Raw genomic sequence first — 125555 nt, 5'->3', positions numbered from 1 at the left:
AGAGAGATACATCTGTGGAATGAGTCACTGGGTATCCACACTACAGGCTCGCACAGAGGTGTTATACTTCAGCGCTCTGCAGCACTCTGAAAAGAGTTCTGTCGTCCCCAAATGGAGTGTATACCAGGGAGGAGCTGAGCAGATGGCTGGAGGTGGGGACTGAAGAGCTTCACAGACCCCCTTGCACCGGCTCTTCGTGATCATGTGTGGAGTGTATGCCCAGAGCACCCAACACATCCGTGCCCAGTGGTAAGCACAGAACCAATCCAGAAGCCGGAGGTAGGGACATGGGGGCTACCTCCCATCTTTCTTTCTTTGAACGCTTTGTCCTTTTTTGGCATAGGGCGCCCATTTTCCCATCTGGAGGAAAGCAACTATAACCAAAAAAGAAGCCAAGAGGCTCCTATAGACTTTCTCAGCTGCAAGTTCAAGATTAGTTCTGCTTTCTCCAAGGACTAAGGAAAAGCAATGCCTTTTGTGCCATCCCACCTCTCTCTGCAGAGACTCCTCACTTGACCCAGCTTCCTCTGGCCCAGCCCATGGTGTCTTGGAAGTAGAGATGAGGGCCGAGTCAGTGCCTTCCTGTACCAGAAAGCTATTCAGGGCTTTCTGCTCAGCCCAATTCAGGTAAGCAGGGTTTGGAAGAGCCATGTACCTTTCTGGTTCCCCTGGTACTCTTTGGGCATTAACTCTCTAATTAAACACAAGAGCTCTGCTTTTAAGCTATGTCTGTGACACTTTAGAAACTACCAGGTTTTGTTTTGAACTTTCATTATAAAGAAGAAAGTCTTGGTCCTTGGAGTGGTACCTGATACCTACAGTTTTTTCAAGACCTATCCACCACCCCTCTGCCTCCATGCAGGTTAATTCACCAAATTTAATTAAATGGATGTTGGCCCTACACACTATATTCAAAGCAATGTGCTGAGTCAGTAAACTAAAAATAGACTTAAAGGACTGAACTGAGCCGGGCGGTGGTGACACCCACCTTTAATCCCAGCACTCAGAGGCAGAGGCAGGGGGATCTCTGTGAGTTTGAAACTATCTTGGTCTACAAAGCTAGCTCCAGGACAGCCAAGGCTAAACAAAGAAACCCTGTCTCAAAAAAAAAAAAAAAAAAAAGATTCAATTGTTTCCCTGCTTACAGCAGACTGTGAGTCAGAGAAATTCTGACACTACCGCACTGATGAACCTTAAAGACACTACCCTAAGCAAAAGAATGAGTGTGCGTGAGTGTGGCATGCACTTTATGACTCCTCTTATGTGAGATACGTAAAACAGCCAGATTCAGAGACGGACAAGAGAACGGTGGTTGCCAAGGGCTGGGGAGGAGACAGGGAGTTACTTAACCGGTGTAGTTTCAGTTTTTGTTTTGTTTTTGGTACTTCAAAACTGGCTTTATATACTCATTAGAGTGTCACAGGAAGGCTCTGGGGTGAAAGCTTGTTACATTTGTGAAGCTGTGGTGCCCTGAGAGACAAAAATGTGGACCCAGGTGACGAGGCCTCCGAGTGCCCTACCCTACCACAGAACCAGGAGGTAGAGTAGAGGCCCTCTCTGGAGGGTGCCAGGGCTATGTAGGAGCCGGTCCTCTCTTGGAGGTAGCCTGTCCCGGAGGGAACTGAGGAGGAGCAGCTCACCCTGTAGCAGAGGCAGGCAGTGGCTTCCTTAGCTGGTAGCTGGGCCAACCTGGGGCCAGGCTCCTCCTTGACGCCCTCTAGGAATTGGGGTGTGTTGCAGACCAGCTGGGCAGAATAACACCCTCGATGAGGACTGGCAGGGTGCTCCCGTCATTGTGGGCCCCGTCCGTTGCCGGCAGGTCACTGCACGCAGCCAGCACGGTGCAGGTCAGGGCTCCACTGGTGACGGAGTTCCAGGGGTCTTGCTTGCCTTGCAGCCACACCAGGCTGCAGTCACTGATGGAAAACAGGGTCCATGACACTGGGAAGCTACCACCAATCTGGGGTGCGCCAGTCCTCACAGCACTGATACCACGACTGAACCAGTGTCAAATTCCAACAGAGGCATTGTGAAAGGCCTCGAGAGACCTGAAGACTCGATTGCAATGACACCCATAATGAAGGGTCCACCACAGTCACCACAGCTCACCATGGACAAGGCTCACAGTTACTCCTCCACGGCGCCAGTGTGGCCCGGCTTCAGAGATGGGTGATGGTTATACACAACAATGTGAATAAGCACACTTAACACCACTCAGCCATCCACTTAATCATTACAGTGTTGTGATGGGCTGGATTGTATTACCTCCAAGTTCGTCTGGATCTCAGCACTGAGGGTCCGTGAAGAGGTGAGGTCATTAGATGGGTCCTGATCCCAAAGGACAGGCTTCAGAAGAAGAAATTTGGTCACAGATAGGTCCAGGGAAGATGTGAAGACACAGGGGAAAGATGGCCGTTTAAAAGCTAGTCTCAGACTTCCAAGATCTAAAATTGCAAAAAATCGGTTTCCCGCCGGGCGGTGGTGGCGCACGCCTTTAATCCCAGCACTCGGGAGGCAGAGCCAGGTGGATCTCTGTGAGTTCGAGGCCAGCCTGGGCTACCAAGTGAGTCCCAGGAAAGGCGCAAAGCTACACAGAGAAACCCTGTCTCGAAAAACAAAGAAAAAAAAAAAAATCGGTTTCCCTTGGGAGCCACCCAGACAGTGGTACTTTGTACTATTACAGCCCTAAGAAAGCAACATTACGGTAGAATATTTCTGTTTGTGCTTTTCCAGTTAAGAAGAAGTAGAAAAATCATAGACCCAGAATATTCAGGTGTGAAACAACCACCTGCATCCCTGGAAGGAGAAGGCTCCTCCACAGCCATAACAAGCCAGCTGTGAGAAAGGAAGCCGGCAGGGTGGGAAGAGAACAGGAGGGTGGCCCGGAGACTTAGAAGGGCGTCTTCCACAGAGACAGGTCAAGAGGAGAGGTGGGGGTGGGGAACGCAAGGACGAGCAAGTAGAGGACAGAGCTTGGCACGGACACACCGTGGCGTGGCTGCAGCTTGTAACCGAAAGGTGTGCAGGCAGCCAAGGGGTAGGTAAGCTCAGACTCAAAGGTCGGAACAAAGTCATTCCAAATTCTTCCCCATTATGCAGGAGAAACTATTTTCAAGTTTCCATTTCCTCTCATCTTTCTTTTTTATGCCTCTCCCTACTTCACCCCTCACCTTATATAATTGCCCCCTTTATACCTCTGAAACCAGGAATTTGGGGGAACAGGAATATCAAGTTCTTGAGATTCATGGGAATGGCCCCAGAAAAGCTGCTGTGGGAAGCTTTCATTCCCGTGTCCAGTGTGAAGAACCTCACCCTCTTCTGTATTCAGCAGCCTGGAGCTGACCTGCATTCACCAGAGAGCAGCTCAAGACTGGGGTGCTTGTGGTTCCCCTAAGCCTCTGAGCAGCTGCAAGGCAGTGGCTCGTCCCGTTCTCCTCCCTGAAAACATAATATGCAGCTCGACTGCAGCTCAGTGGTATCCACACAGGTGACAGAAAGGGCCAGTGGCACGGTGACCTGGCTCCTGGACAAGGGTGTCTCCCTACAGCTGCTGGAAGAAATCAGTGATCACAGTGTGAGAGACAGAAGGCTTTGAATGGAGAATCCAGTTGCAGAACTGTGGGCTGACGGGCCTGGAGAAACGGTTCAGTAGTTAAGAGCACAGGCTACTCTTCCAGAGGGCTTGGGTTTGACTCCCAGTGCCCACATCAGCAGATCACAACTGTCAGTAAATTTAGCTCCAGGAAAGCTGACGTTTCTGGCCTCCACAGACACCAGTACTCATGTTCACAGACCCACATGCAGAATATACATGGTGATAGTTTGAATGTAACTGGCCCCCATCATCTCATAGGGAGTGGCACTCTTAGGAGATGTGGCTTCGTTGGAGTGGGTGTGGCTTTGTTGGAGGACATGTGTCACTGTGGAGGAGGGCTTTGAGGTTTCCTATGCTCAGGATACCACCCAGTGTCTCTGTTGACTTTCTGTTGCCTGCAAGATGTAGTACTCTCAGCTCTAGTACCACATCTGTCCACCATGATGATAATGGACTGAACCTCTGAACTATAAGAGAGCCCCTCAATTAAATGTTTTTCTTATAAAAGTTGCTGTTGTCATGGTGTCTCTTCACAGCAATAAAAACTCTAACTAAGGCATATAGGTACATATAATAAAAATAATAAAGACAAATCTTTAAGAAAAAGTTTTAAGTTGTGAGCTGATAAACAGAGAATATGTGTTCACAGTTTCAATTACTTCATTCTGGAGCCAAGTTTTTATTTTCAGATTTATTTATGTGTATGGATGTTTGCCTGCATATATGTATGTACACCACGTGTGCCTATGGAGGTCAGAAGAGGCCACTGGATCTCCTAGAATTGGAGTTACAGATGGTTGTAAGCCACCACATGAGTACTGGGAGTTGAACCAGGTCCTCTGAAAGAGCAACATGTGCTCTAACCACTGAACCATTTCTCCAGCCCTAGCGCCAAGTTTCTTCAATAAGCATAATTCAAATCTAGGTAATACTGGAAATCCGAGACCTTCCCCTTGCCTCTTCCCTAACTCAGATTACACAAAGGCACTTTCAAAGATGCCAGGGTCCAAACACCCTGGGACACATATAATAACTGCATGATTTTTGCAACAGGCTTGTGGTGGGAGAGCAGGACAGTCGAAGGCCCTGAAGTGGAGAGACACATGCAGATGACAGGACTTGTGACTCCCTGAAGGCCACAGCCATGCTGTGATAGACCCAGGCCCAGAAACAGTCCCCTAGCCTCGTGTTTTTCTCTGTTCTGCTCTGAGAGCAGCAGCCTCCATTTATGGTCATCTGTTCTATGCCTACCATTGTCTGTCTATGAGTCTCTTCAATCCTCCACTTCTCTTCAAGGAAACCAGGATTTGGCCGACAAAGCCTAGAATTTGAACTCAGAGAATTCTAGAAGGCCACCTCCACTACAGCTGTGCTCTATTTACCTTTGCCTCTTCCGATTCAAGTCTCATTTTTTAATTGAGTACCTGGTACACACAAGTGCTACACACAGCTAAGCAACATGCTAGCCCAAACTGGTTCACAGGGCAGGGCAGGACAAGGCCAGGCAGCACTGGGCAGGTCTTGCTTCTCTCAACCCCAGGCCCATGGTGAGGGGTATTAATACATTAGGACAGCTAACAGATCAACACGAGTGGGCAGCTTACAACACAAGACACTTCTTTACCCACAGCTCTGCAGCCAGAAGTCTAAAGCCAAGGAGTTAGCAGACTCCAGGGGAGAACTCCTTCCTCTACTATGGACCCCTCTGCAGGCTCTACAGGACACCTCCTTGCCCCTCCAGCCTCTAGCCCATCTCAGGATTTTTGTTTGATTGTTTTTTCGAGACAGTTTCTCTGTGTAGCTTTGGAGTCTGTCCTGGATCTCACTCTGTAGCCCAGGCTGGCCTCGAACTTAGAGATCTGATTGCCTCTGCCTCCTGAGTGCTGAGATTAAAGATGTGCGCCACCACTGCCCGGCTCTCAGTATTTCTTACTTGAGGCAGTCTAACTTTCATATCTACCTGTTCACAAATGGCCTCCCACACCTCACTTTTAAAAGGATACCTGTGGGCATGGTATGGTGGTGAATGCTTTTAATCCCGGCACTCAGGAGGCAGAGGCAGGTGGATCACTGGGAATTCTAGCTCAGCCAGGGCTGCTTAGTGAGTTCTGTCCCCCAAAACCACAAATAATAAAAAAGCGTTCCTGTGCCTGGGGGGAGGGGGTGCAGGCAGCTGAGTTAGTAGCGCTTGCCTCTCATGCACAAAGCCCTGGGTTCAATCTCCAGCACAACATGAAACCAGGCATGCTGTAATCATGGGCAGGAAGGTCAGAAATTGAAGGCCATCCTCAGCTGCGTAGCAAATTTGAGAACAGCCTGGGCTACATGTGAGCCCCATGAGCTTGTACAGCAAGCTGAGGAACTAAGGTTTCAGGCCAAACTTGGGGGAGAGAGGGTAGAGAAGGGAGAGAATGAATTGTCATTAGCGCCTTGGGTTTATCATATGCCCAAACATCTTTTCCAAATAAGATCATACAAACAGGTACCAAGAGTTAGGAGATGGGCATATCTTTTGTGAGCAATACTAGCCAACTTACTTCAAGGAAGAGGCTGACTTAAGCCCACAGGGTCACTCTGTCCCTCAGGCCAGACCTTGGTGGGGCAGGCAGAGAGAAAGCAGCTCCCATCCCCTGGGGCCAAGGCTGAGAAACAGGGCCAGCATGCTGGCTCTGGGAGCAACCAGTATGCAAGAAATGGTTTGTGAGGGTCAGAGAGGCTGGAGACAGAGAGCTCAAGGGGAGGCGCAGGGCAGGGTTGCTAAGACAGGGCTCAAGCCGCATTCCTGAGCAACTTAGTTATCCCCAGCGGGCGGGCAGGAGGGCGGGGACTGCACTAATGGCCTCGGCTGCCGCCAGGCCACAGTGCCCTCCTGGGGCTAACCTCATTTGACTTCTCAACCCAGAGCCAGGCTTCCGCACAATTCCTTATCAGCTGAGGCTAGGGGACCCAGTGGTCACAGTCAGGGCCAGGGGCTAGGCATGAATGCCTGGTGACTGAAGTTGGGACGAAGACGGGAGATGTCAAAGATGCCAGGCCACATGCGATCTGGGGCTCTATTCGCATTCAACAAACGTACTATTGTTTCCAACAAGTAGAAAAGGGACATGGGCAGACAATGGGAAACTGCCTCAAAGGCCTGCAAGTTAAATAGTGCCGTGACTTTGGGTTAGAGAGGTATTCTCTGTGGACTCTGGAGGAGGCAGCTAACGCACTGCTCTTGACCTCAGACTCAGTTCCTCAGCTGGCTGTGCAATCTTGGTCGAGTAACTTAACCTCCCTTAGCCTTAATTCCCTTCTCCGTAAACTGAGATCGACAGCAGAACCTGCATCAGGCTATTGTGGGGATTCAATCAACTCAACCAAAGAGATGAATGCAGTACCTGGTGTGTGGCAAACACCTGACTACGGCCTGCCTATTGGGAGCCCAGCACACTGGAGGTAAACCCTGCAGGATGGTGTGATGGCTAGTTTCATAGTCTGCTAGGTCAGGCTGCATCCTGGTTGTTTAGTCTAACACCAGTCTAGAAGCCTCTACCGGAGTTTTGGTTTTGTTTTAGTTTGTGGGGAGGGGGGAGTTTTTGTTGTTGTTTTTAGATGTGATTAACATTTAAATTTTGAATAAAGTAGGTCATTTTCCATAATGTAGGTGGGCCTCATCCGATCAGTTGAAAGTCTCTAGAGAAAAGACTGGGTCCCTGAGAAAGAAGATATTCTACCTCCAGACTGTATCAGTATCAACTGTCCTTTGAGCTCCAACCCCCACAATCATGAGAGGCAATTCCTTAAATGAACTGATATTTGATGATAGATAAATAGATGATAAAAGACATGATAACAGATAGTAGGTTTCTAGATACTGGTTGGTAGAAGATGGATGATAGATATAGATAGATAGATACATACATACATACAAAACATACATATATACATACATATAATATATTGATAGATAGATAGATAGATAGATAGATAGATAGATAGATAGATAGATAGATAGATAGATAGATAGATAGACAGATTTGTGTGGATGGGTAGGCACAGACCTATCTGTCTGTATATCTACTTACTCTACTAGTTCTGTTTCTCTGAATAACTCTTATACCACAAGATTGGTGGCCAGGAGCCACAAGGACAAACATCCCAGGCAAGAATGTAGGCTGTGCTGTGGGGGATGAGCAGGCTAGGAAAGCCACAGCACAGGGCACAAGAGGAAACATCTGGAAATGCCACAGGAAAGGCAGGTTGAGAGGAGGCTTAGAGGTCAAACGGAAACCTTTGGAAGATTGATGACGGAGCATAAGTGCCCGGAGAGTCCTTGACAAAGTAAGACTCACCAGGTTCTATCTACTTCCAAAATAGAACCGGGACAGCTGGAGTGTGCTTAAGATGGAGAAGAAACCTACCTCCCGCCCAGAACAAGGGATGTCACTCAGAAATACAGGAGCCAGCCTCATCCCTGCCTGCCGGCCGGCACCTGGTCCAAAGTCACGGGGCAGATACACCTGAGAGGCTGGGGAAGGCCTGCAGGAGGAGCCAGGGCTGCTGAGGTTCTCCTCTGGAATCTGGGTGCGGCCCCCGACAGCAGGGATCTGGAATGTGCTATGCTGCAAAGTGAATTCCTGGTGCATTTCTGAGACTCAGGTAATTCTCGAGGTAAGTTGTCATGGTAGGCAGCAGCCAGTGGCAGGTTCTGCAAGGTGGGCAGTGGGGGGTGACTTTGTCCGGAGCCCAGCTCTCAGCCTGGTGCCAAGCGGATGTTACTCCCATAGAAACTCCAAGAGCAGGCTTGGTTAGAAAGCCTGGCTCACATGGGCAACTGAACAGACACCACTGCCTGGCTCCATGAGGAAATGGCCACAGCCTCTCTGGTGACGAGGTAGAGTTAGTTCTAGGGACTTCTTTCTTATGCTTTTTGAATAGATGGTCTCAAACTTGTAATCCTCTGGCTCCAGCCTCCTGCATTCGGGGATTATAGGGACACACCACCAGTTCCAGCCTCCTGCATTCAGGGATTACAGGGACACACCACCAGTTCCAGCCTCCTGCATCTGGGGATTATAGGGACACACCACCAGTTCCAGCCTCCTGCATCCGGGGATTATAGGGACACACCACCAGTTCCAGCCTCCTGCATGTGGGGATTATAGGGACACACCACCAGTTCCAGCCTCCTGCATTCGGGGATTATAGGGACACACCATCAGGCCTGGCTTTACGCCTGCCCTTCCTATCAGGTCCTATCTCTGCATCATTTTTCTTCTATTATTTAAGCACCCAGATAGGCCAAGGACAGAAGGCAGCAGCCTAGATGCTTTAGAATGTCACGGCCAGTGTTCTGTTTCTAGCAGCATGGAGGCCTGATGATGCTGAGAACTCAAAATCCCTAAAAAGAAAAACCAATTACTCTGGTAAGATACACACAACATAAAATTTACCATCTTAGCAATCATTAAGTGTACAGTTCTGTGGCACCGAATAGAGTCACATTGTTGCACAACTACCACTACCTACCATGTATCTACAAGCCTCTGCCTCTCTCAAACACAGGTTCTCCCCCATGAAACCTGAACGGCCTTGAGTCCCTGGTAACTAACGTCTGCTCTGTTTTCTCTCTTAAAATATATATGTGTGTGTGTGTGTGTGTGTGTGTGTGTGTGTGTATAATTTTAATTATGTGTGTGTTTGTGTGTCTGTAAGGCATGTGCATGGGAGTGCAGTGCCTATGGAGGCCAAATGGTTTGAATTCCCTGGAGCTGGACTACAGGTTTACAACCACCTGACATGGGTGCTGGGAACTGAACTTGGCTCCTCTGCAGGAGTAGTTCCTGCTCTTAATGCCGAGCCATCTCTCCAGCCCCTTTCTAACTCGTGTGTGTGTGTTCACATGTGTGTGTGTGTGTGTGTGTGTGTGTGTGTTCACATGAGTGTGCATGCATGCGAAAGTCTAAAGTTGATGTACAGTGTCTTCCTCAATTACTCTCCACTTTGCTTATTGAGGCGGGGTCTCTCACAGATCTTGACTTGGCAGAGTTTAGATAACATAACTAGGAGCATCTCCTGCCTCTGCCTCCTGAGTTCTGGATCACAGAGGACCACCAAACCACCTGGCTTTTGCAAGGATTCTGGGGATCTCAACTCCGGTCAATCTCTCAGAGAGGACACTTTATCCTTTGAGCCACCTCCCCAGCCTGGTCTGTGTTCTCTTTATACATAAATTTGGCCATTCTAGAAAACTCATACAAGTAAATAACACAATAATGGTTTACATCTGGATTAGTCCACTCAGCATAATGTCTCCAGTATATCTGTCTTGTTGCATGTTTTTTGTTTTGGTTGGTTTTGATGTAGTCTTGACAGGAGCTCCTCATTGTTACCCAAGCTAGTCTCCAATTCCTGAATGCAAGTGACCCTCCCACCTCAGTACTGAGAAGAGAGCAGAAGTGCATTCCATTTGAAGGCTAAGTTATGTCCAAGTGTGTACACCTTCACTGGCAAACATTTGGAGTGTCCCCACTTTTGCATATTGTAAACACACTACTGTGAACATGCATGTACAAATACTGCTTTTTCTCACAGCTCCTGTCAGCGATTTCCCCTGTAAATTATTCATCTTTTTCTAAGTGAGAGAGGCTTTGACAAAAGGTTTCCATAGTCTCTCGTGATACTCACAATCTCTCCTTTCATCTCTGAGGCACTACGCAACGTCCACCTTCATCTGATTGTGGCCCTCTTGACTCCTAACCATCGGGATTACCCCTTGGAACCCCTGCTCTGGTTCTCTGCATAGGTTCCCAGCACACCATAGATAAAACAAAACCACTTGGGGTCATACGTGCCCATGTCTTGCCACTGTCAGCACCAAGAACACATCGGAAATCTTTGATACCAGCTGGAGAAGACCCAGGTTCACTTGCCTTGGACTGAACTCACCTCTGACCACTTATGAGCCCCTCCTTCTGACCCTAGTCTCGGGGACCCACTGGTCTTACTGACTCTTCTTATGCAAGGCCTCTGTGCTCAGATTCTCGTACACTGAGGCAGGGCTGTTCAGAACAAGCTCCTCCTTCCCCTTCTTAAACAGTCACAATGTTTGTTAACGTTTTCTCTTCCTTTTTATAAGCCATCTTCTGTGGGGGTATCTTTGTGGATTTCTGTGGGCCTCTTTAGCACTTTGTTTCTTCCTTTTCTCATGTGGTCTTCATTTACCATGGTCTCCTATTCCTTGTTCTCCCTCTCTGTTCTTGATCCAGCTGGGATCTCCCGCTCCCACAGGCTCTCTTTCCCTTGTCCCTCGCCCTTCATTACTCCCACTCATGTCAGGTTGTTCATGTAGATCTCAGCCATTTCTCCATCATTGGGTGATCCTCGTGTCTTTCTTTGAGTCCTGTTTTCCAGGTAGCCTCACTGGTGATGTGAGTAGCAGTCCAGTTATCCTTGTTCTACATCTAGTATCCTCCTATGAGTGAGTACATACCATATTTGTCTTTCTGAGTCTGGGTTACCTCACTCAGGATGATTTTTTTCTAGATCCATCCATTTGTCTGCAAACCTCATGATGTCATTGTTTTTCTCTGCTGAGTAGTATTCCATTGTGTATAAGACTGCTGGCAATGGTCAAGAGACAGCCGGGACTGACCTACTCTGGTGATGGGATGGCCAAACACCCTAATAATTGTGCCAGAAACCCCATCCAAGGACTGAGGAATCTGGATGCAGACATCCACTGCTAGGCCCCGGGTGGAGCGCTGGGAGTCTAATTAGCAAGAAAGAGGAGGGTTTATATGAGCGAGAATTGTTGAAACCAAGGTTGGATAAAGCACAGGGACAAATAGCCAAACGAATGGAAACACATGAACTATGAACCAAAGGCTGAGGGGCCCCCAACTGGATCAGGCCCTCTGAATAGGTGAGACAGTTGATTGGCTTGATCTGTTTGGGAGGCATCTAGGCAGTGGTACCAGGTCCTGGGCTCATTGCATGAGTTAGCTGTTTGAAACCTGGGACTTATGCAGGGACGCTTGGCTCAATCTGGGAGGAGGGAACTGGACCCGCCTGGACTGAGTCTATCAGGTTGATCCCAGTCCTCAGGGGAGGCTTTGCTCTGGAGGAGGTGAGAATGGGCAGTGGGCTGGGGGGAAGGGGAGGGGGGGCAGGAAGGGGGAGAACAAGGGAATCTGTGGCTGTTATGTAGAACTGAATAGTATTGTAAAATAAATAAATAAATAAATAAATAAACTAAAAAAAAAAAAAAGCTATCTTCTCAGGTTTACTGACTAGCTGATTCTTTCAAATAATTGGCCATATTAGTCAGAGCAGGGTTAGAGGAATGCTCTAAGAAACATCGACTCAACAAGGCACATGCTTTTCTTCCCTGTCCTGTAGCCTTAGTTCAGAGTCGGGAGCCACGGGGTCTGGGAGCCAAGTTCCTCGGGTCTTGTTGCATTTTCTTTGCCCAGGAAGGAAAAGTTAAGGTCTGAAGTCCAAAGTTCAGCTTTCATCAGAGATAACTGCAGACTCCAGCCGGAGTTCCAGGTGCGGACAGGCAGGGAGGGCGGAGGAAAAGTCTGAGAACCACACACTCACCTGTGCCCCTGAGCCAGGTCCAAGGCAGTCAAGGAAGCGCAGGTCCGTGTTTTTCTTTCCCTAATGCTGAAGCTGCTCTGTTTCCACTCCCCTCTGCTACAGACCAGACAGTGCTTGAAGCAGTTGTCTTTTTGTTTTGTTTTTTCAAGGAAAAACTATGTTATGTAGCTTTGGCTGCCCTAGAACTCATTATGTAGACCAAGCTGGCCCGGAACTCTAATATCTGCTTGCCTCTGCCTCCCAAGTGCTGGCATTAAATGCAGGTGTGTGTCACCATGCCCAGCTAGGCAGTTATTTTATATATAAAACACATACACACACATACACACACACATAATATGTAATATATATAAAAGCAAGCACTCTGCCACAGAGCTACAACCCTAAGGGCATTTTAAGAAAACGTGTGGGATGTTCTGTGTGGGGTAGTTTGGTTTTCGGTTTTTGATACACGGTCTCACTCTAACTCCCAGATTGGCCTCGAACTCATAGCCATCTTCTGCTTCAGCTTTGCCAGTGCTGGAGTTACAAGTGCGAGCCACCATGCCTGGCTTTAAAGTTGTAATGAGAAAGTGTTTCTATTAGCATACATTAGTCACACAAATGGCTTCTGCTGTGACATTTTCACATGCACACACACACACATACACAGGCACATATGCATACACACACACACACACACACACACATACACACGCGCACACACAAGCACACGCACATGCACACACACACACACATACACATACACATACACGCGCGCGCGCGCACGCACGCACACACACACACACACACACATGCACGCACACATGCACGCACACGATCACTACTCTCTCTTGTCTCCTCCCTCTCCCTCGAATTCCCCTCATCTTCCCAGTGGTTCCCTTCTACTTTCATGGCTTTTTTTTTTGAGGAACCATTTTACAGTTCTCTTTTTCAGGCCTTCATTCCTACGTGTGGACTCCAGTTTCTCTGGAGTCATCTCCCTCTATCTGAAGAACACTCCTGGTGCCGCCTTATAGCATGGCCTGCAGGGAACAAGCTCTCTCGGCTTTTGAAAGGTGGTTTTTTTTTTCTTGGAAGGATTTTGCCACTTGATACAGGATTCAAGACTGATAGTTTGGGTTTTTGTCTTTACAGACATTGTTCAGTGGTTCCTGACTTGTTTCTAAGTAGACGTGAAGTCATGGATGATCTGTGTTCCTCTTTTCTGCCAAGAATCTTTTACCCCTCTGAAACGTTTAAAGCTTTTTTCTTTGCCACCTGCTTTCAGCAGTTTGGTTCTGTATTTCTCTCCCATCTGCAGGGCCGTCGTGTAACTTGGCTCGACACTCAGCAGTTAGTTCTCATCCACGTTGCCTGCTGGCTTTTGTACGTGGGAACTGGGTCATAGGTAACCAGATTACAGAGCTTGTTTGGAGAATCCTCACTCTCATTACGTTTGCTGGACAAACATGCATGCAAATGGTATGGAACATTCCTTCTTAATGTACACGTCTGGAGTCCCACGTCCTTCATGGCAAATTTTCAGATTTCTCTGAGGGTCGTGCTTCTTGAAGCCACCTCGTGGATGGACATGACTGGTGATGTTGCATTCTTGATCACCACCTTGGGGACGGCAGAAGAGCCCTTCTTTTTCCGGCCACTCCTCTTTGCCGGAGCCGTTCTGCAGGGCCCAGCTTGGACAGGCGTGGCATGCTCTTCCCACTTCCTCCTGTTTGTTTCGGGCTCTTTGAGAGTCTTGGATCTGCAAGTTTAGCGCTCTCACCAAATTTGGAAACATTTGGTAGTTTTGGGATCTTCAACAGCCTCGCCTTCCACTTCAGGCGTTTTTCTATTGCAGTCCTTTTGGTTTTTTGAGACAGGTTCTGAATATGTAGCTCAAGCAGGTCTCAAACCCGCCATCCTCCTGCCTCGGCTTCCTGAGTGCTGGAATTGCAGGTGTGCAATGGCACACCTGGCCTCCGTTCTCAGACTCTGATCTGGTTACACATGTGTTCTGCTATGTCCCTGGAGTCAGAGAGGATATGGCTTTCTTGTCTCTACTATGAAGCTATCCGTTACAGTTTTCCCGTGTGCTGATGGGGACTATAGAGTAGATCAGCTATGAACCCTAGCTGGTGAATCATTTTGCTTATTGAATTTTGTGGCTCTAGAAGGCATTCGCTTTTTCACATCTGGTTACTTATGTTTTTGTATGTGAGTGCACAGGCACTCTGGTGTCATGATGCATGTGTGGAGATCGGAGACAACTTGCAGGAGTCGGTCCTCCCCCTCTGCTGGGTGGGTTCCGGGGTCTAATTCAGGTGGTTGAGTTTGGTGGCAGCACTTTCATCTGCTCCAGTTTCCTTTCTTGTTGCTGTGTTGGGACTAGATCTCACTTATGGTGTAGTCCTGGCTGGCCGGGACGCTCTGTGTAGACCAAGCGGATCTCTTCCTTACAATGACCCCTGTCTCTTTTCCTGAGGCTGGAATTATAGGTGTGCACCACCACACCTGGCTTGGTTGTTTTTTAAATATCCTCTACTTTTCTCCTCAAGTGTGAGTGATTTCTTTTACATCTTTGAACACCTCCACCCGGTGTGTTCAAGTCCTTGTCCTCAGTGACGCTGCCTCTGTCATCTGAGTCTGTGTCCATGGTTTTGCTTCTGATTATGGACTACATCTTACTGCTTGTTTTGTTGACCAAAACATCTTATTACAAAGTCTACTTGGTCGAATGTCAGACTTCATGTTAATTTTGAAGAGCATTAGATTGGTTTGTCAGGAGGCAGGTTATGTGCAGATAGAGTTGACTCTTTTGAAGTACGTTCTTAAGGTCTTTAGTAGACTTTACTCTAGAGACAGCCTGGCTGCTAGGACTGACCTTTTGAAGTTTCTCCTGGATGCTCTGTGTGTTCAAAGGGGATTTTCTACTCCAGTTGGGCAAAGTCAAACGTTTCCCAACCCTCTGCAAGCTCCAGGAATAGGATTCCTGGTTCATCGTTCTCCAGTTGCTCCTTGACCAGTCCCACGGACCTTCGTTCTGTGTCTCAGAGGCGTAGGCTGCAGCCATCTCCCATGTCCATCTCAGCACACCAGCCTCCTCTCTAAGACTGCTCTGCCTGTTTGGGCCTCTCTGTGGCCTGCCTGTGTTCCCGGAGCTCTGTGAGACTGCTCTGCTCAACTTATAATCCCTCTCAGGCCCACCTGGGATGTGACAGAAATACACGGCTGTTATCATATCAGAGAGTTTACTAATGTGGAGCTGGGAGTGAGCTGGCTGTACACATGTTCAGTCCACAGCACCTGAGGGTGGGAGAACAATCAGCTAGTATAATTAACTGTAGTACCACACTTGATCTCAGTGCACAGGTGCAGACATTTTCTACAAATTGACAACCATTGTTAATAATTTCAAGTAAGGAAGAATGTGGATTTCCTTAATCTGTTTTTAAGTACTTAGGAAGAGGGCAGGTGTGATGACGCAGTCACTAAGCGCACTGGCTGCTCTTCCAGGGACCTGAGTTTGGTTCCCAGGGCCCCTGTCACAACCACTTGTAATTCCCAGTCCAGGAGATCCAACACCCTCAGGCCACAAATGTGTCCAGAAATAGTGTTTAGAGTACTGAGCAATCCTAGCACAATGGCAAACGTGAAACGAGGCAACCTCTTCAAGGTCAGGAGCAGACACGAATGACAGCGGGCCCTGCTTCTGTTCGGCATTATTTGAAGTGTTCAAGTCACTGCACTATATGGTAATAAACCCAAAAGCAGGAGATGCAAAAGGCGGGACGAAAGTGTCAGTTATTTATCTGCATATCCACAGGAAGCACTTAGTGTGGGACTCCTCATTTTGTTTGTTTGGTTGGTTGATTTTTGAGTCAGGGTTTCTCTGTGTAGCCTTCACTGTCCTGGAACTTACTCTGTAGACCAGGCTGGCCTTGAACTCACGGAGATCCACCTGCCCCTGACTCCCAAGTACAGGGACTAAAGGCGTGCACCATCATGACGCACTGAGACTCTTCATTTTTTTAAATTTGTTGTATGTGCACATGTGCACGCCATGGCACACGTGAGGAGGTCAGAGGACAACTTGCAAGAGTCAGTTCTCTTCCTCCCTGTGGGGTCCAGGGATCGGATTCTTGTCTCCAGACTGGGAGGTGAGCGTCGGTACCTGCTGCGTTATCCCACTGTCTCGAGGCTCTTTAGCCAAGGTAAAAGCGCTTTCTACACAAGCCTGACAACCTGGAGCTCCAGCCCCAGGACCAGCTCCACAAAGTTGCCCTTTGACCTCCGCCTACACACTGCCCCCACCCCAGCTGTGCGTATGCACACATTTACAATAATAACTTTGTTTTAAGTAGACTAGTAGTTGGGTGGTGGTGTTACACACCTTTAATCCCAGCACTTGGGAGGCAGAGGCAGGTGGATCTCTGTGAGTTCAAGGCTAGCCTGGTCTGCAAAGGCGAGTTCCAGGATAGCCAAAGTAAAACAGTGTGACCCTGTCTCTAAAAAAAACCAGGTAGACTAGTGATGTCCAGTGCCAGGGGTTGGAATAGAGAGTTTGTGCTAAAAAGTCTTCTTTGAAGTAATGAAAATGTTCTAGAATCAGATCATATACAACTTTGTGAATGTACTAAAAATGTTCAACAGGCCTGGTAATACATGCCTATAATCCCAGCTCTTAATAACGTGAAGGCAAGAGGGTCAGGAATTTCAGACCCAAAGTGAGTTTAAGGCTAGCTGGGACTTCCTGGGATCCTGCTTTAACAAACTAAATAAATTATGATGATAAACAATAAAGACAAACACCATTGAATTGTGCACTTTAAAGTGGTACATTTTGAACTGGGATGTAAAGCTCCTGACATGTAGAAGGGCCCTGGGTTCCATCCCAACACCACAGAAGAAAAAGAAACCAGACTGACACACTAATCAGAACCCTTTCCAGACTTCCATATGAGTCCAATAAATTGACCTCCTCCCCTGAAGACACATCTGTGGAAATTTCCACTAGCAAAATCCTGGAAATGTTCCTCACACTGCCTCTGGCCACGAGCCAGATGTCTTCCTTCAGTGGTTATGCCAACATGGCTCATAGAGCAACAGTAACAGAAAAGCCGTCGCTGCATCATCTCTCGTGATAGCCAAGGGAAGAAAAGAGATCCTCTCGCTTCGTTCCCGTACTCTCTTCAGTTCAGTAGCTGGGATGTCCAGGGTCACAAAGTCACATCCCTGTGAATAAATACTGTAGCCTGTTGCTATACTTACAGTTAAAGGACATGCTAAATATACTCTAGATGTTAACAGAAGATACAACTTTTTTATCCCAAAAAAGTATAAAAATAGGTAGATCTGACATGCTCTGCATGGCTCTTGGCATACAGTAAGTGCTCAGTACGTGTTAACTGTTGCACTGGCTGAATTCAAAGGCACTCCATTACTTCCTGAGACAACTTCTTGGTTTTCCTAAGTCTCTGTTGCTTTATGTCATGCCCTCCAGTGCCCCACAGAGTTGTCAGGAGCCATGAAATCTGACAAACTGACTCAGGCTGAGGCACAGAAGGCTAATGAGTCTGGTGTGGGGCCACCTCCCTTTTCCAATGGTGTTTAGCAAATCGTTCTCGAGCTCTATTACATATAAGCTACCAGTACTTATGCCCCTGTAGGCATAAGAATACACCGTCTTCTGCTGGTAAAAATGACCCTATTGCCTCCCCAGCTGGATGGAGGAGGACCTGCCCGCACTCAAGCAATGCTGTCTCCTCAGGAGCATGGCAAAGAGGGCCAGCCAGAGGACTGGACTTCTGACTGGGACTCAGACACAGGGACCAGTGAAAGACCAGGTCTTATGCTTCAACAGCCCAAATACCCACCCTCACTGTCATTCCTAGACCCCATCCAGATCCTCCTCTCTGGGCCCACACTGCCAGCAACATTCTAACAGAGAGGCCAGGACGGGAAGACCTAGGGTACCAGACACACCTGGGATGTCCTCATCACTTCCCAGAGCCAAAACACCCTTGTGGGAAAAAAAAAAAAAAAAAAAAAAGGAAAGAAAAGAAAGTTAGCAGTGTGAAGAAGCATTGAGAAACACACACACACACACACACACACACGCACGCACGCACGCACGCACACACACACCATCACACACACACACATCACACCAAACCGGCACACCACTGCATCTCCGCATTCAGCTGAAGGGGATGCTAAAGGAGATGGATGAGCCACAGAGAAGGTCTGCAAGGTTGTCTGTAAACCTGCTCCTCCAAAGCCAGAGCCCAAGCCTAAAACGGCCCCTGCAAAGAAGGGAGAGAAGGTCCCAAGGGAAGAAGGGGAAGGCCGGTGCTGGTAAGGATGCGAATAATCCTGCAGAAAATGGAGACGCCAAAACAGACCAGGCACAGAAAGCTGACGGTGCTGGAGATGCCAACTGAAGTGTGTGCATCTTTGATAACCGTGTACTTCTGGTGAGTGCACAGTTTGATATGCTATTTTTATCAAGTTTTATAAAAATGCAGAATTTTGTTTTAATTTTTTAACAGCTATGCTGTTAGCACACAGAACACTCCCTTGTTGGGGGAGGGGTGAAGGAATGCGTGTCACTAACACAATGGCTCCCAAGCTGGATTGAGGACAGAGAACACCTTTCCCTGATAATTTTCAAAGACTCCCCTTGGCTCCCAGGAGAGACATCCTGGTATTGACATATGTGGCCACCATGACACAAAATGCCTTGTGGTGTGGGAAAACTCTAAGTGCAATTTTATATCCTCCTCCCCTGTATCTTCAACATAGACTTAACTCCCAGAGACCTGTTGGAACCTGACCCCCAAAATGGTTTTGCCAGTCTACTGGGCAATCTGGACTTCTCAGTGATGACATTGAGCGTTCTCAAAAGAGGCAGTGGTTCCTTTTAAAAAGATGTGGATCTTCAGTTTGATAATTCACTCTAAGCTCTTTTCCCTGTCCAAGGCATTGAATGAAAACTTTGTCGGGATTTACAGTGGCTTTCTGATTTTGGCAGTCTATTCAAGAAGGGAACTTGGAAATTCTTGTATACCATTAATGATTGTCTGCCTATGTCCTGCCTGAAATAGCATGATTGTTTATGGACAGTATTTTTAATGAAGCTGGATACAGTTTGGCTTGGAGAAAAAAAGAAAAGAAAAACAGAGAAGTAAATCTATAAATAATCAAGGCTTGGGCTGGCAAAATTGTTGAGTGGGTAAAGGTGCTTGCTACCAAGCCTGATGGCCTGAGTTCAATCCCTGGGACCCACACGGTGGAAGGGAAAGAATCGACTCCCCCATGTGTTTCTGGTGTGTACACACAAAAGAAACAAATAAATGTAAGTTTAAATAGTGAAAACCAGTCACTAACGCTCGTTCCCAAGCCCTTGGAATTCTCCTGCTCTGACCTCTTGGTGTGTGTGGAAACCAGACACAGGTGTGGGCCATGTTGCTCTACCCCTGCTGCTAAGAGATATGGGGACAGCTACATCTCAGCCAAACACTAGGCAAAAAGAAAACAAAATCTGGCTTAATCCCGCAATCCTGAGAAAGTGTGTTGTATTATCTCTATCTTACTGATAAGAAAACTGAGCTCCACCATAGCCAAGGTCACTAGCTGTTCAGAGATTTAGCTAAAGCTGGATCTGAAAGACACTGAGGTCATCCTGATGCTCTCCTCAGGACACACAACCCACCTTGAGCTGTACCAAGTATCCTTCCATGGCTCAGATGGGCCATACTTCAAAAGGGGTAGCCCCATTTTCTTTGCACAGTGTCCACGCCTTCTTCTTTAGAGACCCTTCTGGTACAATAGGTCCCAGCTAAATACAGCCTCATTCTTTTTATTTTATTTTATTTTATTTATTTTATTTTACAATACCATTCAGTTCTACATATCAGCCACGGGTTCCCCTATTCTTCCCCCTCCCACCCCCTCCTCTCCCCTTATCCCCAGCCCATCCCCCATTCTCACCTCCTCCAGGGCAAAGCCTTCCCCAAGGACTGCGATCAACCTGATAGACTCAGTCCAGGCAGGTCCAGTCTCCTCCTCCCAGACTGAGCCAAGTGTCCCTGCATAAGCTCCAGGTTTCAAACAGCCAACTCATGCAATGAGCACAGGACTTGGTCCCACTGCCTAGTTGCCTCCCAAAGTGATCAAGCCAATCAACTGTCTCACCTATTCAGAGGGCCTGATCCAGCTGGGGGCCCCTCAGCCTTTGGTTCATAGTTCATGTGTTTCCATTCATTTGTACAGCCTCATTCTTTCTCCCAGACGACACTGGCCCCAATGTCAGCTTCCTTCTCTCTTCCACAAAGTACAAGCTGCGGTCACCAGGTAAGGGTTCAGGGTCAGGTCACTGTTCTTACCATCAGAGCCTAGACCTGGGAGCAGGTGTGTGACGCCTTCTCTGTCCCCAAGCTTAACTCAGAAGTCTGATGGAGTCAGCAGCCAAGAATGTGGCTGAATAAATGAATAAGCCCATAAATATCTTCATATCTCACACATGTTAGTTCACACTATTAATTTTCAGAAATATAGTCTCATAATTTAAAAAATTTAGAGCACTCATTGATTACATAGACACTTAACTTTTTACTGTAACGACATGCATATCATAACATTTTCTGTTTTAAATGTGTAATTCATAAAATTTGATAACATTAAGTATATTTGCACTGTCATACAATGACCAGCACCACCCATCTCCATCCCTTTTCCATTCCCGCATGGTAAAACTGTCCCCACTGACACCAACTCCCTCCCCCCCTGCCTAGCCCTTCCTCCTCTCTGTGAGTCTGACTGCTCTAAGCGCTTCATCTGAGCAGAATCATGTCACACTTCCTTCTGCATCTGGTTGATTTCACACAGCATATGTTCTGGAAAGCCAACACTGTTGGAGTCGCATCGTGTCAAAAGTCACATCTCTCTTTAAAGACATTCGCTGAGGGGCTCAAGAGATGACTCCGTGGGCAAAGTGCGTGCTATGTGAGTTTGACAACCTGAGTTCATCCCCGGCATCTACATGAAAAGCCAGACATGGAGGCCCATGCCTGGAATTCTAGCACTAGGGAGACAGAGACAGGGGATCTATGGAGCTCCCTGGACGGCCAGTCTAGTCAGTCAGTGAACTCCAGGTTCACTGAGAAACCGTGCCTCATGAAACAAGGTGGAGAACAATTGAGGAAATACCTGACATTGACCTCTGGCCTCCATTCACATGAGCACTTGTGAACACAGGCATACACTACACATACACGAGTGTGTGTGTCTGTGTGTTTTGTATATATACATATATACACCACACACATATATACCATAAACACACACATACACACCACATATATAAACAATACACATATACCACACATATACACCATATACATACACATATAAGTATATACACCATAGTCAGAAGTTTCTCTGGTCCTGCCTGGCCCTGCAGTTGGGAAAAATCTCTCCCATTCATGTCCTACAGCCGCTTGGTCCCAAGTAAACACACAGGGGCTTATATTGTTTACAAACCGTATGGCCTACAGGTCAGGCTTCTTGTTAGCTAGCTCTTATAACTTAACTCAACTCATTTCTATTAATCTATGTGTTGCCACGTGGCTGTGGCATTATCGGTCTGCTGGCATCTTCTTGCTCCTTGGGTAGAGGGCTGGCGTCTCCTCTCACCCTCCTTTCTTCTCCCATCTCTTCAGTTTGAATGTCCCACCTAACCTTATTCTGCCTCACCATTGGCCAAACAGCTTTATTTATCAACCAATCAGAGCAACACATATTCACAGCGTACAGAAAGATATCCCACAGCAATACACCATATATATGTATATATATACACATATTACAAGTATATACACCATATACACACATACCACAACACACAAACATATACAAATACACCACATATATACATACACTGTACACATAAAATAAATAAATAAAATGTAATAAAAAATAGAAATAAAGTATCAATGAACCCATGCTGCAGGCAGGGTCTTGTACCACTGATTCCATGGATGAAAAGGTAAATGACAATCTAAGATCTAAGTGTCAGCCATCTCATTTCCTTCCCAAAGGAAATGGAGGAGAGGCAGTCACTGTGCCGGCCTTCTGGTCCTGGTCTCCACCCTTGGGAGGGGTTTTCTGCAGACTATAGACCACTGTAGATCTGTTCTCCAGGTGCACCTGATGGTTCTAGAGGACAATTACAAAGTGGCAAAGACTAATGGGAGGAACTGCAAACACATCAAGGCAATGAGCAAACAAGGGACAGATGGAGTGTGTCATCCCTCCTCGGGCCAGAACGGGTCCACGTACTGGGTCTCTGGACTCTTGGCAGTTCTAAAAGGAAGCAAGACTGCACCACATAGAGTCGGCCCTTCCACACCCATCACTACCTGCTAGGTACTCTCACACCAGAGAGACCTTGGGAAGAATGAAAATCAGAATTTCGGGGGGGGGATAAGAAACAGAGCAGGAAGGCAGCATTCACTGACCTCCCCCAGGAAGCCAGTGCTACACCATTTGCCTCTAACTCCGGTATCTCACCCAACAATCTCAAGGATCGAGCACAAGAGACATCATGGCCTCTTATTTGTAGTAAAGAAACTGAGGCTCAGGTGAGTTAACCAGCTACCCAGGGCCATACTGCTAATTCATGTTGGAACTGGCAAACAAATTCAGGCTCAACAACCTCAAGGCTCTTTTCTTTCCCCATGATGCCTCACATCCCATGGTGGGAGTGACTCCCCCGCATCCTAGCCCCCTGCATTGCCTAGACCCCAGACGTGTCTTAGAGAGGTGCACCACAGAGGGCCTGGTGAACAGCACAAGGAAAACACTCTGCCCTCTACCTACAAAAACTGTGGAGAAGGCCCTCGGAAAGCAAGTCCTCTCCGAGACCTTAAGTGCAGAAGGAACAAATGCCTGTGGCATTGACAGCTTGAACATGGGCAGAGCTTTGGATTGAACTGAAGAATGCTCAGGCAGTTTTGCTAATTAATGATAGCTGAGTCATAGGAAAGAAGAAAAGTTGGCTCCGAGCTGATGCTGAGAGAAGGGTGCCTCCTTGGAGTGCCTGAGTAGGCGGCCTGCAGCCTCCACTCTCTCCTCCAGCCCGGATGCCACCCCTCCTGGTACTTTCTCAGAGATAGAGCTGTACAGAAGCAGGGCCTAGCTCATCTGGTTCAGGTGAGCTCAGTTTAGTCAAATGATCGGTGCGGATGGGATGGGGTAGAGTAGACAATGGCTGATCCTTTAAGACAGCTCCAGTTCAGTTTGGGGGCGACAGCCCTTGGGCGTTGGCCAGGAAAAGCTCTCTGCATCAATGATCTTGATATTTCACTTCCGCAAATATCTTCCTTTGGAGTTCTCTCCTCTTGGTAGGGGATGCAGAATCAGCTGGACTGTGGTAAAGTGTCAGAGCAGAGTCAAATGGACCTTGAACTTCTTGTTAATGTGCCCAGTAAAAGAACTTCTAAAGGCCTTTACTGGTACACTCCATAGGTACAGAGTGATCAGACAGGCAGGGAGGCCTGTCCCAGGTTGTACAGCTACTGAAAACCTTCTTATACTGAGCTGATTTTTTTCCCTGTAGCTCCGTCCTGTTCCCCATGGGTCACTGGAACAAATGTGCTCCGGTTGGGGGCAGTCTCGAAAGTCCACCACCAGCTTCTCTCCTGAGAATCCCAGTTCTCTCCGTTGTTCTTGGGGACCCTCCTGGCAGCCTCTCCAACAGGCTCAGTCCAAAGGCTCTAGAACACCTCTGCCTATTGTCACAAATGATAAGCAGAAGAAGCAGAACCCTGGTTATTTGTTTATACTGACAGAACCCACTAACCTATGAAAAACAAAAGACTCTGAACTGGAGGCACAAGAGACCCCAGGGGAAGCAGCAGACACATTAACTCTGCACTTCCAAAATCGAGAAGCATTCCCTCAAACGTGTTCATGCGCAGGAGTGGCCAGTGCTGCTAGGCCCCTTGTGGAACTAAGGAACAGAGGGTTCTAAGCTGCAGGACCAGCCCTCATAGGAGCCTTGAAGAAGTCTGAAGACCATGAAGCATTCAGGGCCCACACTCCAGTGCTCTGCCATCAAAGTCCCCTGGCTCCTCTCTCATGGCTCTGCCTCTTCTCATCCACCTCTTTGCTTCTCTCCCCTGACAAGCCTGTGGTTGATTCACTACATTTTCCAGTCTGCAACCCCAGGGCAGCAGAGCCAGGCCTCACAGAGGCCATTTAGATGCTGCTGTTCTGGCAACAAGCCAAAGAGGCTCGCTGGCCAGATGCTGGAGACATCAGAGTTTACCTGGGAAGCTCCTCCAGCCTGTGACATGAAGGACACCCAGGCCCCCGAAAGGTGCACTGAGAAGGTGCTCATTTCAGTGGATAGAGAGAGTGAGAGAACCCGGACATCTCGGCCGTCATGTTCTCACACAGCATCAGCTTGACTCTGATATTGAGATGGAGAAAGGGATCGTTCACAGCACCCAACAGACCCCAATCCCAAACATCACCTCACTGCCTGTTAATCTGCAGCTTCCCTCACCCTTCTGGTAATTCTAATCTCTTCTAATAGAATTAAAATGCTACTTCAGGAATAAATTTAGTAAAAGATGTATGTTGCAATCTTCTGTGTGAAGACTACAAAGCACTGTTGAGAGAAATACAGACGAGCTAAATACACGCTCGTGGGCTGGGAAACTCAGTATTAGTAGGATGTCAATCCTCTGAAATTCATCTGCAGGCTCAGCATAATCCCAATTGAAATTCCAGCAGCTGTTTTGTTTGGGAATTGGTAAGTCAATTAAGTGGGATTTTAAAAAGAGATGCAGAATAGCCAAAATGTTGCTAATAAAGAACAAAATTAGAGCAATTACACTAGATGATTCTAAAACTTACTATAAACAGCAGTTTCTAAGATGGTGGGTATTGCATTAGGATACACAAATGAGATCAATGTAGACTTGCATATACAGTGACAGTTTGGTTTTTCTGCAAAGGCAATAAAAAACAAAAGTCTTTTCAACAAATTGTCCACCTCTAAGAGGAAAAAATGAACTTCAACTCCTTATATCATGGCACTAAGTTCAGCTGAAATAGAGGCCTGGAGGGATGGCTCAGCATTTCAGAGCACTTGGGGCTCTTCCAGAGGACCCAGGTTCAGGTCTCAGCACCCCTGGAAGCTCATAATTCCTGTAACTCCAGGGGAGCCAAGACCCTCTTCTAGCCTCTGTGGGTGCATGCACAAATGTGGCATACATTCATACAGACACATGTATGCACATAAGTAAATATAAAATAAAAAGTTTTTAATTGCCAGGCAGTGGTGGTGCATGCCTTTAATCCCAGCACTTGGGAGGCAGAAGCAGGCAGATGTCTGTGAGTTCGAGGTCAGCCTGGTCTACAGAGTGAGTTCCAGGACAGGCACCAAAACTACACAGAGAAACCCTGTCTCAAAAAACAAAAAAACAAACAAAAAATTAATAAATCCTTTTTTTAAAAAAAAAGTTTTTAATTAACAGGGCATTTGAGATGACTTAGCAGTTAAGGGGACTGTCTGTTCTCCCAGAGAACCTGGGTTCAGTTTCTAGAACCCACATGGCAGCTCACAAACATCTGGAACTCCTGGTCCAGGGGATTCAGCACCCTTTTCTAACCTCCCCGGGCACCAGGCTTGCAGAAGTTACTCCTCCACACATGCAAGGAAAACATTCATACTCATTAAACAAATCTAAAGACAAAACTCTAAGTTGAAGAAATTCTAGACCTAAAGGAAAAGCCAAATTCATATCACATCTAAGACAAAAGCATATAGCAATATCTTCATGGACTTTATGGGCAAACACAAAAAACATTAGACATGAAAAATACTGCCGTTGCCAGGCGTGGTGGCTCACACCTTTAATCTCTGCACTTGGGAGGCAGAGTAAGAAGGTCTGTGAGTTCGAGGCCAGCCTGTTCTACATAGCAAGTTCCAGGACAGCCAGGGCTGCATAATGAGACCTTATCTAAAATAATGTAATAATAATTTTTTAAATTTTTATTTTATTTCATGTGCACTGGTGTTTTGCCTGCATGTATTTCTGTGTGAGGGTATCAGATTCCCTATTACTGTAGTTGCAGACAGTTGTGAGCTGTCATGTGGGTGCTGGGAACTGAACCTGGGTCCTCTGGAAGAGCAGCCAGTGCTTTTAACCACTGAGCCATCTCTCCTGCCCTATAATAATAAAATTTTAAAAATAACCATAATGCTTAGTTTTTTTCTGGCTGATGTGTTTAAAAAATAAAAAACTCAACAGGCAGTGGTGCACACCTTAAATCCCAGCACTTGGGAGGCAGAGGTGGGCAGACCTCTGTGAGTTCAAAGCCACCCTGGTCTACAGAGTTCCAGGACAGCCAGGGTTACACAGAGAAACCCTGTCTCAAAAAACCAAAGATAGATAGATAGATAGATAGATAGATAGATAGATAGATAGATAGATAGACAGATAGATAGATGAACATAAAGAACTCACTAGGCAGGGACAGTGAGATGTTTCAAAGAGTAAAAACACTTGATGACCTGAATTCAGTCCCTGGAACCCACATGGCAGAGAGGAACTGACCTGAACATGCATGTTATGGCATATACATATAATGTAACAAGACACATACATAAAAAATAATAAGTAAATGTTTAAAAAAATAAAGATATATTAAATTTAAAATTCTGACAGAAGCAACTTAAAGGAGAAAGGCTTATAGTTCAAGGTATAGCCCACCATGACAGGAAGTCATGGCACCAGGTATTTGCAGTAACTAATCACATTGTACCCACAGTCAGGAAGCTGAGAACAGTGAGCACACAACATTACTTATTTCTCTTTCTCCATTTATGTAGTTCAGGGTCCCAGCCAGGGGATGGTGCTGCCCACAGTGGACAGGTCTTCCACCTTACTTAGCACAATCAAGATAACCTCCACAGGCATGCACAGAGGCCCATCTCCCATATGATTAACATTAACCATCCCAGACAGTAAAGAGGAATTTATCAAAAATTTAAATTTCAGCAGAGTGTGGCACCCGTAATCCTGGCACTAGGAAAGATGAGACAGGAGGATTGCATCAGTTTGAGAGCAGCCTGGGCTTCACGGTGAGCTTCTGAGCAGCAAGACTACACAGCAAGACTTCACCTCCAAAAAACTCACAAATAAAGCTGACCTGGAGATCAGAGTACGGAGCTAGCCACTAGAGGCCAGGCAGTGGTGGCACATATCTTTAATCCCAGCACTTGGAATCTCATGCCTTTAATCACAGCACTTGGGAGGAGGAAACAGGAAGTGATATGTCTGGGCAGGGAGAGGAAGTGATAAGGCAGGGTGGAGACAGGAGCTCAGCCCTTTCAGTCTGAGGATTCCTAGAGGTAAGAAGTCTTTCTAGTGGCTGGCTGCTCAGCTTCTCTGATTTTTCAGCTTTCACCCTGATATCTGACTCCAGGTTTTTATTATTAAGACCAATTAGAATTCATGTTACATCTGGCGTCCAACTTTTGAGGCCCAAATAAAAAAAGAAGAAGAAGAAGCCGCTTGCCTGTGGCTTTGCAGCCACCGGCATGTGCCAGGCTGCATGCAGCCTGGTCTACAGAGCGAGCTCCAGGATAGGTTCCAATGCTACACAGAGAAACCCTGTCTCAATAAAACAGAAAAAAAGAAAAAATGGAAACACTATTACAATGGAGGGAGTTAGGTCTCTGTATGATAATACGCTGGATGGTTTGGAAATGGAGCAATAAAATGAGAGGATAATTAATTTAGATGGGATTTACTTAGTGTCAATTATAAATACTGTCTGTCTAATCATTTTTGTTTTATCATTTAAAAAGTTGGTTAATATAAGTGCCAAGATAAAAGTTTTAGAAAAACTTATTAAAACAGATCATAGAGATATTCAGACCCAGACAGAGGAATTTAAAGTAGAACCAATCTCAGCAATGCATTATAAGGTTACAAAGGAACAGCCTAAGGGGTTCAAACAGCCAACCTTCATTTATCCAGTAACCTTACAGGAACTGCCAAGTGATAGACAGTTAGCTGTGTTAGAGCTGAATGGACTCCTGTGTGTAGAGTTTTCCTGCCTGGCCCACAGTCAGGACAAATCTTTGTCACCCGCCAGTCCCACAGCCGCTCAGACCCAACCAAGTAAACACAGAAACTTATATTGCTTACAAACTGTATGGCCGTGGCAGGCTTCTTGCTAACTGTTCTTATGGCTTAAATTAATCCATTTCTATAAATCTATACCCTGCCACACGGCTCGTGGCTTACCGGCATCTTCACATGCTGCTTGTCCAGGCGGCAGCTGGCAGTGACTCCTTCCGCCTTCCTGTTCTTTCTTTTCTCCTCTGTTAGTCCCGCCTATACTTCCTGCCTAGCCACTGGCCAATCAGTGTTTTATTTACTAACCAATCAGAGCAACACATTTGCCATACAGACCATCCCACAGCACCTGTGCAAATGTTAGATCTGAGAAGATTCAAGGAAGCTATAGTCTCATATGACATGATGTGACAGGAATTGCTAAACGGTCTTATTAATAAAAAAACTCAGAGCCAGATATTGGGGTGAAAGCTGAAAGATCAGAGAAATGCAACAAGCCAGCCATATTCTTACCTCTATGAAATCCTCAGCCTCAAGAGAGAGACTTCCTGTTTACTCACACCTTATATACCTTTCTGTGCCCTGCCATCTTCCTTCCTTCCTAGTGTTGGGATTAAAGGCATGTGCCACCACACCTGACTCTGTTCTCAGTGTGGCCTTGAACTCACAGAGATCCAGCATGGATCTCTGCCTTCTGAATGCTAGGATTAAAGGCATGTGCTACTGTTGTGCCCAGGTTGCAAGACCACCACAGAACCAATATCCGATGCAAGCACACAGGAGTTTTTAATAACAAAACAAGCAAGCTTGGTCCAACATCCAACACAGCGGGTGGAGGAGAATGGCCCCTAGCACTCACTGTAAGGGGTTTATATAGGAAAAGTTTACATGCAGCTTGGGATTGGACGAAGGGGCTGGGAGTGAGGCAGTTCTTTGAAGTTACTGGCTGAACTATAAGCATGAGGTTACAGATGGCTAATAGGATTCAGGGTATCTGCAGAGACATACATTTTTACTCCCTATGTCCTGCTTTTGTTGAACCCAGAATACATACATTCAGATTTATTGTTCCAGTTCAACTCTCCTCTGAGGTCAACTTCTGGTCAATTGAGCCCATTACTCCCCATATCTTGTTTTGCCAAGTCTAGGACATACAGATTTACTGTTCCAGCCTTATCTTTCCCATAGGTCCAACTTTTGGTCAGTTCAAAAACTGCTGGTCATCAAATACCTTTGGAGGAGGGGAGGGGGAAGCATCTCTCAAGATGGCTACTGGTTTTTCTCTTTCACTTTCACTGCCTGACCTCTACATTTAAGATAGTGGCTGGCTTTGTTCTCTGATCCCCAGGCAAACTTTATTGGGAAGCACAATATATCACCACAGCACGAATTCACCTTTTGTGAAACAGATGTTAAACTCGTGGTCAACTTGTAATAGAATTATCCCTCAAGACTGGAGAGATTTGGTTACAGCAGTCTTGGAGGCTGGCCCTCAATTACAGTGGAGGATACAGTGGAGGACCTGGTGGAAAGATGAGGGTAAGACCATCGAACAACAAAGTAGGGCTAAAGGTATGGAAATCTCCCAAGATTAACTTCTTGGAGATGGAGATTATGCTAATGTCCAAAGGCAATCTCTATATGGTGACCACACCTTGGCTTTATGTCACGAAGCAGCCTTGAATACTTGGGACAGAATTGAAGAAGTAGGAAAGAAAACTGAATCATTTACTAAAGTTATACATGGTCCAAAAGAAACCTTCACTGATTTCTTACAATGATTGACTTCAGCAGTAAATAGAATGATACCAAATTCAGAAGCTAGACAAATAATAATTGAATCTCTGGCTTTTGAAAATGTTAATGCACAATGCAAAAGTAATTAGGCATTAAAGGCAAGATCAGTACCCTTAGAGGAATGGATCCGGTCAATATTAAATCTCATAACCAAGATGATGCTTCGATAAGGGAGGTGATTTCCAGAGGTTTGAAGAAAAATAGAAATGTCAGGTATTTCAGTTGCAGTAACCAAGGTCACCTAAGAAGGGATTATAAATAGGGCATTCTTAGAAACAATGTTTCTTCTAAGAATAATTCCAACAGAATGCCCCTCCCTTCTGGAGTATGCAGAAGGTGTGGCAAAGGCAGACTTTGGACTAATGAATGTAGATCAACAAGGGACAGTCAAGGTAACCCTTTGCCACTGGAAATGACTTGAGGGGCCTCTCACAGGCCCCAATGTCAAATTTGGTTCAGTCATTTCTTGTCATCATGGAGGAAACTCCCTTCCAGAGCAATTAAAGAACCTAATGCCTATAATAAGAAACCATACTGCTCTGGATGATAAAACAGTTATAGAAGATAGAACAAAAAATTCAGAAGAGCCGGGCGGTGGTGGCGCACGCCTTTAATCCCAGCACTCGGGAGGCAGAGCCAGGCGGATCGCTGTGAGTTCGAGGCCAGCCTGGGCTACCAAGTGAGCTCCAGGAAAGGCGCAAAACTACGCAGAGAAACCCTGTCTCGAAAAACCAAAAAAAAAAAAAAAAAAAAAAAAAAAATTCAGAAGAAACCATAAATCAAAACAGATAAAGGTTCAATTTGAACAAGAGAGAACTCTTAAAAAGAAGAGGTGATAGTTCATCAAACAGCGTGGCCATTCAATCTAAACTAACTTATAAAACTAACAAATGCTTTTCATTTGATCAGATATAACTTGCCAAAAGGGAAACTCCCCAAAGTTCAGGTTGGGACAGGATTTTGTTTTTGTCTCTTCAGGAGAATGAAGGCATCCAGCTAAGGAATCTGAAGACTGCTGGACAAATGAGACATCTGAAAAAAAGGACAAATCATCCAGAAAAATGTCCCAAGAAAAAGAGTAAATTGGCCTATTGGTATATCACATCTCGAACAAGATAAAATTTCTTAAATCTTTCTAAATGTTTGTTTCCGCTGTTCTCTACAGACACATAAAGCAAATGGTCTTTTTGTAGTCCCAGTCCAATTAAAAAAATTAAAGCTGGCTTTGGAGTTGGAGTGAGGCTCTCTTCTTCTCTAAACCCAAGTGTACTTGTTAAAAGGAAAATTCAAAATGTCAGAAGAGCCACCTGATATGGGACAGAAGAAAAACCAAAATTAGGGATTATTTTATTGCTACTAATCTCATAATCCTTTGGTTTTATTTTGACTCTTTAAAGCTTTTCTTAAGGTAATAATATTATCTCAAGATTTATAAGATTAATTTATATAAATATTAAACTTTTTGTCATGATATTAATGGTTATATAGAGTAATGACTAATTCTAGAAAAAGGCTTCTTCTAGCTTCCTGTACATGATTGCAGGTTTGCGTCTCTATCAGGTAACTAGGAATTAAGTTTTTATACTCTGGATATACATAGCAAATATTGATCCTTTAACCTATTTGAGATCTACTGCATATGACATTTAAAATGTTTAAGTTTTCTGCAATGAACCATGACCATGCCTAACAGCTACCTTTGAAGTCTCCAAAAGGATGATGGGGCCCCACAACTACGATTCACCAAGACAATGGTAACACCACTAAGCTGAAAAACACTACCTAAAGATAGGCTTTGGACTATAAACTGCTCAAGACCATCTCAAGGTGGCTGGCTGAGATGATCCAGCCTCACAGACGACTCTGGCCAGCACTTTCCCATTATGCAGAGACTGAACAACAAATGATACAGCTCCCTCTCCCAGGACTTGACAATTAATTCAAATTTTTCTTTTCAGGATCCCCTAAAGCTGCCATCATCCCCAGATAGTAGGAAGTAATTTTAAGAACATGATGCCCACATTTCCAAGAAGTGGAGTGGATGGTTTTTAGTCCTTCCCTGGGTTATGAACATTTGTCATTGTTTAGGGGGATTGATTACAAATTGGTATTGATAATGGTCAGGAAGAAAAGGCTGAACAAAGGAGAATAGATTCAGGGGGATATAGAAATAATAGGATAAAAGGGTAGATTATTGAACCTACTTTTTTCTTTTCTTTTCTTTTTTTTTGTTTTTTGTTTTTTGTTTTGTTTTTCGAGACAGGGTTTTTCTGTGTAGCTTTGCGCCTTTCCTGGAACTCACTTGGTAGCCCAGGCTGGCCTCGAACTCACAGAGATCCGCCTGGCTCTGCCTCCGGAGTGCTGGGATTAAAGGCGCGCGCCACCACCGCCCAGCAATTGAACCTACTTTTAAAAAGCAACTACTTGTTTTAAATATTTTACATTGGTATGGATCTTTGTATATTGATACCAAGTTCAGATTATTTTTGTTAGAACATACTGTACATACATTTCTAATCTTGTTCAAAGTATTGTACCTATACACCTCATTTTAAAATGTAATGCAAATTGCTAGTCCTTGAAAGTTATTATTATGAACTATTTAGGATAATAAAGAAATGCAGGTTAGTAGTTAGTCACCTATTACAATTAAACTTCTAGTTATGTTAGGTATGTCTTCAAGGTCAAACATATATTTTAGGTAGACAGGTGGTCCTCAAACACTTCAGAGATCTACAGAATATGGTATTTAAGATGTTTTAATAACATAGGTTTTTTGTGTTTTGTTTTGTTTTTTTAATGACAATGAGACATGTCTGCTTCTGGCAGTACCAATCTACTTCAGAAAAGGTGATGGACATTGGCAAAACTCCACATAGAGTTTACTTTCTTTGTGGCAAAAGTTAGCCACTTGGGCAAGAAACTGCCCTTGCCTCGACTGCTGATAGTATGCTGTTTAAACTGGACAAGCAGGACAGAAAAGAAAGTGACTGCTGAACTTTGCCAAGACAAGACAGGACAGTCCTTCAAAATCCTTCTTCACAGAAAAGTCTGTCAGATATGCTAGGCCTGTAGGCCAAAGATGAATACCCCAATGTTACAGAGGAACCTTGGGTGACTGTCCAGGCAGCCAGCTGTTTCTGTCATTTCTCACATCTTTTGGAAATCGCTTGCTTGCATTTCTTGCTTACTCAGGTAATATTATTTCCTTCTAGAGTCTCTGTTGGAGTTGAAGACTTTATAGTTATAGTCATAGTTTTTCCTGTTGCCAGATTCAGAAAAGAAATTCACTAAAGAAGTGTAAAGTGTATAAGGTTGAGAGATATTAAAAGATAATTTTAGGGCTGGGCGGTGGTGGTCCATGCCTTTAATCCCAGCACTCGGGAGGCAGAGCCAGGCAGATCTCTGTGAGTTCGAGGCCAGCCTGGGCTACCAAGTGAGCTCCAGGAAAGGCGCAAAGCTACGCAGAGAAACCCTGTCTTGAAAAACCAAAAAAAAAAAAAAAAAGATAATTTTAGTAATGCAAGTTAGAAAGTAAATTAGATACAACCTTTGGGTTCACCAAGATAAGACAGATATGGAGTATTATCTCTGAATTTGTCAATTGTTAATAGACTAAACATTGTTGATGTATTTATTGCCTGTATATGTTATACATCATTATTGTACTTATTATGTATAGTTTTTCTTATATTAGTTATAATCTTTTTATTTTAGACAAAAAAGGGGAAATGTGGTAATATTTTGTTTGTGCTCTAACAAATAAAGCTTGCCTGGAGATCAGAGTGTGGAACTAGCCACTAGAGGCGAGGCAGTGGTGGCACACACCTTTAATCCCAGCACTTGGGATCTCATGCCTTTGATCTTAGTACTTGGGAGGAGGTAACAGGAAGTGACATGGGTGGGCAGAGAGAGGAAGTGATAAGGTGAGTTGGAGACAAGCTTGGCCTTCTCAATCTGAAGATTTCTAGAGGTAAGAAGTCTTTCTAGTGGCTGGCTGCTCTGCTTCTCTGATTTTCCAGCTTTCACCCTGATATCTGACTCCAGGTTTTTATTATTAAGACCAATTAGAATACATGTTGCAACAAATTCATTTTATTTTTGCTTTGTTTGTTTTTTTGTGTGTTTGTTTGAGACAGAGTCTTGCTATGATGCATTGGCTGGCCAGGAACTCTATAAGTAGACCATAGACTCTGCCTCCTAGTCCTTGGATCAAAGGCATACACCACCATACCCTACCCAAAAACATCACAAATTTAATTTAACACATCCATCAGAACAACTACAGTTAAAGAGACTGGCTATACCCAAGTTTGAGAGGATATGGAGTTTCCTGAACTCTCAGACTTTGCTCATGGGGATGTAAAATGGTAAAAATCACCAGTTTTGTTATTAAACTACAAAATAAAAACCCTATAACTCAGCAGTTTTACTTTGAATGCCCATGAAAACTTTGTATAAGAGAATCATAGCAGTTTTGCTTAAAATATAAAGAGAAATTTTTTCTTTTTTTCTTTTTTTTAGTTGTAAATCATGGCCTGTGAGGTGGCTCAGGGGGTGAAGGTACTTGCTGCCAAGCCTGATGACCTGAGTTCAATTCCCAGCACCTACATGATGGAAGGAGAGAACTGACTCCCACATGTCATCCACACACATACATACATACACACACACACACACACACACACACACACACACACACACACGCACACCCCTAATAAATAAATATAATAAGCTAGTAAGCCATAAACTTATTGGGGGGCAGGAATGCACAAACTACTGTCCCAACAACATGGACAAAGGAGTAGATAATTCATAATCTAATTATAGCCAAACACCTTATAATGGATTTCAGTCACCCATGTACCACAATACATAGGAAAGCAACAGCTGTCCTGTGTACATATGTTCTATGAGGCTTGACAACAATGTGCTTGCACAACACCATGTTTCTAGAACATTCACATTGTTCTGTCACATAGGACTGTACCTGAACATTAAGAACAGATACAACTAATCAATATGGGGAGGATATCTCTAGGATGTAGGGATTGATTAGGATTGCACCCTTGAAGGCACTTTCTGTGGTGGTGGCAATATTCTATATTAGTTAAAATCTCAGTCTTATTGATATATATTTCACATTCCATGAAGTTCACCCTTTTAAAGTTCACATGAGGCCTGGTGGTGGTGGCCCACACTTTGGGAGGCAGAGGCAGATGGATCCCTGTGAGTTCGAGGTCAACCTGGTCTAGAGTGAGTTCCAAGTCAGCCAGAGCTACATAGAGAAACTCTGTCTCAAAAAACAAAATAATAATAATAATAATAATAATAATAATAATAATAATAATAATAAAGTGCATGTGGTGGTTTGAATAGGAATGGCTCCTGTAGACTTGTGTGTTTAAAAGCTTGACCCATAGGAAGTAGCCCTATTAGGAGGTGTGGCCCCGTTGGAGGAAGTGTGCCACTGTGGGGGCGGGCTTTGAAGTCTCATATATGCTCAAGCTAGGCCTACTGTGGCACACAGTCTCCTTCTGCTGCCTACAGATCAAGAACTCTCAGCTCCTTCTCCAGCAGCATGTCTGCCTACCTGCTGCCATGCTTCCCATCATGACAGCAACAGACTAAACCTCTGAAATGTAAGCCAGCCCCAATTAAATGTCTTCATTTATAAGAGTTGCTGTGGTCATGGTGTCTCTTCACAGCAATAGAACCCTAAGACAGTGCACAATGCAGCAGGTTTTTAAACTGTATTTGTTTATTCTATGTGTATGAGTGTTTTGCTTTGCGTGTGTGTGTGTGTGTGTGTGTGTGTGTGTGTGTGTGCGCGCGCGCGCGCGCGTGTGCGTGTGCGTGTGTGTATGTACTATGTACATGTCTGGTACCCTCAGGAGTCAGAGATGGTGTCAGATCCCCTGGAACTGGAGTTGCAGATGGTTGTGAGCTTCCATGGGGGTGCTGGGAATTGAACCTCAGTCCTTTGCAAGAGCAGCCTGTGCTCTTAACCACTGAGCATCTCTCCAGCAGTTCTTAGAATACTCAGTTATGCAACTATCACCACTGTTTAATTCCAGAAATATTAGTGCTGAATGTGTTGAAAAATGCTAAGCAGTTTTTCTAATTAGAGGGAAACCACTAATCTACTTTCTGTCTCTGACTAGTCTAGACTTCCATACAAATGGAATCACACTGTATACTACCTTTTGTGAATGCTTTTTCTACCTAGGATGTTCTCTAGGTTCATATGTGCCAGTACAACCCTTTTCATGGTTGAGTAATATTCCATTGTATGGTTGAACCATGTTTTGTTCATTCATTTATCATTTCAGTTGTTATGCATGTGGGGAGGGAGGGGTTGACAGGGGAAGGTGCAAGAAAACCTCCTGAGGTGATGTAATGCTCCTGGTCAGCAGGGGTGTATATATTCATCAGAACCTGACCAGCGATATAAAAGAATCCCCAGAAGAAAGGAAGAGAGAGAGGGGACAGACAGAAGGAAGAAAGGAAGGGAAAAAGGAAGGAAGGAAAAAAATACATCACAGGAACTGAATCATACTTCTCCTTCCTTTGGCATGGCTGTTGTTGATTACCAAAGTGAAACACCCGTGTGTCCTGGTGGAGACTGAGCCATGTGTGGGATCACTCCATGATGCCCTGGTTATGTGGGTGTGTTCCCTGATCAGTTCTGCTCACCTGCATCAGGGCACACTTTATCTTACAGAGCCAGACAAGCTACCTTGTGGGAAGCAGAGAAAGTCTTAAGCAAATGTGTAAGGATAGGATGGCATCCTCAGTGAATGTGCATTGTGGACATGACCATGGCCATGTACTAGGATGTCTCAAGATGGCATCCTCAGTGAATGTGTACTGTGGACATGACCATGGCCATGTACCAGGATGTCTCAAGATGCCATCCTCAGTGAATGTGCATTGTGGACATGACCATGGCCATGTACCAGGATGCCTCAAGATGGCATCCTCAGTAAATGTGTACTGTGGACATGACCATAGCCATGTACCAGGATGTCTCAAGATGGCATCCTCAGTGAATGTGCATTGTGGACATGACCATGGCCATGTACCAGGATGTCTCAAGATGGCATCCTCAGTGAATGTGCATTGTGGACATGACCATGGCCATGTACCAGGATGCCTCAAGATGGCATCCTCAGTGAATGTGCATTGTGGACATGACCATGGCCATGTACCAGGATGTCTCAAGATGGCATCCTCAGTGAATGTGTACTGTGGACATGACCATAGCCATGTACCAGGATGTCTCAAGATGGCATCCTCAGTGAATGTGCATTGTGGACATGACCATGGCCATGTACCAGGATGTCTCAAGGACCCCACTGCCTCAGATCCATGGAAAGGGTGATGCCTTCCCCAGGTCAGGCTTATGGAAGTGGCAAAACCTTCTGGTTGCTCGTGTGGATGTTAACAATGTGAGCAAAAACTAGTAACTGCAGCTTCCTCCTCCAGGACGACTGCAACCTGAGACTGCTCCCTACAGAGTCCTCCCACCCAGACAGTTAACTCCTCCTCCTTGTGCTATGCGTAATGAAAGTGCTGATTTCTGGGTATAGTAGGGTCCCCCATCTGAGCTAGCACAACCTACATGATCCCAGCTTTTCTGTGTGTGCATCTGTTGTCCCTTCATTCACACATAGTCAGCTTTCCAGGACCAAGCTGAGCAGGATGCAACACTACCTGAGACCCTGCTAGCTGAAGAACTGCAGGACTGTGGCCTGTCTGCTTTGGCCTGGGCCATCCCTGCACAGACCCCTGAGCTGAGTGAACATTTGCTCTTGGAAATCATCTGTGCCCTTTGCTTTCCTAGGCAACTCTGTCAGGCTGAGTTGTCCTGCAAGGTAGATTTTCTTGCTGTGAGAGAGATAGAATCTAGTTAGCCTGTCAGTTTTCTTCCTTGATATGAATCAATAAATTGATATCGGACGTCACATTTAAAAAGCAAATTGCCAGAGGGAAGCCATATTAGGGGGTGGTGAGAAATATGAATGAGGGTAATAGCAAAACACCTCCAGAACTGGGAGGGAAGATGTAGTGACCAGTGGATCAGAAATGATGAGCAATGAACACTTAGTCTCTTTGTGAAAGACACTATTACTATGCAGGGTGGAAATGGTCACGTCGTCAAGTTCAATGGCATGTTCATTTGATTTGACCTAGTAGAGCAGTGTGCTGCACTGGAGACCTTGGTGCTGACATGTTTAGGGGTAGGGACAGACAGCAGGACATATACATATGCAGCATACAGACGCTGACTGCTGTACCAATGGAAGCTGTAGACCATGAATGCCATAGAAGCTTGAACAGCAGACGGACCTGCTCACTGCCCTGGCCACATGTGCTGTACTCTGTGCCAACACCTGGATCAGGCAGCTGCAGTTCAGAGGCTCACTCACTGTCCAGCCCTGTAGACTTGGCTGTAAGCTACTGCAATGTGCAGCAATGATCATTAAAATGCAGAAATGTCCTAGCCATGCCAATCTAGAGCCTCTGCCTGAGAGCAAGGGTGTGGAGAAGGGGTGCTTTGTGGAAGAGAAGAAAAGCTGGGGTCAGGCTGGGGACTTTCCCGAGAGAAGGATGAGGAGTAAAGACACAGAGGTAGAGACATGCACACCTGGAGGGAAGCTTGGCTGAACTAGAGAAGTCCTCGGGTCAAGAGTAGCAGTGAGAACCAAGATTGAAGAGTATCTGCTTGGGGTGGAGGAGGCAGCACAGGTCTCTAATAGCAGGGAGAATAAACCCCTAGGTCGATCAGCAGTACACACAGCTTACACACGATCCCTTTTGTAAACCCTTTCTTCATGCTCTGGATGGAGAGATTTCCCTCTGAAAATATCATCCCAACAAAAAGAGCTGGAATCTACACCCTCCCAGCAAAGGTAGACATATATTAGCTGCTGCTTCATCCATTCACCCAGAAGGCAACCAAAATGGAACTAGAATGAGCCTTTATGACACTTCTGTCCTCTGGTATGGGACACAGATGTACAGCATGCAGTTGTAGCACAATACATAAATGCTTGGATGAAGGTGAGAATACAGGAACGGAGAGGAAAGCCAATAATGCAGCTTCTCACGGGGCAGACGTCCCAGTACAGGAAATCTTAGCTTGACAAAGCCGTCAGAGGAAGGAGAACCCAAGCAAGTGAAACCACATTTACCAAAGTGGGGGCGGGAGAACATATGGGAAACCACAGATTAACTGGGTATGGACAGACCAGAGACCACGCTGAGATAGTGGTCCTGACAACAACACAGGCAACTGTTTCATGGCTGCTCTCTGGGCTCCTTCTCAGTTCCTTCTAGCTGCTGCAGGAAGGCTCAAGACAGGGAGGGGTCTAAGGGAAGCCTTCCCCCGTGGAGACAATGAAAATCTGCAACACACACACACACACACACACACACACACACACACACACACACACACACACACACAGGCCTAGGCAAGTACCCTGGGTTGAAGAACTCCCACCCTATCTCTGCCTGCATTCCTCTCACTTCCTAGGTATAGCTAGGTCTCCCTGTTACACCCGCATGGAGAGGCAACACATTTATCTCTAGAGACGGAGTCTCCTACTGGAACAGCCAACTCTCTAGCTGGTTTCTGGTTTCAGACATTCCTGGGTAGTTGATATCCCAAATGATAGTGATGAGCCACAGTATTATATCATATCTGCATGCAGACAATAACTGTATCTTCGATAAAGCATTACCCATGGGTAGTAACTGGATGATATCAGTTTGGCCACAAGGATGAGTAAATCTGTTGTAAATAGGAGATGGAGAGAGAAACGGACAAGATGCAAAGGGAAGCGTGGAAAGGAGGATGCAGCTAGAGAGGATGGATGCGGAGGCTTACCTCTGCAATAATCTGTCTCACCAACACTGGAGGGCTTTCTAGGCCTCTTGACCTCGAAGAACAAGATTAGGATATGGGTGGAAGTGACCAGGAGGACAGACCCATTTAAACCCCTGATTGATGCTAAGCCAGGCTCTCTGACTCAAACTTGTAATCCTTAACGCTCAGGCTGAGCCAGGAGGATTGCCATGAGTCTGAGGATAGCCTGAACTATAGGTAAGACCCTGTCTCAAAACAAGTCAACCAACGTAATAAACCACTGATTTTTGTCTGCAGTGCAAATCCAGGCCAGGGACCGAGTGTCAGCAGAGGCAGGCCATGTGAGGGACCATAGTAAATACTAAGGAGGAAGATTATGGAAATCATTTTTAAACTGCCACTGCTCAAGTGCTAGGACTCTGAAGGCTGAGAAGCAACTTCTTTTTCCTTCCTAAGTTATCAGAGATGAATAAAAGAACTCTCTGTGCTTAGTAAGTCTGCGTTGGTGTGGGCCCACACTCAGCAGAACACGGTGGAGGGGGGAGGCAGAGTGATCAAAAACGGAGTCCCAGATGGTGCAGGCACGGAGATGGGGGCTGCAGCGGAGGGGCAGTTTGCCAAGCGGGAGAAAAGACTGATCCAAAGAAAGCCAGAGGAGCAACATGTGGGGGAAGCTGAGCCCGGAGAGACACCAGCTCTCTGGAGAGTCACAGCAGAATCCAAGGTCCTTGCTGCTCCTCAGCCAGCGACGCTACAGACACAGTGCTGGCCTCACTCCACTCGGTGTGTGGAACTTGAAGGAAACACGCAGGAACTCAGGAGTTCTGGCTTGACTACTTGTCTGTACAGTCTCGGGCCAGTCAGTCCCTCTTTCCAGAACCATCTCATCTGGGAGGGTGAGTGGATAAAGATCTAACACCTACAGAGATAGTTGGACCATAAGAATTTGACAGCTCTCTACCCTAAACTCTACCCAAAATATGTTCCTAATACCTCTCACCTGAAACTACCCATCCAGCTTTCTTACTGTGCCAGGCAGGAGGCTCCTCCAGATGAGTCCTGCTTAGGGACCTGCTAAGTAGGAGACATGCAGACTAAAGCATTGAGAAAATGCCTTGTGCCCATACAAGTCTATTGCTGAAACACACTGTCCGAGTCTGTGAAGGCCCAGAGGCTTGGTGTCTTTTTCTGGCCAGTAGAGAATCACGATGAACCCACCTTCCCTATGGTGTCGTGTCAAGGGTTGTCCCACCACATATGGCTCCTTCTCCTCCAACCCACTAAACCTGCTCGACTCATGGACCCTCAAACCTTCCTTCAATTAGACTCAGGTCACAACTCAGGGCGAAGGGGCCAGGAGCAGGGCTTCACTGTCCCACAGGAGGTCGCACTGACAGTGGGTGGGGACAACTGAGGCGGGCTCCTTGCGAAGGCACTCTGTAAGGGCCTGTGTAACACGGCTTGGGCGGTGGCTTCCTCTGTCCCTGGTTACACCGCGATCTAGGCTGCTCCCCTCTGTGAGGCTCCGACTCACACGCTGGCTTACTCTGGCACATATAAGTGCACAAGGAGGCTTGTTTGCCCCCCCAGATGAAGCAAGGGTGTTGTAAGTGTAGCAGTTTAGAGCCCTGCTCCAGGGAAAGGGTTCCCCAATGGAACAGCTCTGCCCTGGCAGGGGAGGGTTTCCCCAATGAACTTACGGTTCTGCTCAAGTCCTCAGAGTGTAACAGCTCTGCTCTGCTAGGAGAAGGTTTCCCCAGGGACAGTGGTCCAGCCTTGCTTTACTCCACTCCAGTGAACGAAGGCCGTCACCCAAACCGCATTCAAGAGATGCATTGAGAGGGCAGAATCCAGGAGAGTGACTGCCTCTGTCAGGGTGGGAAAAGCAGCCGCAAACTGAACAGGTGCAGGGCGTTTACAGGGCTTCTTAGGGGTGGAGTTTTCCAGGGAGAAGATTTTCAGGTGGGAATTGGTGGGATTTTAATCCCCTTGAGCTCACACTGGCTAGATTTTTGTGCTCAGGCATTGGTTGGTTTTCTGCTCAGGGATTGGTTGGTTTAGTTGGTCAGCGGCAGATTTGGCTCTGGTTTCAGGGCTAAACTGTGTTTCTTTCCCTGGCCCTTTTTAGCCTTTTGGCTCTAGTTTTAGGGCCAGGGTGTGTTTCTTTCACTGACTCTGTTTCCAGGGCCAAAGTGTGTTTCTTTGGCACTGGTTTTCAGGGCCAGGGTGTGTTTCTTTGGCTCTGGTTTCAGGGCCAAAATGGGTTTCTCCCACTGGCTCTGGTTCCAGGGCCAGGGTGGGTTTCTTTGGCCGGCCCTTTTAACCTACAGGTGTTTCCTAGATTAGAGGAAACTGAGCAATACCTACAACAGAAACAGATGAAAAGAGTCAGGACTGATGGGGGGAAATGGGGAAAGGAGGGGGACTGAGATTCTGGGAACAAAGTAAATTCGTCAAGCCGGGCGGTAGTGGCGCACGCCTTTAATCCCAGCACTCGGGAGGCAGAGCCAGGCGGATCTCTGTGAGTTCGAGGCCAGCCTGGGCTACCAAGTGAGTTCCAGGAAAGGCGCAAAGCTACACAGAGAAACCCTGTCTCGAAAAAACGAAAAAAAAAAAAAAAAGACAAAACAAAACAAAGTAAATTCGTCAAAACTGTGCGGCTGTCACGCCTACTGGGTGCAGCTGGCGATGTGAGCAGCAACACTTACTGTTACCGCCGATACCGCCGACTCTGGGTCGGCTCTCCTTGCAAAGACGGCACTGTAAAAATGTACAGATAGATAGCAAGCAATTTTATTTACTTTAGACAGGGTCCCACTACATAGGTGGCTGCCTTGGAACTCACTATGTAGACCAGGCTGGCCTCGAACTCCCTCTCAAGTGCTGGGATTAAAGGCATGTGCGCCATGCCTGCCTAGCAAGTAATTTTAAAATCACTCATTCAGAGGGTACCACTCAATGGCTGCCATTGCGTTCAGAGTTGTGTAACCAGCATCCTATGATATTTTGTTATCCCCGAAGGAAACCTCTCCCCATGAATAGTGACTTCCTAATCTACCTTACCCTTCACCCTGGGTAACCTCTAACCTTTCTATCTCTACGGAGTTAAGAAATAACATTTCCCCCTTTAGGTAATTTTCCTCTTATTAGAATACTCCATTGCCATGTGGTCTTGGGGGTTTAATCCAGGTCTCATAACCCATACATGGAGGATCAGCAAACACTTAAAGATGCATAGTAACCCTAACCAATAGGGAAAAGGAATCCAAACCACAGTGAAATACCACCTAACACCCTGGGAAATGACTGATTTTAATAAAGCCACAAAACACCAAGTGTGGGCTAGGCTGTGGAGAGATAAGAATCTTTGTTCACTGTGGCTGGGGAGCATGAAACGGTGAGACTGTCATGAAAAGCAGTATGGTGGGTCCTAAAAATTTAAAACGGAACTGTCATATGATCCTGTAATTTCTCTGTGGGCTATATGCCCAAAAGAATTAAAAGCAGGGTCTGTAAGCAATATTGGTACACGCTTTTCACAGCTGTTCACTATTGGGCAGGATTCTTCTCAACCGCCCAAGGTGACGGCAACCCAAGCATCTACATTCAAGGATAGATGATAACAAAATTGATATGTGGTGCAAAGGAATACCATTTAACCACAAAAAGAAAAACAATCTGACATGATCTACAATATGAATTAATCCTGACAACATTAAGTAAAATTACAGTTTACAAAATGACAACTACTAAGCCCGAAGCTGGTGGCTCATACCTTTAATTCCAGCACTTGGGAGCTCTGTGAGTTCAAGGCCAGCCTGGTCTACTACATAGTGAGCTCCAGGACAGCCAGGACTGTTTCACAGAGAAACCCTATCTCAAAACAAACAAATAAACAAAGACAAGTACTATGCAGTTTCCAAAGTAGTGGTCACCATGTTCTCCTCATATGAGGTTCCCCTATATGAGGTACCCCTATATGAGGTATCTCTAAAGCAGCCAAATTCAGGGACAGAAAGCAGAATGGGGATGGGAGACAGGCCAGGGGAGTTGGGGGTCTGCCTTTTCTGTCAGCTAGAGAGGAACAGGCTTTGGTTTGGTTTGGTTTCTTCCCATTGTAGTCTATCACATAGCAGTCGCTCAATGCTGAAGAAAAAGTGAGAAACTGATGAGGGCTGAGCCTTGGAGCCTCACTAGAACTCCAGTTGTTTACCAGAACATGTCTTCATTTGTACTGTGTGCGCACAGGTGCATGTGTGTGTACATACATGTGCATGCCAGAGGACAACTTCAGGTGGCATTGTCAGGAACTCTGTTATACATCCCTCCTTTGGGACAGGATATTTCTTGCTTTCTTTCCTTCTTTCTTTCTTTTTGATTTTTTTTTCTGTTTTTTTCTTTTGAGACAGGACCTCACTATGTAGTCCTGGCTGTCCTGGAACTCAGTCTGTAGACCAAACTGGCCTTGAACTCACAGAGATCTGCTTCTGCCTCCAAAACGCTGAGATTAAAGGTGGGAGCCACCAAGCCTTTGTGTGTGTGTGTGTGTGTGTGTGTGTGTGTGTGTGTGTATGTGTGTGTGTCTGAGTGTTTTGCCTTCATGCATGTGTAAACATTATGTGCAGGCTTGAAGGCCAGAAGATGGTTTCAGATGCCCTAGAGATGGAGGCTGGAGTTATCTGTGTTTGTGAGCCGCCTGATGTTGGTGGGAAGAGCAAGAGCAGCATGTGCCCTCCACTGTGCGGCCTCTCTAAGCCCTACAGTGAGCATTTTATTTTATTTCTATTTATTTATTTATTTATTTGGTTTTTTGAGACAGGGTTTCTCTGTGTAGCTTTGCGCCTTTCCTGGAACTCATTTGGTAGCCCAGGCTGGCCTCGAACTCACAGAGATCCCCCTGCCTCTGCCTCCCAGTGCTGGGATTACAGGTGTGTGCCGCCTCCACCACCACCTGGCTGGTAGATTTTGATGCTTATATATTGAGAGCTGCTGGTAACAAAAGACCAGGTAGCAGTGATAACTAGTGTTCAGAAAGTCAACCTATCAGAACCAAGGGTTCTGTTAGAGGAAACCATCACCCAAGGCGTTATGGAATTACTGTCTTTGAGATGAATTGGCTGTTTCTAGTTGTAAACTTCTTGTGTAATTAACAGCTATGGTATCTCCCCATTTTCTGTGCATGTCCATGTAATGTGTACATGTAATCTCATCTCAATCTTATGGGCACACATAATTGTGGATAGTTCCTTATTTAACTGTACAATTTTTATGAATAGAAACATACTAAAATATGCTTCATACTAGGTCTATTGTTCCATGTGGAGCATAGACACTTAGAGGTCTTGTTCCCATCCTTAGCCACTGGCAAGGTAAATATTGGCCAAAGTGTCCTCATAAAACTTTCACAGAGTGGAATTGCAGGTGCCTGGCCTTGTTGGATCAAAACCCTTCAGAAGAATTACAGTGAACCAGAGGTGATAGTGCAGATGTCTGACCCTGGCATATCTTAGTCCTTCAAGAAATCAACAGCACCCATGTTGCCCTAAGCTTCCTCCACCAGCACCTCCCCACTCTGACTCAAAAAACCATTAACACTTTGTATTTATTTCTACACCAATTTTTAATACAAGATTTTAGGCTCAGTAGACTAATTATGTATAGGTCCTGAGATTCAGGTGATTAACAGAAAAAGGCAGTTAACTGACTAACCATGTCTGGATATTGTTAATCACATTAAATAGTACACGTATTCCTTGCCTTTTCCTTAACTCTCTCATTGGTTTAATTTCTTCCCTTGTAACCCTTGTGGCTATCCCTTTAAGAGACGGCCAGAACTTTTGACAACGTGCAGCCGTTGTCAGTCACCAATTAAGCTGACCAAGTCTGTGCCAAGTGTGACTCTTATCAGAATGCTTGTCCCTGAGAGTTTACTTTGTAGTTTTTACTAGCAAGTTGTTAATGAATGGATATGTATGTGTGCTTGGGGGGACAAAGAGGGACAAAAAATGGAAAGAACTAAATATGAGAGGACAGCAGAAGGACAGAGAGAAGCTAAGTGTGAGAACAGAAAAGAAGCTGTGTAGATAGGTTTGACCGAGAAGAATAACGTGAATGGACTAAAGAGCTCGGTGTGCTTAGATTCATTGACTGTCTCTCAGATTAGATCCCAGCTGGTTGGTAGACTCTTCCATGGACCCTGGGAGAAAGCTTTTGATACTTATATCATTGTTCAGAAGTAGAACTAAGGCTCAGAAACTTGCCCCAAGCCACAAAGATGGCATTGGGATTGGGACTTGGTCCAGCCTGGAGAGCAGGCTCAGCAGAGATGGCTCTGGAATTACAAGCACTTGCTACTCTTGCAAAGGACCTGGGCTCAGTGCTCAGTACCCACGTGGCAGCTCATAACCACCAGTAACTCCAGTTCCAGGGGATCTGGTGCCCTCCTCTGGCCCCCAAATGCATCGGCATACATGTAGTGCACACACAGATGAGCACACACACACACACACACACACACACAGAGATAAAAATAAAAATAAATGACACTTAAAGACAGAATCACAAAAATATTGTTTTCCCATCAGTTAGGAACCTGTTTAAACAAACCCACCAAAAAGAAAAAAGAAAAAGGGAAGAAACCTCTTCCTCAGCTTCTTTACCAAACCATCTTCCAAGAATAAATTCAAGTTGAATTGATTTTCTGAAAGTCAGAGTCCTTTTAAAAACATAAAACCAGCCGGGCGGTGGTGGCACACGCCTTTAATCTCAGCACTCAGGAGGCAGAAACACAGGGAAACCCTGTCTCAAAAAACACTAAATAAATAAATAAATAAATAAATAAATAAATAAATAAACAAACAAATACTTAAAACCAGCCTGAACACCAAGTGCTGCCCAGAACACTTGGCACAATGGGTTGGTTGTTTGTTTTTTTCCCTATTCCACTATGGAGAATGCCACTGGCTGGTGGTGGCTCCCTTCTCTCTTGCCCTGCTTGGATCTAGGTGGGTCCTCAGCTCTTCCCATGCTCTTGAATCAGTAATCAGGCATCCAAACACACAGCAGGGTGGCCCTGACATCCCCTCGCTAGGAGAACCAGGTTTCCTGAAGGTAAAAGGCAGGACTTGTGGAGCCTGTGGATGCTGAGTATTTGGATCCCCATGGAAACGGAGAATCCTTTCTATAAACAGCTGAATCGGGCATACGTCTATTAGCGACTTCGACTGTCTTCCCCTCTTCTAGACTCATCGTGTTCCCCTCCTTTGCTCCACGGCAGAGCAGCCCCCACCCCGGCGTCACAGGAAGAAGCCCAGGAGCCACCCAGGGCTGCCACGGAGCAACTCTGCTCTTCTCGTCTTTGAGCTTCGGTACTATAACAGAAAAACGAGGAGAAGCAAACGATGCACACTTTTAGTTTTCCGGGAGGGTGGACACGCCACTTGTGAAACTGCCTGATTCACTGCCATGTGTAGCTTCATCCCCCTTCCGACGTTCTGTCCAGCCCTGAGGCTAGCCCCTTGTGACTTTCTAATGTATGTGTCACACAGAAACTCAAATTTCCTGCCTGCAAGATTTCTCACTCCCTTTCCAAGACTCTGATTGTGCTAGGTTGCTTGGCAAAGGGGATTTCTGAAAGTGTAATTAAAGTTACTAATCAGTTGACTTTGAGCTGACCCAAAGGAGGCCGTCCAAACAGGATTCATCTAACCACATGAGCCCTCTAATGCCATTTCTTCCAGAAGAAGTCAGGCATTAAGACCTGAAGGAGGTTTAACATGCTATTGCTAGATTGAAGATGGAGGGATCCCAAAGAAAGAGTACATGAGTTGTCCCGGGGACCTTAGAACAACCTCAGGTGACAGCTATCCCGAAAACAGGGAGCTCAGGTCCTCAACTCAAGGCTGTGAACTCTGCCACTACTGCGGTGAGCTCAGAAGTAGGCCTAAAGGTATTTCCCAAACTCCCAGACGACTACCCAGACTGCATACAAGTTGATTTCAGTCTTGTGATGTCCAAAGCATGGAGGTCAAGCAAACTATGCCTGAAGGCTTCCCTTTTGTTCTTGGTGGTGATGGTGGTTGTTTGTGTAGCCCAGGCTAGTCTTGAACTCTCTGTGTAGCTGAAGACGACTTTCAGTATATAACCCTCCTGCCTCGACATCCAGGATTACAGCATCTCCTACTACACTCAGATTATGCAGTACTGAGGCTCGAACCCAGGGCTCTTTGCATGCTAGGCGAGCATTAAACCAAATGAACTACATCCCCAGTCCCACGACCGTACCTCTGACCTTTGAAACTTCAACATGGTAAATGGATGCCTTCTAAATTTAAAGTTGCCGAGTTTAGGGCATTTGGTAACGCAGCAGCCAGGCCAGAAAGAGAATGAAGACAACCTGAAGGAAAGCAAGTCTCCACAACTGCCTGTGTCTCCTCACGCGTCCACCTCCGCTAGACAGCTTCCCCTCCCTACAGTTCCTAAGGTCACCCCGCCTCTGCCTGTCTTCCAAGTCAGTGATTCTCTACCACACCCTTGCCCTCTGCAAACACTGCCTGCCACTGGGAATTCCCGGGGCCCCCACAGTCATTATCCCAGCCTTACTCTTAAGAGCTGACAGCTCAGAAGCCATAACTCCCTTTATCTTGTTCCCCAAAGCACCCAGGACGGAGCCAAACACACACTAAATACAATCTTTGTTAACTAGGCCGTTTTCTTTCTGTTCCAGTAACTAGCAGGACCAATGAAGGTGTTCAAAAACCACCTGGTTACAGGCAGACAGACAGACCCTGGCTTTACAGACACCTGGAATCAACAAAGCCCTGGATAGAAGACTCAGTTCTGAAGCTGGCCAGTCATTCTTATGGACAAGCCAGGCCTCCATTTCTCTGAATCATGTCCTGATTTTTCATGTTTATTTACAAGTAGAATTTGCAAACACAGAGGAAGTGAGAATGGGAGCAATGAGGAGACCTCACAAAATACAAAATTCTTATCTTGAATACCCGTCATGTCCAGATACCACACTGTAGCCTAGAGATAGACAAATAAACCAGTGTGGTCCGTACAATTGAACAGTAACCTGAGTATTCCCCCAGCGCAGAAGTCGGGCACTGACTGCCTAGGAGCCAGAGAAACAAATGACAAAAGAATCAGGTCTTCTACGGGCAGGCGAAGGGTGGAGTTCCCGGTTACGTCCTAGCCTGCCCCATGGCTCTGGGTCTGTCCTCGGTGCCCCACCCTGCACTCCCATAACATGCGTATGATGTCACTGTCTAGCTGTACGGTGGCTTTCCCAGCCCTCAAGCACAGATAAAAACTATAGCGTTTGGACAGACTCCGCAGTCTAGAGGCCCTGTCACAGTCCCTGTCTCATCTGAGCCCCCCAGGAGCTCCATTTTATAGGTAAGGAAACTGAGGCTCAGAGTGGAAGGCATCTGACTTAGAAACAAAGTCAAATATAACAATACATGCTCTTTGGGCCAGCAAGATGGCTCACAGGTAAAGGTCCTTATCACCAAGCCTGCTGACCCGAGTCTAACCCAGACTCCCACAAGCTGTCCTCAACTTCCACATACATTCCTTGTCATACGTTCTATTGTATGTACATGCATGTATGTGTGGATACCCACCACGCAACCAATCTAGAGGCTGGAGTAATGACTCAGTGACTCGGAACACATACTGCTTTTCCAGAGGACCCACATCAGGCATCTAACAATCACCTGTAAATCCAGACAAATAAGTTGGTGTAGTCTCTATGTTTGAACTGTACAAAGGTACAAAAAATTAAACTTAAACCTTAAAAAATGTGCCAGACACAGTGGCACACACCTTTAATCCCAGCACTTGGGAGGCAGAGGCAGGAGGATCTCTATAAATTCAAGGCTAGCCTGGTCTACACGGTGAGTTCCAGGAAAGACAGGGACCCTGTCCGCAGAGACCCTGTCTCAAAACAAAACCAATATAATTTTTTTAAAGATAAATAAAAACAAGCATGTTCTTCTCTGACTACTGTTTTGGATCTGGCCTTTGGGCCTAAATGGAGACTCAATTATTTCAAGCAGATGATAGAGACTAGTGTGAGAGCATCCCTCACAGGAGGGAAGGGCTGAGGATGCGGAGACACAGTGACCAGGCTGGCTTAGCAGGAGGCATGACGAAATCTATGCCTAATACACAAGCAACACTTTGTATCCTAAAGGAGTTACTTTTTCTCTTATTTGGTGTACAAACCTTCAGGTTGGGGAGGCACCGATAATGTCACCAACGAGCCATCAGAACCTGGTCCCAGCTCTCTGACCCCATGCTCTAGGGAAAAGCCTCTGGCCTCTCATACCCCTTTGGTCCGGAGAGGTCAAAACCAAGAGGAGACTGGACAGAACACTCACCTTGTGTGTGTACACAAACTCTACTTAAAATATTTTATTTTCATTTCTCTGTACCTTGGGGTTTGTTGTTGTTGTTTGGTGAACTGGGAATCAAACCTATTCCCTTAAATTTTGTAGGCAAGTGCTCTACCACCAAACTAAATCCCCAGCCGCTTATTATGCCTCCTGCCAGAAACTGGATCCAGAGAACAGGACCGTTCCCTTCTGATTTTAGTATTACTTTTACAAAACTGATTTTATATAGCTCAAATGCAGAAAGAGAATGAAAGCTGCTGAACTACTTTTCATTCATTAAGCAGACAATTTCTGAGTGAGGTTCCACTCTCCTCTAGCCACTGGGAGTAGAGAAATGCATCATATATGTGCCCTGCTAACAAGTACCTCACGATCTATTGGAAATTGTGTAAACACAAATGCATTCATCAGCAAAGGGCTGTAGAGAAAGAGAGAGAGAGTGTCAGTCCTGACTGAGGAGAGGGAAGAATCTTCATGGAAAGGGGGGATGGGAGGCATTTGGACTAAGCCTTGAAGGTGGATGGAAAAATCCTGATTTGTAGGGAATGACACAGGACAGACATTTGTGTGGCAGGACCACATTCCCATGAAGGCACACAGAGTGCTGCTTGGCCTCCAATCTCACACTAAGACTAGTTGGATCCAGCACTGACCCCTGTGGCAGATTTAAGTAGATCCAACTTTCTTTTTCTCTCTCAGATTCTGGGGCATTTGCAGTCTATACTACTCACACCAAACCTCCTACTTTTCTGTTCTTTAATTGGTTTTCATGATTTTGTTGTTCCCCACTAGAGTAAAATAACATAATACTAGTGTCTCTTGATTGCTGAGAACATAGCTGGGAGCATCTATATACCTTAGTGTCAATTATTAAATTAATCATGTGTTCTACTTTCCTCTCTGTTGCGGGGATAAAACACTCAAACTAAAAGCAACTTAGGGGAGAAAAATATTTACTTCAATTTATTCTTCCAGGCCATGGTCTACCTATGAGGGAGGTCAGGAGAGGAACTTGAAGTATAATTCATGGAGAAACAATGCCTGCTGGTGTTTGCTCAACTAGCCTTCTTATATAGCTTAGGACCACCTGCTTAGGGATGGTTCCACCCACAGTGGGCGTGGCCTCCTACATCAATTAACAATCAAGACAACCCCCCCACACACACACACACACACACATGCCCACAGGCCAATCTAATGGAGACAATCTCCTGATCAAGACTTTCCTCTCAGATGACTAGGCTGTGTCAAGTTGACAAGGAAGGCTAAGTAGGACGGCATAGGTACCAAAAACCTACTTGTTGATTGACTTGTTGATTGACTGCTAAAGTCCATTGGCCCAAGAATCATTAGATGACAGCTTTACGAACAAATAGAACAAGAAAGGGCAACCTGTGTAACCTCAGCCAAGACAGCAACAGTAAAATAATTAGAAGGCTTGCACCATGGTTTTCAGATTACATTTTATATAAGTGATCTAAATTTAAACCAAGGTGCTCAGGCATGTCTGGTCATATAGGACTGCCCTGAATTTTACCAACTGATCTCTCTAAAGGCTGAGGTCCCAAACTTGGTTATTAATCCAATGTTTTCTAGTTCCTGCTTGTCAGGGTCTTACAATAAGACTTAGTGTCTCATCCTTTCCTTTTGGAAAGGACAACAGAAATCTCAGGACCAATCAGAGTCCTGATTCCGACGCCAGAGAACAGAGTCAGCACTGAAGATAGATGTGAGAAGCACTCTGAGACAAACAATAGTTTTCTGATTGATCTCAAGGAGTGGATTCTCCGAGGTGTTGGGTAAATAGACTAGGGAAATGGAATAAGCTCAAAACCCAAACAGGTCACAGTCCCCTTGGATCGCCTTGAAATCACGATCAACATCAAAGGCTCCTTAGCGAGGGGACATAAACAAAAGCAGCAGAGCACAGGTGAGTTCAGGGCACAGAACACCGGGCTAGACGACCCTGTCTAACCTTTGCTTCCAGCCCGCTAGTTAAGGTCCTCAACTTTCCTTTCCTGTGATATCCTATCTATGTATCTATCTATCACCTCTGACAATTCAGTCCCCACACTCGTCATGGGGCTCTTTCTACAACGCAGCTATGACCGCATCTTTTCCTTAAACACAGAAACAAGCTAGGCAGGACGGTGTGCACCTGAAGTCCCAGTTCAGAAGGCCAAGGGAGAATGTGTGCAAGGCCAACACAGACAACTTAGTAAGAGCTCGTCTCACTTTTAAAGGGTGCTGGGGGCTGGTGATGTAGCTCAGTAGCGGAGTACTTGCCTAGCATGTGAAAAGCTCGGTTAAATGCCAGCACTAAAAGTATTAATACTAATTCTAAAACAGCAGTTCGGTGCCCTTCGTGTGCCCTCAGGAAAAGGCCCCAAATCTGCATGGCCTATGAAGGCCTTTTCCTCCTGGACCCTGGTACACCTGCACGTCTGGCCTCTCTTCCCTCTCACCCCCCACACTCCATTGACACTACACATCCCCCACAGACACAGCCGAGTTCCATCTGCAAAGGAGAGTTCCGATCTTAAGGCCTAACTCAAGTGCCCTCTCTTGAGTCAAGTTTACTCTCACTTGCTCGTCTCCACCCTGGGAAGGTGGAGTTGGTCTCTCTATGCTACAAAAGGCACCTTAGCATACTGTTCATTACTATAACTTAGAGACTTGGGACACCATTATGGGCGGGGAAAGGCTTTTATTTTCGTGTATCCCTTCTACCCTTAGCACAATGGGACTGAGGGTGATTTTAAGAAAGAAAGAGGAAAAAAGTTAATGCCCTTCCTTCATGGAAACAGTAAGCTCCTGGCAGGGCCCAAGGAAAAGTCTAAGTTGTCCGATGCCCAGAAAGGAAACTACTTTCTACAGTAGCTACTTCTGCTGTAACTATCCGTGTGGCTCCTCACTGACCGGGACTTTGACCACGGGGACAAGGACTGACATTGCTGTCTTGCAGACACCCAAGCTGCTGTCTCTAAGGAGAGCCTTCCGTGCCTCTCCTAGGGACAGGTTTTGATTCCCAAGGGCTCTGAGCCGAGCTGTGGGCGGTGACAAAGCAGGTGAGTCATCCCAGCCCACACCAGCACTCTGCCTGTGTTGGCCAATATGGGAAATGGATATTCCGAACCAACTCAGGCCCCACAGCGAGGTGCAGTCACGGGCAAGGCCCACGTCTCTCCACGGCGACAAAATCAGGAGTGAGGCTTCTGCTCTCTGGACAAACATGAAGGAGAAAGCTACAGCGTGGGATTAAGGTGAAGGGTTACAACTGCCAGCCACTCTGCTGGACCCCATCTGGACAGGAGACAAGCAGTCTGTTCTCCGCCTGTTCTAGCTGGTGTCTCTTCATTTCTCCAAATTTAAAGTTTTCAATAAAAGCACAAATAATGAACAGGAAGCATTTAGTGCTGTTCCCCTCCCCTCTCCCACCCCAGTCTCCACCAAGACATTTATTTTACAGGAGAATTTCATTCTAAGCAAAGGAACCACGTTGAGGGGAGAATCTTCACTTTGCAAATTCTCTCCACCATAAAAAGGCCAAAGCGTTTGTTCTCTGGTACCTGACAGTGTATACGGTCCTCTATTAGGAACTGGGGAGACCCAAACACCAACACAGCAGATTCTCTACCTCAGCCCAATGAAAAAAATAAACTGCATATCCAAATAGCAGAAGGGAGAGGGAATGAGTGTAGGGAAGGTCGACAGGGCTGAGCTCAGAAATCCCGAGGAAGATGACATTGAGGCACATCCTTTGGAAGGTCTCATTGTGCTGAGTCCTGAAGAACGGGTGTTGGCATTGTAAGTAGCTGAACTGGCCTGTAGATGAAGGAGACACCGCCATCAAAGGAGTACAGTAGAGTATCCAGATACACAGACCACAGAGGGAAGCAAACGCTAGGCAAACCCACGAGTGAGCTAAAACAGGACATGTGCTATGCCCAAGATTCGGGAACACAGGAAACAGCACGAATAAAAGGCTCTGAAGAGCAAACATACAAAATGAACCCGAATACTCTAGCAACAGGGTTTATTCTAAAGGAGAAATGTGTCAGGACAAATCTTGAATTAGAATGAGATTGATGTGGGCCCTGCCCTTATTGTCTGTGGTTTTCAAATTTTTCTATAATGGACTCAGTAGGGTGTGTGTGTGTGTGTGTGTGTGTGTTTGTATGTGTGTGTATGTATGTGTGTATGTGCATGTATGTGTGTGTGTATGTATGTGTGTGTATGTGTGTGTATGTGTATGTGTGTATGTATGTGCATGTGTGTGTGTGTATGCATGTGTGTATGTGTGTGTGTGCATGTTTATGTGTGCATGTTTATGTGTGTATGTTTATGTGTGTATGTGTATGTATGTGTGTGTGCATGTTTATGTGTGTATGTGTATGTGTGTATGTTTATGTGTGTATGTGTATGTGTGTATGTATGTGTGTGTATGTGTATGTGTGTGTGTGTATGTATGTGCATGTGTGTGTGTGCATGTGTGCATGTATATGTGTGTATGTATGTGTGTATGTGCATGTGTGTGTGTGTGTGCATGTGTGCATGTATATGTGTGTATGTATGTGTGTATGTGTGCATGTGTGTGTGTATGTGTGTGTGTGTAAAGAGAGAAGGAAGGGAGGAGGGAGAGTAGGAGGAGAGATGAAGAGCAGAAAGGGAGGGGGAGGAGGAGGGGGAGGTAGTTGTGGTAGTGATCACAGGAGGAGTTAAAGTGAGGAAAGGGAGGGATAGAAATGATGTAAATACAATGTACTCGTCAATGAAATTCTCAAAATCATAAAAAATTCAATTAAGAAGTCTGAAATTTAAATTTTAAAGAATGCTCCATAGGCAGGAGTTGGTAGTCCAGATGGCTCAGCAGTTACGAGCAACTACTGCTCTCGCTGAACAGCTCAGAACTCCTAATTCCGGATCTGAAGGATCCGATACCCTCTTCTGGCCTCTCCAGGCACCAATGCTCACACATGCTCACACACTCACTCACATGTGTACAAACAGACACACATGTAAACACATTTCCTTAGTATACATAAATAACTTTTTTTTTTTTTTTTTTTTTTTTTTTGGTTTTTCGAGACAGGGTTTCTCTGTGTAGCTTTGCGCCTTTCCTGGGACTCACTTGGTAGCCCAGGCTGGCCTCGAACTCACAGAGATCCACCTGGCTCTGCCTCCCGAGTGCTGGGATTAAAGGCGTGCGCCACCACCGCCCGGCCTTACATAAATAACTTTTTAAGTTCTCTAGGTGAAGTCCCTACTTTCTACATAATGGACTGCTATGGAATTGAGTAAATACTAGATAGGAGCATCTAGCAGGGTGCCTGTTACTTCCTTCCATGAGGACGGAGATCAGGACCACAGAAGAAAGGTTCCTAAGCCTTCTAGGAAAGAAGAGGTCATAAAGATTCTGAAGGGGCAGCACGGGAGGAGCCCAGATTTTAGGCTTTTGTCCCTAAACACACCATGTTAGGGGTGCTGGTGGAACTCCCCACCAAACTGGCTGCTGCTTATCCCCGAAGAACTCCGTGTTCCTCCAGCAGCACCAGCAATGCAATTAACAAACTGAGCCTGTGGGTGGAACACCGAGTAGGAGTTGAGCAGAGAGGAAGGCAGCACCCTGGGCTCCTGCCCAGATCCTGGGGAACTCGGGAATCAGGAGGTGGGTAAAGATGGCTCCAGGCAGAGACATTTTTAATTCCAAAAGCTCTCTAACATAGCAAAGCCAAACAGAAATCCAAGATATTCCTTCAGATTTCCACACTTGCTCTTTTAATCTAAAGAAGGTGGCCTGTTGAGACCAGCAGGGGAGACAGCAATCCCCGGGAACTTTGTGCTGATGGCCTGTCCTTGTAGCTGCCCTAGAACAGTCCCACAAGTAGACAAAAGCACAGCAAAAGCTCCTCGGTGATCGCTGCCACTTAAGATATCTGCTTTCGAGAAAAACAATGAAAGCATGAAATTTGCAGGCAAATGGATGGAACTAGAAAAAATCATCCTGAGTGAGGTAACCCAAACCCAGAAAGACAGTCATGGTATGTACTCACTCATAAGTGGATTCTAGATATAAAATAAAGAACAATCAGACCACAACCCATAGAACCATGGAGGCTATATATATAGCATGGAGGTCCCTAGGACGACTGTGGCTTATAATAAATTTCGGTTTTACTCAACTATTGAAAAAAAAATAGCCAAATGAATGGAAACACATGAACTATGATCCAAAGGCTGAGGGGCCCCCAGCTGGATCAGGCCCTCTGAATAGGTGAGACAGTTGATTGGCTTGATCAGTTTGGGAGGCAACTAGACAGTGGGACCAAGTCCTGTGCTCATTGCATGAGTTGGCTGTTTGAAACCTGGAGCTTATGCAGGGACACTTGGCTCAGTCTGGGAGGAGGGGACTGGACCTGCCTGGACTGAGTCTATCAGGTTGATCGCAGTCCTCGGGGGAGGATTTGCCCTGGAAGAGGTAGGAATGGGGGGTGGGCTGGGGGGAAGGGGAGGGGGTGGGAGAGGGGAGAATAGGGGAACCCGTGGCTGATATGTAGAACTGAATGGTATTGTAAAATAAAAAAAAAAATTTTTTTTTAAAGATATCTGCTTGCTTCTTGCTCGCTCTTTATTTCTACATTCACAAGGAACCCACCATGAGAATGCAAAATTCTAGAAAGGCAGACAGATGTCAGCTTAATTATTCAGGTAGATCTCCATCCCATAGGTTATTTCAGTGGTCAGGTTTGTTTTTTAATCGGTCAAATAGAGGAAATTCAGTTTATGGGAAAATACAATGGACACGCTTGACATTACATGCTAAAGAAATGTATACACACAAATGCAACCTTTTTATTAGATCAAATGTTGTGCTAGGGGCTGGAGAGATGGCTCAGCGGTTGAGAGCACTGGCTGCTCTTCCAGAGGACCCGGGTTCAATTCCCAGCACCCACATGGCAGCTCACACCTGTCTGTAATTCCAGTTCCAGGGGATCCAACATCCTCACACAGATGCACCAATGCAAATAAATAAATCATTTTAAAAAAATGTTGTGCTAGGTGTCTTTGATTGTCCCTCAGGGTATCTGCCTCCTTTTCCACCCTGTTCTGTACTTGAGAAATGTTCTGTTCGAACTACATCAAGACTCTCTTACTCAACCTCTGATTCTATCTGGTTCATGGCCAGCCTTGACAGACAAGGAGGGAGTGAGGACTGTTTTTATTCATCGAATTCCTTTCCTTATCCCTTGACTCAAAAGTCCCAGCTCTACTAAGATGAAATTCTACACAGCTTCTCTATCTCTGGAAGTACAAGTGGTTCAGATCCCTTTATTACCAACCCCAGAATATTCCACTACTGCAGTTCATTCCCTATACTTTTCCTCAAATTACCCAATTCAAACGTCCCTCCCCACCCCCACCACCACCACACACACACACACACACACACACAGGATCTCATGTAGCCATGTATCCCAGGCTGGCCTTGAATTCAATCTGTAGCCAAAAAGGACTTCCAACTCTGATCCTCCTGCCTCTCTGCCTCCAGAGTTCTGGGATTACAGGCATGCTGTTGCATGCAGTGCTCTGAATCAAACCGAAGGAGTCTTGAACGCCACAGGAACACTCTCCCAAATGAGCTCTGTCCCCAGCCTGCCATCTGTTTCCGGCGGGACCTAATAAGGCGAAGCCACTAGCTTGCTCTCTGACCCTGGGGCAGTTTCTTGTTTGAGGCTGCAGCTTCCGGGCCTGTAAAATGAGTTGGACTACACAGCTTCATGTGCCACAATTCCCTGCCCCTGCTGGGTATTCTGTTCATTTAAGGCCAGGAAAGAAATGTGCACAGAGGGATCAAGTTCACTAATGAAGAGGGTAGGATGGGCAGCTTCCTGCCTTTCCTGCAGTGCGTCTTCCTAGCCCCTTCCCAAGGGCTTTCCTCTTCTCAGGCTTTAAGATACCAGATGCCAGCCAGGCGGTGGAGGCACGCACCTTACTCCCTGCGCTCAGGAGGCAGAGGCAGGTGGATCTCTGTGAGTTCGAGGACAGCCAGTTCCAGGACAGCCAGGACTGCACAGAGAAAAAGTGCATCCATTGCTTTCTGACCACAAAGGCCCTGCCCCAGGCTTTATCATAACCAAGGAAGCAAAGTACAGAGTCAGTGTTCTCCATCGCCCTGCCCAGAGAAGCTACACTTGTTTCTGTGCTGGGAAATGCTGGGGGAATCTCTGCCTTCCGAGACCGTAACTTGAACCCTGCTGAAAGATACAAAGTGCTCTGAGTTCAGATCTCTCTCACTGGACTTGTTCCAAGAAGACTCTAATAATTTTATATTCTGATGGGGAGGTTTATAGAGGAGGTGCTGGGAGCAGAATCCTGGGCCTCACGTGTTAATCAAGTGCCCTCTGCCTATTCCAAGGCGTCTTTGTTTCTCTTTTGTTTACCTATTTATTTATTTTGAAACAGGCTCTCTATGTAGTCCGGCTGTCTTGAAATTCACTATGCAGACTAGGCTGGCCTCAAACTCAGAGATCTGCCCGATTCTGCCTTCTCTTTCTTTAGTGCTGTGACTAAAATGATTGGCTACCACAGCCAGCGCTGGTTTCTTGAGGAAACTACTACAGGATCTCTTAAGTCCTTTCAGCTCCTAAAATTAGTGATTGGGGTAAAATAGCACAAATAATTCCATTCCAGCCACAATATTAGCCCTGGCAGCCTATTGCTGCGGTTTTCATCAGTCTCACCCAGGGTAGTGTCCCCTCACCCTGAAGTGGGGGGAAACCCTGGGTCAGCTCCTAAAACCTTCACTTCCTGTTTATCCTGGGGGCTGGCCCTGGAGAAAATATCCCTCTAAAAAAGAGCAAGCACAAAACTCTGGGCAAGTGCAAGGCCTCTATGGGTCCTGAAGCAGAACTCTCCAGATCCTCTCAGGGCTTCAAAGTCGTCAGTTCAACAGACGACTCAGAAAGGCAGAACTCAGCAGCACCAGCCTTCAGGACACACACAGTCGCGGCCCCGGGGTGACGCGGCCCCGGGGTGACGCGGCCCCGGGGTGACGCGGCCTCGGGGTGACGCGGCCCCTGGGTGACGCGGCCGGCTCCGGGCTCCTCGGTGTCCCCTGGAAGGAACAGGTGCCTCGGCCTCTTCCGCCTCACCCGCAGCTCCGTGAGGAGATGGCGTGCAGCTACCTCGCGCCCCACTAGATCTCGGCCACGAGAAAAGGCTCGGCCCCGAGGAGCTGAAGGGACCTGGAGTCTCCCAGTCCTCCTGCGCCCGGGCGCCCAGTCACCGCCCACGCGAGACCAGGCGCAGCTCCTCCAGGAAGCGCCGCTCCGGCTTCCGCGTCTGCGCATGCGCCTTGCCAGCCCAAGAAGCGTCGAGAGAAGGCCGCTAGGGGGCGGGGCGGAGCCTGCGGTCGTGCGCGTGCGCAGCAAGCTCGTGGCTGCCTGGCTGCCTGTCTGCGAGGCCCCCTTGCAGCCGGTGCTGTGGTTTATGCCTGTCGGCCCGGGGCCGAGTGACTGCTGGGTAGGTGGTGACCCCCACCTCAGGAAGACCTGTTTGTGTGGGAGAAGCCTAGGTTGAGAGACTGGCCACGTTCAGTCGGGAGCCCCACTTCCCCACCTTCAGGACCTGGTTCAGAAGGCCAGGGCCAGGTACAGCCAGTGTCCCGGCAGTCTGAGGAAGAGGAACCGGATTTGGCCACATCGAGGATTCCAGCTGCATCCCGTGCCTTCCAGGAGTGCATCTTCTCCCTGCCCTGTCCACCCGTGGGATAGGGAGGTGGAGGACCAGCAGTAGTCCTGCGTCCTCACGGGGCCGCAGGAGCACCAACACATCATATCCTTGCTTCGCAAACACTGCCGCCTGTTAACTGGCTGCCCGAGATGGAATATCCCAAAATGTCACAAGGAACCAGAGAAGGGACATGGATTGGGTCTCCCTAGTGCCCCGTGGGTTCGAGGTCTAATCGGGGCTGCCACACAGGGCCAGGCTGATGGATGGAGTTTCTCCTCCACGTTCCCAGCTCTTAGGAGTGGGAAGATAAGAGACCCCCAACATATTCCACCCAGCAGATCCTTGGGCTGCCAGCTGGATCTTCCGTTTCTGGGTGCTGTCCTCTGCCCAGCACTTGAAGTAGCCTAGACTCCCTGGACCTCCACATTTAAAGCCCGGGTTCCGCGCTTTGATTGATGCTTTGATTGATCTGCCCTTTCATCGTCGCTACCACACAAGGATTCCCCTTCCTGTGAGTGTAAACCCTCCTCTTCCCCGGATCCCTCTTCCTCCTCGCTGACCTGCCAACCCTGTCCAGCCATCTCCCTCCCCAAGCTTGATCACCTTTTCTGGTGTTCTGGCTGGCTCTGAAGAGTCCTGACTTGATGAAAATACCCTTTTCAACAAGGGTAATACACTACTGTTCAAACAAATTTAACAGTTTCAATTCATTGGTTCTTTACAAAAGAGAAAAAGGGGAAATATTTGAAGATGGAGGCAGGAAAATCACTTTGATCCAGGCAGCCCAGACCAGCCTGGTAGCATAGCAAGACCTCATCTTGAAACAAACAGGTAAGATAATCTTAGGTTAGACTTTGTGTCCTGATATTGTGATTTGGAAAATGTCGCCTTATTCCTGGGGACTTCTCTAATCACTGCCTCCCCTGTGCCATGGGTCTCCCAGTAAGCAGCCACTTCCCCAGGACAGAAATTATACCTTATATATTATACCAAATCTTTTGAAATAATGCTGAGAAAATCACTAGCACTAGAATATATGGAAATATAACAAATATTTTCATACTCTTCACAAAATAATCTTTTGTTTGTTTTTGAGAGTCTCAAACTATGGCTTCCTGTGTGCTGGGCACAAGCCACCACACCCAGCTCAAAGTCACCTTTATTAGTCATTGAGAAATATATACTGTCTACCATGACTTTAGGCTCCAGGCCACCACAAACCGGTGTTGATAAGGCTATAATAGAGTTGGACCTGGTGGCACACACCTAGAATCCCACTACTTGGGAAGCTGAGGCAGGAAGACCATGAGTTTGAGGACAGACCAGGCTACGTAGCAAGTTCGAGGTCAGCCTGAGCCAAATAGTGAGATTCTGTCTCAAAAAGATCTTTCTTTCTTTCTCTTTTTTTTTTTTAGTGTGTGTGTGTGTGTGTGTGTGTGTGTGTGTGTGTGTGTGTGTGTGTGTGTTTTGTTTTTCTGAGACAAGTTTTCTCTTGTGTAACAGCTCTGGCTGTCCTGGCCTTGAACACACAGTGATCCACCTGCTTCTCTGCCTCCCTAGTGCTGGGACTAAAGGCATGCGCCACCTCACCCAGCTGTCTTTTCCTAATGTGTGTGTTTCTTGTGGGTTTTTTTCTGTTTGTTTGTTTTCTCCTATTCTGGTTTATTCGTTTTTATTTTATCTTATTATTTTTCAGATGCTTGTCTGTTTTCTAATGAGAGAGAGAGGGAAAAAGGGTATGTATTTGGGTGGGTGGGGAAGATCTGGGAAGAGTTGGGGAGGGGAACTGTAATCGGAATCTATTGTATAAAAAATCTATTTTCAGGGGCGTTGGTGGCGCACGCCTTTAATCCCAGCACTCGGGAGGCAGAGCCAGGCGGATCTCTGTGAGTTCGAGGCCAGCCTGGGCTACCAAGTGAGCTCCAGGAAAAGCGCAAAGCTACACAGAGAAACCCTGTCTCAAAAAACCAAAAAAAAAAAAAAAAAATCTATTTTCAATAATAATTTTAAGAAGAAGTGAAGACTATAGTAGAGGATGACAAGCTGGCTCAGCCAGGAGAGACGCTGTGTGCTGGCCAGATAACCTGAGTTCAGTCCCTGGAGCCCACGTGCCTGAGGAAGGAAAGAGACTCTCAAAAACTGTCCACATGCATGCACCAAATAAATAAAAAATAAACAAATTTTAAAATAAAAAGATTCAAAGTAGTGAGTGAGCACTCAAAAACTCAAGCAAATCTTCTCCAGGTTGTAAAGAAGGCTTAGGGTCAGAAAATCAGTGTTACCTAATGTGGCCCTGAGCAAATAACCTAGCATGAGCCATATAGGGAGCTGGGTGTTGGGCAGCATCCCAGCCCTCCCAGGTACACATGCCTTCATCCTGGCCACTTTGGTTATCAGTCTCATCAGTAAAAAATGCCTAACAATAGTAGTAATGACTGAAACTTACTAAGTACTATCTGTGAGTTGTGTCCTATGTCAAGTCAAGCACATTGCACGGACCAAGCCATTTACTCCCTACCACATCCCCATAAGGGAGGAACAGTCACTGTCTCCATTTTATGAGTAAGGAAACTGAAACACACTTTAGTCATTTGCCCAAGACCACCTTGTAGCAAACCCAGGATCAGTTCCAGGCAGTGTGACTACAGTCTGTGTTCTGAACTCTGCCAGCCAGCGACCTCCCTGCAGGGTTTTGAGGATTCAATTAAACAGTGCACATAAAGCCTTGGCATCGCACCAGACACAGACGACATGATTAGCCCATCTTCGTTAGCCATAAGGGTGCTTTGCCTGCAGGGCTGAAGCCCAGTTCCTGGCACAGAGGAAATACTAGAAACGCCCTTTTTCTAGTGGTCAGTCACCACTTTGGGTCCTCTACATATTGTAGGTAACAGCCCACATCCCAGAGTGCAAGCAGGTGTAGGAAAAGTCCATTTATGCTTGAGAGTTTATTCTTAGGACAAGAGGTGGACACAACCTGCTGAACAGACCTTTCCTGTGTACAGTTCCAGGTCACAGGCAGTTTGTTTTTCTGTTGCCTCCTCCTTATTGCCTTTATGATCTTCTAGAGAACACTTCCTTTGTATTAGAAAAAGCCAAAGCTTTATGTCACCGAGGAGGAATTGGCATTAAGTACTGCCAGTATCTGTGAGGTTTCTTTTTTCTTTTTCTTTTTTTTTTTTTTTTTGGTTTTTTGAGACAGGGTTTCTCTTTGTAGCTTTGCGTCTTTCCTGGAACTCACTCCATAGCCCAGGCTGGCCTCGAATTCACAGAGATCCGCTTGCCTCTGCCTCCCGAGTGCTGGGATTAAAGGCGTGTGCCACCACCCGCCCGGCTTCTGTGAAGTTTTTAAGGCTAAGACACACCAGCAAAGCCAGGGTTCCTTGAATGCCTCTTCTTGGGTCTCTATCCTGGGTGGGCCATCCAGAATCAATCTCTCTCTCTCTCTCTCTCTCTCTCTCTCTCTCTCTCTCTCTCTCTCTCTCTCTCTCTTCTCTTCTTGGGTCTCTATCCTGGGTGGGCCATCCAGAATCAATCTCTCTCTCTCTCTCTCTCTCTCTCTCTCTCTCTCTCTCTCTCTCTCTCACACACACACACACACACACACACACACACACACAGTCACCTTCTCCTCCAGCATCTACTTATTCATTCCAGTAGAATACAAGTGAAGGGTTACTGTGTATCTGACACCGTACTAGACACTTAGGCATCTTTGGGCCACAAAAGCACACATCTTCACCTATTCTCCACTCCCTCAGACTTCACTTGAATGTTTTTCCATGTCCCTTATATATGTAGCCATATGTAGAGGACACCTACGTATGTTCTTACAAATATTCTTTGCACTCTATCCCTCACATTTCCTATGTTTTGAGTAGTTCTGCCTTCCCTGCTTTCTGTTTCTTTCCCAATTCCAACAATGGCAGCACTGAGCTGTGGAACAGCACAAATCTGAGGCTTGTATTTCTCTTTGAAAAAGACCTTGTTGCTGCTTTCCCTCTTCCAGGGCAAAAATCTATATTTCTGGCCTAGGCCCAGGCTGCAGCAGGTGAGCAGGTCGGGGTGCTCAGGCTGCAGCAGGTGAGCAGGTCAGAGTGCACAGGCTGCAGCAGGTGAGCATGTCAGGGTGCACAGGCTGCAGCAGGTGAGCATGTCAGGGTGTACAGGCTGCAGCAGGTGAGCATGTCAGGGTGCACAGGCTGCAGCAGGTGAGCATGTCAGGGTGCACAGGCTGCAGCAGGTGAGCATGTCAGGGTGCTCAGACTGCAGCAGGTGAGCAGGTCAGGGTGCTCAGGCTGCAGCAGGTGAGCAGGTCAGGGTGCACAGGCCGCAGCAGGTGAGCATGTCAGGGGTGCACAGGCCGCAGCAGGTGAGCATGTCAGGGGTGCTCAGGCTGCAGCAGGTGAGCAGGTCGGGGTGCTCAGGCTGCAGCAGACAAGCAGGTCAGAGTGCTCACTTATTCAAAGATTCCCTAGATCAGGTGAGTGTGGGAGAACATGGCCCACTTGTCTGGTCCTAAGATCAGCCCCTCCTGAGCCAGAGAATCCAGAAACATTGGCCTTGGCCACTGACTGGACCCTTCCTGGCATAGCTGTATGGATGTGGCCTACATTTGTGTGCCCTGCTCTCCCTTTTAGGTTCTTTCCAACCTTCCATGTCTTTCCCTTTCAAATTAGCTCTTAAAACCATGATATGAAACCTCTTGGGAGTATTCCAGAGCAGAAAGCTTCCAAATTAAAGGAGCCCTACTCTGATCAGGACACCAAAAACAATGAAATGTGGTGGGATAAGTACTGGCTCAAGGAGTCAGGACATGTTCAAAATACACATGTCCACACCTGTAGAGGGATGGCCAATTTCTGGATTAGCTAGAGGAAGGTGGACATCTTACCATTCTGGCAGACCCTACCTCATCACAGCCATGGAGACCATGAAGTAGCTGTAAGGTAGAGGAAATGAGCCTGTTGGAGTCACTATCTGAGCTGCTCTGTGAAGGACCTGGGGAGGGAAATGTCAAGTGATCCCTGTTCAAAAGGGACACTGCCCTGGGTGTCGGAAGTAAGGAACTAAGGCGCTTCAGAGGAAGAAGCCCTTTGGGTTTCCCGCCATACGCAGTGGGCCTTGGCTTCTTCTCTGCCAGCTGAGGACTGAATTCTCCTCCACACCCAGGAGGCTAGGTGCTGGAAGGAGCTACCGAAAGGGGCACCAGCAGACATGTGAAAACAAGGGCAAATGCTTATAAAGTTCCAAGCTGTCCCCCAGAAACTTGAACGTGAGTACACTGTACTAGATAAATGAAAGCTAAGAGACTTGACCTGGATGGAGACAAGAAGGACAAGGTGTTGAAGAGAGATTGGAACTTTATTGAGACGTTCTCCCTGACGAAACCAGAGTGGAAAGAACACTGGAAAGGTTGGCCGCTGTTCAGGCACCTACATGGAATTCCACTCAGGAAATCCCTGGATCTCATGCTTCTCCTGGATTGAAACTCCCTCCTCCTAGAGTCAGAACCCTACTCAGAACCCATCTCTGCAGAGCTGGGCAAAGAACGGGTGCTAAACTCTGTGCTGGCCCATCAGCAGCCCGCAGGCAGGAGAGGAAAGTGAATTAGGGGGTGAGAAGAGGAACAGAATGGAGATAAAGGAGAAAAAGATGGAGGAAAATCCAAATGGAAGGTCATGCCGATAAGGTGCCCTCCCCCAAATACAAATACTGTATGAATTTGCTTGTCTTATTTCACCAGCTTCCCCAAGCATGCAGGCACTGACAGCTAGGCCAGGGGCCATACGGTCCTCGTTGCTCCCCCTCTCTCTGACTGCACTGAGAAAAACCAGATTTGCTACACCAAGCCCTCAGGCGTGAGGAGCATGAAAGAGAAAGGTGGAGGGACAGTCTCTCCGGAGAGCAAGTGATGGAGAGATGAGGAGTTTGAGGGTTGGATGTGTATTTTAATGAGAAAAAAATCCAAGACAGACTGCAGCTCATCTACCTGAGTGGGTGACCCTATGAAAGGAACTGACTCCTTGGAAACGGTGTCTTGGCAGCTTTGGAGCATTTGACTTGTGGGAGGTCCTGGGCCCTACAGAGAGCCAAAGCAGCAGCTTCCCTTATAGCCAAACAGCTAAGTATCAGAGAGACATGAACTCCTAACCTGAAGTTCTTCATATAGCCCCCACTGATGACCAATCTGCTTATCCTCCCTACATGATCCTCAGAAGGAACAACTCTGGCTCAGCCTTCCTTCCTTCCCCACTTTCCTTCCGCTCCAGATGACTCACAGGTACTGGTGGATCCCAACTCATGCCTCACAATCAAGGTCCTCAGGACAGCTTGCTCCCAAAGAAAAGCAGTTGGCTGTGCTCAAAGGGCCCTCAAGAGAGCCTGACCTTCACCTTGCTTGCTCTTCATCCTCCCAGGGCTTCTTGCTCCCATGTGCTCCAAGGTGGCAGTGTATGTCTGCCATGCAAGACTCTGAGGAGTCCTTTCTCTGTGCCCTCAAGTCTTTCATTGCCCTACTCCCTCTTGTACAGTGGACACACAAATGCACACGCACTGGTGTGTGAAGGTCCTGGCTGTCCTGACTGCATTCAGTGGATATCTGCAGAAGTTCAGAAGGAACCTGAACCTCAGACCTTGTGTGCCACCAATGCCAAGGGGCTGGGGCTGGTTCTAAGTCTAGGGAATTTCTCTCAGACGGAAGTATTGGTGCATCAGGGAATGGAGAAGAAGGAGAAGGAGAAGCCACAGTCCTGGGAACCAAGAGAGACATGTCATCTGTCAAGGGTTCCCACAAAGAAGTTGTAGAAACAGTTTCCCCTGTACTTGGGAGAAGTGGCTTCCAAAGAAGCCTCCAAGGACCAGGAACAAGGTCCCCATTGTCCTTTCTGAAACCAACACCTTTGTGATCTGAGTTTTCCAAGACATGCAACAGACAAAGACACACTGCAAACCAATTAACCCCTGAGCCCTTCCAGTACTTTCATGTAAGCCATTTTCAGGAGGAAAAGTACTTCTTGAGTACATCACCTACTCACCTTCCTTTTGGGGCCAACTAAATGTCTGAGCTCTCCAACTGAGACATCAATGAAATGATACTTGGGGTAGCAGATCAGCATCCTAATCAGAAAACTCTTGTTTTAGTGTTCTGGATGCCCTACCTATTGGGAAGATGGAGAAGATTCCAAGATTGGGTTCAGAATTCATGAAGATCAGACTCAAGAGACTGTCCACTGCTGAAAGCCAACCCAAGCATAGGAGGGAGCCAGAGAGGCAGAGGGAACGGACAGAAGATTTGTGTGAAAGGAGTTGACGCTCACTGACCTCAAAGCCCTCTAGTACTTGGGAATTTACTGAGGTCGACTTATTTGACCCTCATTATCTGAGTAGTCATTAGAAGTTAGCTGCTCTCTGTCCCTCCAAGACAAGACCCAGGAAAACAAGGGAAGCCTGACTTGCCAGTGTCAGGCCTTCGAACGAAGCAATAAGACAAGCACACTATAATTCACAGTTTCCACTCTCCTCCCTAGAACCCTTGTTCCTTCCCTGGTTCACCGGCCTCAATGAACTCCCTAATCTCCAATGCAGACTGATTGTCACCAGTATGGCTCAAAGGGTTAATAAACCAGGACTTTTCAGACAGTTAGGACATAAGCTCATTCGCCAGTGGGGACCCGAGAATGGCTACACACAAACTAGTGCTTCTTGTAGCGATTCTTTGGGGTCTCACCACAGCCTGTTTTGTCACAATTAGGAGCACCTGGATTCTTCCCAAGCCCAAGGCTACCCAGAAGACTGGGGAGCTCCTGGGTGATGGCCCGTTCAATCTTCTCCAGGAAGCAACCCCCCATGTAAGAGCACTGCTGAGAGAGGAGTTTGAAATTGGAAATGGGGTTGATGCCAAAGAAGTCCTTATAGGCCTCACGGTTGGGAAGGTCAAACTTGCTGACATTGGTCTTTGCCAGGATGGTCTTGAAAATGTAGAATTTATCAGGATCTTCCACAATGTCCTTAAAAACCAGTTCCCCATCGCTGAAGAAGGTCATTTTGTCCTTGTAAGTCTGCAGATAGCGGTCAACTAAGAGGGCGTGGATTCGGACACGGATGGCATGCTGGCGGATAAAAGCGATCTTGTTCTCTAACCTGTTCTCAATCACCTGGTTCAGGTCTTCCAGGAGAGAGATCTCTTCTTTGAGGAACAGTTCCCGGTGGGTGTCAGGCTTATAGTCCTGTGGCCAGAAGGAGCTGACATAAACCCGTGGAGGCTCTGTGACATTGATAAGAGGGGCCAAGCTCCAGAAGAGAGCTCCGTATACCCGCATGAGCATTTGCGTGGCCAGGTTGTCAGCCTTGTTCAGAATGATCCTTATCTGAGACTCCCGTCCCTTCAGCTGGCGGAAGAGCGTCTCCAGCTCCAGACCCACATCCAACTTGGTGGGATCAAAAACAACAAAGATGAGGTCAGCTCTGTCGATAAACCATTGGCACACGTCGTTGAAGGGGTAGCCTTGGAGAGACAGGAATGAGAAGTCAGGCTGAGTGGGACACACACAAAGCCCTTTGTACCTCCCTCCAGGACCAGACCCTTACGTGGGTGGAACAAAGTCATAGCACTGGCAATTTCCTGGATTTCTAGAGACCAGTGAGCATTATCTCTTGCCTTTTGTCAGCCTTTAATCAATAACAGCCTGACCCATGCTTTAATATACAGTGGCTTCTGAGTCCCTAGTGAAGTGAAGTGTTTGTCCAAAGTGGAGCTTTTTGTGCAATGTGTGGTAGTGCAATCCTGAAATCCCAGGGAAGCAGATGCAGGAGGATCTTCAGTTCAAGGCTAGGCTGAGCCGCCTAATGAGACCCTGTTTCAAAAACAAAAACAGCAACAAAAAGGGAAAAAAAATCAGGACTAGAGAGATGTCTCATTGGTTAGGAGCACTGGCATCCCATTCAGAGGAGCCAGGTTCTGTCCCCAGCACCCACATGCCACTCACCACTGTCTGTAACTTGAGTCTCAGAGGAGCCAAGTCCCTCTTCTGGCCTCCGTGGGCACCAGGCATGCATGTGGTACAGACATACATGCAGGTAAAACAACCATACACATAAAAATATTTATTTTATTTTATTTTTGGTTATGGTTTTTTGAGACAGGGTTCCTCTGTGTGCCCTGGCTGTCCTGGAACTCATGCTGTAGACCAGGCTGGCCTTGAACTCCTGCTGCTTCTGCTTCCTGAGTGCTGGGATTAAAGGTATGTGCCACCATTGCCCAGCTAAGAAATAATAAAAATTTTAAAGGGAAAAAGCGAGTGACTTTCCAAATGTCTAAAAAGACCTAGGACAATGGCAAAGATGTTGAAAGAAGAGTATCAGGAAGTCAGAAGGAAAAGGGATGTATGACTTAAAGAGAAAAATGTGGGTCAAGTGTTGAGTGTCTGTCAAGACCTGGGCTAGCTACAGACCAGCTGGATGGTCACTCATCTTAAATTCTTGCTCATAAGCTATAAAATTATGAAAAGAACAGTAATACCAAAGCTAACTTCAAGACTACTGTATTAGGCTGGGTGTGGTGGTACACACCTTTGCTCCCAGAACTCAGGAGGCAGAAGCAAGAGAATCTCTGTGAGTTCAAGGCTAGCCTGGTTGTCATAAAAGTTCCAAAACAGCTAGAGCTGTCTCAAAAACAACAAAAATAATAATAATGTTCTAAGAGATAGAGAGAGATAGATCACTGTATTTCAAACAGGCAAACACCCGATTAACTCAGCAGCTATACAGGTGTTCATTATATGTGAATTCTCACTTGTTCTTTCCTTGGTTTTCTTATTTACAAAACAAGATGACAAGGATGTGATGGCTGTTCTTGGTTGTCAACTTGACTACATCTGGAATGAACTAAAACCCAAGTGGCTAGGTTCACCTGTGAGGGAATTTTCTTTTCTTTTTTGGTTTTTTTCAAGACAGGGTTTCTCTGTGTAGCTTTGTGCCTTTCCTGGAACTCACTCCATAGCCTAGGCTGGCCTTGAACTCACAGAGATCCACCTGCCTCTGCCTACTGACTGCTGGGATTAAAGGCGCCACCACCGCCCGGCTGGGAATTTTCTTCATTAAATCATTTGAAGTGGGAAGACTCCCTTTTAATCTGATCTTTTGAGGTGGGAAAAGCCACCTTTAATCTGGGCCATACCTTCTGCTAGCAGCCTGTATAAAGGACATGGAAGAAAGAAGCTTGCTCTTTGCTTGCTTGCCCTCTATCTCACTGCCAAGTTCATTCCTTCACTGGCATTAGAGCCTACTTCTTCGGGATTCCAGTGTATACTGAAGACCAGCTGACACATCCAGCCTTGTGGACTGAACAACTACTGGATTCTTGGACTTTCTGTTAGTAGACAGCAATTGCTTGTAATCCATTCTAATAAATCCCCTTTATATCTATCTATAGAAATAGAGAGTGATATGATACACATATCATATATACATATAGAGATGATAGGTAGGTAGATAGATAGATAGATAGACAGACAGACAATAGATAGATGATAGATTCATTCTATAAGTTCTGTTCCTCCAAAGAACCATGACTAATAAAAACAGTTTTGAAAACACTGATTTTTTTATAATGACCAGCAAAATAATGTATAAAGAGGCATAATAAGATTATCATAACTCTAAATTATATTATTACTAATAAATCAGGGTCTAGTTAGGCTGTGGAACAATCTTTGTACCCTGTGGCTATGTATTACTCTCATTGGTTAATGGAGAGCTGACTGGCCAATAGCTAGGCAAGAAAAGGTTAGGTAGGACTTGTAGACAAAAAGAGAGCACAGGGGTAGAAGGAATCGAAGTCACCAGCCAGACACAGAGAGAAGCAAGATGAATATGCCATGATGAAAAAAAACCACCACAAAGTAGAGCACAGATAAGAAATATAGGTTAATTTAAGTTATAAGAGCTAGTTAGTAACAAACCTAAGCTATTGGCTAAGCATTTATAATTAATAATAAGTCTCTGTGCATAATAAATGGGGAGCTGGCAGTCCTGATGAAAAACTCTGCCTACATAGCTATAACCCAAACACAAATCATAACCATAAACTGAGATTTGCCATTTAATCATCTATTACTATGACTGCCCAGGTTAGGACACATCAGTGCAGATAGCCCTGTGCCAAGGCAGTATTCAGGGCCCTATTATACAGCCCTGCATCTGAGGCAGACAGGGCCTGAGAAGCCTAATAAAGGTTTAGCTTAAAGCAGGCCTAACAAAGCAGATGTTGGGAGTAAGAAGAGATGTAAACCAAGTTCAACAGAATAAGCCCATGCCCAAGACCTAGGTTAGCCAGAATTCAAGTATAATGCACCAGGATCCCATTAGTCCAGGCCTTCCCCTATTCAGGATAGACTGAGTACCCAAAGACAGCTAGTCCCCAGCTTGGACATCTCCAAGACCTTACAGAGAAGACCAGTACTTCTCCTAGGAAAATACTGGCCATCTCCAAACTCAGGCAGCCCTTTAGGAGGCAGAGAACACGACACTCCAGACCCCAAGTGGTACCACAGCAGCAGTGAGAAGGAATGGAGGTAAAGAATGCATCTCCTTGGTCTTGAACATTAACCATTCTTATTTCCTTGCTGGACTACCATCCTCTGTTGATCACAGTATCCTAACACAGAGCTCTTGCTATTCAGAAATGGATTCATGTGTGTGTGTGTGTGTGTGTGTGTGTGTGTGTGTGTGTGTGTGTGTGTGTGTGTGTTGCATGCATGTACAGGTGAGTGTACCCATAAGTGTGTATACATTGGGAGAAGGATGGTAGGGTCTTCCTTTACTACTTTCTGTTTTATTTCTTTAAGACAAGGTCTCTCATTTTGGTTAGGCTGGCTTGGCCACAGAGCTCCAGGATCCAGGGATCCACTTATGCCCACCCTACAACACTGGCATTATAGGCACAGATAACCTTCCCCCGCTTTTTTGGTTTTTTGAGACAGTGTTTCTCTGTGTAACAGCACTGGCTGTCCTGGAACTCACAGAAATCCACCTGCTTCTGCCTTCCAAGTGCTGGGATTAAAGGTGTGTGCCACCGCCGCCAGGCTTCATGCCTGGATTTTGACATGGGTGCTACGCATTTGAAGTCAGGTCCTCATGCTTGTAGAACAGGAACTCTCACTCTGAGCACATCCTCAGCCCCTGAATTACCTCTTTCCTGTTGTTTGCGGTTCTCGATGATGCCTGGTGTGTCTACAAAAGTGACTCGTTCTAGAAGTTTGTGGGGAACCTCGATGCCAATCAGCTTCTCCAGAAAATTCTGGCCAAACTTTTCCAGTGGTGAGAAGGACCGGGCACTGTCAGCAGCCATGACGATGCCCTCAATGGTTTTCAGCTTGGGCCCATGCATAAGGACAGTGAACTCGGAAGTGGTGGGTTCAGCACCTGCATGCACAGGTGAGAAGTGGAAAACAGCCACTGAGAAACAGACTTCTGGAAGGGTGTGAACAAGCAAGGTGTCTGGGAAGGAAGGGCTTCCACACGGACAGGACAGGTGTGCCAGGTTCCTGCCTTCTCACTTTTTAATTGTGTCATAATACACAGAACATAACATTTACAATTTTAATCTTTAAACCTATAGTTCAATAGCATTAATATAGTCACATTATCATGCAAACAGTTAGTTATCCTCACTCTCCAGAACTTTATCATCTTCCCACACGGAAACTCTGTTTCCATTAAGTAGTAACTCCCCATCCCCTTCCCTGGCAACCTCTATTCTTTCTCTGCCTCTGAGTTTTTCCTATTGTGGCACCTCATATGAGTGGAATCATACAGTCTCTGGGCTTTTGTGCCTGACTTGTTTTACTTAGCACACTTTCAAGGTTTATCTATATTGTGGCAAGGATGTATCCGATGTGTTCTGACAGCATGCATGCTTCATTCCCTTCTATCTGTGCTTGTGTGTGTGTGAGTGTGTGTGTGTGTGTGTGTGTGTGTGTGTGTGTGTGTGTTGCACGCATCTGCCATGGCACAGGGGTGGAGGTCAGAAGACAGACAACCATGGGTATCCTCACCTTCTACTTTATCTCTTGTACACTGCTGCATAGGCCAGGTTAGCTGGCCTCTAGGCGCTCAGGGGTTCTCTTAGCTCCAATTCCGATCTTGCTATAAAAGTACTGCAATCGCAGACACATGTGCTACTCATGTGGCTTTTATGTGGATCCTAGGGACCCGGCTTCAAATCGTGAGGCTTGCAGCAAGCACTTTCCCCACTGAGCTGTCTCCTCGGGTCTGCAACATTCCTTTCTAAGGCTAACATTCCACTGTATGCACAGGCTACATTTTGATTATTCCTTCGTCCAGCAGTGGACACTTGAGTTGTTTCTATTGTATGAATAATGCTGCTGTGGAGGTGGTTGAGCTGCTGGATCTTGTATGTAATTTTCATTAATACTTTAAGGGCATACAAGTGCTTTAATTATTCATCTGCTTTAACAATTTACACCCCCCCACCTTCTCACCTGTGTAAAGCTGGTAGCGAGTGTCTTCTAGCCCGAGGAGGTAGTTTATCATGGTGGATTTGCCGACGCTCCACGGTCCCAGGAACAGCACCATTGGCTTGGAAGTAATCTCCCCATCTGCAGACAACAGGAATTAGAAAGAGACGTGCACTAACACCAGTTCTTACTGTGGGTGCAGCACTGCTCTCCAAAGCACCCTGGATTCCCCACATCAACCAACTGCTTGTGGGGTTCCACGTGGATCAAACTGTGCAGCAGTCAGTGGCACTTTTCTTGCTTTACAAGAACATTCACTCAAAAGACAGCAGAAGTCTATGTTTTGACCTTTTCCAGATCCGTTGCACATCTGGAATTAGTGGATTATTCCATACTGGCTCAGTGCTCACTCTAGGTGCAGTCTCCTGTCTAGAAAGAATGGTTCATAAAAAGGACGGAGCTTCTGCACTGAGAAAGACTGAATTTTGCTATCCAGATCAATAACAAGAAAAGAAAGGACATGGGAGAGGCGCAGACAGTGTTGAACCATCTGAACTCACTGGGGCTCCCCAAACCCCATCAAAAGCACAGACTAGTGTCAGATAGTCTGCTCCAAAGTCCATGATAAGTCTTCAGGGTCTGAAACCAAACACTGAAAACTGGGAATCCTTAAATTATTGGGCCCTGAGGCCAAGGTCCTCCCTGATGCCATGCTGGGTAGCACACCCTACCGAGGCTACCCAGCAAGGGGAAGTAGAATTCTCCAGTATTTTCAAAAATAGGGATGGGGGCTTAGGAGGGTGCTCAGGGGCAGAGCATTGGCATAGAATGTGTGATGCCATGGTTCACTCCCCAGTACTGCAAACATAGAATAAATACGGGCAGAGAAGGGGGTGGACAGAGATATGATTTGTCTTCTTGTTGATTTCTCATCTTCTCGGTTCTTTTCTGAACGATCTCCACAGAGCACCTACATTCTCCAGACTTTTGCCTTCCTGAGCCTGCAGATAGCCCTCCGAAGGTGGTAGGCCTCCTTTTTAAACTTTTTTCATTTATTTTCTATAATTTTGTATAACATATTGACTCAAAAGTCTGAAGTACAAAAAGACCTACTCTGTCTAGGCCGTAACACCCTCTCTAATAGGTAACTAATGCTAGAGTTTTCTCTATTTATTTTTTTAATTTTGAGACAAGTTTATATTATATTGACCAGGATGCTCTCAAAGTCCTGGGCTCAAGAATCCAGTGGTTCTCCTGCCTCAGCCTCCAGAGTATCTGAGACTATATTTGTATGCCACTACACTGGGCAGCATTGCTAATTTCTGTCATTTTCCCAGCTACCTTGATGTGTATAATCAGTGTTGTAGATATCCCAGCTCATCGTTTCTGTACAGCGGACAGTATGATTCCCCTTCTGCACCTGGCTTTTGGATGCCCGGCTTTTGTTTCTCTGGGGTGTCTTGTGCGTGGTGAGCACATATTCATGGCCTGGGCCCTTCCCTCCTGCCTGTAAATAAGAGGCCCTCTGGCCTGGGGACAGGACGGATTAGCAGGTCTAGAGGGGTACACCCAGTTACAGAGATTTTACGAAAGGCCAGTCAGTGCTGGTTATGTGAGTTCTGAGACAGGGCTTCCGGGTGCTGCTGTACCAACTCTGCACAGCAGGGGGCACCGTGGGCACACCTGGGAGGTCAGTAATAAGCTTGAAGGATAGGGGTCATGCAGGAAGCTGGCAAGAGATTAGGACAGAGAAGCCAAGTCCAGAAAGGGAAGCCAGAAAAGAGCCAATTGGCCTTTGCTGAGAACCAACCAATTGGCCACTGAGGCTCTAAGTCTGGGGTTTCCCCAAGAGGGCCATCCCACTCCCAGTGTCAGAGTAGGAAGAGAAGGCAAATACAGAGGGCAAAAGAAAGCCATTGGGAGATTCTGTAACCTCATACCACGTCCTCTAAGAAGCAGACGAGGACGACTGACTCTTAGGCTTGTAAGAATGGTAGGACTAACAGAACAGGGCATTCCCTGGGGACAGAAACAGAATCGCCATCCTGACAGTGGCTTCGTGGCCAGGGCAACCAGCGCCACCTGGGCACCAGGTTCCTTTCTGTACAGTAGGAATATATATGCCCTCAGATGCCGCAGCTACTCAATAGGCATTAGGATAATATGGGATCTGCCAAGGAACACAGGGAGAGATTTCTGTTATCACTCACAATTAAATCAAGGGCTGGGTTATAGCTCAGTGGTAGAGCGCTTGCCTAGGATGCTCAAGGCCCTGGGTTCCATCCCCAGGAACTGAACTGAAAAGAAAAAAAATAACAGTTATGGAAGCTTTCGGAGAGGAGTAGGAGCAGCTGCGGCTGTAGCTCAGTGGCAGGGCCCCTTCTTAGCATGCCTGAAGTCTGGGGTGTAGCCCCAGAACTACAAAATGGGGGACACTTTTTAAAATGGCAAACTGTGGTGGAAAAAAAATTCTCTGGTATGTTCTCATACAGATTAGAGTATTTCAAGGTGATTTTACGACAGTGATCAAAATACTTAATTCTAGTGTTCCATATTAATTTTTAAGCATTCATTTGTGGGGCTGGGATGTTCCAGAGGATGAACTGTGGGACTTGGTTCTCTCCTTCCAGTATGTAGGTTATCAGGGCTGGCAAGCGGTGCTTTTACCCACTGAGATGTCTTGTCCGCCCCTCTACTGTCCTGTTTTAAAAACAAGGAGCAAACAAAACACGTCCTACAAATATCTGTACATAAGACATACAGTGACTCTGCCAGTGGCTGGAATGTTTTAATCTCACTTTTCCCAGGCATCATCACACTCTGAAGCCCAGGCTGGCCTGAAAGTCTCTGTGATCCTCTTGCCTCAACCTTCCAAGTGCTGAAAATATAGGCACAGCCACCATGCCCAGTTGTGGGGCATTACATTTTTAATTTATCTTATATGTACATATATGATATGTTTGCATGTGTGTGGGTGCACACGGCATGGTGTGTGTACAGAGGTCAGAGGACAACTTGCAGGGCCTGATTCTCTCCTTCTGCCATGTGGAGCCCAGGAACTGAACTCAAGCCATCAGGCTTGGAGGCAAGGACCTTTATCTGCAGGGCTACCTCACTAGCCCCATTTTGTTGGGGAGGAGTCTTTTTGAGCTCTGGCTCTCCTGCCCTCACTCTGTAGACCAGGCTGGCCTCAAACTCACAGAGATCCACCTGTCTCTGCCTCCCGAGTGCTGGGATTAAAGGCGTGCGCCACTACTCACAGCTACTAGCCCCATTTTATTCAAGGCAGAAATGGAAAGCACCCACTGTCCCTTGGGAATTGGATGCTGGTTGTACAGAGCCTGGTGTGTTCATATATATATATACACACACATATGCACAGCTGGCATAATATGATTCCATATATGTAAGAAGAAAAAGACAATTCTATGCTCATAGATATAGAGGAATTTCTGGAAGATCCTATTACTTCCTGTAGTTTTGAGCACTATAACAAGAAGCTGTGTGTGTGTGTGTGTGTGTGTGTGTGTGTGTGTGTGTGTGTGTGTTGTTTTGGAAACAGGGCTTGCTATGTACTAAGCCCAGAACTCACTGTGTAACCTAATCTGGCCTCAATGTTAAAATTCTCCTCCTGCTTCTGCCTCTTAAAATCTAGGATTACAGTTATATGCCATCAAGCCTGGCTTTATTTTTCAGTTTATATTATTTTACATTATTTGAATGCAATTGAAACAAAGTTGTATTTTATTATTTTTAAAACCAAGTTTTAAAAGAATCTAGGCCCTGTTCTGGGTACAGTAGCACATCTGTGTAAAGCCAGCTCTCAGGAAGCTAAGGCAGGAGGTTCTCAAGTTCAAGGCCATCCTGAGCTACATGGTGAGACCTTGTCTCAAAAATCAACAGCAACAGCCACATGTGGTGGCGCACACCTTTAGTCCCAGCACTTAGAGGGCAGAGGCAGGCAGTTCTCTATGAGTTTGAGGCCAGCCTGGTCTACAGAGAGAGTTCCAGGACAGCCAAGGCTGTTATACAGAGAAATCCTGTCTTGAAAAACACACACACAAACACACACAAATCATCATCATCATCATCATCATCATCATCATCATCCAGACCCAAAGGAGGCCTTCCAGGAGGAACAGTAAGAAGGCTGGGAGAAAGATAGATCATATGGAGGCCTATGTGAATAGGAAGCCTGGAGACTCTGGAGCCCAGAGAGATCACACAGGCCTGCTCCCTGGAAATCCAAATGCCTACTGCTGAGACAAAATGCTTAGCAATGAAATCTCTGTCACACTCTTACAGTACTGAGCACTCACTCCTCTAGGAAGGGCCACTTCCCAGGCCTGAGCTCTGTCCTCCACTCCTCAGGGAAGCTCAGCTCCTGGAGTCCTAGCACACATTACACATGGACCTTGTGAGCCTGTGTGGGTACCAGGGAGGTGGCGCAGCGCCCACTTCTGGGTCCTGGTGCCATACCATACCTGTGATCTCATGCTGTCGCAGCTCATTGTACTTGTAAGATTGCTCCAGGGGCTTGATGGATGTGTGATAGATCTTCCGCAGCCGCTGCAGTACCGCTGGGAGAGAGGAGCAAGGAGTGAGCATCGGGCAGGACCAACCCCATGCTGCCTGCTCCTCACTCCAGAGCCATTGCATACCCCAAGAGAGTCTATCTCTGCCTGGTGAGGAGGAAAACCATTGGCAACCCAAGATGGTGGCATGACTGTGTTTGGGAAGGAGCTGGCCCACATCCCACCCTCAGAAACCCTCAACCCAGAAGCATTTTCCTACCCAATCTGCAAAGCCTCCTGAGCTATTTAAGAAACAAAACAAAACAAAGAACTAATTCTTGGCCAGGCACTGTGTCATACACTTTTAACTCTAGCATTTAAGAGGCAGAGTGGCTGGATTTCTGTGATTCCAGGAGCCTCCTGGTCTACATAGCAAGTTCCAGGCAACCAGGCTACACAGTGGGACATTGTCTCAGGAATAGTAACAGACCAACTCTCGGGCTGGGATGTGGCTCCGCTGGCGAAGTGCTCACCCCCCATGCACAAGCACAGACCCCTGGGTTCAGTCCCTAGCACCATAACAACAACAAAACAAAAAACAGGTTTGGCGGCACACACCTGTGATCTCTACTCAGGGGTGATAGCAGGAAGATCAGGAGTTCAAGGTTCTCCTCTGCCACATAGGGAGTACCAGGCCAGCCTGAGCTACACGAGACACTGTCTCAAGAAAAATTAAACTGAAACCCTGATACTCTCTTTCTTCCTCACCTCAATGACGTAAGAAAAGCTGGGCTGTCCTCGGGAGATGAGAATCTCATGTCTGTGCCCCTGTTTGTGCTGCCGAGGTCCACAGTGTAAGGAGGTTGGGTGCCCAGAAGACCCATACACAGTGCTCCCTGGAGGATTCAGACATGCCCATGCTCTGGGGGAGCAGAAACCCAGGGTGCAACTGAGAGCTGTGGGGTGTGTGTGTAGCACAAGAGGACAGTGTGGAGAGCAAGAATCAGGCTAGTAATGCTCTGGTCCTTGCACTGCCACATCGGGCTGTATGCCAAGAGCAAACTGCTGTATTAATCTGTGCTTGGCTAGTTAATTAAGGAAGGATAAGAAGCCCCCACTGAAATCCTTGGTTCATTATGGGGCAAAATAAAACATGAGAAATGGAAGCTGTGTAAACTAAAAACCAAAGCAGATAAGATGGATTCTTATTAACCGTCCGCCCTGCCCAAGGCTGGTGGTGGGGTGGTGGGTCGCATCTGACAGGCAACGGCTCTGGAACTCACCTCTGTTCTGACACTGTGCCCTCTGCTTGGTTATCTTCCTTGCCCCTGCCTTGGCCTTGTTCACAGAGTTGCCTCACATAGCCCCTTCCCCGGGTTCCCCTCTGGCCTCAGAACTACAGAGCCCTGGTGCCTGGACCCCAGCCCATCTCCTCCCCAGTTACCTGTGTAATCGTCCGATGGCTTGTCCTCATTCAGCATCAGGGTTTTCTCAATGTGGGAGCGGTCCCTCATGGGGGCCTCTTCACTCACATCCTCAGTCTCTTCTGGGAAGAGAAGCAGACAGTGTAGGGTCAGAGCAAATCTAAGCCAGCAGAGCTCTAAGCTTCACAGAGATGGAGCAGGGCTGGGCCTCAAGTAGATGCAGAACCAAGTTGCCAAGTTGAATGAATTTGAAATGTAAATACAACTTTCAAGGACTGGAAAGATGGCTCAGAGGTTAAGAGCACTGGCTGTTCTTGCAGAGGTCTTGAGTTCAATTCCCAGCAACCACATGGTGGCTCACAACCATCTGTAATAAGATCTGACACCCTCTTTTGGCATGCAGGCTGAACACTGTATACATAATAAATAAATATTTAAAAAAAAAAAACCCACCCAGCCTGGGCTACCAAGTGAGTTCCAGGAAAGGCACAAAGCTACACAGAGAAACCCTGTCTCGAAAAACCAAAAAAAAAAAAAAAAAAAACCCACAACTTTCAAGACCCATGATCTATGTGTGTGTATTCATGTATGTGTAAGTATACAGGAGTGTGCATGAGCACATGTGTGTGGGAATGTGTGGAGGCCAGAGGTCAATCCCTGATGTCATTCTTCCAGATCTATCACCTTTTTTATTTGTTTATCTGTCTTATTTTTCCTGAGGTCTGTCATTGGCACCTAGGGCTCCCCAACTAGGCTTGACTGGCCAGTGAGCCCTAAAGATCTGTGTGTCTCTGGTCACCAGTGCTGGAATTCCAAGTGCACAACGCCACACTTGGCTTTTTACACGGGCCCTGGAGATCAAACTCAGACCCTCACAGTTGTGCAGTGAGCATTTCCCTCTATGGCTGGTCTTAATGTCAGCTGGTCACACGTTAGTGTCACCTCGTAGGAAGCTTCATTTGAAGAGCTGTCCTGATGCCCTAATTGGTGGAACAGAGCCCACCCACTGTAGGTGGCGTCATTCCTAAGCAGGTGGGCCTGGGTTACTTAAGAAAGCTAGCTGAGCAAACCAGAGGGAACAAGTCAGTAAACAGTGTTCCTCCATGGTCTCTGCTTCAGTTCCTGCCTCAGTTTCCCTCAAGTGGATGGACTTTAACCTGTAAGTAAAATAAATTCTTTTCTCCTCCAAGTTGTTTTTGGCCAGTGTTTTATCACAACAGAGAACAAGTAGGATGCTGACGAAGCTGCCACCCCACCCCATTTACTCTATTTCTTTTTCTAACTGTGCTGAGCATAGAATGTGGTGGCACACACCTATAACCCTACCAGTCCAGAGGCCAAGACAAGTGGCGCTCAAGTTCCAGGCCAGCCCAGGCTGTATAGCAAGGCCTTGTTTCAAAAAATAAAACAAACGTCCTGAACACCTATCACGTGCCAGGGGCCAGATGTCATGCTGGCACCACAGTGACATCTACACAGTGACATCTACACAGTGACGTCTACACAGTGACGCCTACACAGTGACGCGGCTCCCGACCTTAGGAGGTCATCCTGCAGTGTAATGGGAACCAACTGATGAATTGTCTTTAAAACGTGATCATTTTGAGCAGCAAGGAGGCTATAGTAGCCTTGAGGGCCTAAGAAGAATGCCTGCAGGTTTTTTGGGGGGTGTGTGGCAGGGGATGCAGAGACCCCTTCCCTGACATCTGCTGTTGAGCCAGAGTTAGTAAAGAAAAGAAAGTAGTTTTCTGTGACGAGTCACATAGGTAGCCTGGCAAGGAGTGGTCTAGGTCCTCCAGGGGCTGACTGGACATCCTTAAAGACCATCACAGGGGGCTGCATTTTATCCCAGGGCAAAGAGAGCCATTGAGAGACTCTACTTACACTGAATGAACTACCTCCATTCAGTTCTACTCTCCTCAACTGAATGAACTTCTTGTCAGCTTAACACTGGTGGGAAATGAGTGGAAGGAAGTGCTGCGGGTGTGTGAGTGTACCTGTATGTGCTGGCAGTCACAGACAGGTCAGCTGTCCCACTGACCAAGCAAACAAGAGATGCCCACAACTGACGAGTCCTGGGAAGGATGTTTTTCATGTTCCCTGGCCTCTAAGGTCACTCATTTCTAGCGAAGATGCCTATTCAGGGATCTTAGATTATTAGGAGGATGTAGCTTAGGCTTGTGGGATAGAGGGAGGCCAGCATCTGCATGTCTTATACAGCATTTCAGGCAGTCCCTGCTCCCAGAATCAAATTAGGAAAGATAGAGAAAGGGGAGGAGCTTACTGCTTGCAGTTCCACTTCCCTAAAGAAAGCATAAGTCCATAAAGAAGAGTATGAACATTAAGTTCTGCAAGAAGCCAGGCATGTAGCACATGCCTATAATCTCACCGCATTCTAGAGGCTGAGGCAGGAAGATTAGGAGCTCAAGGCCACTTTGACATATTACATAATGAGTTCATGCCTAGCCTGGAATACATAAGCTCCTGTCTCAAAGTGGGAAAATAGCTTTAAGGAAATCTGCAAGGAAGCCATCTGGGAAAGTGACAGTGAGAACACTACCCAGCCTCTGCTCTGAAAGCCACCTTCTGTTCTAGTCACACATATCACACGAGGTCTTCAGGTCTGACCATGTCGTCCCTAATGCTGCCCAATAGTTCAGCCCCTCTCCTCCTTCTTCCCTGTCCCTTGAGGGCTATCCTGCTCTAGAGGGGCATTTAAGGGCCGTCAGCCTCAGCTCTCACACCATGATCCTGACCCCTCGATTCCTGACGTTCACACCTTATGTGGGAAGTCTTCAAGAGCAGACTCAGTTGGAAGAAGAGTGCCCTGTGGTTCTTAACCTACCCCACCAACTCCCTGCATCTCCTTCCACTGGCCAGTCTCAGGACCGCAAACCTGCCATCAGTCCCCTTGTCCTTAAGGCTGATGATCCACATCTGGCAGCCCTAAAAAGGAGCCTTCTTGGTCCTAACTCAGAAAAGGTTAAGTCCCTCTGAAGCCTCTACCCACACTGAAGTTAAGTGGCTAAGGAACTGCCTAAGTGGACTCTCTGGGTTAACCAGGGACAGGGCCCTGCCTAACAAACCCAGAACTAACCTAGGATTATCCCACCCCCCGTATTTGTCCCACAATATACAAGATTTCCATAGAGGATGTTCTGGGATTGCCTTGAGGAATGAAGTCCTACCCTGATGAGCAATTACAGGGTTCCCTCTGCCCTGCTGTCTCTCTTTGGATGCCTCCGCCTCTGTATCCTGGGTCTTGCCACCCTCCAGATCTTCCACATCAAGCTGGGTGCCTTCCACCTCGTGTTCCGTGGTTCCTGCTGCTCTCTGGGCCTCTCCAGCCTCCCCAGGGACGTCCCGCTCTTCTTCTGAGCTAGCGCCATCACCACTGCCTTCTTCAGACTCCTCTCTAGACGGAGCTCCACCTTCTTCACTTCCACCTCCTTCACCACCCTCTTCCTCAGAGGAGGCCTCAGCCGGGCCCTCCTCAGGCATCCCCGACACCTGGCCCTCAGGAGGGTCGTTCTCTGTCTCCCTGTCCCCAGACTTCTCATTGGCCTCCTGACTAGGTCTAGGTTCCCCTTGGTCCTCAGCCTTCTCCCCAGTTTCTGTATCCACCTCAGCCTTTGGTTCTTCTCCAGCAGATGTGGCATCAGCAGATGTGGCATCGGGGGCTGTCACTAGCTCTGTAGACTGATGACCAGACCCTGGGCTAGCCTCGACTTCTTTTTGAGAGGAATGGACTTGGCTCTGGTCAGCTGCTCGTTCTGCAGCGTCTGCCTCTACTCCAGGAGATGTGTTGTCAGAGTCTGCATCGAGGTCAGGGGGCCGGTGATCAGGCCCTGAGATGGCTTCGTCTTCCGACTGCAGGGCGTGGCCCTGGGGCTGGTCCTCTGCCCGCTCCTTGGCTTCTGCAGCTGTGTCAGCCTCTGATTCGTCTCCAGCAGATGTGGCATCCTGAACTCCATCTAGCTCTGCGGATTGGCGGCCAGGCCCTGTGTCGCCCTCCCCTTCTGCCTCCACTGTATAGACCTCTTCGCCCTCTGTGCTAGGAGGGACCTGGGTGGCTGCAGACTCTGTTGTCCCTGCTGCGGCTTCTGTCATGGGGCTATCTGCTACACTCCCCTGGAATTCCTCAGGGACATCACTACTTCCTTCTTGCACTTCCGCCCCCATGCTGGCAGCCCCCTCAGTGGGGAGCCCCAGCCCAACCTCCTCCTGTCCTGGTTCCCCTCCAGAACTGAACTCTGGCCTCTCCTCTTCTGGCCCCTCGACCCCTCCTGGAGAAGGGGTGCCTGCTGCTGGGCCCTTCTCTTCCTCCCCAGGCCCTTCAGCATCCCCAGATGGAGCTGACTCTGCAGCTGAGGTATTGGACAGGCTAGCTTCAGATTCGGAGCCCTGGCCGTTGGCAGTGGAAGGGACCCCTGCTGGGGTCTGCTCCAAGCTCTCAGCCTCCCTGCCGTCTGGGTAGTGAAGGAGCAGGTTCTTGTCTCCAGGGGCCGCATCTGCATAAAGCGCCCTTTCTTTCTCCTCTAGACTTGCATCTCCAGCAGAGAAATGATTCTCCAACAAATTGCCAACATCTTCTGTGCCACCCGAAGCAGAGACTTGCAGTTCTAAATGATTAGAACATGATTGGTCAGTTCACAGGGTCGGCACTTGCCCTGCTTCTCAAGAGTCTATTTTAGTCTAGCAGAGAGCACTGTATGTGCCTGGCGTCCAACGTTATGCCTCCCAACTTGGGTCCTCTGGACCACCTGCCTCCCTCCGAGCCTGTGGGGGTCTACAGACTAGGGAGTTAAAGAACTGACCTTCTGTCCACTAAGGGAGTTACTGCTGTAGTAACTCAAGAGCCCCCAAAGGCTGACCCTGACCTTCAAGTCTCCCCTGGGTCCTGCTGACTATATATGGAGAGAAACTTGGGTGAGCCCTTCCAGTCCTTCCTCAACCTTGCAGCGGGCGTGGCACGTGCCACCTGGCTCCTGAGGAGATATTCCAAGATAGGACAAATGCGAGAGCATTCCACTCCTTGTCAGTTCCTAGAGTCATTAACCAGCATGCTTTTTATACTGCTATCAGCAGAGGAGTGAAAACAGGTGTTCGCAGGCCAGATAATCTTAGGTTACAAGGCAAAGTACTTAGGGGATTACTTGTGGCTCTTGGCTTTATTAAGTCACACATCTAACCCTGTCCCCTTAAGGGCAGGCATTCGCTGGCCTCCCTACCTCAGATTAGAGGGAACAGGGCCCTAAGGAGGAGACATCCAAAATGGGCAGGGCTGGGCTTCCCAATGGCCTCAGCCAACCCCTTCTGAGGGGATCCCCCTTCTAAGGTCCTGCAGCTGTACCCACAGAGCAGAGGGCACAGGGAGAAGAGAACAAACATGGGCCCAGTCTGTACCCACAGAGCAGAGGGCACGGGGAGAAGAGAACAAACATGGACCCAGTCTGTGCCGGAGACTGCCACCAAGGGTCAAGTTGGGTATTTTGGGAAATGGGGTGGACGCAAAGCTTAGACCTATCCCTCTGACCTTCCCTCCCAACTGGGATCTGTTTAAGGAGGAGGCCTGCAGGAAAAACTGCAAGCCTGCAGGAAGGGGTGGAAGACAGCCCCTCTTAGGGGAAGCCTGGTGCTTGCCTCTCCTCCTTCACTGAAGTAAAAGGCCTGTCTGTCTCCAGGTATCCCACCCCTTGCCAGTTCTCAAAAGGCAGGGGCAGCCTTCGGTCATTAGGAATGGGTGTTTTCTCATTCGCTCCCACAGTTAGTCAACTGTGCCAGCTTCTGAAGGATGGGAAACTCTGGGCACTTATTATAGAGGAGCCCTATATACAAATGTATAAAACTTCACCCCAAGCACAATAGTACACATGGCTATTTGTAAGCTTGCTCATCCCGCCTGGCAGATTTTAGACCCAGATTAGTGATGGTCTTTGGTTTGCCACAGACACATGGCCACCATGTGACTAAGAAGTGATAGAATACAGAACTGCCAACTCCTGGTCCATGATGTTGTCGGGAGACACAGAAACTTTTGATGGGTCTCACAGCCCCGGACTACATGCACCCTCTTTCCAGGATCATGTTCCTGCCTCCTGGGTAGCAGGATGGGTGTTAATTGTGTGTTCTCAGCACTCAAGACCCTTGCCTGCCCTGCAGAAAGTTCTAGAAGAAGTCAACACTCACATGAGGGAACCAGTAAGAATTCCTGGTTCTTTGGTCTCAGCAGGATGGGAAGCCAAATATTACTTGCCACAATTCCTTCCCCTGCATTTCTGTCTCTAGTTCCTGAGAAGAATCCGTGGCAGGAATTTGTTTTAACCTACGGAGACTGACAGTCCCCTGAGCAGTAAAATGTATAAATACATGAGATACATTCATATAATTACTTACTATGCCAGGCAACAGAAAATATCTCAGTCTCACTCAGTTTATTTAGACTTACTTGCTTCTGGAAAACAAGTATTACTTATCTCTCTGTCTCTCTGTGTGTGTCTCTGTCTCTTTCTGTTTTGTTTTGTTTTTCAAGACAGGGCTTCTCTGAGTAGCCTTGGCTGTCCTGGACACTCTCTGTAGACTAGGCTGGCCTCAAACTCAGAGATCTGTCTGCTTCTCCTTCCTGAGTGCTAGAATTAAAGGTGTGCTCAACCGCAGCCCGGCTATTTATCTCTTTTGCAGGTGAGAAGACTGACATTCCGGGACCTACCTGTGTCACATGGCTAGTAACAGGCTGAGGACCTGGGAAGGACATTGCCTGACTTCTGAGCGGGGTTATTACTACTCAAAGTGTGGCCCAGGGACCAGCTTCTTCCCCAGCGTCACCTCAGAGCTCTCTGGAGACAGTCTCAGGAGCCAGCCAGAACACATGGATCCGAATACTTAACAAGATGCCGCGGGTGACGAATTTACACATTCCTATGGTTTGAGAGGCACTGGTCTCTACCACGTCCTCTCCTGTCCTTTCCTGTGGCTTTTAACACATGGAATCACCTTGTTCTTGGTTCTTTATTTCCTCCCTTTCCTTAGTGGTTCAGATTTAAATTATCCAAGATGCAGCCCTAGCAACAACAACAAAAACTTATCTCCAGTAATCCCAGCACACAAAATTACAAACCACTGCAGCCTCAAAGACAAACAGTTTTGACCCCAGGCTTCTGCTCCTATCCCCTCCACATTGGGAGGACCCCCATTTAACTTCCAATTTGGGTTAGGCCTGCAAAACCTGGCATTGTCTTCAGAACAGCAGTAGTTATCAGCTTTTCCTCTGATACAGCCAACCATTTCCACAGGCTGCTGCTACCCTCTGATGACAAAGATGGAGGCCGTGATGACTGTGGTGGTGATGACGACTGTGGTGATGAAGGCTGTAGTGACGATACTGAGCTAAACAGATTCTAGGTCTGGCTTCTTGTTATATTTCTGATATTCTCAAAAGAACCTCTGCCGGGCAGTGGTGGCACACGCCTTTAATCCCAGCACTGAGGAGGCAGAGCCAGGTGGATCCCTTGAGTTTGAGGCCAGCCTGGTCTACAGAGCAAGTTCTAGAACAGCCAGGGCTACACAGAGAAACCCTGTCTTGAAAAAAGAAAAAAGAAAAAACTCTGACTCCAGTGGGAGTGAGAAGCTGGCATCATCCAAAAGAGCGTGAAGAACTAGATGTTGAGGGGACACCTGACCTCCACACAGCTCTGTTTCCACCTGCAGTTACTAGACCGTGTGTGTGTACATTAGCATCTCCCATCTTTGGTGTTTAGATCTCAAAGCCAAAGTGCCCCTCATTGTCTACTAAGCAGTTTGGCAGGAAAAAGACTGATGCCCCATGGCCCTCCTTCTCGGGCTAAAACGGACTGCTCTGGCAGAAAATCTTTCCGTGAAACCACCTGTCCCGCTGGGACTCCCAGAGCTCAACCTCAGGAAGCATTGGACCCAAATCTGTTGTGGGAGGCACATCTGATGCTCAGTTCCCTGAGATCTAAGGCCAGTGTCCCTCCTTCCCCCTCCCTTGACTTCTGGCCAGAGCCCTTGTTGGTGCCCAGAGCAGGAGGGGGAGAGAGGACACAGAGGATCCCGGTGGGCTGAGTCCTGGTGAGATGAGTATGGTTCCATATCAGGACATGAAGTGTCCTACTGTATGAACTGCTGCCAACACAGCCACCTCAGCGCTGCCAGGCTGGGCACTGACGTCAGGGCACATGAATAGCAGGTCCCCAGCTCATCCTCAGAGGCCCCTGACAGGCCGAGTCCCAGCCTCACTCACACTCAGGCACAGCCCGGCACAAGCTAGCACTGCCTCCCCGGGGACCCCCTCTACCATCAGCCCTCTTGGGGAACCTAGGCTTTTTGCTCTCCCAGCCCCACCCCCCAACAGTGGTTCCACATGCTGCTTGGTTCTTCTCTTTTCTCCCCACAGACAAGCACCCTGGCTTTGTTCCTCTACTCCTGCCTTGTCCCACAGCACTCTCTGTGACTCGGAGACTGATGAGTTTCCAAGGGCCTATGAGTCCAACTGGAGAGGAGGAAGCTTTGGCCAGGGAGGGGCTTAAAGGCTGGCCAGAGGACAAGGTCAGGCTGGGACAGGGCCTGTCTGTGGCCTAGTGTTCTCACTCTACCTCAGTGGCTTACCTGCTTGTCTTCCAGGAAGTTCCTAAGGGAGAGGGAAGATGAAGTAGGCTAGAGGCAGGGCTTCCTCCATATTCCTCAGCTCCCTGAATCTACCTGCCCACTGTCTAGAGGGGACTCCCTGCCTTTCCGGTCCTGTGTGGCTTTTTTCCCCCACTTTGCTGATCTACGGGGCAAAGCTCCGCAGTAGATCCCGTCTTGCCCTCAGGGTTCTCAGACACTTTGGAGTTCTTGTTCTTTGATCCTCCTCACAGCCCTCTCAGGCAGCAAAGGCAACGGCTATCAGTCTCTCTTGAAATGAGGAAACAGACACCGGAAACATAGGCGTTTGTCCCACAAGCCATTCCTGCGGATTCTGCCTGGGAATGGTGTCATCACACCTACAAAGCTTTTCAAGCACTGGATCCCGCTCTGGGGTTGGGCCAGTATGTAGCTGTGTCTTATAAGATAATTCTAGATAATACCAAGGCCTAAGACCCTCAGCGGTAAGTCTTCCTCAGTACAAAATAACAAGGAGTTCTGTCCCAAAGTTGAAAGTGGAGGTTGAAAGAACAGATCTCAAAACCCAAGAGATTTTTTTGTTTATTTATCTGTTTTGAGCTCACCTCAATGCAAATTCTATTGCAGGTTGTCTCTTTAGGACTTTGGAGGTGGAGGTGGGGACAGGGTCTCACTGTGTATCCCTAGTCAACCTGAACTTACTTTGTAAATCAGAGATTCACCTGCCTCTGCCTCCAAGTGTTGGGATTAAAGGCGGGTGCTGGCTCCTTGGCAATCTTTAGTAAGGATAGGCTGAAGTTACTCTCCCACATGCTTTCTCATCCATTTGATCTGAAACTGTGACGGTCAGAGTCACTCATACACATTTATGCAAATGAGTCATCAATAGTAATAAAGATGCCAGTGGAAAAGTCTTTCCTGGTTGTACACCTTAGGAGGAGTGCACTGGCCTTGAGGCACACAGGAGTTCCAAGTCCCACTGTTAGTGGCCCTTGGCCCACTCGTCAGCTTCTCATGGGCCGTGTCTCCAAAGTGACTGGAGACACATCAGAACCCATGACGCTGCTGCTGCTGTTCTCACCCTTTCCAAAGAATGTAGCTCAGGTGGCAGAGTGCTGGCCCAGCACACAAAGCCCTGTCCAATCTCCAGTACTGCATAAACTGAATGTGATGCCACATGCCTATAATCCCAGCACTTGGGAAGAGGAAACAAGAATCAAAAGTTCAAGGTCATTGAGTTTAAAGCCAGCCTGTGCTACATGAGACTGTCTCTCAAAATAAAAATGAAAAAAAGAAAAGAAAAAAATAAGTCATGCTGCCTCCAAGTGAACTGATAGAAGGAATGCTCTGTTGAAACTGTTTTTATGGAGATCAGCACAGAAATCCTCACAAGAGTCATCGTGGAGTGATGTCCTCACTCTGGAAGGACTAAGGCCAGGGCAAAGAATGAACGCAGGGTGGAGTCTGAGAGAGACCGAGGCACGTGTCTGGCTCCCCTGTCTCCCCACCTCCCAGCCTGAAAAAAACTGAATCTCCCTGGAATCTATAGGGAAGGATGCTGGGAGAACTGATAGTTTAACTTCTGGGTACCAGCAAGGAGATACCCAGTGGGAGCCGAAGGAGTGCCACTCCCTCTATATGCCTTGTGTTAGTCACTGGGGCCCAGCAGCTAAGGGAGCAGTGAGACCAGAGCCACCTCTTTCCCATCCAAGGAGGCTGGAGAAGTCTGCCTGATTCTGCACTTGGGAACTGGATCTTCCTAGTCTGGACCTGAACCAAATCTTTCCCTGGCCACACCTCACAGGCTAAGAAGGCTCCTGACCCTTAAGCCAAAAAAGCAGTCTCTCTGGGTGTACTTGGAAATCCAGAGAGCCAGGCTCTGGTCTTTGCTGTTGCACCATCTGTATGACCTTGGACTATCCCTAATCCTCCTGTAGCAGCCTTGACACACTCACGAAATGCAGTGCATCGCCATGTGGTGGAGGCACATGCCTTTAATCCCAGCACTCAGGAGGCAGAGGCAGTCAGATCTCTGTGAGTTGGAGGCCAGCCTGGTCTACAGAGTGAGTTCCAGGACAGGCACCAAAACCACACAGAGAAACCCTGTCTCAAAAAAAAAAAAAAAATGCAGAGCATCTTGCCGTGCTTTGACCAGCCCCTGGGAGCACTTTAAACATCAAATGATGTCTAAAGCATTCGACAATCTGCTGGAGCACAGGTGGCGGGGGAGGTCCTGCAGACCCAGGGCTACAGGATCCCCAGACACAGGGCAGCAACGGGATGTCCAGGAAGAGTCCCAGTGAGGGCCCACTGTTGATAGTGCAGCAGAGACCAGGGCCCTCGAACCAGACCAGGGGTTCTTTGCAGTGAACACCTGCATGGATAAAGGGATTTACTTCAAGACTCACTGTGTACACTGCAGCTTCCATGATGAGATATTCCCTTTATCCCTTTTTCTTCCTTTTTTATCTTAAATTTTATTTTGTTTTATTTTGGGAGGGAGGTTTCAGGGTCATAGGGCAGATTCTAGGGGATGGGAGATGGGTGGGATCAGAATGTATGATGTGAAAGACACAAAGAATAAATAAAAGAAAAATATTTTTAAAAAGCATCCAACAAATGGTAGGTATGACACTTACTATTTCCTAGAAGAGCAAAGATCAAGTCCCAAACACTCCAAGTGGCTGCAACAGAGCCAGCTCTGGGCAAGAGGGGCACAGGATTGCCCCTCACTCTACTCCTTTGGACCTTCTGGGTCTGGGAGCTCACCCAAGAGGCCAGAGAAGGTCTTTACTCAGAGCTTCTCTCCAGCTCAAGAGCTGAGGTGGGATCTATAGGAGTTGTTGGGGGTGGTGATAGTCTTTTGAGGCTCCAGCTGGTCCAGGGACATGAGGAACTAGAGGTACCAGCTCTCCAGAGGCCAAGAGTTCATTCTGATGAGCCTAATGGTAATTCCTATGATCACTCTTCCATCAGCCTTGACTCACCTAGAAACATCTGAGGCTAACAAGAGTCCTCCCATACATTTCAGATCTTGAAGTCACTGATGGGAGGTAACCATGCCTGCACTTTACCCCAAGTGCAAATCACACAAACACACAGATCCATCATAAGAGCTATATCTGTCTGAGAATGGATGGAAGGCCCTTCCAAAAGCAAAACAAAACAAACAAACAAAAAATGTAAGGGCCCTTCACAATGATAAACCAAGAATGCTGCAGTCCTATAGACCACGGTGAGTGAGGCCTTTGCCTCAGAGACTGGGCCAGCACAGTGGTAGCTCTTGCTTAGTAGGAACTGCGTGGGCTGTTCAAGTGAAATCAGAGCTAATGCTTGCAGGGTTTTGAAGGACCTTATACACCAGCCTGTAGAACCGACCACAGCCATCCTTCCTCACCTCCTGAGCTGTGCTCCAACAATTCAGGTGAGAGGAAGGACCATCCCCAGAATACCAGGCAAGCAGCACCCAGCAGTACCAACACTGCTGCCCACTCTGCCAGCAGGATAGCCTCCGCAGCTCTCACCCACAGTCGCCACGGAGCTGCCCATCCGACGTCTGTTCATAGTGAATGAAGGAGGAAGGTCAAGCCAAAGACAGAGGTTGGGGTCAGCAGTGGACAGGTAGTATACCCTAGTCTATAGACCCTTATGGAAAAACTGCTTCCCACTTTCTCCCCTGAGAATATCCCCAAATCCATGACAGAAGAGTTCCACTTCTGGGCTCTTACATCCATACCCCCACATCTTGATTTTTAACCTTATAGTTATTTTTGCTATAGAGACTTCCAGAACTGAAGAAAAATTATAAATTAATTAGTTTAACTCTTATTTCACAAATGGAAAAAAAACAAGTCCAGGGAAGGAAAAAAATGGGGATGCTAGAAGTCCCTCAGAGAGCAAGTACAAGCCAGGGCTAAGTACACACACACACACACACACACACACACACACACACACACACACATAGACATGAGTGAAAATAAAAGTAAGCTGGGTGATGGTGGTGCACACATTTTATCCCAGCACTCAGGAAGCAGAGGCAGATGGATCTCTGTGAGTTCCAGGCCAGCCTGGTCTACAGAGTGAGTTCCAGGACAGCCAAGGCTACACAGAGAAACCCTGTCTCAAAAAAAATAAAAAATAAAAATAAAAATAAATCTTAAAAAAAAAAGAAGAAGAAAGAAAGAAAAGGAATAAAAATCCATTCTCTCACAGTTCCAGAGTCAGAGTGTGAATCAGGCGTTGGCTGGGCCCCACTTCCTCTGAGCCCTGTAGGGGAGGGCCTGCCTGTCTTGCTGCTCTGGCAATCCCTGGCTTACAGCTGCCTCTTTCCGTCTCTGTCTCCACTGTCATGTGACCTCCTCCTCCTCCTCCTCCTCTTCGCAGAGGGACGCCACTGTGTTGGACAGGGAGCCCACCCTTCTCCTCGGAGCTCAACTACCACCGCCACAGGGGCCCCACTTGCAAATCACAGGTATCTGGCTTAAGGCTTAAACGTGTCTTTAGGGGTTATGGTCCAGCTCATAACTGGCGTCGTGATGGCCTTTATGCCTGTTCCCTTTGCGAGCCACGCTGGTACCACACCCCTTCTGGTTCGTATCGCTTAAGGCCACATAGCTCTCTGACTCTGGCCTCAGTTCACTCAGTGTCCAGACTGATCTACACTGAGTAACATGACAAGACACAGACAGACCCTGGTCCCTCTGCTAGTGACCTATCTTCCAGGTTGCCATCTCCAGGAAAAGGGCCATGCCCAGTACCTCTTTAGATTTATGCCATCCATGCCTGAAGAGCTGTTATTCGAATCACCTTCACTCAGTATGACTTTCTAACCAGTCTCCAAAATGCCTGTCTCACTGTCAACCCCTGTCCCAGGTCCAATTCCTGCTCATCCTTCTGAGTTCGGCTTTGAGGCTCATCCCCTAGGAATTCCCCCCCCTCCCCATCAACCCTCAAACTTAGTTAGGTGTGTCTGTTCTGTGTTCCTGAAGTACCTGTCACCTTTTCCCCAGGGAGATGACAGGTGTTTGGCTGAGACATAACGGCTGTCCCTGCACTCTGAGCACCAGACGAATGCACTGAGAACACGTGACAATAAGCCTCCTTTCCCAGTCAGTGTTTCTCAGGGCTATCTAAAAAAGACCACATAGCACCCCTTCCCACGGCCCTGTGTGTTCCCCACGCCAGAGGAATGAGTGATGTCCCTCCTCAGTGCACCCTCCAGTTGTTCTTGTATTATGCAAAGGAAGAGCCAAAGCTCCACAGTGACCTAGAGGCCCATCCCCTCTGCCCTGCTTCCCCGGTGACCTCATCTCTTCTCCTGTACCACCTTGACCACTCTGGCCAAACTTGAGAACTCTTGCTCTTCTTGGACCACCCCAGTGTCCCTCCTGGCTCATTGTGCCTCCTGTCCCCTTCTGAGTATGCTCTTCCCAGACAATTCTGTTCTGATGTTGCCAACTCTCTAAGGCTTATTCCAGCTAGCCCACTGGCGATGGTCTCCCACTTAGCCTTGCTGCTTTTCTCTCCCTAGTTTTATTTTTCTTCACTGCAACTACTGTTTTCTAATACACTGCATAACTTACATAGTTTCTCCGTGGTTGGAACTTGTTTCCTTAGCACCTAGAATGGCTATTTGTGTGGATGGATACAAAATGAGTGGATGGAAAACAGATAGTCGGATGGAAAATGGGATAAATGGTGGCAAAATGAAAGATCTTTTTTCAACTTGGTAGCAAAATAGTTCCATAAGACAAGAGAAGTGCCATTGAGCTGTGTCCTGATGCCAATACTTAACCTCCACAGGCCTAGTTCTCAAGTGATTAAAGGGTCCTAGAAGAGTTGCTTTCCTACCTTACCATGTAATAACCAAGTGAAGAGAATTGCTGAACAAAATCTCCTCCCCTTAAAGACGTTAGGATCTGATTAGAGGGAGAGATGAGTAGGCAAGAAGCCAGAGCTGACCATGCAGCATCAGTCTCCAGGCCTGGGAAAGGACTGTGAACAACACAGGTAGCTGCTGAGTGGTTGCTCATGAGAGCTGAGGTTATTTGGGGTCAGACACTGCGGGAGACAAGCCAAGTGTGGGGGGGGGGGCAGGAGTTATGGTTAAGAGGACAGGAGAGAGCTGGACAGAGAGAGCACACAAGGCCAGGCTAACGGGGGACCAGGGGGTTCCTTGAACTAGGTCTTGGTGGTCACTGATAAACATTTTGTTGTTGTTGTTGCTCTTTTTTAAAAAAAGATTTATTTGTATGTGTTTGTGATTGTGCGATGAGTATGTGGGAAGCTGAATAGGCCAGAAAATGGCATCAGACACCCTGAAGCTGGAATTACAGGCAGTTGTAAGGCACCTGATGTGGGTGCTGGGACCCAAATTCAGATCCTCTAACAGAGCAGCAAGTCCTGACAACCACTGAGCCATTTCTCCAGTGCCCACTGATGCTCATTTCCCAAAAGGTCTGGAGACCTACCCTGAGCAAAGGTTGGAAGTAACCTCCCGACACTGCTTCCTCCAGAACCAGGGTGCGCCACAGTGCCCAGCTTCTAGAACTGCTAGATGCCCAGACTCAAGCTTGGGCACTCCTGCCACCCACATGAGGAGCCCCAGCTACCCTGCTGTCCAGCAGGGAACCTCTGCTGCTGGCGGGTCTGTGAGAATGGGTGCCTCACGGGCTGGTCCTTCAGAAGTTAATTTTGAGCAGCTTCTGTGAAAGATAGGGAGAGGCTTCTACATCCCACATATCCCTCCCTTGGCTCCCACAACACCGGGGGCTGAGATCAAGAAGGCGGATGGATACAGGGTCTCACAAAGAGAGCATGCTGTGCATAGATTTCCAACTTCTGGGTCCTTGCTCTTTCTATCACTAGCCATCCAGAAAGCAGTTCTCCCTCCCTTGGGATCCTCCACCTCTAACTTGTTCCAGAGCTGAGGCATACTCAGAAAGTCACGCTCCCCGCCAGCACCCTTACAAGCTGGGCAGCTGCTCCTGGAATTCTCCGCTCCAGCAGCTGTCCATACATTCATTTCACGTTTCCCTTGGGTGTGTCATCAGAGCTCCAAATTAGCCATCAGGTCATTGTGGGGGCCACAGGAGCAGTAAGGCCAAGACAGCAGGTGCAGCTCTGCCCAGCAGGAGAATATTGCCCAAGGGACATAAGAACTAGACATTTGGAGGTAGCAGCTGCCAGGATCCTGAGGTTCACAGCTAAGACACTATAGTGGGTTGAATGGTGTGCTCTCAACACGTGTGTCCACCATGACCTGAGAATGTGACCCTATTTAGAAATAGGATTTTTGTAGATGTAATGAGTTAAGATGAGGTCATGTTAGTTAGGATGAGCCCTAAACCCAATGTCTTTAATAGCTTTATACAATGGGGTTAAAACATAAAAGCCCAGACAGGGGAGGAGGCCATAGAAAGGCATAAGTGAGATTGGAAAGGTAAAGCTAGAAGCCAGGAACACCAAGGGTTACTAGTAGTTACAAGAAGCTAGAAAAGGCACAAAAGCTTCCTCCACAAGGGCCTTCGGAAGTATAGCCCTACCAATGCCTTGATTTGGATTTCTAGCCTCTAGGACTGAACAAGAATACATTTGTGGGTTTGGTTTGAGACAGGATCTCACTGTAGACCAGGCTGGCCTTGAACTCACAGACATCCACCTGCTTCAGTCTCCTAAATGCTGGGATTAAAGATATGCACCACCACACCCAGCCATTTCTAATGTTTTAAGCCATCAAGTTTGGGGTGATTTGTTATGACAACCACAGAAAAATGATCAGCACCTAAGCCTGGCCCTCTGAAATCTGCCAAACATCCCCCCACACTAAGCCAGATGTGACTTCACTAGTCCCAGGCCCTAGTCCCTGCCCTACAGTCCTGGCATCGGCGTGCTTAGAAAGCCGGTTTGAGCGCCCCTCCCAGCCACAAAGCCTGCCTGACAAGTGTTCCCCTTCCCTGCTCTCTGGCTACTTATTTTTAGCCCCTGATTCCATCTACCTTATATGGTTCTCTGTTCGTCTCATGAGTATAGACTCCCCCTCCCTTGGTCTGTAAGCTCTTTGAGGACAGAGAATCCCAAAGATATTAACAGCCCTAGCAGGAGTGAAATGCTGATAGATCCCTTGCTTGTTCTTGTCCCATGATATTTGAGGAAACTGGCAGCACATGTCACTCAGCAGTGAGGATGATCCGATACTGTCACAGCCCTGTTAACGTTAACATTAAAAAGCATCTAATATCAAAGAACATTTTTTTTTGAGATAGTGACTCACTATACAGCTCTGGCTGTCCTGGAACTCACTCTGTATAACCCAGGCTGGCCTCAAACTCACAGAGATCCACCTGCCTCTGCCTCTGAGGGATGGGATTAAAGGCGTGCACCACCATGCCTGGCTCAAAGAATATTTTTAGCATCTGATAGACTTTTTTTTGAGACAGGGTCTGTGTAGCCCAGCCTGGCCTCGAATTCACTATATATCCCAGTATAGTGAGATGACCTTGAACTCCTGGTCCCCCTGTATCTACCTCCCAGGTGCTAGGATTACAGGCACACACACCATGACCGGTTTTTGCAGCGCTAGAGATGAAGCCCAGGGCTTTGTACATGTCAGACAAGCTCTTCACCCACTGACCTGTTTCCCCCCAGCTCCCTTGCCCTTAGATAGTCACATGGTCCCCATGTTGTCAATAGTTCAAGTATTATTATCCCCAGTTAGTGGGTAAAGAAATGGGTACAAGATGAGTATGGTGGCACATGTCTATAATCCCAGCATCTAGGAGGTCAAGGAAGGAGGACTATGAGTTCAAGGCCAGCTACATAGAGAGACTCAAGAGACACTGTTAACAGAAAGCAGGATGGCAGAGGAAGAGGAGGAGCCAAGGGTTTGGCTTTGTCAGTCAAGCTTTTACCTATTGCCATCTAGGGAAAATTCTGCTGGAGACAACTGGGCAACCAGCTCCTAACCAATGGCCACTTGGAAGAGGACCAGGGGCTGCAATTTGGCAGTGGCCTGCTGGAGGAGGGAAGGAAGGAGGGGACTCCCAAGCGAGCTCCAGGGCTCTCCCCTGCTCAGTTCTGGGCTGAGCTCCCAACACAACCCACTTCCTGTAAGCACTGAACTCCAGGCCAGGCTTTGCCTGCACCTGTTTGAACTCAGAGTGCTATCCCTGCTCTAGAAGGATCCAAAAATATCTGAGAGGGAGGAGAAGGGGTGGGTCTAGTCAGAGGAAGAGCAGGCTAGAGAGACAGCTACTTAGCTTAGCATTCAAGGCCCTTCCCAACTGGCTGCACCCATCCGTGTGGCCTTGTCTCCCCTGAACATGAGCTTCCCATTCTAGCCAGTGTGGCTCTCATCCTGTTCTTGCCGATGCAAAACTCGGAGCTTCCCCATGCCTGCAGATAGCTCTGCTTACACGAATCATCTGCTCCTTCATTAGACTTTATTAAATGCCGTCAGTGATCCAAGCTCCTTGCTAAGGATTGGTAATGCAGTACAACAGTCCCTCTGGGCTTGCAGGGAGTAGTTCCCAGGGCCCCGGCAGAGGCCTGAAACCACATAGTACTGAATTCTATTTTTTTTTCCTGTACATGCATATCTATAATGAGTGTTAAAGTTTATCTATTTATTTATTTGTTGGTGAGGAGGGTGCACACATGCCATGGCACATGTGTGGAGGTCAGAAGGCAATTTTCAGGGGTTAGTTTTCTCCTTCTACCATGTGAGTTCTGGGGATGGAACTCGGGTTGTCAAGCCTGGCAGCAAATGATTTTGCTTGCTGAACCATCTCACTGGCCCCGTACAGTTTTAATTTACAAATTAAGTACAGTGATGGCTTGGAGATGTAGGTCACTTGATAGAGTGCTTGCCTGGCATGAACAAAAGCCCTGAGTTCCATCCTCGGTGTGTTCATGCACACATGTGATCCCAGCACTTGGGAAGGGGGCGCAGGACTATCAGGCAGTCAAGGCCATCCTAGGCTACATAGCGAATTTGATGCCTGGCTGAACTACCCGAGACCCTGCCTCAAGAAGGGGAAGACGGGATGGCAGCCAGGTGGCTCAGCAGGAAAGGATGTTTGCTGCCAAGCCTGGATAACCCACGTTTGAGCCCCAGAAGGACTTAGTCCCTCAAGTTGTCTTCTGACTCTACGCATGCACCAAGGCATATATGTACATACGTGCAAACACAGAGAGAAATAAATAAGTGTAATAAACTTTTAAATTAGGCACAGTGAGCTGAGGCTCTAGCTCAGTGCCAGAGTGTGTCCCAGCACGCATGAGACCCCAGGTTCAATCTGTATGTGAGACAGTGGGGTCCCAGTAAAAGAGTAACAAAGGAATAGTCAACCAGAACAATCCTAACAATATGACAATATACTACATGGAAATGGAATATACAGTGGTCAGTAGAGCAGGGCGAGACAGAAGCAGGTGGATCTCTGTGAGTTCCAGAGCAGCCAGGCCAAAACTATATAGTGAGACTCTGTTAAAAAACGTTATTTAAAAATTATAAATTGTATATTTCTAGGATTTTCCTAGAATCTTTTTGAAGCATGATTAGCATGATTGGTCATAATGACTGAAAACAAAGCAATAGATTTTAAAAAACTACAACAAAGACAAGCAGTGGTGTGGTGGTGCACGCCTTTAATCCCAGCACTCGGGAGGCAGAGGCAGGCGGCTCTCTAAATTTGAGGCCAGCCTGGTTTATAGAGCAATTTCCAGGGTGGCCTGAGATACACAGAGAAACCCTGTCTCAACAAACAAACAGACGACAACAACAAACACTACTTATTTACTATGTAAGAGAAATAATAAAAGTCCAGTCTCTTGCCCTCTGGAAGCTGATGGTCTGATAATCGTCCCTTCCTACAAGCTGACTCCCTCCTCAGAGCCGACCTTCCTAACTCTCCTCTGCACTCCAACCAGAGTGTAGGCTGCAGGGGTGTTAGTTACATTTTTTACAGTGCAAGTCATCTCTCCAAATAGAAGGTCATCTCTTCAGGGTAGAGACACAGTCCATTCCTGCCTGTACCGTGTGGCTCAGCCAGGACCTTGAAGGTCCTGGAAAGGGTCTGGGAGGGCTAGAGACCCCACATCTGCCTCAGCTCTCCCTCCTCAGGGGTAAAATACCCCCACTCCTTGTAATCACTCAAATTCCCAGAGAGTTTGGTCATTTTCGTTGGTTCCTCAGACTTGTGATTACATCCTGACCAGAATCCACCTCAGTCTTCTTAACTAAAGGGTGTTCTCAAAGGAAGACTACACTCACATTCTGCAATGGACCTTCTACAGCCAAAGATCAGCACATAGCCCACACTCACACAGTAGCTAGCATACTCCAAACTGGGGGAAGAAGGAAGAACTCTCAAGGAGGCTGTGCAAAGAAGACCCTGGGAAAGGAGGGGAAAGCCCCTTAGAGAGGGCCAGGAATCCCATCCTTGCTAAGACAGTCCCATAGAATACTTCTGGCCTCATTGATGGCCACCCTGCTGTCCTGAACCCCACACAGCACCATCTCAGGAAAGACAGACTTCCAGAATGGCTCTCACCAGCATCAATGTCTTCTTGTCCTCAGAATCTGGCTGTGGGCATACTCACCCCAGGGCAAATGAAAGCATCCCTCCCTCCATACTAGCTGAGGAAGGACTAGTAAGCTAGAGGAACCCGCTATAAGGCACTGGCCTTGGAGGCATGAAGGGTTGAGCTCTCAGCCCTTTAATTCTGATTAAATTCTGACCAAATTCTACTTATTAACTGTTTATAATCAGGTTATGAATAAAACTAATACAATGTTACTAGTACTTCTGGTTTAATTCTGACACTTGAATTCTGATTCTCCATGAAAGTTTTCTATCTTGCAACTGAGCAGCTCAGGAATGGCTGCTCTGGGAAGGAGGGTGAATACATAGGTTGACAAGTGACAGGCATGTCCCCTGAGGTGGAAGGGACCTGGAACCTTGATTGTAAGTAAAAACCACCTTCAGGAGTGGAAAAGAAAGAGGCAGAAACCAGATGGATTAAGACTCATTGCCGGGCATGGTGGCGCATGCCTTTAACCCCAGAACTCAGAAGACAAAGGCAGGCAGATATCTGAGTTCGAGGCCAGCCTGGTCTACAGATTGAGTTCCAGGATGGCCAGCGCTACACAGAGAAACCCTGACTGAGGGGTGAGGGAGAGGAAGACTCCTCAGTCCCACAGAAACACAACAAGTTTCCAAAAGCTCAGAGAATCTGACAGTCCTATTTGTTCCCTAAAGTGTGCTTGTCACCTTCCCTGCTGAGCACACCAGGCTGGGGTGGACCTAGGGGACTGAGACCTCTGGAACACTGAGCAAATCCAAAGCCCAGTTAAGGCTGAGTTCCCGTGGCTCCAGTTCTTCCTCAGCTCCAGGCAGAAAAAGGCCACTCTACAGAGCAGCCCGTGTGCTCAGAACTCAGGGACATCCCCTGTGTGCTCAGAACTCAGGGACATCCCCTGTGTGCTCAGAACTCAGGGACATCCCATGTGCTCAGAACTCAGGGACATCCCCTGTACACTCAGAACTCAGGGACATCCCCTGTGTGATCAGAACTCATGGACATCCCCTGTGTGCTCAGAACTCAGGGACATCCCCTGTACACTCAGAACTCAGGGACATCCCCTGTACACTCAGAACTCATGGACATCCCCTGTGTGCTCAGAACCCAGGGACATCCCCTGTGGAATCAGAACTCAGGGACATCCCCTGTGCGCTCAGAACTCAGGGACATCCCCTGTGTGCTCAGAACTCAGGGACATCCCCTGTGTGCTCAGAACTCAGGGACATCCCCTGTGTGCTCAGAACTCAGGGACATCCCATGTGCTCAGAACTCAGGGACATCCCCTGTACACTCAGAACTCAGGGACATCCCCTGTGTGCTCAGAACTCAGGGACATCCCCTGTGTGCTCAGAACTCAGGGACATCCCCTGTGTGCTCAGAACTCAGGGACATCCCCTGTGTGCTCAGAACTCAGGGACATCCCCTGTGTGCTCAGAACTCAGGGACATCCTCTGTGGGATCAGAACTCATGGACATCCCCTGTGGGCTCAGAACTCAGGGACATCCCCTGTGTGCTCAGAACTCATGGACATCCTCTGTGGGCTCAGAACTCAGGGACATCCCCTGTGTGCTCAGAACTCAGGGACATCCCCTGTGTGCTCAGAACTCAGGGACATCCCCTGTGTGCTCAGAACTCAGGGACATCCCCTGTGCGCTCAGAACTCAGGGACATCCCCTGTGCGCTCAGAACTCAGGGACATCCCATGTGCGCTCAGAACTCAGGGACATCCCCTGTGCGCTCAGAACTCAGGGACATCCCCTGTGCGCTCAGAACTCAGGGACATCCCCTGTGCGCTCAGAACTCAGGGACATCCTCTGTGCTCTCAGAACTCAGGGACATCCCCTGTGGGCTCAGAACTCAGGGACATCCTCTGTGCACTCAGAACTCAGGGACATCCCCTGTGTGCTCAGAACTCATGGACATCCCCTGTGTGCTCAGAACTCAGGGACATCCCCTGTGGGCTCAGAACTCATGGACATCCCCTGTGTGCTCAGAACTCAGGGACATCCCCTGTGTGCTCAGAACTCAGGGACATCCCATGTGTGCTCAGAACTCAGGGACATCCCCTGTGCGCTCAGAACTCAGGGACATCCCCTGTGCGCTCAGAACTCAGGGACATCCCCTGTGCGCTCAGAACTCAGGGACATCCTCTGTGCGCTCAGAACTCAGGGACATCCCCTGTGGGCTCAGAACTCAGGGACATCCCCTGTGCACTCAGAACTCAGGGACATCCCCTGTGTGCTCAGAACTCATGGACATCCCCTGTGCGCTCAGAACTCAGGGGCATCCCCTGTGTGCTCAGAACTCAGGAACATCCCCTGTGTGCTCAGAACTCAGGGACATCCCCTGTGTGCTCAGAACTCAGCGACATCCCATGTGTGCTCAGAACTCAGGGACATCCCCTGTGTGCTCAGAACTCAGGGACATCCCCTGTGTGCTCAGAACTCAGGGACATCCCCTGTACACTCAGAACTCAGGGACATCCCCTGTACGCTCAGAACTTGGGGACATCCCCTGTACACTCAGAACTCAGGGACATCCCCTGTGTGCTCAGAACTCGGGGACATCCCCTGTGTGCTCAGAACTCGGGGACATCCCCTGTGTGCTCAGAACTCGGGGACATCCCCTGTGGGCTCAGAACTCAAGGACATCCCCTGTGCGCTCAGGACTCAGGGACATCCCCTGTGTGCTCAGAACTCAGGGACATCCCCTGTGCGCTCAGAACTCATGGACATCCCCTGTGTGCTCAGAACTCGGGGACATCCCCTGTGTGCTCAGAACTCAGGGACTATCTGTTGACTACATTGTGATTAAGGGGTGCCACAGGCCTTGCTCACCAAAGCAATGGGAACTTCCGCCTGAGAGATGCATTCCTTGAGCTAAAATGTGAACCCTCTAAAACAAAGGGTGATCACAGAAAATGACAATCCAAACTGCTGAGCCCTGGTCTTCCATGGACGTGCTTATAGCTTTCCCTGACTGCACTACATTAGGTAGTGGAAGTGAAGGACAGAATAGGTGCTGGCAGAGAGGCGAGAAGTGAGACATCAAAGAATGACAGGGACCCTGAAGGGTGGATGCATCCTGCAGACAGGCAGCTTCAGCTGCAACGCCTTTGCCAGAAGGCGGGTAAGGAAAGAGCTGAGGATTCTGAGGAGCCCAGGCTCTCAACGCAGAAATGAAGGACTCAAGCCTCACCCATCTAAGGTGCTCCTCTTGTTCACCCCCCTTGTCCATGAGAAGGATGTAGGCCTCACAGCCAAGGTGAAACCAATGGGGAGACCTGAGCCTAGGCGCCTGTCTTCACCCCACAATGAAGAATAACAAGATCACCCTCCAGGTAACTCAGGCCATGTGCCTCCCCTGTCAGCTTCCACTTTAAAAAAAAAAAAAAAAATTACAAACAACAACAACAACAACAAAAAAAAAAAAACCACACCACGAATCCTGATGGGACCAGAACACAGAGCTTTACCCACAGTCGATTCAACAGGCATTTGTTAATGGAGGATGGAGTCTGAGGCAAGTTTGTTTTGACGAAGCCACTGTGACTGGAGGTAGCAGGCCCGCCAGTGCTCACTCTGATGAAATGCTGGCTTCTTGCTCCCGCTCCAGCCCCCTCCTCCAGGCATCTCACAGTCCTTCCTCAACGGTGGAGACTAGCTTGGCTCAACTCAAACCCAGAGTGGCAAGTCTCCTAACTACACACAGCTCCGGGAAGATTTGTCTGGCTCTCCATTCCATGGCCTTGCACACCCGCTGGAGCAGTGGTTCTCAATCTGTGGGTCACAACCCCTTTGGCAAACCTCTATCTCCAAAAATATTTACATTATGATTCATAACAGTAGCAAAATTACAGTTATGAAGTGGGGATTAAAATAATTTTATGGTTGGGGGGTCACCACAAAATGTATTAAAAGGTCACAGCATTAGGAAGGTTGAGAACCACTGTTCTAGAGAAATCCCCAGTGTGGGCCAGGACCCCACAGGCATACTTCCTAGTTCAGCTCCTTGGATAGCATGGGCCACTGAGGCTGATTCTAACTCACAATACCTATCCAAGGCTTCCTCAAGCCTTTTATGCCCTGCTTGAGTATTCTGATATCTTAGACACCCCGTTTGCCATCTCCTTCTTGTCCTTTTTTTTTAAGTCAGGGTCTCCTGTAGTCCAGCCTGCCTCTGACTCACTCCGTAGCCCAGAATGACCCTGAACTGCTGATTCTCTTACCTTCGCTCCCAAGTGCTGGCATTACCAGCGTTTGCCACCATCCCAGTATTGTGTGGTGCGGGAGGTTAAACCCAGGCCTTATGCACGCTAGGCAGTCCTAACTGAACCGTAACCCTAGCCCTTCCCTATGTTCTTCAACCTTTGCCTCCACAGGATCCTTCCCTATTGGCTCAGAAACATGCTCCATGTTAAAGTTTCTCTCTGTCTGCAATGCCTTCTGGCCCTGAATTCTGTTCCTGGCTTTTACCCCCCGACTTAATCTTTCAGTCCCCACATCTAAATATGTTGCCTCTGTGTGACCACTAAATACCCTTAAATCCCTCATAATCTGCCGGTGACCTCTGGGTTGTCAAAATCAACACCTCATCGTCCCCCACGTCTCTGTGACATTTAATCTCCTTGACTGCCCCTTCCTCTAGGAGACATCCTTTCCCTTGGCTACCAGGCCACTCTCTGTCCTTATATTCCTTACCATCTTTCTGAAAATTATTTATTTATTATCTTCTTCCTCTTCCTAATCTTCAATTCCAGTGTCCTTCCAAGATGAGTCCTTGGTCTTATTTCCTCCCTCTGTAATGGCTCCCCCTTCCCAGCCTTGAAGGTCTTCGTATAAATGAGTTGTATCTCTACATTTCTAGGCCTAGTTTTAATCTAGTCCTAGCTCCAATCCATCTTTCCTCTGTTTTTGTTTGTTTAATACAGAGGCCCTCTACCAGCCCAGGATGACCTTGAACTCGTGATCCTCCTACCTCTGTCTCCCAAGCTGTGTCAATATACCCAGTCTAATCTCATCTTTCTAAGCACTCTTAATCCCCATCCAGATGTCCCATGGACTGTGGCACTCAAAATGACCCAAATTGAACTTTGTGTGTATATAACAGGGTCTCACTACTGACTGGCCTGGAACTCACTAGGAGACCAAGCTGGTCTTGAACTCACAGAGACCCACCTGCCACTGCCTCTCCAGTGCTAGAATTAGTCCAAACTGAACATTTAGAATGTGTTCTCTCTTACATAGCAATGTATTTTTCTGACAGTTCCTCCAGTGACCTAAAGGAAGCCTGTTGGGGCTTCCTGCAGCCTGCTCAGGTTGAGAGGTCTGACTTAGGGGCCCTAACTCTGTTAGGGTTGCCTCTTCGTCCTACTCACAAGTTTGCTGGGGTCTTTATTCTCTGACTTACCCTCCTGACATGGCTGACTGATCAGTTTCCCCCAGCCCTACTTCTCCCAGTCAACATTACCAGGTACATTTTCTCAGAGTCCCCCATGGTTACCCACTATCCACAGAATAGTTTCCTCCTCAGCCACCACTCAAGGCCGTCCACACTTCCCTCCATGAGGTCAGCTCATCCTGGTCCCTTTACATGCATTCCCTTCCTGCTATACTCTCATATCTGAACCCTGCTTTCCTCAAGGCCCGGCTCCATCTTCCTTAATCTAGAAATACTCCTCAGGGCCAGCAAATGGCTCAGCAGGTAAAGGTGCTTGCCGCCAAGTCTGATGACCTTAATCAGATCACCAAGACTCCCAAAAGTTGTCCTCTGACCTCTACATACATGCTGTGGCACATGCATGCCCCTCCCTAATCAATAAACATAAATATTATTTATTTCATAAAAAGACAGTCCTCCATCCACTCAGCTCAATAACCCTACTTCAGCTTCTCATGCTCTCAAGTCTCCATGATGACAGCATCTTATCAGCCCAGGGATAACTGTAAAGAGGCAGCTGTCTTTCCTTCCTTCTAGACCAAATGCATGCCAAAATGTCTTCTGAATTCCTCCAGTATTTAAAAAAGAGCAGGCACAATAAAATAGAGGATGACTTTATAAAATGACGAACAAGCAAGCTGTGTGGATGAACGGCTTCAGATACTCGAGCACCGTTACACAATGGGCTTGGACTTGGGTTAGGAGTAGAGAATGTGCCCACCCCCACGGCAACAGACCCTGCTCTGTACAGCACACTCTCCCAGCCGTCACTCCATTCCAACCGGGAAGCATAGCGTCCAGCCCCGCCCCCTCCCAGGCCAAACCAGCAGCAGAAGCAGCCATCTTGTCTCCCTTCGTGCCCACAGGAGCTGAGGCCTTCTCAGTCTATTCTCACAAGCAGGCACCAAATGGCCAGCTCGTTGCAACCGGCCTTCTCTTCCCCTCCCTCGGGAGGTGAGTGGGCCAAAGCATAGGGAAGAGGGAAGAGACCTGAGCCCTGGTCTGGCCCACCATGAACTAGATATCTCATATATGGGACAAAACCAGAATTCCCCAACTGTGGTTCCCCGTGACACCAGGAAAAGTGTCCTCTTTCGAAGGGATGAATCCATAAGCATATCCTGGCATAGCACTGCACAGACTTCATGTGGAAAATGGGACACAAGATGCACTTGGGCTTGTCCAGCTTTCTCAAGCTAGTAGGGGACATCGCTTTGGAAGCCAGAAAGGTCAGCTCCCAAAGGTCAGCTCTGAGGCCAGCTCTCTCCCCAAGAACCCTGAATTCACTCCCCTCGAAGCCTCCCAACAGAAGACAGTAGCAGCTGAACTGTGCTGTGGAAGAGACAGGAAGTTTCCTTCTGAATATACCAGCCTTATAGGAGTGACAGCCTCAAGGAGTGACATGGACACATTGTCCTTGGCTGTAGACAGGAACCCCCAGCACACACCAAGGGTATGGGGGGGATGAATGGACACAAAACCCCTAGATTCCTGATCAAGGAACAGGAAGCGAAGGGGTCATGAATTAGCCTTTAGCGATACACACCAATGGCTTCATCCGCATCAAATGCTTTCTTAGCAGCACCTACTCACCCAACCCTAGGGAGTCAAAGGATCCAAAGCAACATTCTCAGAAACTTCCTGGGTGGCCTCATCCCGGCCCCTTTTCACATCCACCCACAGGGGCTGTCAGAGGAAGGCAGGCAGGGGAGAACACAGGGAGAACACACTGAAGCATGTGCCTCTGTCGCTGACTGGAAAGGTCCCTTCACTTCTCTGGGTTTTCCTCTCCTTCACTGTCCACAGAAAACACTGATTAAATCATCTCTAGGGCTCTTGATGAGACCCCTCGCCCTGCCAGGTGCTTAGACCACGGAAAGCACTCAGGTAATTACGAAGAACTCAGGGCAACAGGACAAGGGTGGAGCCCAGAGGAGTCTGGTAACAGGAGCCATGGCTGCTCCAAGTCCTGCTGTAGGTCCGTGTGACTAACGGCCAGAGAAACCGGGTCTTCTAATGAGAAGAGGAGGCAACAGAGGCTTCAGAGTCGACCACCCAGTCTCAAGGAAACGTGGGAGCAATGTGGGTAAGATAAAAACAGGTAGAGTTCTGGGGTTCCTAGCCTTGGACGTTGGGGTGGGGCTAGAGGAGACATGTGCTTCTTCCAGCCCAGGGCAGAGCAAAGCGGGAGGTAGATGGCAGGAGGAAGAGGAGGGAGAAGAGTCCAGTACAAAGGCACGACCTTTGACCAGGATGGCAAATTCGGGGGAAAATCAACCACTGGGGAAGACTGCTGTTATAAGGGCATAAGGAAACGGTCTGGTGTCTTATAACCTCCCACGAAGCTCAAGCAGCAGCCACCTTACAGTATCCAGTCTACACAGAGCCGTGGGCACTGAGCTGAAGGAGCAGGCAGGGGAAGCTGCACACTAATGGACTGGCAGGAGCAGGCTCACACTGGGTGCAGGAAGGCAACAGCCTGGAGAAACATTCACACAAAGCACATGTCCCTTTCCCCCATAGCAAGAGCTCTGAGCAGAGCTTTTGGAATATTCTGGATATCCACTTTCCTCTATATGAAGAGAGAAAATAAAAGATGCCCCTAAAAGGACAGAAATTCCTGGGGCTCTGCTATATGGAGGCTTCAAGGTGGCAGCCGGGGCTGGACCCGCAGAGGAGGGGCTGGGAAGGGAGAGGGTGGCAGTGGCTTCAGGCTCAGGATCCAGTTACAGGACTGTTTCCATACTTAGCCACCTGACAGCCGCTTGGAATACTCACCACTCCAGCCACCCCAGCCCCACAGACCAAATTAACTCAAGGGCAGACAAGGGCAGGGCCCAGCAGCAGCTCGATGGCCCAGAGGCCCCCAGCCTTATCTCTTGCACCCCCAAAGAATGGCTCTTGTTTCTCCTAATGCCTGTTCTCTCCTTAGAACTGTACCTCTGTAGCTCCATGGTCTCACGAGACAGAACCTTAAAGATCTAAGACCAGACCCACAAACCTCATGATCTCATGTGCAAAGACTAAGTCTAGTACAGGAGACAACCCGGGGTATCCTGGATTCCTAGGGGGATCTTAGGGCACCTCCTCCAAAGAATCCCTAAGGGGAAGCCAGCCTTGGGAGTCTTAAGAACAAGAGAGGTGGAAAAATGATCGGGTGTCCCCTCCACAGCCTATAAATAGCCCCCATGCTGCAACCCAAGCCGCCGCCTCTGTCACACAGAGTGCTGAGATGTCAAGGGAAAGCCACGCCGTGCAGAGCTGAACCCCCTTCCTGATGAAAGACCCTGCCCCTAGAGAGCTCTCTTCCACTCCTCTCTGCATCTGTCCAGCTGCTGCAACACAGCCACCAATTCTCAACTCCATGTTCAATACTGTCCCATCCTGACTCCAGTTCTGTCCCGCTGTTCATAAAATGATTGCCAGCTTTGCCTACTCTGAGTGTCCCACTCTGTCCATGACATGCAAACCTAAGTCACTAGCTAGAACAGAGTCCTCCGCCCTATCTCCCACCAAGAGGGTAACTCTGAACCTGCAGTCCTGAGATTGTTATGTTTATCCATCTCACAGATCCCTCTAGGCTTGACTTGGAGGGTCCTCTTTCTAGCACGTTCCTGCCAGACTCCTCTCTCTGAACCTGGCCCAGACCTCAGAACCACCTGCTCTCATCTCTTCTTAGAACCCCTCATGGGCCCCCAGTTCTCTCTAGCATCTCATCCCGTGTCCCAGGCCCCTGTGAGAAGGGCAGTGGTACCAGCATGAAGCAAAGTTCTGCTGTCAGCCTAGCCCCTTACTCCAATAGAAACGTGGGCACATCAGGGGCCCAGTGGGGGCCATTTGTGCAGGGGGACATACCTGCTTGTCCTGAAAGCAGCAGCGAGGCCAGGCAGCAGCAGAGCAGGAGCAGCGCCTTCATGGTGACTGCCAAGAGAGCCCAGCTGCTCCTCGCCTCTATTTATATGGTGGCTGCAGGCGGCCACAGCGGGCAGTGGAGGGCGGGGAGGAGGGTCACACAGTCACTAGGGCAACTGGGCAAACATGATAGGAAAGCCACCCCGACCCCCAGGACCACGGCAGGTGTTGTCCTAGCCTCAAGCACCAGAACCCAGAGCCCGGTACTGGCCTCTTCCCCACATGCCCAGGATCGTCAGATCCAGGGTAGAGGCTAAGAGGATAAAGTGAGATGGCCCTTGGGCTGAGGTCCAGGAGTTAGGAACTTGAGTCTTCCTAGAATATTTGCTGCCTTAACCTAAAGTCAGGTCCAGGACAGGTCCAGGACCAAGAAATTCCTCCAAGTGAAGGAATTATCAAACGAATCAAAGCCAATCCTGTTTGGTAGTCACTGATCTGCAATCTAGCAATAGGAAAAGCCTCAGCCTCTGACCTTTGAGGTCGATGACTACAAGCTTATCCTTCCAGGGCCTCTGCATAGAGAATGCTGAGCAGAGGGAAAAGCGGACTTAGAGAAGCGCCTAAGTGATGTGATGTCAGTTGGAGGCAGAGAGACAGATCCATTTCCAGTGGGCGGGGGCTCCAGAATGTTCAGTTACCTCTGCAAAGTGCTATTTGATGCAGTCTTCCTCGGGGCTTGTGGCAGCCCACAGATGCTGGCTTGTGTGGCTATGGGGACAGTGTCACCAGGAAGGAGGGAGGTAGCAACTGGCCATGGAGTAAATAAATGAACTAAAAGTAAACTAGGCATCTGTTATGAGTAGGAACTTTACATTTCTCAAAGTTTTTTTTTTTTTTTTTTTTTTTTTTTTTAGTATTTATTTATTTATTTATTTTTCCATCACAGGCAATTTATTTTGTTCTATTCATTCACAGTTAATACAGAAAATACTTGGAAACATTTCCATATAATATTTGACACAGAAATCATCAAATAGAAGTACACAATGTTGACATGAGGCAGTACATTTATAATTTATAACCCCAAATGTATTTATAAATTAGAAATGGAAAGATCTACAAATGAAATTATGAAGGTTCACCAAAGTCATTTAATCTGTCAGTTTCTCATTCATTTTTATGTCTTAATAATATTCTATTGTATGAATAAGCCACATTTTATTTCTCTCCAGTATTTGATAGCTATTTGAGTTGTTTTAACTTTTTTACTATTAGCAACACACTGCTGTAAACCTTCATGTACATGCTTCATAGATGCACATTTTCAGTAGTTTGAGGTTATATTCCTAAGGGTAGAATTGTTGAGTAACAGAGTAACAATGTTTTGCATTTTGACCAACCACCAGACTGTTTTGCCAAAGTGGCACACCATTTTACAATCTCACCAAATCCTTGTTTTTAAGGCTCTGATTTTTGTACAAAAGCATTCAATCATTCTGTCAGACCAAACCAGGAAAAGTAAGCTATAGTTCAGAGCTGTTCTATTCCATTTACTATGCAAAGCCATTCTTGGCGTTTGCAACTCTCAGCCCTTTTGAGTATTCTTGCAGTGTTCACCTTTTCCTCCACCACTTTTTTTTTCTTCTTTTTTTCTGGTTTATTTCTATCTATTACAAATGTATAAAAAATCCTCTATCAACACTGCTGATAGCAGCAGAACCTTGAGAAATATACCTTTGGTTTGCCTCAGAAAAGGAACACATATTGTACTGTAAAGTTTATAAAATTGGCACAAAACATTGTAATAATGTTACAATACCAGTTTTAAGAGTTCAGTGACTAATGGGGAGCCGATGGGATACATGCAGAACTGTGAAAGCGATCTCACTTAGCCAGCTGTACACGTAGACTGTAAATCTACATTCAGATCATTTCTGAACTAAGACTATCATCTCAGTTTATCTGTTGAGGTCAACCAGGAAACCCTAGAATATACCTTGATTTTTGCAAAAAAACAAAATAGGGGGAGGGGTTTCTTCAGCATTTCAGTCCACGAGTAACAGTATCCTAACAGGCAAAGTGTTCTCTCACTGTCAACATAGAATGAACTGCTGCTGGAGGTCAACTTGGGCTTTAATTTGCATTAGCACTTACATGCATAGTAGTCCAAGTTGTTGACCTCATGACTTTAAAAAGTAACTCTAAAAAAGTAAAATGGCCCCTCTTGGAAGACTAAAGAAAGACATCCAGCCACAGTTGTAAAAAGTCTCATCAAAACAATATACCCTTTTATGAATTACGCCTCAATTAAAAAAAAAAAAAAGTAGCCCCAAATAAGAAGCAGCTCTGAAAAAGAAAATATAACTTAAGATATTTGAAAAAAACAAGGTGAATACAGGTTCAAAAGTAATTAAGATATATTTTCTTAAGGCTATCTAGAATTAGGCTTTAAAGAATTCTTACCATTTCAAGTTTACCACTAGTTACTAGATACCTATTTACAAACAAGATGTTCACCTTTTTTGTTCCTTTATCAAGAGAAAAATCTACCTTCAGACTATGAGGGTGGTGATGGGGAGGGACTAGAAAACAAGATTCAAACAATCCCATGCAAATATCACATTTTTCAAATGGAAGAACTCCAAACTGCACTAGAAGTTCCAATCACTAAGACACTTTCCATTGAAATGATTTAAGTACAACTACATGGCCCCAAGGTTTAGGCCTAATATAGGCCTGACAACCAAGTCCTTGTTTTCTGGAAGAAAGGCCTCAAAAGTCCCACTCAATTCCATATAACAATACTTCAAAGATCAATTAGGTTTTCCTTTCCTTAATATTTTTGTTTTTGACTTCTAATCCTAAAGACTAGATTAAAACTTAGCTCATTTCCCAGAAGGCATTGCTTCCCTTTGCTCTATGAAAGAGTCCACCAAGACCTCTTCCTCAAAACCATCTAGCCCCCAGCCTCCAGCCTGTGCTTGTGATGCATCTTTCTCAAATCCTGAAAAGGTAATGTAGGTAAAATATGCTCATAAACATTAAAACTAGTTGTTAGAAAGACGTAACTAGCTTTATAATTTAAGTTTTAAAGCATAAATACTTGCAGCTTAATCTGCACTGACAATGATTGTCGAAGCCTAGAATTCAACATTTACAAATTCTCATTCACACACACAAAACACACTATTATCACACAACTTGTGTCTTGAGAGAATCTTCTGCTTTTTAAATCTTTGGCCTCCCAGTCAATCCCAAATTCAACCAACTTTTCCGAGTTCTGGTAGTTACCTGGACCACTGAGGCATTGCCACAAGACTTCTTCTCTTTTGAAACATCCTTTTTCTCTAGATATTAGGATAGCTACACCAGCTTGTTTCTTCTGTGGTGTATGTTGGTGTGGGATTATCTATTGCTTGATTTTTCATGGATGTGTTTAGTTTCTTTGGGTTGAATTTTCCCTTCTAGTGCTTTCTGTAGGGCTGGGTTTGTAGACAGGTATTGATTAAATCTGGTTTTATCCTGGAATATTTTGTTTACTCCGCCTATGGTGATTAAGAGTTTTGCTGGGTATAATAGTCTGGGTTGGCATCCGTGGTCTCTTAGTGTCTGCATGAGATTTGTCCATGATCTTCTAGCTTTCATAGTCTCTATTGAGTAGTCTAGTGTTATTCTGATGGGTTTACCTTTATATGTTACTTGGTCTTTTTCCTTTGCGGCTCTTAATATTTTTTCTTTGTTCTGTGTGTTTAGTGTTTTGATTATTATGTGGCGAGGGGACTTTTTTTTTGGATCCAGCCTATTCGGTGTTCTGTAACTTTCTTGTATCTTCATATGTATTTCTTTCTTTAGGTTAGGAAAGTTTTCTTCTATGATTTTGTTGAATATATTTTCTGTGCCTTTGAGTTGGTATTCTTCTCCTTCTTCTATCCCTATTATTCTTAGGTTTGGTCTTTTCATGGTGTCCCAAATTTCCTGGACGTTTTGTGTTATGACTTTTTTGTCTTTAGTGTTTTCTTTGACTGACGAATCTATTTTCTCTATCATGTCTTCAGTGTCAGAGATTCTCTGTTCCATCTCTTGCAATCGGTTGGTTATGCTCGTTTCTGTAGTTCCTGTTCGTTTTGTCAGGATTTCTATTTCCAGCATTTCCTCAGCATGTGTTTTCTTTATTGTCTCAAATTCATTTTTCAGATCTTGGAATGTTTCTTTCATCTGTTTAATTGCTTTTTCTTGGCTTGATTTGATTTCTTCCCATTTTTTGTTCGTTTTTTCTTCCATTTCTTTAAGGGAGTTTTTAATTTCCTCTCTAATGGAGTTTTTCATTTCCTCTTTAAGAGAGTTTTTATTTCCTCTTTAAGAGAGTTTTTCATTTCCTCTTTAAGGAAAGTTTTTATTTCCTCTTTAAGGTAGTTTTTCATTTCCTCTTTAAGGAAAGTTTTTATTTCCTCATTGAGGGAATGTTTTATTTCTTCTTTAAGGGCCTCTATCATCTTCTTAAAGTCATTTTTAGGGTTGATCTCTTCTGTTTCTTCTGTCATGGTATGTTTAGGTCTTGCAGGTGTAGAATCACTAGGTTCTGATGTTGCCATATAGCTCTTTATGTTGTTGCCTGTATTTTTGCACTGGCGTCTACTCATCTTTTCCTCTGTGCGGTGCAGGTGGTGTCTGTGTCTGAGAGTGCCTCTCTTGTTCTAATTTTTCGTCTTGGTTTAGTAGGGGTTCTTGGTTAAATTGGTGTTATTGGGCTGTTTCTTCAGGGACAGCTAATTTCAGTCGGTGAATTATATACTTATGATTCTGGTGATCTGGTTTGGTGACTGAGTAGCGTCTTCTTCTGTGTTCCCAGGTCACGTTTTGTTCATTTGTCAACTCCTCAGCTGATCTTGTTTCTTCAGACTTCAAACTGTAGGCATCTGAATCCTCTCCCAGATGGGTTTCAGCTGAGCAGGGTAGTCTCACCAACACCTCCAAGTTGTTGGGTTTCACAGGATCAGCAGTTGGGCCCTGGGTTGTCCCCAGACGGAGTGTCCAGACTCACCCTGGTTCCGACCCACGGAGATAGCCTCTTCCCCAGGTGTTGGGGCTAGGGGGCGTCCCCGTTCCAAGCTGTATCCGCCCCTCTCCGTCCCCAGGCCTGTCCACCCCTGTGGCCCACCGCCACAGGCCCACCTGCGTCCACTTGTCTCCACCGCTGGGCCTGTATGTCCCTGTCAGCTGCCGCTGGGTCTGTCTACCTCTGCAGGCGGCCAATGGGCCTGTATGTCTCTGCCGGCTGCCGCCGCCGCGGGCCTACCTACCTCTGCTTGTCACTGCTGCCAGGCCCATCCACCTCTGCGGGCTGCCACCGGGCCTGTATGTCTCTGCCGGTTGCCACTAGGCCTGTATGTCCCTGTCAGCCGCTGCCACCCGGCCCTTCCACCTCCACAAGGCGCCGACCTGTGTCCGCCTGTTCATCTCTGTGGGCCGCCGCCAGGCCTGAATGTCTCTGTCGGCCGCCGCCGCCGGTCCTGTCCACCTCCGTCTGCTTATCTTCGCCACAGGGCCTGTATACCTCTGTGGGCTGCCGTTGGGCCTGAATGTCTCTGCCAGCTGCCGCTGGGCCTAAATGTCCCTGTCAGCCGCTGCCGCCGGACCTGTCTACCTCCGCGGGCCGCTGCCACAGGCCTACCTGCGTCTGCTTGTCTCCGCCATCTTGAATCCGTCTCAAAGTTTGTTTTTATTGTACTGGAAATTGAAAATAGGGCTTAGAGCATGTCAGAACACTCTACCAGAGAACCACATCCCTAGCCCCTGTGCTTTTCATTTTTAATAAGCTCTGTAGACCAGGCTGGCCTCAACTCAAGGATCTGCCTGTCTCTGCCTCTCAAGTGCTGGGATCAAAGGTGTGCACCACCATGCCTAGTATACCACACCAATTTAAATGGTACAAACTGATACAATTTGACCTATGCCTGCAACATCATATGTGCCAGCACAATTAAGATAATCAACCAATCCCTCTCCTCACAGTCTGGCAAGCTCTAATCTACTTGCTGTCAGTACAGGTTAGTTTGTATCTCATGACTATGGCTGTAAAGGAAATCAATGTTCTTTATCTGTTTCTTTTACTTACACAATTATTTTGTACACATTGGATCAATAGCTCATTCTTTTTTATCAATGAGTAATTTTCCATTGTATGAACAAACCACAGTTGGTCATCTACTCACCTGCTGATAGACATGTGGGTTGTTTCTAAGATTAGACTATTAAAAGTAAATTGTTATGAATATTTGTATGCATATCAGTGTACAGACAGAAGCTTCAATTTCCCTTGGGTAACTGCCTAGGAGTGGTAGCTGGAGATTTCTCCAGTCCTGCCTGGCCCACGGTCAGGACAAACCTCTCTCACCCCTGAGTCCCGCAGCTGCTCAGACCCAACCAAGTACACACGCAGAGACTTACATCGCTTAAAAACTGTATGGCCGTAGCAGGCTTCTTGTTATCTAGTTCTTATATCTTTTTTTTTTTTTTTTTTTTTTTTTTGGTTTTTCGAGACAGGGTTTCTCTGTGTAGTTTTGCGCCTTTCCTGGAGCTCACTTGGTAGCCCAGGCTGGCCTCGAACTCACAGCGATTCGCCTGGCTCTGCCTCCCGAGTGCTGGGATTAAAGGCGTGCGCCACCACCGCCCGGCTAGTTCTTATATCTTAAATTAACCCATGTCTATTAGTCTGTAAGTTGCCACATGGCCCATGGCTTACCAGTATCTTACATCTCACTTTTCATGGCAGTGGCTGGCAGCGTCTCTCTGCCTCAGTCTTCCACTTCCCAGAATTCTCCTCTCTCCTTGTCCTGCCTATACTTCCTGCCTGGCTACTGGCCAATCAGTGTTTTATTTATTAACCAATCAGAGCAATCCATTTAACATACAGAACATCCCAGAGCAAGGGGTGAAATAGTTGGGTCATATGGTGTCTGCTTAAACTTTTCCCAAGGTATTTACTATTTATGTTCCCAAAAGTGCACTCCTTTCCCAGCCTAACACTTGATATGGTTGGTATCTGTGGTCCTGGGAATGGAACTCAAGGCCTTCCATGTGCTAGCCAAGAACTCCATCACTAAGCCATGCCTCAGCCCCTTACCTTTAGTGATTCCTTAGATGTACAGGTGTAGCTCACTGCAGAGTTTTGTTTTTTTAAAACAATTATTTTTAGTGTATGCATGTGTGAGCACTTGAAAGGGTGTGTGTGTGTGTGTGTGTGTGTGTGTGTGTGTGTGTATGCACACACACACACACACACACACACACACACACACACACACACACACGTGCCATGGTACACACAGAGCTCAGAAGACAGTTCTTTCTACCATCTGGATCTTGGGAGTTGCACTCAGGTCAATAGGGTTGGTGGCAAGTGCCTTTACCCACTGGGCCATCTCATCTCATTGCAGATTTAATCTGTATTTCCCTGATAACTAATAATATTGATGTTTTCACTTATTTACTACCTATTTCTTAGGTATACTTTTTGTGAAATGCCTGCTCAAATTTTTTTTTCACTTATTATGAGATCTTTTGCTCAGTTGTGGCCCATATATGCTGGATACAGATGCTTTATCAGATAGATATATGCTTATAAATATTCTTCCCTAAACTGTAGCTTGTCATTGCCTTCACTTAAATGCCTTTGAAGGAACAGAAGTTCTTGATTTTTATCAAGTGCCATTTACCAATTTTTCTTTTATGAATTAAGTTTTTAATCTAAAAAATGGTGTCTTATCTAAAAACTCTGCCTCAAAGTCACAGGTTTTCATTGATATTTTCTTTCTTATGTGTAGCCCTGTCTGTACTAGAATTCTTTATATAGACCATGCCAGCCTTGAACTCACAGGACAACCTACCTGCCTTTGCTTCCCAAGTGCCCAGTGATTTATTTATAGTTGTGTGTGAGTGTTTTGCCCACATGCATGTAAGTGTACTGAATGTGTGCAGAGTGCCCATTGAAGCTAGAAGAGGGGATGGTTGTGAACCACTGTGTGTAATAGGTCTTTCTTGGGAGTGTTAGCTCCTGAATATCGACATGGTGACTTTTTATTAATTATGAAAGCTTGGCCTTAACTTAGGCTTGTTCCCAACTAGATCTTAAAACCTAAATTAACTCATTTATATTAATCTATGTTTTGCCACATGGCTCATTATCTCTCCTCAGAACCATACATCTGACTTCCTGTGTCTGGCAGGCAAATCTCCCTCCTCAGTTTCTTTCCCAGAATTCCTGTCTCTCCCAGAAGTCCTGCCTAGCTTCTCTTGCCTGGCTATTGGCTGTTCAGCTCTTTATTAAACCAATCAGAAGGTGCCTTAGGCAGATGAGGTAAAATAGAGACACATCTTCACAGAACATACAAAAAGATTTCCCCAACAACCCTGTAGGGGCTAGAAACCAAATTAAGGTCCTCTTCGAAAGCAGCAAGTGTTCTTAACCACTGAGCCATCTCTCCAGCTTCCAAACATTTTAATCTTAATGACTAAGATTATTCACTTTTCAACACATACACAAAAATGAAAAGACAAAGAGTACAATTTAGTTTTTACATATGGATTTTCAGTTGCTCTATTACCATTTACCAAAAAGGCTAGTTTTTAATTGAGATTCTATTGATTGTATTGAGGATTAATACACAAACATTTCATTTTATACTCAATCTGTAACACATATACTAAAAATGTAAAATGTCATATATTGTATGGGTTTTTTAAAGTTGTTCCAGTTTTAAGCTTTGAGGTAAATGCTGATAATCTTTACCTGTCACCAATTCAAGGTTTGCTTGTTTTTAGATTCATTTATTTTTATTTTTATGTGTATGGATGTTTTGCCTGCATATATTTGTGTGCACCATGTGCATGCCTTGTGCCCACAGAAACTAGAAGAGGGTTTCAGATCCCCTGGAACTAGAGTTACAGATGGTTGTGAGCTAATATGTGAATGCTGGGAACTGAACTCAGGTCTTATGGAAGAATAACCAGTAGTTTTAACCACTGAGCCATCTCTCCAGACCATTTGTTGTTTTTTGAGACACAGTCTCACTATGTAACCCTGGTTACCCTGTGACCCCCCAATGTAGACTAAGCTGCCCTTGAATTTAGACATTCACATGCCTTTAAACCCACCACTGGGAGGCGGAGGCAGGTGGATCTCTGTGAGTTCAAGACCAGCCTAGTCTACAGAGTAAGTTCTTGGGCTCTATGAAAACCCTGTCTTGAAAAGCCAAAACAATTTTTTTTTGCTGGGTGGTAGTGGTGTATGCCTTTAATTCCAGCACTTGGTAGGCAGAGGCAGGTGGATCTGTGAGTTCAAGGCCAGCCTGGTCTACAGAGTGAGTTCCAAGACAGCCAAGGCTATACACACACACACACACACACACACACACACACACACACACACACACACACAAACTGTCTCAAAAAAACTAAAAATAGTAAAGTAAAATAAATTAGACATTGCCTTTGCTTCCCTAGTGCTGGTTTAAGGGAGGGCACCACCACACCCAGTCAATTCAAAGTGTTTTAGTTTGTTTGTTTGTTTTGGTGTATATGTATATGTGTGCTATGGTTTGTGTGGAGGTCAGATGACAATTTATGGGAGGTGGTTATCTTCTTCCATCATATAGGTCTCAGGGAACAAAATCAAGGTGACATCTCACTGGCTCCCAATTCAAGGTTCTACATAATATATATAAAATCAAATCTTCAATCTTGTATAGCACCTCAACAAAACTGGTTTCTCATGATCAGAGTTATTACAGAGGGCACATAGTTCTGACAGGGCAATAATGAAGAAGTATTTCTTTAAGAAACAGTTCTCAAGCTGGGCACTGGTGGTGCATACCTTTAATCCCAGCAGTTGGGAGGCAGAGCTCTCTGAGTTTGAGGCTATCCTGGTCTACAGAATGAGTTCCCGGACAACCAGGGCTACAAAGAGAAGCCCTTTCTCAAAAAACCAAAAACAAACAAACAAAAGCAATTCTCTTAAAATAACAAGGGACTAGAAATAATTTAATATGTTCAAGATACATTAAATGCACAATTGTGACTGACTGCAAACTGGCATTTAGTATGTTTTGTATTGTAGGATATGAAACTACCCCTGGAATGGAATATTAGCTAATACACAGCAGCAGGTGGAACCCACCTTTTAGAGTCAGAGGGTTATGGGAACTTGACCTTTCAATGTCAGCAATTCCCTGCATAGTTCTAAACAAAACTAGTTCATCTGCATAACCATGTTGTGCATTTCAGGTAAGTAACTTTTTAAAGTATTCTTGAATTTTAATGGGGATTATTATCAATCTCTAGCTCAACTTGAAGGAAACTAACCAAGTTACTAGCTGTGGAGGTGGATTTTGTTTCCACTTGGCTAGACTATGGTGCCAGTTGCTTCGTCTCACACTAATCTGGATGTTACTAGGAAGGTATTTTTAACATTTGAAGTAAAGATCTTGGGTTGGGAGAGTGGTAGAGTACTGGCTTAGCATGCTGAAAGACCTTGGCTCAATCCCTACCGCCAATTTTAAAGAGAGACTAAGATTAAAAGAAATCGCCTTCTTTAATGTGAGCATGTCTCGTTCACATCAGCCAGTAGCCAGAGAAGGAATTACGACTTACCACTGGCTTCAGAGTCAAGACCATGATATCTACTCTTGCCAGAATTTTCATCTGCAAACTGCAGGCTCTTTTTTCCCTTTAACTTGTGTCTGTGTGCGTGTGCATGTATGTGTATGCTGTATGTGCATGTGTGCAACATGTGGGTTACCAAGAGATCAGAAGAAGGCATTGGATTCCCAGAGCTGGAATTACAGGAGGCTGTGAACAAAACCTAAGGGTGCGTGCTTAGCCACCTTAGCCAAACTCAGGGCCTCTAGAGAAGCAGCAAGCATTCCTGATCACTAAGCCACCTCCTCAGTCTCCATGCTCTCTTTCTAAACCAAGTCTCACAATCATGCATATAACTAAGGAGTATCACAAGAGAAGAGGATACAGCTGGTCACAGAAAAAAAAAAAATACCTGTCCCAAAAAACCAAAAACAAACAAACAAAAAATTCAATTTTCTGAAAATAACAATTCTCTTAAAATAGTTCTCTGTGCTAATGTGTTCTCTTGGATGTAGTGTGAAGCAGGCACATCCTTACTGTTAATCCCAAAGATGGAAAGAGAAAGACCACCAACCCAAATCACCATGGCCAAATTAAGCTTTTTTATTCATGTACACAGGCTGCCTCCCCCAAAGTCAGGGTTCAAGAAATCAGTATTGGATGTAAGGAAGACAAGGCTTTTATAGCTCAAGGGTATGGGGTTTCCAAATGGAAGATTTGGCAGGCAAAATAGGTCAGGTTATAGTAACAGAACACAAGGTCCTAACGACCTTTTGAAACAAAGACATGGGTGCAAGGTAGGCACAACAAGGTGGTCACGGTGGTCATCTAACCTTTGGAAACAAAGGTAGGGTGCAAGAGGTTATAAACAACGTGGGAAACAAAGACGTGATTGCCATTCCTGGAACAGGCAGTACAGAACCGTGTGCAGTTAAGATCACAAGTGGGCATAGCCCAATCCTTGAGAAACAGATTTAATCATAAATAGCGATTGACCCAGTTTGTCTTTACTATAAGATGGCTTTTAAGCCTACGATGGAGGCAGGCTGGTTCTTCACTTCCGATTGTACAAGTTCAAGGTTTAGGGAAGTCAAGCAGCTGGTTCAGTAGTATACCTGTGACTTCTTTCATCAATCAAAGTGAACACCATCGGAGAAAAGAAGATGACGTCATTGAAAAGAGTTGAGGGATATGGGGAGTACAGGGAAGACACAAGTGTCGACAAAACCCCAAGAACTGAAACCTAAGCGAGAAGAGCAATGAGAGCGGCGCACCAACTCTTAGACGGAGGGACGATGTCTGGAGTGTCAATCAGGTAATTTGCACACCATGCTCAAAGCAGCACAGTTCACAATAGCCAAACTGGAAACAATCCAGGTGTCTCTCAGCAAATGAACAGATAAGCAAAATGGAGTCTTTTGGACAATGAAATATTACTTAGGCACACAAAGAAATGAGACTATACCACACATCTTCAACATGTGTCAACCTTTAAGTAAATGTTACACTAGTAAAATAAGGACAGTCTGTTATTTTGCTATGGTTTCTAGAAAAGAAAATCCTGGCCCACAGAAATGTATTGTCTCACAATTCTGGAGGCTGGCAGGCTTTGACTGAAGTATCAGCAGTAGTGGTTTCTTCGGAGGCCTTTGTCCTTGGCTTCAAGCTGCACCTTCTCCCTGTGTCCTCACATGGTCTTCCCTGTGTGTGAGGATGCCAGTTAGACTGGATTAGGGCCCACTCCAATGACCTCATGTTACCTTCACTACTTCTTTATCAGCCTCTCTTCAGATACAATCACATGCTAAGGTGCTAGGGGCTGGGATTCCACATGTGATATGAGGGTATGAGACAAGAGACAACCCCAACAGGCATTGAATGATTCCATTTGTACAGCCAAGTTTATAGATGAAAATTAACTAGATATAGACAAGGGACTGAGAGTGTAGCTCAGTGTTAAGCACTTGTCCAGCATTTGCGAAACCCAGAATCCAACCAATACTAGAAAAAATGCACTCCTATACTTTGAAAACACTGTGAATTATTAAAAATTATTAAGCCAGATGTGATGACACATACCTGTAATCCTATCACATAGGGGTAGAGGGCAGGGGAGATAAGAGTTCAAGATCATCCTCAACCACATAGTGAGTTCCAGGCCAACCTGAGCTCAATGACCCTGTTTCAAAAATCAGGCAAGGCAGACAAGATGGTTCGGTGGGTAGGGGTATTGGAAATGAGTTTGAGTAGGAGAAAAATGACTTCTGGAAGTTGTTCTCTGAGTGCCATATGCACACCCCAACACACAAATAAATTAAGAATTTTTGTACAAAATCAAAATCATAAAAAAACTTCTAAAATTAAAATAATAAATATCTATTATATATACTTCCACAATTTTTTTGGGGGGAGCTGAGGATCGAACCCAGGGCCTTGTGCTTGCTAGGCAAGTGCTCTACCACTGAACTAAATACCCAACCCCACAATTTTTTAAAGAAGAAAAGGGGTACCCGGTTTGGAAAACAAGAGAAAAACTCAAGAGAAAATAAACTCTTAAATCATAAATTTTCAAATAGACCTCATGTGGTCATGAATGAGAAATCTGACTGATAACATGTCACATCACCCACCACTGCCACCACCTCCAAAGTCAGAACCTCCAGACCCCTGCTCAGCCTTTAGGAATCTTCAATCATGGTAGTTTTAGCCCCATTTTCACAAGCTGCCAATCCCCACATACACCTGCTTCTGACAGTCTCAGGCTGATGTTCCAGAGATGAGAGTATGCTTAAGAACAAGATGTGTGTGAGCCAGGTGGTGGTGACGCACGCCTTTAATCCCAGCACTTGGGTGGCAGAGGGCGGCTGATCTCTGTGAGTTCAAGGCCAGCCTGGTCTACAGATGGAGTTCCAGGACAGCCAGGGCTACACAGAGAAACCCTGTCTCGAAAAGCCAAAAGAAAAAAAAAAAAAAAAGAACGATGTGAAAGCCAGTGAGACGCCACCAAGCCTGACCTGACAACCTTAGAACCCACTTGGTGGAAGGGGAGAGCCAACTCCTGCAAGCTCTCCTCTCACCGCCACCGGAGCTCCCACAGCACTGACATGCCCACACATACACATTAACACAACATAAAAATGTAAAGATCAAGAAAAAGAACGAGGTGAGGCTACCGTGTACTGGGGCCACTCAAGTCCCACTTCCAATGTCCTGGATTAGGGATAAGTAGCCTCTCCTGTAAAGGATCAGAGGGCAAAAAGTTTAAGTTTTTCAAAAGCAGCCATAGATAACAAAAACAAATGGATATGTCCCCAAAAGAATTTATCTGTGAACTAGTCTGGGGCTGTGATTGTTAGAAATCATTTGGTAAGTTACTTGACAAAATACCAAGTCTGTGTCAGTGATCACACATCTGGGGCTTCCTGGCTTAGGCTGCCTCACTTTGGGGTTAAGAGTCTATAAGGGGGGGCAGTGAGAAGGCTCAGCAGGTAAACGTACTTGCAAAGAAAACCTGACAACCTGAATTCAGTGCCCAGATCCCACAGTGGAAGGAACAGATTCCCAGAGTTGTCCTCTGACCTGCACATCATGGAACCCATACTGACACATCACACACGGAATCATAACAACATATAAAATAAAAAGTAAGTTTAGGACTCTCTGATTAAGAGTCCTTACTGCTCTTGCAGAAGACTTGAATTCACTTTCCAGCCGCTGTATCAAATGACTCACAACTATCTGTAACTCCAGCTCCAGTAGACCCAACACCTCTGACTTCCTGTGGCACACCCAAACATATGTGAATTCCCACAAAGACATATAATCAAAAAAAAAAAAAAATGAGCCAGGCATGGTGGCGCACGCCTTTAATCCCAGCACTCAGGAGGCAGAAGCTGACAAATCTCTTGAGTTTGAGGCCAGCCTGGTCTACAGAGTGAGTTCCAGGACAGTCAGAGCTACACAGGGAAACCCTGTCTTGTTTGTTTGTTTTTTGAGACAAGGTTTATCTGTAGCTTTGGAGCCTATCTTGGAACTTGCTCTGTAGACCAGGATGACCTCACAGAGATCTGCCTGTCTCTGTTTCTCAAGTGCTGGGATTAAAGGCAATGCGCCACCAGGCCCAGCTTGAGAAATCCAGTCTTGGAAAAAATAATCATCAACATCATTTTTTAAACTAATCTTTAAAAAAAAGAACCCAGGCACAGTGGCACACTCCTTTAATCCCAGCACTTGGAAGGCAGAGGAAGGTGGATTTCAGTGAGTTTGAGGCAAGCCTGGTCTGCAGAGTGAGTACTAAGCCAGCCAGAGTTACATGGTGAGATCCTGTTGCAAAAAAAAAAAAAAAAACAAGCCAGGCAGTGGTGCCACACTCCTTTAATCCCAGCACTCGGGAAGCAGAGCCAGGTGGATCTCTGTGAGTTCGAGGCCAACCTGATCTACAGAGCCAGATCCAGAACAGGCACCAAAACTACACAGAGAAACCCTGTCTCAAAAAACCAAACCAAACCAAACCAAACAAAAAGAGAGAAGGGTGGGGGGGAAGGAATGAAGGCAGGAAGGGAGGGAGTAAATAGGTGCATCTGGAAGGATACAAGGGTCTTAGCAGAAAACACAGATTTGAGGAGCTACCACAGATTATGGTCATGGCCACATTTCAAAAGGCAATACTGAAGGAATTTCTAAAAGTGGAAAGAAGTACATATATCCCTTGGAAATTTTCTCCTGGACTGAAAAGGGGCCCCAACCAATCAAACCCTGGATTTAGGACCTGACAGTTCATTTCAATTGCTAAGGTACTACCACTAAAGGAAACATCAATTTGTTCTGTATGGTTCAAGAATAGAGCCAGGGTTATAGAAGACATTTCACCTCAATGTTTAGGTTTAACATGCCCCAAAGAACACGTTTGCTGCATGTAAGCACTCTATACCTGCATGGATCTGGTCTTGGCAGAGACTGGTGTTTAGGGGAGGGGCACTACACCTATGGCTTCCTTCCCTCCTTTCCTAAGAGTCTGGGTCCAGGAAAGCTTTTGGGCATATGCCTTCTGAGAAACTGCTGTGGTCTAAATATAGGTGTCCCCAAAAGTCCCCTGTGTAGAAGGATTCATCCCCAAAGATAACAATAGTGCGAATTCCTGTGGACTTAGGAGGTAGAACCTAGTGACAGGTCCTTAGATCTCTAGGAGTGTGCTTTAAAGAAAAAATGATGGAACCCCAACTGTCCTCTTCTCTGCTTCCCCACTAGAGACATGAACACTCACTCCAGTGTGTTCCACCACGACATGCCACCCTCACCAGACACCCAAACCTATGGACCACCCCCACTCTTGAACTTCCAGAACCATGAGTCAACATAAGCCTTTGTTCACTTCTGAAGTAGTTTGCATGAGATATCTCTTATAGTCTCTGGCCTTTGAATACTTGGTCCCCAGTTGGTGGCACTGTTTGAGAAGGTTTATAAGGTACAGCCTTGGTGAAGAATCTGTCAAGCTTGAAGCAGCTTGAAGGTTTAAAAGCCACATGCCAGTCCCAGTTCTCTCTCTTCTCGTGCTCATGGTTCAAGATGTGAGCGCTCAGCGTCTGCTCCAGCCACCATGCCTGCTGCTCGCTGCCATGCTTTCTGCTATGATGAACTCTGATCCCCCTGGAGCCCTGAGTGTAATAAACCCTTCCTTCCGTAAGTTGCCTTGGTCATGGAATTGTATCACACAACAGATACAATTGTAACTAACACCATTTCCTAAGTAACCCGTGTCAGGTCTTTTGTTATGATTATGGGTAGCTGATGAATACAGAAACCCTAACTCTAACCATCTTCCTGCGCTCAGGCCTAGCTCGTTTATAAAGGAAGCACTTTATGGGCTACCATGTCCAGTATC

At 46.8% G+C, this 125555-nt stretch overlaps 1 protein-coding gene, 1 long non-coding RNA gene and 1 pseudogene across 3 annotated transcripts; 2 read left to right on the top strand and 1 right to left on the bottom strand.

Moving 5' to 3' along the window:
* The first annotated feature begins 18317 nt into the window (after positions 1–18317).
* LOC143274446 (non-histone chromosomal protein HMG-17 pseudogene) lies at positions 18318–18906 on the top strand (annotated as a pseudogene).
* Positions 18907–65468: 46562 nt separating this feature from the next.
* Positions 65469–109192, bottom strand: Srl (sarcalumenin). Of its 2 annotated transcripts, XM_076577953.1 has the most exons (7): positions 109043–109192; positions 82728–84161; positions 79560–79661; positions 78086–78181; positions 73626–73742; positions 72313–72546; positions 65469–68629 (listed from the first exon to the last, which is right to left on the bottom strand). In XM_076577953.1, exons 1-7 carry the CDS (start codon positions 109101–109103, stop codon positions 67818–67820), a joined length of 2856 nt encoding a protein of 951 aa, XP_076434068.1. In that variant the 5' UTR covers positions 109104–109192; the 3' UTR covers positions 65469–67817. The 2 variants fall into 2 exon arrangements, with proteins under 2 accessions (XP_076434068.1, XP_076434069.1); XM_076577954.1 differs by lacking the exon at positions 82728–84161 and having other exon boundaries at positions 109043–109161.
* Positions 73739–125350, top strand: LOC107402181 (uncharacterized). Its single transcript, XR_013053168.1, has 4 exons — positions 73739–74622; positions 119154–119320; positions 120815–120989; positions 124922–125350. It is a non-coding gene; the product is annotated as an uncharacterized LOC107402181 (long non-coding RNA).
* The last annotated feature ends 205 nt before the right edge of the window (positions 125351–125555 follow it).

The sequence above is a fragment of the Peromyscus maniculatus genome, chromosome 8, assembly GCF_049852395.1.
Source record: "Peromyscus maniculatus bairdii isolate BWxNUB_F1_BW_parent chromosome 8, HU_Pman_BW_mat_3.1, whole genome shotgun sequence".
NCBI classification, from domain to species: Eukaryota; Metazoa; Chordata; class Mammalia; order Rodentia; family Cricetidae; genus Peromyscus; species Peromyscus maniculatus.
This window is presented reverse-complemented; position numbering and strand designations above follow the sequence as displayed.

Bases quoted from the DNA above. Each gene is read 5' to 3' on its own strand.
- Srl (XM_076577953.1), bottom strand. From the start codon at position 109,103: ATGAAGGCGCTGCTCCTGCTCTGCTGCTGCCTGGCCTCGCTGCTGCTT. The intron at 84,162-109,042 runs GTATGTCCCCCT...CTAATCATTTAG, and splicing joins GCTGCTTTCAGGACAAGCAG to AACTGCAAGTCTCTGCTTCG. The intron at 79,662-82,727 runs GTAGGACTTCAT...TTCTCTTCCCAG, and splicing joins CCCTGTAATTGCTCATCAGG to AAGAGACTGAGGATGTGAGT.